Source organism: Vulpes lagopus, chromosome 24, assembly GCF_018345385.1.
Source record: "Vulpes lagopus strain Blue_001 chromosome 24, ASM1834538v1, whole genome shotgun sequence".
NCBI classification, from domain to species: Eukaryota; Metazoa; Chordata; class Mammalia; order Carnivora; family Canidae; genus Vulpes; species Vulpes lagopus.
In genome coordinates, this window is record NC_054847.1 from 32,010,885 (window position 1) to 32,155,063 (window position 144,179).

At 40.9% G+C, this 144,179-nt stretch overlaps 1 protein-coding gene across 1 annotated transcript; it reads left to right on the plus strand.

Moving 5' to 3' along the window:
* The first annotated feature begins 40,392 nt into the window (after positions 1-40,392).
* LOC121481877 (nuclear RNA export factor 2-like) lies at positions 40,393-108,964 on the plus strand. Its single transcript, XM_041739478.1, is given in 8 exon segments — positions 40,393-40,461; positions 42,361-42,757; positions 42,760-43,896; positions 43,899-44,244; positions 67,470-67,633; positions 106,431-106,636; positions 108,006-108,115; positions 108,349-108,964. Coding segments are annotated over 8 exon segments (3,045 nt in total).
* Positions 108,965-144,179: the final 35,215 nt, after the last annotated feature.

Sequence of the window (144,179 nt, forward strand, 5' to 3'; positions counted from 1 at the left end):
ACTCACTCTATGAAGCCAGAATTATTCTGATATCAAAACCACATAAAGACATTTCAAGGAAAGAAAACTATCTGCCAGTATCTCACATGAACATAAATATGAAAAATTTTAGCAAAAATTTTATTTTAGTAAACTGAATGCAATAACATATGAAAAGTATAACACATGACTGAATGAGGATTATCCCTAGGATGCCAGCTGGTTTACCGTTCAAAAAAAATCAATGAAATTTACTGTATTAATAAGCAAAATAAAAACAAAACACACATGATGTCAATGGATGCAACAAAGCAATGGACGAAATCCAACCCCTGATATAAATTTTCAGCAAAATAGAAATAAAAAAGAACTTCCTCAATCTGAGAAAGAGTATCTATGAAAAATCTACAGCTAACATCACAAGTAGTAATGAAAGGCTAAAACTTTCCTCATTAAGATTACAAAAAGCAAGGAAGTCGGCTTGCCCTATTTCTATCCAACTTTGTACTAGAGGTTGTAGCCAGTGCAGTAAGATACGTAACAGAAATAAAGGGCATCCAGATTAGAAAGGAGCAAAAACAAAGACAAACAAACAAAAAAAACTGGTTTTATTTTAAAATGGCATAGTCATCTTTGGACCCACCAGGAAAAGCCACTATAATGAATAAGGTAGTTTAGCAAGGTTGCATGACATGAAATCAAAATTTCAAAATATCAACTGTATTTCTATGTACTAAAAAACTCAGAAGTTGAAACTTTTAAAAAATACTATTTATAAAACGCCAAAAATATGAACTACTTCAAATAAATATATTAAAATATGTGCAAGACCTTTACATTGAAAAGCATAAAGCAATGCTGAGAGAGATTTGTGGAACAGAAAACTCAGTATTGTTAAGTTGGCAATCTCTGAAAATTGATCTATAGACCTAATAGAACTCCATCAAAATCCCAAAGTGTATTTTTTTTTTTGTAGAAATGGAAAGCTGATTAAAAACTCTATATAGAAATGCAAATGACTTAGCAAAATCAAAGCAAATCTAAAAGGATGAACAAATTCTTAGGACCTATAGTGCCTGACCTCAAGACTTATCATCGTAAAGCTACAGTAACAGTAACAGCGTGGGCTTGGCATAAAGATAAAACAGAATAGAATTCAGAAACCCAATAGATATGGACAACTGATATCAAACCAAGGTTTAAAAGGAAATTCAGTGGAGAAAGAATAGTCTCTTCAACAAAATGGTAGACAAAGCTGATTTTTGGCAGTGTTCAAAGGACAAAGGAGAAATAGGGAAAGGATAGTCTTTTCAGCAAATAGTGTTGGGAAAATAGATACTCTATACAAATAAAAATTTAACTTAATTCACATCCTGCATAATATTTAAAAATACACTCAAAGTGGACTACAGACTTCAATATAACACCTAAATCTATAAGCCTTCTAGAAGACATAGAAAAAATTTTCAATTTTATGTTAGGCAAAGTGTTCTTATTTATACTACACTAAAACATGATTCATTAATATACACATACACACATATATACCTCATCAAAACGTTCTTCTGCTTTTCCACTAAACTGTTAGTAAAGTGGTAACACAAGGTACTGAGGTACAAAAAATATTTGAAAATCAAATATCTGTTGAAGCATTTGTATCCAGAATATATGAGAACTTTCAACACTCAATAAGAAAACAAAACAAAACAAAACAAAACAAAAAAAACTGATAAAAAGCAGGCAAAAAAATCTAGAGACACTTCTCCAAAGAATGTACCACTGGCAAGCACAAGAAAAAGGTGTTTAACAGCATTATTAAGGAAAATACAATCCAAAACCACAATGTGATAACACTAATATCTTAAATTAAAAGAATGTCCCATACCTACTCTTGGTGAGAATATGAATTGACTGCTAAGAAACAATTTGGCAGTTTCATAAAAACCTAAATATCCATTTACTTTATGACCCAGTAAATCTATTCCAGGGTGTTTACCCAAGAGAGATGAAAGCAAATACCCCAAGACTTGTATGTGAATGTTCACAGTAGCTTTCTTTTGGTAATAGTATAAAACTAGAAACAACTAAAATGTTCATCAATAGATGAATAGCTAAACTACAGTATATCCTTACAATGGAATATTGCTCAGTGACAAAAAAAGCACAAGCTATGGATACACAACAACATAGATGAATCTCAAAATAACTAGGAGTGAGAAAGAACCCAGAGCATATATAGTTACGATTCCATGTACATAAAATTCTAGAAAATGAAAAGTAATATCTATAGTGACAGGCAGATTCGTGGTTGCCTGAGTATTGGGAAAGAAGGCAAGGATTAAAAAGAACCCAAGAAAACTTTTGTGGATAATGGATATATTTACTTTCTTGATTGTAGGAGTTTCACAGGTGTACAAATATGTCAACATTTATCAAGCTGTATACTCCAAACCTGTGCATTTTATTGCATATCAAGTTATCTTTAAAAAGTTTCTAAAAACCTTAAAAATGGAAAAAGAAAATTGAGTGAAAAATGTTTATTAGAAAAAAGAAGTCTCAAAGAGAAGAAGAAGCTATGACAATATTCAAATTGAAGGTAATGTCTTATACTAAGGATATGGTGGATGGAATGGAGAGAAATAGACGATTCTCAAACATTTATTGACCTTTAGTAATCAAGACTTGGTATCTACTTGGTGGAGTGGTAGTGTGAAAATATCAGTAAAGAATGATTTCAGATTTGGGATCTGAATTGCAATTGGCTGGAACACAAGTGTAGGGGCAAGATTTGACATGAAAACATTAGTTTAATTTTTAACATATTTAATTTGAAATACACACATAAATAAATATACCCAAAAGGTAGTTGTGTAACGGGCCTGAAATTCCAAAGGGTGGGGTAGGATCCTTTGTCCTCACCAGACAGTTGATAACTGAACCAAAGTATTAATTGATGAGATCGCCTAAGAAAAGTTGAGATACGATTTATTTTTTTTTTTTTTTGAGATACGATTTATTTTTTTTTTTTTTTGAGATACGATTTAAATGCTGAGGCCAAAAACTTGGGAATACTAATATTTTATGGTTGGGCAGAGTTTAGGATCTCACTACATCAACAGAAATTTATTTTGTTAATTCAACTTTCAAAACATGTACTTAGACATTATAATTCATCAAAGTCGGAGAACTTTCAAACCCATAAAGCCAGTCTACGGTGGCTCACTATGAACTGTAGATATTACCAACAGAACAGGCATTCTGCTCTGAGTTGGGAAAAACAGGAGTTTTAGTTGGAAAAACTCTACGATGGACATTTGGTCATGCATACAATTCAATATCCCTCCCCCAACACACACAAAATAACATCTGCACTTAGAACGATTCTCAGTAAATGGCTCTCGTTTAGACTTTACACTAATTATGGCAGTTACAATCATGTGATTAAGGAGAAAAATTAGCAGAATTCCACACGGCATTTTTAGTCTCATAAATTCGAAATGAGAGAATTTTTCAACCATATTGCTGCTAATATTTAACCTGCCCACACCTGGTATAATATTCCATGCAATGTTTAAGTAATGTACTTGGAGTTATTAAGACCAGCTTTAACTGGAACCAATATAATGACTCGAGAATTTCCTATTTGCTGAAATAGGAAAAAAAAATTTAATCAAGTGACAGACATATAAATGTGTTATTATGTTTCCATGAAAGATATTTCCATGGATATTATAAATATTGAATAGAAAGGCTGTAATTTTGGGCATATGTCTAAAACTAAATATGAAATTCTAAGTAAAAATGCAAACAAATGATTAGGAATCCATTATATATTAACTACCAAGAAATACATCCATTAAAACTCATACATTTCATTCCTAAGAAAGTCCTAATCAGATTTAATTAACTCCTATTTTAGAAATTTCTAACAAGCTTGGTTAACTGGTTTACTGCCTAAAAGCAAATTAGAAGTAATAAGCTGGCTGCAGACAGGACCTCATTTTGAGACATGCACATTAACAGCAGCAAAGCTGTGATGACAGATAAAAAGGAATGTGAAAGAAAAAAGGCTTTAGAAAGCAGAAATCAGAGCTCCAAAAGTAGACCAGTCTGTGGCCATTTAGTGTGCGAGAGCCACCTTCCATAGCTCAGTGGCCTCTGATGGTAACACAAGCCTCTGATGATTATAATACTCACCAAAAAGTTAAATATAGTAATATTACATGAAATTCATTTCAAAGGTATTTTAACAGAGTTAAAATTGGTTAATAGTTAGGATTCTGTTGTTTGTGAATCTTGCGTACGCATGGTTTGTTTTCTAATAATGAATGCTCTCCCTTAAAAATAAAACCCGTTCATGAGTAATAATATATTTCTTTAAGGACTACTCATGATTTCAAACACTAAGTATCTCTTTCTGTTATTCAGAACTCCTTACCTGCTACCCAGCATCACAGTGAGTTGTGTAGAATTGTTTTAGCCTGTTAGATTATTAGCTACTATTAGCTATTAGCTATAGAGAATAAAAATCGGGCCCTCTAGAGGTGTCTGGGTCCCTCAGTCGGTTAAGCAGCTGACTCTTGAATTCAGCTCTTGTCACGCTCTCAGGGGGCTGGGGTCGAGCCCAGCGTTGGGATCCCCACTCGGTGTGAGTCTACTTGAGATTCTTTCTCTCTCCATCTGCCCTTCCCCCCTCCCTCTCTCACTCACACTCTTTTTCTCTCTCAAATAAATAAATAAATAAATAAATAAATAAATCTTTTTAAAAAAATCAGACTCTCTAATTCATCTTTGTGTCATGGGCCTCCCAACACATTCTGGAGCACCTTCAATGCAGAAAGTGTTCAACAAAGAAAAATGACGTACAGTGCACACGCTTACATTCTTTATTCTTTTAGTGACAATAGTGTCAAAACCTACATGTGGATAACACCGTAGAAAGTAAATTCACATAACGAAACTAAAAATATTTAATCGCAAATTCAAGTTAACCGGGAGGAAAGTCAGTTCCAATGGGTGAATGAAGAAAAGTATAAATTATGGAATATCCTTAAGGAATTACACTGTAGACAAAGTTGTTGCTTATTAATAAATTTCCAGAATGTACAGATTGAAATTGTTTGTTAATATCATATGTTATAGTCTTATTTTACAGTCTTAGGTAGATTGCAATTTGCATTTCATGTTGAGACAAAGCTTCAAAACAAAGTTTTACTGTAATATGCTCCCTTACTACATAGTTTTAAATTTCTAATTAATGGGGTCCAAAATAAATGATTTCGCCCTTTATATATCCAAAAGCCATGCATCTTGGTTCTCCAAAGCAATTTCTTTTCAGTTTACTTTATATTCAAGTAACTATTAAACAGAATATTTAAAACTTTAAGAGATATTATAAAAATGTGTTCATAACTCCTACTTTTTAACATTTTTATTTTGAAGAATACTTTTATTATCTCTATACAGCATTCATGCTCAGGTTTAAGGCCCAAGCACAATATATTTGGCATAACTTTGGAGTCATTCGGAATTAACAGTTGAACATCATAAATTTCATAAAAATAACATTTCTGTTAAATTATCAAGCATTTTTTGATGCTTATACTAAAATACTATAAAGAGGGAGAGAATAGATTTTAATTAATAAGAGAATGGCATTTGACTATAGTGTGCAACTTTGATATCTAGGTGTAGTTTTTAGGTTATAGTAAATGAGATGGGGACACCTGGGAGGCTCAGCGGTTGAGCATCTGCCTTCAGCTCAGGACATGATCCCAGGTCTTGGGATCAAGTCCCACATCGGGCTCCCCACAGAGAGCCTGCTTCTCCCTCTGCCTGTGTCTCTGCCTCTCTCTCTGTGTCTCTCATGAATAAATAAATAAAATCTTTAAAAAAAAAAAGAAAATGAGATGATTTCTGAACAGATAAATTATCAGGATTCAATCACCCCAGAAGATTAGAGGTTTCCTGTGTATAACAGAAAGTTTTCTCATAGCTGAAGCAGGGACAATTGGTAAACATAAAAACATTCTAGTGTAACTCATGAAGGAAAGTAGATAGCAAGATATACAGATGTCAGTGCTGAATCAGCTAGATAAGCAAATAGTCAATCACTTGTTATTACTCTTTTCACTTATTAAATCCATTAAGTTCTTTCATTAATATAATAATGTGGGTGAACCTGTTTTGAAAAGATAAATTATTTGAACAGGGCATTCACTCATTCATTCAATACTAAGTGTCTAAAATGTGCCAGTCACTGTGCCAGAAGCAGAAGATATAAACATGAATATGACATTCTTTCCCTTACAAACTATATTGTCACCCATGAAAAAAAATAATTGAAAAGCTGGACTTTATTAAAATTCAGTTTCTGCTCTGCAAAAGATAACGTCAAGAGAATGAGAAAACAAGCCATGGACTCGGAGAAAATATTTGCCAAAGACACATCTGGTAAAGGATTATCATCTAAAATATACAAAGACTTCTTAGAACTCAACAATAAGAAAATGAACCACCTGATTAAAAAAATGAGCAAAGGACTGAACAGATACCTCAACAAAGAAGATATACAGATGGGAAATAAACATATGAAAAGATTCTCAACATAATAGGTCATTAGGAAAATACAAATTTAAACAACACTGAACTACCAGCATAGACCTATTAAAATGGCTCGATCCAAAACACTGCCCACACCGAATGCTGATGAGAATGTGGAGCGAGAGCATCAGCCAACCCCAAGTCAGCTGCCCCGCACTCGAAAGGCCAAACTCAAGAGACAGAGTTTTGACTGGAAAGGAATAGGAGCTTTATTCAGGAGGCCAGCCACCTGGGGAGGAGGCCGACTCTGGTTCCAAAGGCCAACTCCCGGGCTTCCACCTGGCGCAGAACTTTTTAAAGGGGTTTCATCAGCTAAGGGAGTGCAGGGGTCTGTGACTTTTCATGATTATGTACAGATTTGATGATGCCAGCTCCAAAGTTATCTCAGTGCTTGAAGGTTGTGCAAGAAGTTCTAATTCCTTGGCACCCAAGAGCACTGTGTTCTTTCTGCAAAGGGGGGCAAAGTCTATGGATGGGTAGGGAGGTTAGGGAAGTCACTTGTGTGACCTTAAAAAAGAAAAAAACATTTTGCTGAAAGTTTGCTGGGCTAATCAGAAAGCTTGAGGGGCTTCAAACAGACCTGCTGGCCTCTGTGGCCTGCGAATGTTCTGCTCCTTCATCCCCTACGGCCAGCTCTACCAATCTCAGAGAAAGTGAACTAGTTCTGTTACATATCAAGGCCCTTAAGTCAGCAAGCAAGAAGTGTGTCAACTTGAAGCAAGTTAACCCTCAAGACCAATGCTGTTTCAAAAGGAATTCTCACTCATTGCTGGTAGGGATGCAAAATGGTACAGACCGCTGGGCAAATGCCTGCAAGACTAAGCATATTCTTACCATGTGATCCAGCAGCTATACTCCTTGGTCTTTATGAAGATGAAAACTCATGTCCACACAAGAATCTGCACACAGATTTATAGAGTTTTATTCATAACTGCCAACATTTGAAAGCAACTGAGCTACCCTTCAGTAGGTAAATGGATAAACTGTGATTCCAGAGAATGGAATAGTGTTCAACACTAAAAATAAAGGAGCTATCAAGCCATGGAAAGACAGAGAGGAACCTTAAATGCATATTACTAAGGGAAAGATTCAAACTGGAAAAGTTAGATGTTATACGATTCCAACTCTGTGACACTCTGGAAAAGGCAAAGCTGTGGAAATTGGGACAAGATCAGTGGTTGGCAGGGGCTGCGGGGGGAAGGGAGGATGAATACGCAGAGCACAGGCGATCTTTAGGGCAGTACAACTGTTCTGTATATTACAGTGGTGGGCACCTGACCTTCTACACCTGTCAGGATGCATGGAATGCACAGCAGCACTAGGAGGGACTCTTGGATAAACCATGGACATTGGTGATAATGAGTGGTGAATCTAGGCTTATGGATTATAACAAACGTGCCCCTCTGGTGGGAGTGTTATAGTGATGGAGATTAAGGTTTTAAAAATACCATGCTTACACTAATCGAAAGAAAGGTGGGGCGACAATATTGGAATTAGACAAGATCGGATTTCAGAGCCAAGGATTTTAGCAGGGCTAAAGAAAAAGTCATTTCATAATGATAAAGGGGCCAATTAATCAACAGGAGATAAGAATAGTAAACACGTGTACACCTGAAAGCAGAGCCTCAAAACACATGAGGCAAAAACTGATAGAACCACAAAAACAAATCCAACATTTTAGTTAGACATTTCACCACCCCTCTTCAATCACTGATAGAGCAAAAAACAAGGCCATAGAAGATTTGAACGACACTGTTAAACTTGATCTAATTGACATTTATAAAGCACTCCACTCAACATCAACAGAATGTACATACACTCTTTTCGAGTGTACGCAGAACCACATACCCAGAGGAAATATATTCTAGTCTGAAGAAAGCTGCATTTTTCTGCATATTAAAAAGTGAGATGATTATTTGTGTGGTTGGGGTGGAAGATGAGGCAAAGAAAGGGTTACACGGAGAGAAGTCAGAGGTCACAGCTTGGTTTGGAAGTAATGGCTGAGAAACTTTATGAGGCCAGAAAAATTTAATATCCAACTTCAAGCTATCTGTGTTGTATATGCCCCTTCCCTACACTCTGTAACCCTAAGTGTCAGTGAATTTTTTTGGTATCCACAGCTGCCTCTTGTGAGCAATAGGAGGACAAGCAGGACATAAAATAGAGAAGGAAATGCTCCCACATCTGACTTGAAGCCAGGGCAGAGATAAAGCAGCCTCAAGACTCAGAGTAATGAGAATTCAACAAAAGCAGGAAACTGGAGTCAAGTGGCTAGCACAAATATATTTGCAGAAATCCTGAGGGCATTGGACCTGCCATAAAACATAGCTGCAGAGTGTGACCTGACCCTGTCCCATCCTGATGCTGAGGAGCAGAGTGACCCCGTGAACATCTGTGTTACACTTTTCCCCCCACCAGTCACCATAAGAGAAAAGAGTATAAATTGAACTTCTATTACAAAGGATTCCAAAGCCCTGCACCTAGAAGGCAGAGTGGCTATGGATAGTTTTTAAATGACCATCCCGTTCACAGCTACTCCCTAGTTTAACGTGAGCACAGTATCTCAAGAACTACAGCAATGAGTTGATGCCAGCAGCAAACTACAAATGAGAAGAGGGAGGGAGATCGGACATGTAGGCAAGGCCTTGCTTTTCAAAGTTGTGCCTAAAAGCTAAACCCCTGGTGTTAAAAAAAAAAAAAAAACAACCTGGTGTTGAAGTCGCTCTGCCCCCACATATTTAACGTGTTTCAAATGATAGTATAAAGGAGCAGAGAAATGTTAATCAAATTGTCTTTTTGGCTAAAATAGGCAGAAAGGTAATATGCTAGTGTTAGCAGAGTCCTAGTGTATTCAAACTGATTTCAAATATCTCCATCGAGAGGAGGGCTGGGGGCTGAGTCACCTAGAGAGTTCCAGGAGAATATTTGACCGAAATTCTCTGCATTTGAATCTTTGAGAGAGAGCAAATCTTAGTACCACTTGTCTGTGCCTACTAGTCGATTTTCTTGGTGCAAACCAGAAATTTCCATGGTCTCATTACTTGGACCATTAGGCTGCCATGCAAAAAGCATCTGCATCATCAAGACCCCATGATCAACAGCTGCAGTGGGTCAGAGGTGGTGGTGGACCCAGGCCCCAGAGCAGGAAGGACCTTTTAACAGCCTGAAATCAGCAGGTGATACTCCGGCGTCACTATCCTTTTACTGCTCTGTGTTGCCCAGATATATACACCTACGGGGGTGAACCTGTCTCGGTCACTCACCTTTGCCCTCTAGTTCCTGGCACGGTGCTTACAAGAGGACAAGAAGGTGCTGAATAAATAGCTGCAGAACTGGATTGTGGCCAAATTCAAAGGGTCTGAACAAGTCTGAACTACAACAATAGCAACAACAGCAGCGTATGGTCCTGGCTGTGACAGAAGCTGCAACCATCGCCAAGTGGGGACGAGCCGGGTGTCCCTGTGGGAGATGCAGCTGGGATCTTTCCCAGCCATCAAAGCAGGACAATGCCTTAAGTTCCAGCAACATGCGGTCAGCAAGGGCAGTCAATGTTGCAGAGCTTTAGGGAAGCACTTGCGGGGCTTTCTCTGGGCATGGTGCGTAGCGCAGGTAGGGGTAGGCCAGCCCGTGGAGGAAGCAGGCAGTCTTAGAGACGACGTCCTTCCTCTTTCTGTGTCGTTTCACCATTCTTTCCCAGCACACTGGTCTCCTGCCTATTTTACTACGCCCTCCTCCTCCCCATTCCTCTGCCTTCACCTACATAAGCCGGATCCACAAAAGCAGCAGCCAGGTAATACCAAAAATTTCCTATTTTAAAAGAGAGCGATTTGATCAGCACATTTTTAGCGAGGTGTCATGACTGCTAAGAACTCCACATGTTACCCCTCTCAAGTGCATCTGCATTTGCAGTGGAAGAAACAATTTCGTCTTAACTCAAGAGAACGCATGAAAATGGGAATATTTAAGGAATCAATGAATCCAGATAAAAAAAAAAAAGTTTAAAGAGGAAGGCTGTTTTTTCAGGGATTTTAATACAACATTAAAAAAAATGTTTGTTTTTTAGGGGATCCCTGAGGGGCTCAGCGGTTTGGCACCTGCCTTTAGCCCAGGGTGTGATCCTAGGTCCTGGCATCAAGTCCCACGTCAGGCTCCCTGCATGGACCCTGCTTCTCCTCTGTCTGTGTCTCGGCCTCTCTCTCTGCATCTCTCATGAATAAATAAATAAAATCTTAAAAAAAAATGTTTTCCATTAAACTAAGTAGGAGAAAAAGAAAAGTAATTTGCCTGATGTGGCACTTTCTCTTGGCCTTGAAACATCTGATCTAGAAGAGCATTCTCAGTAGAACAGTAAGAAATCGAAATCAAATATCTAGTAAGATCACCGGGTTTGACTCCATCTCTATGAAAACTGCACAAAAGCTTGCACGTCTGCTTCTTTATTAGACATTCACAGAAAACAGAAACCATAGTGTGTCTTGTGAAAAAAAAAAACAAACAAAACGAAAGCAGACATGCTGGAGGATTCTCAACTTTCCCTTCGCCTTCAACTGTGGCTTTACCTCCCGTTTCTTCTCTCCCACCCACACGGTTTTTGGGTGCTACCTCGCCTCCCTCTTGAACCTTGACCACCCAACAAACCACCAGGCTTGCAAAACACCAGCTCGTGGGAAGTGCTGCCCTGACTTCTCAGACACGGTGGCACCAACTACCCCCAGCCAGAAACACGAAAACCAGAACAATCTCTAACAGCAAGTTTCACAGCAATTAAAGACAAAACTGCGGCCTGCGCCAAACTACAGAGATGCGTGTTCCCCTCACCTCCCTCTCCTGGAAAAGTTCAACCTCGATTCAACTCTGTCATCTCATCTTCCGGCTTTCGCTGCTGTACACCGACTGGATAAAGCTTTTAAAGCCTGTTTGAATTACTTCCTGTGTTTCCTTTTGAAAGTCTTAACATCCACGTAAACACTAACATTTATATATGAGCTTCTGTGCATTGAGAAATAGAAGGTGGTACGTAGGGATTTTATCAAGGACGTCCTCCACTTCATTCCTCCCTGGGGTCAGATGCCAGGCCGGCGGCTCATGGTGTGACAACGGTGTGGCCCCTCCAAAGCTTGGAGGTTACTTCCTCCCCTCACCTGACTCCTGGTCCCCCGCTGCCTTACCTGGGCAGCCACCGCCACGCAGCCCTGGAGGTCATTGCCTGACACCGAGAAGCACAGCAGGGCTACGAAACCTTCTGCTTAAAACAGAGCAGTCAATCTGCTTCTTCTTGAGCTGTGACCAGTACCCGAACCTGCATGCACCACATGATTTTTTGCTGGTTAAAACCCCCTACTGTGGGATCCCTGGGTGGCGCAGCGGTTTGGCGCCTGCCTTTGGCCTAGGGCGTGATCCTGGAGACCCGGGATCGAATCCCACATCGGGCTCCCGGTGCATGGAGCCTGCTTCTCCCTCTGCCTGTGTCTCTGACTCTCTCTCTCTCTCTGTGACTATCATAAATAAATAAAAATTAAAAAAAAAAAAAGAAAAAAAAACCCTACTGTATTTTGATGGATTCACAGACTCGCCGAGCTGAAGAGGAGACTGCGAGGCATCGTTCCCTTCTGCAGCAGCGTCTCCGGCAGAACATTCGCAGCAGTAAGAGCATCGCACGTTGCAGTGCATGTCCTAGGATTTACAGAACATTTACAAGCGCGGGGTCTCTGGTGTCTGACCCCAGACCTACAGGGACACCCAGTCTCTCCTTAAATACTACCGACAGCGGTGGCCGAGTCACACTTAAGGCTGTCCACTTCTTTGAGTGGAAATCGTGCCAGCCAGTGAGAGTAAGTGTAGGTCTCCGCACCGACAGCCGAGCCTGGATGGTTCCAATCTGTCACCTGCACAACAGCAGGAAGTCCAGTTTTCCCAGAAAACTCCTGGGATTTCTCAGAGGTGCCTGTGGGCCGTGGTCCTTGCTCACCACTCTGCTCATCCTACCTGAGATGTTTCCCTAGCACCTCCAGACACTCCTACCAACACTCCTCTCCAGCCTCAAATTCGGCCCCGTCACAGTTGCCACTGGAACTGGCTGCCTTCCTAGACTCTCAGTCTAGAATCATATGCTTGCTCACAAAGAACACTCCTCTGCATGTAGTCCTGGACAACATGTGGCAAGATTGCCTAGACACAGGATGGTCACGGCGGAATGGTTCTTTCCATTCACCCGCACGTTCCTGTATCCTTTGGGGCAGGCGGGTCGGGACAAAACACAAAATTAGCCACCAGTGGACAGACTAGAGCTGTCATTGCTTTCCAGCGGGCAGACCCAGTTATTGCACCTGGGCCACACTTTTTTTTAATGAGCTGCTCTCTCGAGTGGCCAACGTTGTCTTTTCTTGCCATCAGATGTCCACAGAGCCACTTCTACCAGTAATAGCTTTAAAATATGATCGAAAGGAGCATCCTTCATTTTGGACAGGCTTAAACTGCTGGGTATAACTGAATACTCAGCAGTAGAATTGCCATTTGGATCCATCACCAGAAATCCCAGTTTCAGCCAGGCCCAAACTCCTTTTTTACATTTCTTCTAAAAACACACAAAAAAAAAATTCTAAAAAGTTAAATAACAGTTGAAGAAAATTCTACATCTTTTTACCTCCTACCCTTTCCTCTCCAGCCCTCTGGAGAAGACTTCCACCCTTTGAAAGTCTATTCAGGTCCTAAATACCTAAATACTGTTTACTACTTTCCAGCCTGAAGATACCAATTCCTTCCCATTTCTCATAGGAAATAGTGGTGGATCATACATCAAGCTGCATCAGCTCCAGTTTGCTAAGGTGACTTGAAATGAAGAAATCCAAGGGTCGTCAGCTGAGTGTTTGACTCTTGATTTCAGCTCAGGTCATGATCTCAGTGTCACGAGATCAAGCCCTGAATTGGGCTCCGTCCATGCGGAGTGTAGAGCCTGCCTGGGATTCTTACCACAGTTCTGGTCAAAGTCCCCAGTGACCTCCATTGCTGAATCTAGTGGCCAGATGCAACATTCCTACAACCAGCTGTTCACTGGCCAACCCCACTACCGAGTACCTCAAATTTAACATGTTCAAAATGTGGAATTTAAGAAACAGAATAGATGAACATAGGGGAAGGGGAAAAAACAAGAAAGAGAAGGAAACAAACCGTGAGAAACTCTTACCTACAGAGAACAAACTGAAGGCTGCTGGAGGGGAGGCAGGCAGGGGATGGGCTAACTGGGTGATGGGCACTTGCTGTGACGAGCGCTGGGTGTTATATGCAAGTGATGAATCACTAAACTCTACTCCAGAAATCAATTTTTAATATTATTAATTATATATTATTAATCATCTATTATTAAGCAGAATTTAAATAAAAGCTTGAAATAAAAGTTAAACTATCATTCTGTCTGCTAATATGCCCCACCCACACTCTTCCTCACCGGAGTCTCTCAGCTGTTGTTAATGTCCTCCTTACAATGGCTCAGGCCGAACACCTTGGGTGTTATCCTTGAATTTTTTTTTTTCATATCCCTTGTCAAGTTCATCAGCAAATCTGGTCAGTTCTTCCTCCTAAATATATCCAGAATTTCTGCACGCACATCTCCTATTCCCCTCCAGTATGGCCCTGATGCATACCATCCCTCACCTGGCTTTGTACAGCGGCATCCTCACTGGTCTCCCTGCTTGTTGACACAGTAGCTAAATCGATCCTGTTAAAACACAAGCCAGCTCATAGCATTCTTTTCAATATCCTCTGGCAGCTTGGCATCTCTTTCAGAGTAGAAGCCAAAAAGATTTTATAACTAACAAGCCTGGCAAGCCCTGACTTCCCCTTACCTCTCACTGCTCTTCGCTCACTCTCTCTGCTCTTGGCCACCCTGGCCTCCCTGTGTCCCTGAACACACCAGGTACACTCCAGGCTCAGGCAATCTGGAATGTTCCTTCCACAGATAGCCACAAACCCTGCTTCCTCATCTCCTTTAAGTCTCCATTCAAATATCTTGTTGCTAAAAAGGAAGGGAAGGGAAGGGAAGGGAAGGGAAGGGAAGGGAAGGGAAGGGAAGGGAAGGGAAGGGAAGGGAAGGGAAGGGAAGGGAAGGGAAGGGAAGGGAAAAAAAAAGGACTTCTAAAGGACCACTACTCAAATTATTTCTTTTTTCTTTTTTCTTTTTATTTTAAGGGCTGTTTGTGGCGTTTTTTTTATAAATTTATTTTTTTATTGGTGTTCAACTTGCCAACATATAGAATAACACCCAGTGCTCATCCCGTCAAGTGCCCACCTCAGTGCCCATCACCCAGTCACCCCCACCCCCCGCCTATAAATTATTTCTAAGAACAGACAAAACTCAATTATTTTTCTACCATAACACCCATGAAAATGTTTTAGTATTTCAGATGAGAAGTATTTTTTTTAGATTTTTTAAAAAATTCTAATTAAAAAAATAGCTCAAAGCATATTTGGTTTTAATCTTTTTATTCTGGGATGGCATTCCTGCACATCTAAAGTTTGTCTTTTCTAAAATATTCTTTCAGGTGATTTTATCGGCCAAGATCTCCTCAGCAGATGCCCACTCTGCACCCTTGGAGGTTACGCTGTTCCCAGTGGATGTCCAGGGCTTCCCCCCTCCATCCCTTTATGCACACTAGCCATGCATGGAAGGAGTCATCCCATCCACACTCAATTCTCCATACACTTTGCTTGAAGCAAGCTTTCCCTGATCTCTGCTGCAAAAAGATATATCTTCTTCCTGAGAATCCAGAGCATTGATTTGTACTTCATAGTGTATCTGCTCTTGTATGTGTTCTTTTTATGGGACCTATGCACCCTTCCTGGGTATTGTGTGTTTCTTGGCATTATAAGCTGTATTTTAGTTGCTATTTTATCCCCTGTAGGGCTTAGAAGTACCTCACATAAAGTGTAATTTCAATAAAATATTCATTGAATCATTAGATAAAAATGGGATGATTAATAAGTACATTAAGGCACATTCTTAAATTGCCCCTTTTTCAATTACTGTTTTTAATTAGGCTTATTTAAATAAAGGTATCGTTGTTATCTTGAATTAATAATACTAATGACAAGAGTACTGGAACTGCCTCCAATCATTTTGAGGTCATTATTTTAAACATGTTTTCATTGTCAAAAAAAATATCTACTCCTAATATTTTCTTGGGCTTTGTATTTCCGGGTGTGGTTGCATGTATATAAAACACACACACACACACACACACATATGTAATGCATCATATGTCTACATATATTGGATATGGACTTATATGCACAAATATTGAACGACGTTCATCCTCAGCGAAGAACGTGTACATATGCACAAGTTGTATTTTCTGTGTTGGCTTATGTTTGCGTGTTTGTGTAAGCATCACATAACTCTTCAAGTAGGACTATTGATCAACAGCAGGAGTAACTAATATAAAAACCCCGAGGCATTTCCAAGGACCAGAATACTTTGAAGTATTTCAGCAAGAACATATTGACCTCTTTTGGGAAAAGGATTGTGTGCGGCAATCAGACATGACTATCTAATGTTGAAGATCAAAGGGTATTGACTAAAATCTGCAGTTGCCATAGCTACTGAGCCCTGTGAATTTACTATAGTTCTCTTATTACAAGCACAAGATTTATAGTTAAGACCTGCCTTATTGACTGGAGAGGTTATCTGTTCACTAAATCTGGGAGTTTACTGTAATGATTTTCAGCCCACATTGTTTTGCTAAATTGAATCTGATTCAGTGAAATTAAAATTAAAACACAGTGTTCTCAAGGCACACATTCATAATCTACTCAAACTCCATCAGGCTTTTTAGGATGTGCAAAACATTCAAACAGCAATTCCAGTCTTAGAGGATAACTCTTTCTTCTGTCCACTGCATCTTGTTGTAAAACTCATGCACTTAGTTTTTTTTAATTTTGTTGTATTTTCATTAGTAAAATTTCTACTGATTTCATATTGATATCTTTTATTTCTTTGTTAAGACTTTGTTTCTTAACTGAGGTTTTATATTTTTTCATTTCTTTCAAGCATATAAGATGTTTATGAAGTATTTTTATATGGGGAAAGTTCTCCACTGACTGTAGCACCTGAAACAGACATACAGTGGTAAGGTTGACAAGTAAAACCAAGTCAGCATGTCTCAAATTGCCTCCTACAAAATAGCTTAATGCCTTTTCCCTGGTGACACCAATTGGATTTCTGAAGCTAGGTTTTGAATCCCAAAATCTCAACAATCAAAGCATGTCTGGGTTATCTGAAGCTACTTTCTGAAACCTTCCTTCCAAGGAGGATTTTTAACATAATCCTACATTTGGCTGCCTTCTCTATGATTGACATGGTTCTCAATCTGTGTGATCTATTATTCTAAAAATCATTTAATCATCCAATTTCTGAGTAGATATTTGCCTGTTGGATCACTGTTCCTTATGAGATATTTTCCTAACTCACTGGGAGTGGTTGGCAGAGAGGAAAAATGGAGAAGCAACCAGCCAGTAACTCCCCAGGTATTTGTTGTGGGAGTAACTGAATTCTCTCCAGTTGTCAGTTGCCTTTATATTCATAAATGTGCCCTTGTGTTGACCTCCTAGGGTCTTCAGGGAAAGAATCTTCAAAACCTTTCTCGTTTATTATTCTGGAAATAAAATATGCAATAAGAAGAGTACCTACAAGGAAGTCTATAAGTGTCTGCGTAGCAACCAGGCCAGGTTTGAATTCTTGGCCAAATCACTGAGTTTCAGTTTCTTCCACTAAGAAACAGAAAAACCGATAGACTATCCCTTCGTGTTGTTTTGTAAAGATACAATAAGTTATATGAGCTGCACAGCTAAGTGACTGGCGCATGAGTGCTCAGCAAGATTAGGCTATTTTTAGGACATGCTACTCTGTTTAAATGCTTTTAAAACTAAGAAGAGAAAGAAAATATGAAGAGAAAAATTCTTATGATTCCAAATATCACTTTTAGAAGGTACAAGGCAGTCACTTTATTGTATAAATTTATTGTATAACCCCCTCTTTAGCTCTGATCAGACAACACGTTTTAAATTTGTTCACAGGAAACATTAATCTCTTGGGAAATGCCACAGTTGTACTGTTGAACTTAATAGAAATACTTCATAGTAATTAGAAACAGTGACTACTTATCCAAATTCAGATCATTTGGGATAAAATGAAATACTGGAGCACAGTTATTGGCAACTCATTACAACTAGAGTTCCTTTTGTTTCCTAGTTGGAAAAAAAAAACAATAAACAAAACACAGTAAGATCCAGAGTTTTCTAATCTATTTTTAAGTTCTTTCCTGGGGTACCATCGGCAGCCTTAAAAAGAAAAAAATACAAAAAACAGTAAAGTACACTGGAACTCCAAGGCTAGGGACCATGATCATGTGGCTTCTTTATTAATAATACTGGCCTAAGGTGACATGGTCTTAACTAGATAAAACAAGGCAATGTAGGAAGTATGTTGGTAAGGAATAAAGTTTTTTGTTTAACATACAAGAACATCACACCTTCATGTCCTTGCCTCCAAGCAATCTCTCTGTTCATTAGCAAAAAACATAAGATAATATGCAGCCACGTGATTTAAAAAAATTAGAATCATTTAATATCCATTTGGAGCATAACTCGATATCTATATCTATTTAAAATACTGTAGGGTATGATCATCAAATAGAAATCAAGCTGAAAAAGTAGCACAAGGCAAATTTCCATTTTCTCAGGCCAAGTGGATTTGCCCAATTGCTCACTCATCCTTTTTTTTTTTTTTTTTTTATTTTTTTTTTTTGCTCACTCATCCTTAAGTCAATAATTCTTTTCTCTTGCTCAGGTGATTTACAGTCTTCAGGTCATGCATTCTAGAACATTGTGGGCAAATCCTTTGTGTCCCTTCCCAAGCCTTTCTACCTAGGTTTTTATCTGCACCAGTTACCTCTGCATCAAACCCAAGGAAAAGCCAAATTGGGGTTTTCATAGCAAGTGTACCTATAGGAATCAAAAAAACACATGGAGAAACAAAGTTGTTATTGTAATATGTAGAAGTGAGAGCATGCCTTCTGTTCTACTGAGAATTAATATGTTTCTCAGTTGTTCTTATTCTGAAACAGCTTTGTTGTAATTTGGCAAGACTTAGGTATGTGGGAGTTTTATTCCGGTTGGCCCATGGACAATTTTTGTATGAGATAGAACTATAATTGCTGGCCAGGGTATTAAAGCCCAGAAGACAATTAAATAATGCAAAAGGAACAAAGTGTAATTTCCAGGTTGTGTTACTACTTCCCCGTATCTTGCTCTGCAGAGAACGTAGATTACTACTCAATGGTTTTATTCTAAAATCTTGCTGTGAACAACATATAAACTATAATTTAACTGGGGTTTTTAGGGTAAACAAATAAAAAATTTAAAAGAAGTAAACTAGGATGTAGCCCCTGGCTCTTCCACTGGAATAAATACATCTTCACTGAAGCGCTATAACTTGGGTCTGTGAGTTCAACCCATGAAGAGGGTTAGGTTTTTACATTAAAATGGGATGTACTGGGAAACCAGAGGTTGTGTATACAGACACAACCTTAGAAGCAATGCCTTCTAAGTAAGTTCAGACATGTCCTAAGTAACTTTGTAAAGTTACCAGTGATTTCAAACATTAAAACTTTCCTAAATTTGTTCTTTTTAATTCTAATTTTATACATTTTAGTTATGCTTGAATCATAGAGTCAAATCTAAATTCTTTTTCTTCCCTGAAAACAGATTTGAAACTGTGCCATAGAGATTCCCATGATCAATAAATACCCCTGGAGCAAACAACGATGAAAGATCTGAAAGTGAATCCTTCCAGCAAATATCTTCTTTGAAATCCACAGTTTAAAAATATTACCATAAGTATTTGTTTCAGATTGTTTAGATAGTCAGACAAGGCCTTACAAAGAAAAATAAAAATGCGATAAGAATATTCCCATAAATGGCTCAAAAGGACCCAAAATGAGAAAGACTCAAAACAGTTCATTCATATATTTGGTTGTAGAATAGTCATTATTCTTTTGAAACCGAATCCAAGGATATAAAAAGTAACAACAGACCATTTACATATATACATATATACACGTACACATACATATACATATATTAAACCACCAGTAAGCTATATACTCAAAGGAACTAAATTGTGAAGAGGGATGAGCTCTTCCTACTTGATCTGAGGTTAGTTACTACTTTCATGCATAGGTGCAACTGCCAGGTCTGGGCATGGTTAAACAGAGTATTTTGCCTCCCAAAGGCCAGGGAAAGGGGTGGGTTGGAAAGCTGGGGAAGGAGAAGTCAACAAAACGTTTAGCAAGGTCATGAACCTGCTTGAAGGACTGGAATCCAGACCAGTTTCAAATGCAGAAATAGTTCCTCCAATCGCCACTGATTCTATCCCACAAGTTTGTAGGGGTTCAGGATGCTCAGTGCTGGGCTGCAAAGCAAGGAAAGCTCTCTTGCAGTCCTAATGGTGCTTAGATCCCAAAGTCTCCCTAGAGAGCCAGTGATACACATAGAACAGATTTTGCCCTCAGGACATTTAACACAAGAGGTGAGCTGAACTTAATAAAGGTATAACCCAGCCTCAGATCCAGGTCAACTCCTTACCAGATCAAAAAAAAAAAAAAAAAAAAAATTCTGTTTCTCTAGGTATCTGACAAAGAAAAAAAGCAGGACCTTTCTGGAGAAAAGATTTATTCTAGTATCTATGGGTCTTTTAAACATTGTATCTGCCATACAACCTAAAAATTATGTTATAGTTTTTAGGAGAACATGACCCATAATTGAGACGTTTTTAAAAAAAGGTTTATAGAAGCAAAACCACAGGTGATCCACATATAAAAATTAACACACAAGGACTTTTAAATACAACAAAGCTTTAAAGAATTTAGAGGGAAAGATGGGGGAGTTTCAGCAGAGAAATGAAAAACTCCATAAGGAAACAAATGGAAATTCTAGAAGTAAAAATAGAAATATCTGAATTAATGATTTGTTGAATGGGCTTAACAGTCTAGATTCACTAAAAGAAACAATTAGATCACAGAGAAGTCAATAGAAATAATATTAACTGAACCACAGAGTTGAAAAAAGAACTCTAGAGACCTGTGAGAAATAGCAAGTGGTCTTATATGTGTGTCTTAGAATACCAGATAAGGAAAAGAGAAAACCAGGCTAAAGAATAATTTGAAGAGATTATAGCTGAGATTTTTTTCAAAATCAATGAAAGACCTCAAGCTACTGACTATAGAAATGAAGAAGACCTTAGAATAAATAACCAAGAAAACCATACCTAGGCATAAAACAGTCACAGTTCTTAAAACAAAAAATACAGAAGACATTAAAAAAAACAGTGAGATCAAAATATCATATCACATTACATTTAGAGAAACAATGATAAGAATTAGATCTGACCTCTCATCAGAAATAATGGAAGCTGGAAGAAATGGATTGATATCTTAAAGTACAGTAAGGAGGGAAAAAGTCAATCTAAAATTCCATACTTTGCAAAAACATCCTTCAAAATTGGAAGTGAAATAAAGATATTTTTAGATGAGCAAAATCTAAGGCAATTTGTCACCAGCACATGTGCACTACGAGAAATACTAAAGGAATTCCAGGAAAAGGGGAAATTATTCCAGATGGAAGCCTTGACTCTCAGAAAGGAAGGAAGAGCCCCAGAAATATACAATGTCATTTTTTAAGTTAAAATAATAATTTTGGGACACCTGGGTGGTTCAGTGGTTGAGCCTCTGGCTCAGGTTGTGATCCCAGGGTCCTGGGATAGAGTCCTCCATCAGGCTCCCTGCAGGAAGCCTGCTCCTCCTTCTGCCTCTGCCTCTCTCTCTCTATCATTCTCTGTCTCTCATGTACAAATTTAATTTAATATAATTAATTAAAATAATTTTTGGTTAATGTAATAACATTTATTATGGGATTTTAAGATATACAGAAGTATATGAAATGAAATTATTTGCAGATATAAGTAACAGAGAAACAAATTCAATTATGGTGACTCATAGCTAGACATAATTGTGCTTTTAGTTATTCCATTGAAAAACTGAGTTTTTTTGACCATACAGGAATTCATATGCCAAAGCTGTGCCACATAGATAAGATGGGAATTGAATTGTCTTAGAAAATAAAAAAAAACTGCACCCCACTCTGTTGTTACACAAACCGTTGTTAGGTCTTCCAAATGACTCACAGGTTTGGTAGACGGAAAGACACATAAATGGGGTGACTGTTAAGAAAGGGGTGGGAGCATGGAAGGACCTCAGCAGTCGCCTTGGGCGGTGGAGGGCTCTCGAGAGCACCGGATGTGGGATAGCCAGACACGTGTTTTCTGAAGCTGATGAAATCTTAGGATCAATACCTAATACCTTAGTTACAATACCCTCTCTCAACCATTAGAAGCTTTCCTCCTATAGAGACTCTAAGCAGGTGTTTCTTCCAAGGCAGGTGCATCTAATCTCTTTCCCTTATCAAGAACTTCATAATATTTTATTAAATATTCCCAAAAACTAGTTTTCCAGGATAGCTCAGATGTCTGTAGGCTTGCTCCTCTGACAAGACCACATGTCCCTGGCATAGCCATGATTTTATTTTTATGACACTTTATGCTTGGTCGGGTTTATCAGAGTGGCAGATCTGAATTTAACTATATGAAGCTGACCCAGTTTACCATTCTGAAACTGTAGTTCTGGAATGCCTAAAAGCCCCCAATATCTCTGAGGCCAAAAATGTTTTCACAGTACCAAGGCATCACTTACTTTCATATTCCTCTTCTCCCATGAACGTACATGGGAGGTCCCCTAAGACTGCTTGACGAGTGGTGACATCATTGCTCTACTGGTTGATAGACTTGTGTATTCTTGTTCACTCTCTAAAATTTTCAAGGGTAGTAGGTTTAGGGTATAAGCATATGTGTGTTCAGATATTTATTTACCTTTTCCACAGTATTTCCTCTCCTCACTCACTAGCTATCTCCTGTTAGAGCTGTTAGGATATCTGTACTCACTTTATTCAGTAAATTATCATGTTTGAAATTCTAAAGTTTTTTTCCTGCCCCTATGTGGGAACACAACTATTTACACTTTATAGTCTTGCTTTGCAATGATATTTCAAAAAAATTTTTTTAAAGATTTATTCATATATTCATGAGACACAGAGAGGGAGAGAGAGAGAGAGAGAGGCAGAGACACAGGCAGAGGGAGAAGCAGGCTCCATGCAGGGAGCCCAGTGTGGGACTTGATCCCAGGACCCTGGGATCACACCTTGACCCAAAGGCAGGCGATCAACTGCTGAGTCACCCAGGTGTCCCTCAAAATTGTTTTTAAAAGCTTTCTAAATTTTCTTTAAAGTTCTTTTATGATTAAAAAAAAGTTTTTATGATTAGAATGTATTTATTCTAAAATAAAAAATATTCTATTTTTCTTATATTTCAGAATGAAACTTAAAAGGAGACTTAAAAGGGGAGATTAAAAGATAAACTTTCTCAAGCCATGGCCATATTGCCTATGATTAAAGATGCTGATAATTATGAAAATTACATTAAAGAGTTAGTTCCCAGACTCATAGAACAGAGGAAAACACTCCAAAATGTTGAGGAAACTGTAATTAGGGAGCAAAAACATGACAAAAGCTATCTTTATCTCAGCTCTGTAGATGTTGATAATTTACCTTTTCATGTCCTATGCAACATGAAAATGTTTTTTAGAGAGAGGGAGAGAAAGCATGGGTGCACATGAGCATGGATAGGAAGGGGCAGAGGGAGAGGGAGAGAATCTTTAAACAGACTCCATACTAAGTGTGGAGCCTGACTTGGGACTGAATCTCATGACCCTGAGATCAAGACTTGAGCCAAAATCAAGAGCCAGACGCTTAACCTACTGAGCAACCCAGATGCCACAACAATGCCACTTATAATGCATTTTTAAATGGCATTGTGATGCCCACAGGGTCTTTATTTTTAACAATTTTATTTATTTATTCATGAGAGGCACAGAGAGAGAGGCAGAGACCCAAGAAGAGGGAGGAGCAGGCTCTATGCAGGGAGCCCGATGTGGAACTCGATCCCGGGACCCTGGGGTCATGCCCTGGGCTGAAGGCGATGCTAAACCAGAGCTCCCCGGGGCTGCCCTCACAGGCTCATTTTCAAACCAAATATTTAGAGCTTAAAGAAAAAGCAATTACTTTAAATGCCAAAACCCAGGATTGATACATTTGTAAAATACTGTAGAAATGAATTGCTGGAGAGATCAAATGCGCCTGGAGCAATGGCTCTCAAAACTTAGTGGGCATTTCAAACATTTCAAACACTTGGACGGCTCTTTGGAATGCAGGTTGCTGGGCTCCACCGCAAGAGTGTCTGATTCAGTATGTCTGAGGTGGAACTTGGGAATTTGGGGAATTTGCTTTATTAACTGGTTCCCAGGTGAAGCCAAAGCTGCTGGTCTGAGAATCACAACTTGGGAGTCACTAATCTACAGCAATGATTCTCAAATTTCAATGTGAAAAAAAAATATATCCTTGGGGAGTTTAACTACAAAGTCCTGGGTTCCTGCCAGTTCCTGATCCTAGAGAGTTGATTGAATAGGTCTGAGTAGATCTGAAAACGCTACAACTTTCTACAACGTTCAGAAGCTTCCCCAGGTGATTCTGATGACAACAAAGGACTTTGCTCTAGGTCTTTAAAAAGCTCCCCAGGTGATGTGAACACTCAGCCAGGGCTAAGAGCCAGTGCTTTGGCACTCTCTTTCAAATGGTCTGGCAATACTTCTAGATGACTTGGCAATACTTCGAACCATTCCACATGTTTTTCGATCCTCGCCCTCTGCATCTGGAGCAGTGGGTCTGAGGCCCTCCACAGACTACAGCCCTACAGTGCAACCTGCCCAACACCCTCCTCCTCCCTCTCCCACCTCACCGACCATATCTATCCCCCGCCCCTTCACTCTTGGTTTATAGGCCTCTGATCCATGCTAAGCCATAAAGCTTAGGTTTATTAGCAGTTCTTGCCTACCCTGGGAAAAAAAAAAACAGCAAAAAACAAACAACAACAACAATAAAAAAAAAAAAAAGGAACAAAAGAATAAAGATGCCCCAAACGAAAATAAAGGTAGGAGTATTAGAATCCCTGGATTCACTTGTTACTGAGGCAGGGGCATAAACTAGTCTATTTCTGTGAGACGTCGCAATATCTAACCAAAAATATCTGTACTTTTTGTTTTTGTTATGCTATTTGAGTTAGAGATCTATAACTTGTGGCCAAAAATTTAACTTATAGATATTACAGAAACACGTGTACCCCTCATTGACAAGACCCAACCCCCAGGACACCCTCTGAAGGAGGGCAGATACTTGCGGATGTGAAAAATGAGGCTCTGAAGGATTAAGAAGCTTGCCTTGAGGTTACACGGAAAGATAGGGCCAAAAGCAGAAATGAAAACTGTTCATTGGTGTCTCTCTTTTACACTGCACGGCTTCTCCGAGCGTGAATCTGAGTTTACCTAAAACATCCAAAGGCAACACAGTGGCTTCTTCTAAAGTGGCGTGCATGGAAATCCTAAGCCAAATATTATGAGAACAAATCGGAATTTCCAATGATTATTTAGCTGTTACCAATCTAATGAATGAAACATGTTTGAGCTTAGCTGACAGACATCCTCAGGATCTGTCCTTCAGGATTTCTACCCCTCCTTGGAAAAGGTCAAGGACACAACGGCTTTTTGGAGACAGAGTCCCTGACCTATTGAATAGTGTACCCAAGCGTACCGTAAATGTCTGTGGAATGCACAAGCTGGTCACCATCCCTGCTGAACCACAGCCCAGGCGCATGCCTTGACTTTTATGGCACTTGAATAATGATGTACTTTAAAGAGTGTGAGGGGTTTTAAAAATTCTGGTCTTATACCAAGTTTTTTCACTCCATGTGAAAGGAATTCTTTCCACCTATCTACATGAAAGGGTGCGGAAACCATAGAGAAAGACGAAAGAAATTCTTCTTGTCTATACTTTTTTCTATCTTCAAACATGACCTACTGTGTGAGATGTTGGACGTACTCAAATGACCCCATCAGAATTTTCAATTGCCAGGGCGGTCTTCTGAAAGCTGGACTTTGGTATAAAAGAGATGTCTAGAAAAATGAATGCTATAGAGTTACTAGTCATTTTCACTAATCTAAGTTTTCCAGACAAAATTTCAAAAACACTTGGATTTTGTTGCATTTTTTAACAGTGATTTTAAAAGGAATATAGGGGTGCCTAGGTGGCTCGGTGGCTCAGTTGGCTAAGCATTTGCTTTTGGCTCAGGTCATGTTCTCAGGATCCTGGAATTGAGCCTCAAGTCTGGCTCTCCGCTCAGCAGGGAATCTGCTCCCTCTCCTCCCCCCACCCCTTTCTCTCATTCTTTCTTAAATAAATAAAATCTTAAAAAAATAAAATAAATACAAAGCACAAATTTCCACAATCATGTACCCTACACACAAAAAGAGAATAGTGACTTTTTTTTCCTCCAGAATGACAAACTTCAGTGTAGGCAACTCAAAATATTGGGTGATATGTGCAGATGGGAGGTCATGGGTTATATAGGTAACCAGATGCTTTCCTGGGAGGAAGAAAGTGTTCTGAATAATTTGATCCAGGATGATATTGTGATATTAGTCACAGAAGTCTTTCCTTCTTATAGAAGGGAAAATGTAAGCAGGCTTTAGTAGTAACAAATACGACTCACGAACCAAAAAGTACAGTTAAATATGAAAAACAGTTACCCTAATTTAACAACTTTTGCCTCAGCTTTCTTCTGTTTTAAAAAATATTAAACTAAGAAGTTCTCATTTTTATCCTCATCTGTTTGGGCTGCTATGACAATATCACCCAGACTGGGTGGCTTATAAACAACAGAAACGTATTTCTCACAGTCCTGGAGACTGAGATCAGGGCGCCAGCATGGTCAGGTGGGGGCCGTCTTCTGGGCCGCGGCCCTCTACTACACCTGTGGTGGAAGAGCTGTGGAGCTCTGTGGGGCCTCTCTTATAAAGGCACTAACCCCAACCACCTGCCAAAGGCCCCACCTCCTAACACCATCACCCTGAGGGTCAGGTGTCCATCAGTGAACGTGGGGAACATGAACAGTCAGATCATAGCAATTCTTTTCAATGCAACGAGGAACAACTGCCAATTCCGGGGATCGTGCTATGTGTCAGACCCTGTGCTAGGCTCTGTGCTAGCCTATCACCATGCTGGATCATCACCACCAATCCCATAAGGTGATTATTATCTTAGCTTGTATTAGTACCAACTGCTATGTCACTACCCCCATGTTCATAGTCTAAAACAATAACTGCTATTAGCTCATAGTTCCTGTGAGTTAGGAAATCAGGCACCACCTGTGTGCCTCAGGCTTCATGTTCCTGGACTCATCTTGCCACATGTCCCTCCTGGCAGGGCTGCTCACGACTGGCAACTTGCTTCCCTCAGGGCAGAAGGTTTAAGAAAAAAGAGCAAGGAAGCACCTCCAAGCAGGAAGCTACAGTCTTTGCGAAACCCAACATTGGGAATAACATCCTATCACATCTGCCATATTCCACTCATTGGAAGAGAGTCACTCAGCACAGCCTACGTTCAAAAAGAGAGAATGTCACAAGTGTGCAAATGCCAGGAGGTAGGTATCAATGAGGCTCTCTTAGAGGCCACCCACCACAGAGTTCTTATCATTTTAATAGTTGAGAATGGGGAAGCGGGGATAAAGAACTTGCCCAAGGCCATTTGGCTGTTCTATGATGAAACAGACTTTCCTTGCTAGGCTATTGGAGCTCGGAGATCAAGTTCTTAGTCGATATGCAATAGAAAATAAGTCTATTTTAAGAAATTAACCTGTTTCAGGCTAACCCCTCTTGATGAGCATTTCCGCTTCTATAGGAAAAGCTTAAGACCAATGAATGGAATAACTTAGATTTGCCAATGCACCCTTCGACCTACAGACCTACACCGCTGGACCCTCAATATATTTTTATACATTTCGGGATCTAGCAATTTTCTCAAGTTCATCGCTCCTTCAGGTTTATATATTAGTTGAGAAAATAGGAAATGACTGACACGTTTTTGTATGTTTTACAGACTGGAATGCTTAGAAGTGTGTATTTGGCTTAAGGTTATTGTGAAAGAAGAATATAGGATTTTGCACAGAGTCGGCTTTATTGGAGAATTATTAGAAACATCCAGCTTCAACCTAGCTGTTGCGCGGCAGTTGAAGAGCCAATGTGTGTGTGTGTGTGTGTGTGTGTGTGTGTGTGTGTGTGTGTGTGTGTTTAATCTCAGAAAGAAAGCAAATGCAGAACTCTTAAGAGGCATGAAAAACCATAAAGGGGATCCTGATATCCTGATACTTCTTATTTAGGTTGAAATGCTTGCCACGAGTTAAAGGAGTCCAGAGAGCAAATAAAGAAAGGACTTTCTAGGTGCAAGTTCTATCATAATCCACGAATTAGCTACGGGAGAGCCAGAGAGGCTCTCAGACGACTGCGTTATCACTTCAGTCAGGCCCTCTAGGTAAACCCAATGGCCTGCATCCCAGTCAGCACAGAGGGATTATCCAGCTGTCACCTCTCTCCCAACTGAACGTGTCACAACTCAATAGCCACATGGCAGCTCTCATTGATTTTGTGTATTGCTCCTGTGGAGGAAACTTCGGCATTACCTACGGTCTTCAGATACTCACCTGCATTCCTTTAACACTAACACATTGCGAGCTCTTAATAAATGTTTAAGAACTGCTCTGCAATTTTTTTTTCTGCCCTGCAATTTTATGAACACATGGATAGTTTGAGCTTTGGATTTTTCATCTTTATATTGATTGCAACCAGCTGGTAACATAAGTGACAAAATTCTAAGAGACAAGTTGCTTGTTCACAATATACTTCATTCAGCAAAAAGAGAAGAAGGTATAAATTTTTCAAGATGAGTATTCCTTATGGGATTTCCAGATCACTAGCATCTACACTTCGGGGATTATTCTTTGAGCCACACTTTTGTTTTTTGCTTGCCCATGAGGTGGTCTGAAAATCCACTTTGTGCTGGAGAGCATTCTCATCATAGAAGTTAGATAAAAATATTCTTCATGCTTGCATGTCTAGGCATCTGTATTTAACAGCCCCTCACGGACCACTAATACGGTGAAGGAGGAAAAAATGTATTTCTCTTTAGAGAATGATAATAATATTAGCAAAGAATTTGATGTGATTTTACTTCTTGTGATAATCCACATTTCTGTATTTCCAGTACACTTCTATAACTAATGCACCAAGTACTATTTGAAAAATTGTGTGATTTATACTCAGTAAATTTCAGAGTAACCATTTGTCATCATTCTTTTGTGTGTGTGTGTCATTCTATGTGAAAATTAAAAGTGACAGTATCTATGAACTGCATAGCAAATCCTTGCCATATAAAAATGAACATTAAAAAAATGAACATTAAATAGTTAAACTGGCTATAAAATTTTTAATATAAATATTTTAATATAAATAGCCAAATGACATACTTTCATATAATTATTTTATTTAAAAATATTAAAACATCGAGTTGAATTTGCACAACACAATTAAGTTGCCCTGACATTACCAGCGCTTGGGGCCAAAGCTTTCCCTTCTCAATCCATCTTGTTCTATTCTTGTTTGGTTTGTGTTGAAGTTTTTGGAGAAGAGCGAACTGGGACTACTTAGCTTTGAACCGATGGAAGAGAAAGAGGGGGGGACTTGTGTGGTGAGAGAAGCCAGAAGTCGGTTTTGTTCACCCTTAACCCTGCCCCTGCCCTTACTGACTGGTTTGCCCCCCATCAAGTGTGAGGGCCTGGTCGATGATTCCCACTCCACAGCACATCCCCGTTGGCTTGCTTTCATCATCCAGCCTTATTCACCATGCAGTTACTGAGTGCCAACTGAATGCTTGGCACATCCTCTAATTGTCACCACCACCATCTCAGGAGATAGATGGTAGCATTATCCTCCCAGAGGAGAAAAGTAAGGCTTCAGAGTCAAGTAACTGCCCCAATCTCATAGAAGTAGTGACTCAGCTGGAGCTCAGGTCTTCCTGACTCTGCACCTACACTCTAAGCTTGCTCACGTATTTTTGAGATGATCGCTGGGCCCCCGAGATGCCATCCATGCATCACAGAGAATGTTATCAAAAGGGAACCACTGTGATTTTAGGTTAATTATTAACAAACTCTCTTACCCAAATCTTAAATTCTAACATCCATGCTCCCGCACTGCCAAAGGTGAGTAATAGTCACCTGAATTACAGTCAACAAGTCCTACTGGATCGCCTAGGCATTCTTTAAGAATGAAGTAAAGCAGGGGGAAAAAGAGTTTCTCTTTATCGTATTTTAGGTTTAGCCACGAGTCTCTAGAATGAGATGCTCTGTGGCTTTAATATACATGACAAGGTGTTTTTTTCATTACATCATTGTGTCTTCTCAACCAATCGTCTAAACAAGATGGCATCTCTATTATGAATAAATCTTAACTTCACCCTCTCCACCAAATCTTTAAAAGATCTACCACACTTACAACCATTCAGAAAATTTTAACGTTTTCCCGTTTTAAGGAATAATTACATCAGGTCACATTTTCATAAATATGAGTGTTTTTGTTTTGCTTTGCTTTGCTCCTTGTCAGCATTTGGTCCACCTGTCTGATCAGTAAGCTGTGAATGAAGCCAGAAACCTTGCCTTATGGCTTTAGTTATGGTTGAAAATGCAACAGTATTTTCTATTTTACAAAATCTGTCACATGGTCAAACACACGCAGCCAAACGGCTGTGACTTAGCACGGCACCGTGGCAGGTTCCTCTCATTCATTGAAAGCATTTCCCACTGTTTCAAGGAAAGAGCCTAGACATTAAAGACAAATGTTGTATTTCTATATGTAGACATTTTTTCCCCCTCTGTTGTTTACAGCCAAGATCCACATTCTTGGCTCTGGAGTCCAGACTACTCTCACACTGACTTGCTTCGGGACATGTGCTCTACATTTGTCTCTTAGGATGCGAATAGCTTAGGCATGTGCTGACTAAAACTCGTAACACCAAGGGGATTTAGTTAGATTCATACAGCTTGGCTAACACTTTGCTACAAAATTTAGGTAAAGATCGCAAAATAACGCTTTCTTCTTCTCCTTCTCCTTCTCCTTAACCTTTTACCATTAGACAACTTTTCAGATTGTTTCCAGCCAACTTTACTAAGAAATTGAATCAGCCTTCACACCCGAATAAATAATAAAAAATTGAGGTCAGAGACTATCTTTTGGATGAGTAGGAGAATACATCCTCACGTCCATTTAAATGCATTAATTGATGGGGATGAGCCTTCTGCCTGAGAATAAGAGAAATTCTGACACAGGGAACAGCCACAGATACAGTCAAAATAGGAGAGTGGAAGACCTTCTTTCAAGAATGCTGGGTCTGGGGAAACGTGGGGGGACAAAGCCATAATATTTCTTAACATTCACATCCCAGTAACTACTTTCCAAAGCGTTTTCAGTCAGTATTGGCAGGCTTGTATCAGAAATCCAAAGAGAAATGGAAAATGGTAATTACTTCATTTCCCTTAAAGATGAGTTGCCAAAATTTCTTCTTTCTGAGGTTGTCCAGTGGGCCACAAGAGTAAAATAATGTTTATAGTGCCCAAATGTTAAAATCTCAAGGACTATCAGCCCGAGTCACATTAAAATGAAAAGTGTTTAGAAAGAAAGTACATGGAGATTCTAAAGAAAAGGCCAAACTACTCCGCTCAGATCTTAAAGTTCTGAGAATGGAATAGAGATTATCTTTTTCTTGTATTTTTAAGCGAGATTTTTCATGTGTATGTGTTTTCATTAGAAATTTTGAATAAAAAAAATTTTGAATCACCTCCGTTTTTTTGGCCCTTTATAAATCTTTGTGTATGTTTAAATTTGCTTTGAGTTCTTATTTATGTATGTACATATATTTACACACATATTAACATACATATATAAGGGATATGTATACATATATGTACTGTCTATATACACGAATACATATAAATGTATTTATAAGAAGCAGTTCCATCGCCACTTCCCACTAGTGAATGAAAACATTATTCGAGGATTGCCTCTGTACCCTGTGAGCACTTTTACATGATGCTTTATTCACTCATTATAAATTCATTCAACAAATGATTGTACTTTACCGTGCATCAACACTAATGAAAACCAGATAAAACTCACTAGTATCTCCCCTGCAAACTGTGAATTAGTGGTGCTCTTCTTGAAGATGACAAGGAGAATATTCATTGTAATTTAAGCCTGAATATATAAAAGTCAGCAGGACTATGGGACACAGTTCTATTAAAGACAAATGTTTGTAAAGGATTGGGTGAATGGGAGAAAATGTCTTCACAGATCTTACCATTTACTAAATAGAATGAAAACAGAATCAGACTCATCCTCGATATCTTCCCATCTCTCTTTTTTTAATGATCTAATAAAATATTTATCTTCAGTAATTCTCCAGCCACTGAGAACACACATAACCTTGCTCTTCTCCTTCTCATTTTTTCACATTTACTTTGGGTCCTGAGTTTATTTATTGAAATATACGTTACAGAATGTATCTTTCTCCATCTTTACTGAGATGTAATTGACATGTAACACACCGCAAGAGCTTAAGGTATCGGGTGTGATGGTTGGTCTGATATACAGATATACTGTGAAATGATTAGAGTAGGGTTAGTTAACACATCCATCACTCCTGGCACTTATATTTGTGCATGCATGTGTGTGTATTAAGAACTTTTAAGATTGGCTGTCCCGACAACTTTCAAATACACGATACAAAATTGTTAACTATACTAACCATGTGATACATTACACCCCCAGATCTTTTCAAAATCTTATAACTTGACTATTATTTATATTCCCCAAATAAATGAGAACGTAGAATGTTTGTCCTTCTCCGATTGACTTATTTCACTCAGCATAATACCCTCCAGTTCTATCCACATTGAAGGGAATATAAGGGAAGGGAGAAGAAATGTGTGGGAAATATCAGAAAGGGAGACAGAACATAAAGACTCCTAACTCTGGGAAACGAACTAGGGGTGGTGGAAGGGGAGGAGGGCGGGGGGTGGGGGTGAATGGGTGACGGGCACTGAGGGGGGCACTTGACGGAATGAGCACTGGATGTTATTCTGTGTGTTGGCAAATTGAACACCAATAAAAATGAATTTATTATTAAAAAAAATCTTATAACTTGAAATTTATAGCCTTTGACCATCTTCACACATTTTTCTCCTCCCACCCCACCCCTACCTCTGGCAATCGGCAATCAAGGAAGTGCTCTCTTTTCTATGAGATCAGTTGTTTCACATTCCACATATGAGTGAAATTATACAGTACTTGTCTTTAGCTCTCTGACTCATTTCACTTAGGATATGCCCTCAAGGTTCATCTATGTTGTTGTAAGAGGTAACATGCTTTTCTCTTTGGTGGTTGAATATTCCATCACATGTATATTTTAATATAATTAATTAATTAATTACCATCAGGCCCGATTCTCTGGTCAGACTCCCTGGCTGGGGGGACTAGAGGCTGTACTCAGCAGGGAAGCAGGGCTACAGATCTGCTTTCCTGCCCCCGTGAGGCTATAGAACAGGCTCCATAGCTGGTGAGACTGCTTGGCTAGGGATCCAAATCAGGGAGACCTGCTAACTGAACTCCCCGGCCATGTAGGGCCACATCTGCAGAGCCACTAGCTAGGATCTCTGTTCAGGCATGCTGCAAGGAAGAATGCGATCCACCCAGGCCTGAGTGCTGGTTGCTGTAAGCCCCCCCCCACCCCGCTATCTCTCTGATCCCCAGGGTCTGCAGGAGGCAAGATCTGAGTGGGCCTCTTGAGAAGCATCCCACAAGGCCAGGAGAGCTTGTGGTTCACCTTAGACTCTCCTCCCACTGGAAAAACATAGGCCCAGGGAGATCTGGATGTGGGTCTGTGCTGGCCTGGGGAAGGAGCAATGTGGCAGCTCCTCTCACCTGTCTAATGCTGTTCTACTTGCTCTCTGTTCAGGGACTGCTTCAGCCTTACCCCTGGATTTGAGGATTTTCCCAATGGTGTATTGTCTATGAATTGTCAATGGTCTTCTGTGAGTGGCACTGAAGATAGAACAATGTATGATGCCATTTTGATGGTGTCATCATTTTTATTCTTTTTTTTTTTTTTTAAGATTCATCCATTTATTGTAGAGTGAGGGGGAGGGGGCCCAGGAAGAGAGAGAGAATGTCCCAAGCAGACCGTGCACTGAGCACGTAGTCCCACATGGGGCTCTTCCCACAACCCATGACCCCAGCCAAAAGAATTGGAGGCTCAATCAACTGCCATCCAGGCACCCCTTTACTCTCTCTTGCTATAAGCCATTGGTCTGTGTCTCACCCGGATGCCCAGCTAGATCTTTCCCTCTCTGTGTTTCTTGTGTGCACAAGTTACCAAAGGTAAATAGAGCCCACATGATGCTTCCCTCCTTTCTCACAGAGGGAAGGCAAGCTGAGCTCCAGCACCACAAAAGGACAAAAATCACAACTTCTCTGAACACTTGGACTCAAGTGAGGTACAGCCTCAGACTCCCCAGAGCAAATGAGAAGGCCAAACCTTGAAAAGGCCAGAAGTCAAGTAGGCTAGGAGGGAAAGCAAGGATGAAGACCTCTTTACAGGGAATAGAAAGTTGTTAATGAGACATGCCCTAAGGCATTTTTTTAACCACAGACACATACCCCACCATCTGACATCAGCCATATTGCTTCACACCTCTTAGCCCTTCCGAACATACCATGAATACAGAGTGTAGACAAGGAAACAGAACACACTGACAATCCTAAACCATTTTGAATAATCAGTAAATGACCTCATATTTTTTTTTTTTTTTTAGGTGAACTTGGCATTGAAATTCTGGACAGATTAAGAAAAAAAGTTTTGATAATTTCATGGTTTTGGATATTAACTTGAATTATTTTTTTATAAATTTATTTTTTATTGGTGTTCAATTTGCCAACATACAGAATAACACCCAGTGCTCATCCCGTCAAGTGCCCACCTCAGTGCCTGTCACCCAGTCACCCCCACCCCCTGCCCATCTCCCCTTCCACCACCCCTAGTTCGTTTCCCAGAGTCAGGAGTCTTTCATTTGAATATGTAATAGGTATTCAATAAGTTTATTAATTCCTTAGTTTAAATACAGCAGGTAAAATCACATATTTAGATACCTATTAACTACTAATAGTAAATATCCAATATAAAAAAGTTTATTAGGAAGGAGGTTTTCTAATCTTTCAAAGCAAGCATTATAAAAGAAATCTAATGCATTAAATAATCTCCATTAGTTTTATCCAAAGAAATCCCCCCAATATATTTGTGAGATGGATGCTTTCTACATTTTGTTTTATTAGAAACTCTGGCTCAGAGAGCTGGGGGAGATCACAGCTCAGTTAAATGTTTAAGAAATAAGGTCTGAGTCTAGTTGCTCAGTGCTCAGATTCTGTACAGAACAATTTTATTGTTTCTCTTTAACATCATGGAACAATTTTACGAAGTGGTACATAGTATGTTTTTCTCAAGATTTTAAACATGTGAATAATCACGTTGTTCTTTACCCTATCAGATTTCTGATGTGAATCTAGCCAGAATTTTATGACTAACACATATTTCTAAGCCAGCATCTAATTAGTATTATGTAAGCTATAATACAAGTGAACTCAAACTAGAATATTTTTAAGACAAAATACATATCTTCCCAAAGTCTTATCTGTTAGGAAAACCAACGTGTATATTTAGTTGAATCCATTCTTTATACCAGATGTATATTTATTTCAAAGTCAATGCATTTTAAGTCAACCTTCAAAATGCTTCTCTTAACCACTTTGTTATGTTTTCACCACAGTATATTATTTAAATGATACTCCATTACTAACTTCGTGGGTACAAGAGCATTCCAGAAGAAAACAGAATCTTTCAAGATTAAAGGTATTTAGAATCGACCAGGATCAGCACTTTATAGAAATAGAACTACACCCGTGCACCCACACAAGAAATACAATTACCCACACATCCCATTTAATCCTGCAGTAAATAAAATAAACAAAGCAGTGAATCTATTCACCACTAAACAAATGGGAAGACACAAAAAATAGCTCCTTATGCTTCCCAAGAAAGTCATGGATTCTGTAACTTTGTCTCTCTTTCTCTCTTTTTAACCACAAGTTCTTATCATCTGAGTAGTTTTCAAAAGGCTACACAAGGGGAAAAGATGAAGTATTTTTATAGTTTATATTTTTATAACTTAAGATAGTGGGTACACTTGTCTTACTGTGGAGCAATTAAAATAAAACCAAGGCTAATAATAATGCCTGGCATTTATTGAGCATATATTATATGCCAAGAACTATCTTAGGCTCTTTACATCTGTTTCATTTGAATCTCCCCACAACCTAACAAGACAAATGGCAGCTTCTATTTTTATGGAAAATCAAACCGAGTCTTTGAAGTTAAGGAGAAGTTGGAGGTGAAGAGTTAACTTGGACCACCTGTCCTACCTCAAAGACCATACTTCTCTTCACTTTGTAATCTTGACCCTAATCTCTGTACTTCTCTTTAAAATATGGAACGTTAGGCCTAGTTTTGTAGCATGCCACAATTTTAGGTTCAGGATACCATCTATCCTCTTAAAATATTGAAACAACAAAAGCCAAAAGAATTCCTGTTTCCTGTTCTTGCTTTCCCGCTGTACCAAGCATCTATGCTTCACAGTGTCAAAGCCTCAGCCCCTCATAAGACAGGACTGGTATTATCATGGTCTCTAGAGTTCAGGACTCCTGCCTCTCCTTCTCATACCTGCCACTCGCTCCTGAGAACATTCTTCTTGATCCCTCATTCCTGCAGTAGACATCTACACATTTTTGCTACAATTTTCCTACTACATTTTTGGTAAGGATCGTCTCACTTGAATTGCAGCACAGTTATCAGTCTTGTGGATCTTTCCCAATAAGCTCAGGGGCATAATTAGTCCCCCTGGGAGCTGCTTTGAGTAACTGTTTTCTCAATTCCCAAAAGGGGAGTGTATGGCTAATACCACTCTAGGTGCAAGAGAGATGAGATAATTTATCACATTTGATGGATCTTAGGACGTCTAGGATCTAACACCTTCTCAGAACCCTAGTAAGAGGACTGGTAGTGTGTCTTCTAGTTAGTCTGTGTCCACTCTGCATGCTGTCCTAGAGTCATAGCATTTTCACAACAGTCAGGAAAATATTTCAAGATACTTCTGGGTTTTGTTTCCTCCTTTTATACCTTTTCCTTTTTACTTCACTCAGTCAGCAACAGACCTTGTACTCATAGCCTTGGCACAGTCTTGTGATAAGATATAAAAGAGAAGAAATTTATGAGTCCCAGAGCTGGAGAAGATTCCATGGTATAGATAACATAAACAAAGATTAATAAAGCTTTCCCTACCTCTTCCCCTAAAAAAGGAAGTGACTCTGCTGGGTTCTGAGCAAAAGGGAGGGCAAGTAAGGATTCTGAAATCAGAGGAGTTTCCCAGCCCAGGTTCTACACCCTGCAGCTATGTGTGAGTAAGAATTGAGAGAGAAATGGTGGCTTGGACAGGAGGGGCTTTGGAAGATTTCCAAAATGCCTGGGATACCAAACGGTATCTGCAAGTAGAAGAGAGCCTCTCCGGGCCAACAGAATGGATATCCCATCAGCTATGGCTGTTGCCCCCCAACCAGGGACAGCCTCCCCTACTCCCTGCAAATCCCCAAAACTTAACACCACGTAAGATGCCAGAACTCAAGTATATCTTTGCAGGGCAAGGATATGAAATTATAGGAAGAGCCAGGGTTAAGTTCCCTATTGATGGAACAGAATGAGGGCTCAAAGTAAAAATTGATATAAGCAAGAGTTTATTTCACCAAGTTTTGCACCAAGGTCATACCCACACTGGTCTTCAAAGTAATCCCAGAGTGTTAAAAGGACAGATCTATTTGACTTCCTTTCTCACATATGATTAAATTTCAACTTAGACAAATAGTTTAACCACAGCTAGTAAGGAGCAGGTGTGCGCCTGAGGCTTCCTGGTTCAATTTATATCCTATCTACATTTTGAATAGTTTCACTGTTATAAAGTCGGTCTGAGCTCACCATGAAAGATTCAGACAATGTGAAAAAATATGGAGATCTCAGTGAAAATCATCCAAAATCTCATCTGTCTGTCTCTGTGCATTCTTTGCTTATGGATATATGGATACCCTTTTATATAGGTAAGATGGTTCCCTAAATGATTAGAAACCTGTTTTCCCTCTCAGCAAGGCATTGTGAACATTCTTCCATATCAATAAATATAGATGTACATTGGCTTAAATGAATAAATATACAGATGCAAAAAAGGGTAAAAGATACCTGGCCTAGTTAGATGTACAATTTTAATTCAGTTCAATAAATACCGAGGGCCTATTTTATGCCAAACTTCAGGCTAGGTATTAAGAAAAGAGATGAACAGAATACAAATGCTGCTCTGTGGTTCCCAGGTTAGTAGGGGAAGCAGGGAAATATAATTAGAGCAGTGTAACCCCTGGATATAATAGGTGCACAAAATATGGCCTGTGGGATAATCTGCACCTTTATTTGTATAGTACATGAGTTGATGTTTCTTTCTACTTCTCTAGTTCCCATCACTACAATTTCTATGCAGATTTTGCATACTGAGGGTCCTGGGTCCTCACTGAGTCCTTCTGATTTATCTTTTAATTTCTAATAATTCTCAAATAATCCATTCGTTAGATGTTTATAAAAATACGAATAAGTGCACTCAATGTGTAAAATCCAATTATCGTAATGAAAAAAACAATACCTTGCTTAACTAAATGTCTAGAACACTTCTGTTAGCCACTTATGTCACAACAGACAAAATTAGAATGGTAACAGCATATTGCATGGTGCATTATCTTTGGAGTGTTATCTCAACATTTCAAGGCTGTCAACCCATGAAATTCTGTTTTCTGTAACCCAAAACAGTGACCTTGATGAAAATTTCTGCCTAATAGGTCACAGAGGTAGCAGATCTATGATATTGATTTTTGCTATTTGCATATTCGGATGTAGTTTACAGTTTATGTACGCCTGTTAACATTTGTTCAGCACGTACAATGTCTTTTTACATTTGTGGATAGAAAGCTTATGTACATATTGTGAAGTAGGAATACTTACTGAAAAGAATTTATTAAGTAAAGTTTAAATTCACATAAATTGAATACATAATTGATATACTTAGAATATGCAAAATAACTGTTTAGATTAGCTTAATTGGGAAAAGATTTCTGGAGGAAATGAATTAGTAATTGCATTTTGAAGTAATTAATAGATATAGGCAAAGAGGAAAATACACATACAGAGGAATGGAATTCAAGACATGCAATTTATGGTATACTGGATGGGTCAACCAGTCTTCTGAGAAGTATCCATCCATTCTTTTATTCAATGGACATCCAATGAGCACAGTTTATACCAGAAACAATGATAGTCGTGTAATATAATATTCCTATCTTCGAGCTTAACAGTTTCATGGAGGAGACAGGCAACTGAAAACATACTAGGACACAGCAGGATATGTATGTATGAATGAATGAATGAATAAATTCACTTCCCAGAACTGTAGGATACTGGTAGGAAACTGAGAAGTGAAGTTAGGTAAATCAGCTTGGGAGCTTAAAAGTTAAAGGGAATACAAATTAACTGATAATTATTATGAGCATCTATTTCCATGTTCCATTTAGCTAAAATACTGCATTAAAATAAAACACAAGTAATCATATGCCAGTAATCATATAACTGCAATCATTCTGGAGACAGAGGTAGACATTGCAGGACTAGATAGTGGTTTATTAAGGAAAACCCAAAGGCAAAGTACATTAGGGGTAGAAGGTCAAAGCACCTCCTGCCTTTACTGATTGTGAGGCCCTCAAGGTGATTTTCAGGTTTTGACTGTGTTCACTGATACCATGTTTATGAGAAAGCTATCACTCTTCTTAAGAAGAGATCTCTTTATCCCAAAAGTCTAGAGATAATTTTGTATTAAAACTGAAATACTATATACCTAGCCCAAAATTTTTAGGATAATCTCAAAACAGAGGAGCATCTGTTCACGTGCAAAATAAATAATGGTCCATGGTACAGTTTTCCACAGGACTGTAGATTAACAACAGATTGAAGTCTACCAATTTGTCTCTGTTGTCACAACAATAAAACTGTCCTTAGCAATGCAGAATGCTGAAGTTCATTAAAGCGGGAAACATGCATACTATTGTATAGTATATGCTAGAAGAAAATCACTAGAACCAAGCAAGGCATTTGTTTTCCTTTTTTCCTTGATATTCACGTTTTTTCCCTAGCCAGACATAGGATATTGTTGGTTATAAGTAATTTGTGGTCAAGTTTTGGCTTTTATAACAGAATGAGAACTACAAGATGAGCTATGTGGATGCTGAGATATACACTGAGCATATTCCGGGCTGAAAACAAAAGAAAACATGTCCCACCACCTCTCTCCTCTCAAACTCAAAAAACTTGTGTCTTTTGTTTGAGTTTGTGTTTGTGTCTCAAACTCAAAAGTTTGCTGTAACAAACTATGGCTGCACAGTTGTGGCATATACTACAGGGCAAGGGGGAGCCACACGGAGAGGGGACAAGCTAGAAACCTGTGACGTGTCGTTGTTCAGAAGGCTGGAGATGCCTGCCATCTGTCCTGAGGAATCTGATACTGCCCGGACTTTCAGGGGTGCCCACAGCATCATACAGGTTCCTGCCCCGCACCTCAGGATTTGGGGATCACTTCTTGGAGTGTGCTAAGGAATTTCACAGTCAAAACAATTGTTTGAACATATGGTTACACTCTCCAAAAATACAGCTAAAAATTCAGGATGAACTTAAGTGAGAAGATTTAAAGCAGCAGGCATTCAAGTGTAGGGGGTTCTTAAATCTACTTTTACAATGATCTCATAGTATCAGAGCAGACCTCATTTGAGTAAAGAAAAAAGTGAGACTTTTCTCAGGATCACTGAATGTACTATTGCTGATTTTATTTAACATCGGGCATTTCTCTCACGTCAGGAAGCTATCTAATCCTACTTACAAAGCCAGATGTATGCTGATTTATATTTTTAAAAAGAAAGGAAAAGAGAATATTATGCCAAAGGAATAAAAGCAGGTTCTTCTCTCTTTGTAGAATTTAATTAACATCAATCCGTTTGATTTCATTGAGCACCTAGTTTTGTGACAATTACAGTCAGCAAAAGTAAAATCATGCCTGCCTTTAGAGCTTAGCACCTCAACAGTAGAGACTTATAGAAAAGTGGAAAGAAAATTTGCCGTATGGTATAATTGGCACTTTGGCAGAGGACAACAGAGGATCCCATGGAGCACAGAAGACGGACATCTTAGGATTTCTGGGGGAGGAGTTCTCTGAGCTAAATGCTTAAGGACATGAGGGAGTTAACCCCCCCACCCCCCCCAACACACACACATACACACACACACACACACACACACACACACACACGGAGGAGAAGATGAGCTTTCCAGACAGGGGAGGACCTACTGCAAAGCCTAGAACTGCACAGGAGAGAGCTTACACCTGGAGGTAAAGGGGATGGGTGGTAAGCCTTTGAGCAAGGTTCAGGTCTCCTCCCCAAAGCACTCTCAAATACACGAGACTTGCCTGGAACATGTTCCTCAATGCAGACCCCATGGCCACAACACATGGTTTTAAATCAGATGTGCAGTGGTTATGAGCCTTCCATGGTATTAAGATCACTGGAGGAGCTGTTTTAAAACTACATTTCCTCAGCCCCAGCCTCAATGATTTTGCCTTAATAGGTGTGAGGTGGGATCCGGGGCACGGTACCTCCCGAAGTGGTTCTCCTGTCCAACCAGGGTCAAGAATCAACAGTAGGGCTACTGCATTTTAACAAGCTCCCAGGTGATTATGATGTCCATTACCTTTCTCAAACTGCTGCCCTGAGGCTCAGTGAGACACAAGTTTAGCAGCTCTTCTTCACCAAAGCAACTGTCTTCAAAGTGTGATCCCTGAACCAGCAGTATCAGCATGACCTGGGTACTTCAAAATGCCAATCCCTGGGCCTCACCTAGACTTACTGGATCAGAAACTCCATGGGTGAGGATGCGTTGTACTCTAACAACCCACCAGCTGATTCTGATATGTTAAAACTTGAGAACCACTCACTAAAGAGAAATCGGTGTATTAGGTGTTTGTATTGGGGGGCAGGGATAAAGAAGGTATGGTGATACATACACTGATCTCCCTAAGTTGCTACTCAAGGGAGAACATGTTTATAATTTTTCTTTCTTGAAATGAGGCACGTTTCTCCATGAATTGCAAAGCAAGAAAAATAAAACAGATGACCAATGATGCTTTTAACTTGCCTTTTGCTGGTATTTGACTCTCTACTGGCCATCCCATCTTCTGAAGGCATCTCAGCTCGATTATTATTTAACAAGGGCCAGTTTAAAATATAAACTCTTGAAAAATTGAGGTATTCTGAACCATGAGGTGACTTCGATCTCTCTGTCATGTGGACCCTGCCAGTCAAGGCCCTGGAAGTCAGCACTTCCAGGTTTGACATACAAAATGCTATGTCTGAAAGACAGCAACAACAAAAATATGTTCTTCCATATGAGAAAGATAAAAAATACAGAAGTGAAGAATACAATGATGGGGGTAGCTCATCTCAAGGAAGAAAGAAAGTTTGGAGTTCTTTCCAAGGTAATTTTGACAAAAGGAACTCTCATTATGAATGTGGTGGATTTGAGCTGCAGCCTTCACCCCTCCAGGAGGATAATGAAAATGTGTCGATGGGGGATGTCCAGGAGGACCCCCAAGTAAGACACACTCCTTATAGCACCCGACGCAACAAGAGGAGAGTGAAATGGCATAATGAAGGCCATATCCATATTACTGTGTGGAGAGATAGAAAAAATCTGAAGAGAGAAGTAGAAGAGAACACACAAGATGGAATCTCAGGGAGCTGGTTCAAGATCACCATTCCCTATGGGAGAAAGTATGACAAGGCATGGCTAAGAATTCAATCCAGAGACACTGCAGTGTCCCCTTCGTTCCAGTGGATTTCCACTACATTAAAAACCAGGCCCGGTTCTTTGTCCAGGATGTTTGCACTGCCTCTGCATTGAAGGATGTAAGCTACAATATTTTTGACGAGGAGAACCGGAAGTTATCTATCTTTGTCAATCCCTCAAGTGTACCCTACTCTGTGCGGTACAAGTTGGAGCCAGAAGAAATGGAACAGCTAAAGCTGACCATGAACAAATGCTGTGATGTCTCCCAGCAAGCTCTTGATCTCCAGAGTCTCCGCTTTGACCCAGATTTGGTGGGCCATGATATTGATGTAATCCTGAATTGAAGAAACTGCATGGCTGCCACCCTACAGATCATTGAAGAGAATTTCCCTGAGCTATTGTCTTTGAACTTGAGCAACAACAAACTGTATGGGCTGGATGGCCTGTCTGACATTATAGAGAGGGCCCCCAGAGTCAAGATTCTGAACCTCTCCAAAATTGAGCTGAACTTGGTGTGGGAGTTAAACAAGATGAAAGGGCTGAATCTTGAAGAGCTTTGGCTAGAAGGAAACCCCTTGTGTGACACCTTTCCAGACAAGTCCACCTACATAAGTGCCATCAGGGATTGTTTTCCCAAGCTGTTATGCCTGGATGGCCAGGACTTAACCCCACCAGATATCATTGATACTGACATTCCATATTCAATACAGCCCTCCAAGGAAAGCTACAAAGGATCTGAGGAACTGAAAAATCCAGTCTTGCAATTCCTACAGCAGTACTACTTGATCTATGACTCTGGAAACCAGCAGGGTCTCCTCGGTGCCTACCATGATGAAGCCTGCTTCTCCCTGGCCATTTCCTTCAAGCCCAAAGACCCAGTGCCAAGCAACTTGTGCAAGTACTTCAAGGAAAACAGGAATATGAAGAATCTCAAGCACTTCTCCCTGTGTGTTCAGCTGCTGAAGCATATAAAATATGACATCCTGTGCTCCCTCTATATGCTTCCCAAAACATAGCATGACCTCAGCTCCTTCATGGTGGACATGTGGTTCCAGATGGAGAAGATGATCTGCTTCTCTGTCAGTGGGGTGTTCAAGGAAGTGGAAGGAAAGTCTCAGAGTTTCATTTGTGCCTTCACCCGAACTTCATCGCTACCCCTGTCAGTGATTCCACTCTGTGCATCATGAATGATGAGCTGTTTGTGAGAGATGCCACCCCCAATGAGATTCAGAGTGTGTTTTCCAAACAAGAGCCTACACTGACCTCCAGCTCCATGGTCACCCTCTCCCAGGAGCAGCAGGAAATGGTACAGGCTTTCTCCACTCAATCTGGGATGAAACTCGAGTGGTCTCAGAAGTGCCTACAGGAAAATGAGTGGAACTACACCAGAGCTGGTCAGATCTTCACTGTGTTCAAGCCTATGCCCATGGCCATGAGTGGGAAAAGAGGCCTGACTGACCAAGAAGCCAAAGTTACGTTCCAGGCCAGGTGACATACCACCGGGAGGATCAGTTGTTCCATGTATTTTCCCCACTCATATGATTGCTATTTAGTTTCATAATAAAGAATGATACTTCACGTTGTAAAAAAAGAATAAAAATAAATAAAAATTAAATATAAACTCTTAATGAGACCCCAGGCATGTGTTTTCCACATTCTTACTTTTTCAAAATGCATTTGACTTGGCACATCACACATTTGTCTCCCCATGTTTCCACTGTAGAAGGCAGGGAAGGAGTGTCTAATATTCTTAAGACAAAGGTCTGGAGGTCCACTGTAGCCACGTTTTGTTAATGCTTTAGGTATTCTCAAGATCTGCATTTGCTGACCAGTTTTTAGAAACTTACGTTATTAGCAAAGGAATTTCCTTTGCTAATAAACTAAATGGCAATTAAGTTTCAGTGGAAAGCACCCTAATTTTATATTATCAATTATTTCTGTCTTTAGGTTTTCCTTTTTCCCTGGGGAGGCTGCATACACTCTGGCATTATAGAGACATGGTTTCAAGTAAGGACTGAGCTTCTGGTTATCAAGGTATTTAATATTCCTGACACTTCATTTCCTTTAGATGTAGAATAAGGATAACAATTTCCCCTTTTGTTAAAAATGGTCACTCTTAGGAGTAGATAAAACGAAGCCCATGTTGCATTGGAGATGTTCAGTTATGTTCCCTTCTTATTAGCTACCTTTAACTGAATTATCATAAGAATTCTGTAGGTTGGTCTGGAATATTCTGAATTTTTTTGCTTCTCTTCCCAGGGAGAGGCCTGGCATAAGAAACAGCATTGCGGTGGAGGAGTTATCTCATGGGCTAGCACACTCTATTTACAATGGAGAAAAACATTATATAAGGATGCAGAGTCACATGAATTAATTATAAACATTAATTCAGTTAATTCAGCTCAGAAGCTAGTGAACTTTGGACATGACTTTGAACCCATCCTTTATCTTCTTGTTTGGACAGCTTCAAAAATATTTATAGAACAGATTTCAAGGCTCAGCCATGGATGCACCCATTCCCTCAGTCCACAGAAAACTGCAAGAAAATGATCTAGAATGTGGCAGTTCGCTCTAGCCTGAGTGCATATTCAGACTCGGCCCAAGTCATATACATGTGGAAACTGCAGTGCACAATTCTTTATCGGATAAGACACCTTAAAATAAAACTAATGATAATACAGGGCCACAATCTTGCAATTTATGCATGGAAACCAATGTGTTTCAAAATGAAATTTTTTCTAATTTTATAGAGGTGATGTTGCTCATATACCTTATACTGAGCAGCACCCTGGTAGGTCTGAGGCAACACCTGTAATCAAACCTAATGGTAGTTCTGCAACATAATGCATAAGCATTCACAGTAGTAAAATAAATAATGACCAAAAGAGCCTCACATTCAGTTCATATTTTGTCACAAAATCAATTGAGCAAGTCAAGATTCATAATCAAATAAGAAGTAAAAATTTTATAGTTTTCAAAGCTTTTTAACTTTAAAAATTATGGATAATTTTGGAAGGACCTATATTATATCTTCCTTTGGGGAGTTTCCAATCCTATTAGGTTGCTATATTCAAAACCCCACACATCTCATTGGCAAGATCCAAAATAGCATTTATAACAACTTTCTCAAATCAGTAAGGGGCATAAATTATTTCAAATTCTGCTATCACCCTTAAACTGGTGTTGATAATGCAAGAAATGTGCACAAATTATGGCTTTTAGTTTACTGTAATGGTTTTAAGTTATTGGTGGGAAAAATGATCAAGCTAGAATAAAATATAGTCTGCCAACTTATTTAATAAATGTTTTCCAAGGTTGGTAGAAAGGATATTTAAGGGAAATAATCAATTAAAGAAAATAAGACTTCAAAACAATCACTAACATTTCAGCTCCTGAAAACTGTTGAGCAAGTGATTATTGAGCATGATTCTTCAAATGCATTAACTCCTCTATTTTAGACGGTTTGCCAGGGTCCCAGAGCCCTGTAATAGCTTGCTGAGGAGTAGAGCAGCTAAATGGATGGATGCAAAGTTTTCATATGTCAGAAATGTATTGTTCTTGGTTGATGATGCCATACAAGTCAAAGTCCTAAGCCACCTCAAGTTACTCATTTTTTTCCTGGATATAAAGCAAACATGTTAATAAACTTCTGCTTGCTCTTATTAATTATAGGGCATTAACCAAGAACTCAGAAGGACAGGGGTAAATTATTTTTTCTCCCCTATATACAGAAAACAGAAGGTAACTTGTTGACCTTAGTAAGTCAGCTTTCAACTTACATAATGTACAAATGGATGCTCAGTTAATACTATTTTATTATAGTACTTGTAGATAATGAGACCATATTCAAATTAAAAATGACATCAAAACTACTAACCCCAAATAACTACTAAATTACTTTTTATTAGTACATAATTTTGTATTATTCCACTACAAGAATATAGTTCTACTTAAATGTCCTAGTCAGCTTTACTGAATATACTAGATCTGCATAATCTGTGATAATTAATTGTCTGATCAACATCATAGAAGTAATGTATTTTGAAGAAAGCGTCTTAGCCTCACCTGCCCTGATATGAAGATATGCAGCTGTTAATAAAAGGAAAATGAAGATCAAAAAGCATTCCAGTCTACAAAAGACTTACTAGCTTCATTGCCTTACCCCTCTTTGAATAATGCTGCTCTATCAAATGCTTAGTCTTTCATTTTAATGAATGTGATCTATTTATTTTTGGTAATAGCATCTCAGGAGCACTTAAACCATTCTTGAGCCTTACAGTCTAGGCAGATATTTGACTATCTGGAAGGATTATGTATGTGTCTCTAAAAAGCCAAAGTATACAGTGAAAACCAATAAAGGAACTGGTTAAAAGCAACACACATCAATCCTTTGGGCAAATGGGAGCATGTAGTGAAAACGATGCTTTATCTACACATCTGGTTTGCTAATGTATGCAAGTAAGGGTTGTTTGAAACATCTTCTCTATAATTATTCCACTTTAAGTCAAGAATGTCCTCAATTCATCCAATGTTGGGGGGGGGCAGTGTGAGGGAATGGTGGCCAACGTGGAAGGATTGCATAAAATAAGGAATAAGAACACAAAAGTATGGCTTGTAAAACTTCATCAATTTTGTCTTTTATGCCTTTAGGCTTCAATTTCATGATCAGCAAACATTTATTGAGTGCCTGTTATAGACCAGGCATGGGCCACAACACACATCATGTGAATAAATTACCCACCCACAATGTTCAATGTATGATTGTATATTCCTTTCATAAATGCCATGAGCTTCTCTAGAAATAAGGGGAAGTGATTTTGAGTGTGCTGTTTTAAGTTCCAGCTCTTTGAAGCTATTAATATATGTTTGTCTTTTAACATATTTTTCCTATAAATTCATCTTGCTGCTGATGTAGCAATATCCACAAGAACATGTTGACTTCAGGACACATGGCTTTAAATCATGACTGTACAACAGGATTTGGCACTGCCCCAAAGGACCAGGATATCTGGTGCAGAAGCCTTGCTTTTAAGCACTTCTTTATGAAGAAAAAGGAGAAAGCCAGTTCTTTGATGGACTCATTCTCTCCCACAAACCCCAGCTGCATGTTTATATGGAAAACATAATGGAACACCTCCATTGTGAAGCTCTAACATCACCAAAAACAAAAATTCCCACCTCTTGAGTTCCTATCACTTAACAAAATTGAAATAGATCTAAGGGGTGAACACATTGGATCAACCACTATTCAGCAGGCACATATTGTGCAAGGAAAGAGTCACAGTTAACTATTCAAACACTTGGGACCCCGAGTGTTTAGAGATTAGCTAAAGTGATGACAGAGCATAGCCATCAGTATTCACATTTAGTCTTTAAAAGCTGTGGATCAGAGATTTCAGGCCCTTTGAGATAAATGTCTTCTTTGAACATGTTCATAGTAGTTCATTTTCAGTGTAATTTTAGACCTTTGAACAGGAAAATTTCCTTCTATGCTTCTACAAAGGAGCTTTAAGAAATCTATGAAACACTAAGCAAACCACAAAACTTCTGTAAATCTGTTTCCTACCCCTGTTGGATACATAGACTAATACTCCCATGCATAGAAAGAACCTGTTAGTATACTTGAGATTCATCCACAATACAAGGCAGATTATTTCAACGAAACAAGTCAGACATCAGTCCTGTCCATTAATAAGTTCCGGTGACTGGCCAGGCAAAGAGATGTGTATATAACTGGAGCTTGGATCAAAATGTAAGTCCAGTTTTCAGGCCCAGGAGCCCCATTAAAATCTAGCAGTTGTAAGGGGGCCTGGGTGGCACAGTTGATTGGGTGTATGACTCTTGGTTTTGGCTCAGGTTGTGATCTCAGAATCATGGGTTCAAGCCCCAGGTCAGACTCCATGCTTGGCACAGAGTCTGGTTGAGACTCTCCCTCTGCACCGCCTCCCTCCAAGTAAGTGGATAGATCATTAAAAAACAAACAAACAAACAAAAAACCTGGAGTTGTGCTACAAGGAGGATTATAATGTGCAGAACAAAAAGGATAACTGCATTTCAGTACTAAGTCTTTGCTTCCTAGTCAAAGAAACTGGGAGGAAATGTAAGGTTAAGAGTCAATAAAAGTATCCAAGTTATTGTGGGTAAGTCACTTAACTCTCGGTGCTATTGCATCATCTATAAAATTGACACATCAGTGACCCCTGCCTCACAGTATAGCAGATAAGGTTCATTATCTAAGGGAGAGCCTATTATTAGGAAGTCATACCACAAAAGTAGCTCCCATGCAACTATCTAACATCTGGAATATTCACATTACTTCTGTAAGTAAGGCCTTGTCCCCTAAGATAAAAATGCAAATGTGAAACCTTGAAAGGAAACTTACTTACTAGTTCCTGTCTTCATGTTAAAGTCTCTGCCCTGACAAAATGAAGGCCAGAGAATTAAAAGAAGATGTGTTTGGGGTCAGGGAGGGTAAGAAGTTCAGAATGAGAGTGGAACAAGGGAAAGCTAGTAGGATTAGTGAGTTCTCCCTAAATCTTGGAAACTTAAAAGAGCCCTCATTTGCGGGAGAGAACACCCCCCTCCCCAGCCTGGAGAGGAGAAAAATCAGTATCACAGCCTCACGTTTACAAAGCACCAGCCTTGAGCCCAGAATCCTAGATTAGCGCAGACAGACTTAATGGAAATAAGTCAGTGTAGACCCACTAAACCCTATTTATACCAATAGGAACATGTCATTTTCTTTCCCTGCTTTGTCTTTCTCTTTCTCTTCCCTTCCATCCTTCCTTCCTTCCTTCTGTCTTTCTTTCTTCTCTTCCTTCCCTATATATTCATTGGAGTTCAGAGGATGCATATATTTGCTTCAGGCAACTGTCTGAGTCCTATCAGTTTTTCAGCAGAAAATGTTTTGAAGGCTGGTTTAGAGGTGTGCCCAATGGCATGTTGGTGAATATCTAAAATTTCATGAACTAAAATGAAATGAAAGACTGTGTGAATCCATCCACCTAAAATATTGAAAATAAGCATTAAACTGCCTCAATGCAGGTAAAGAGAAGTGACATGCATTTATAACAGTTGAAGAGATGATATGGGCAGAAACAGCACACAGTGAATTTAGAGCTCATTTCAAAAATTGGGTAGACTTTACTGCATCGATGCTTGTAGTGAGCTTATCTCCTTTTTACAGATGTGGAACCTAAAAGAATTTGATAAATTTTCTTTCTGGCGTTTATAGTAAGAAGGGATATTTCTTTTACTACAGGGAAAGCATGAAAAAATATTTAAAGGTTATATGCATAAATATATGGATATGTATGTGTGGTGTGAATACACCGCTGTCCCTGTTCTGAGTTGATCTTAGGAGAGATGGCTGACCGGGAGCATTAGCTATGCCTTCCAAACATGGTTATATCATCATTGTCTTCATGAATATTCACTTCTTTAAGGAGAAGGTAATGTGTATATACTGCTGATAAGAGGGAGCCGATGGGTGAGTGTCAGTGTCCAAATGAGTCTCACCAGCAGAAATACTTTTCAACCCAGAACTGTAACTACCTTTACAGCATCTGAACTGCAGAGGATTTATTAGGGAGCCGAAAGGGCTCAGAGCATGCCACCCGTATGTCACTACAGCATAGAATATTTTGAGCTGAAGGCGGAGCTCTCTGCCCTCCCTTTATCTACCTATAAACAGAACATAAATTCCCCCTTATCTCATCCTCTTTCTGGTGTGGAAAGAGAACAACCTTTTCATCAGAGACGAGATGGCACCAAGAGTCTACAAGAACAAACTTTACTACCTAGCCCTTATCCTGCATTAGGTTCCCCATATATTTGCCTTCTCATAGTTTGCCACCCCTGGAAGCTCAAAGTCCTTTTCTTTTCTCTCTTTGTCGCATCTCTACAAAATTATTGTTCTTTGCTAAGATGCTGTCTAAGCCCAAATTCTAAACACTCCTTTGAGTTACTCATCACTTAGTATTCCCATGTGTGTGCATAATACACATGTTAATAAACTTGTTTGTTTCCTCTTGTTAATCTGTCTTTCACTGTCTAATTTGCATGGCTTCAGTCACGGAGCCTAAGATGGGCAGAGGAAACTGATTTCTTCCTCTCCTATAGAACTGAACTTAAGGATCTAAGATATAAACCCTTAGGCATGTGGTGCAGCTCTACCACAAACAGTCCCATGCTTAACTGATGATGTGTCTAAGACATCTTCCCAGTTACCAAGAATTTGTGACAGCCAGAATGAGAGAGGAGAGGGGAGTGGACTATGTACATCCTGCTGAGTCCTGGCTCTTTTATACAGTGAAAACTTAAAGCTACAAAAGTAATGAAAACTAGATCTCTTGTTGGAAAGGAAAACTGAGATAAGAGGGGAGATTGGGAGCTTCAGCTTCTCTTAATTGCCCACACCAAGTACATGTGGCTAGATGTCTAACTTCATCCAGAGCAGAAATTTATCTCTCCAGTAGCTGGAAACAACCCCACACACTACACACACACACCGTTTCCTCTGGCCATTTGATGACTATCTCAAGAGATGATAAAGCAGCCCCCTCCACACCCCAGATGTATCAGGAGTTTGGCATGCATTACTTCCTTATATCCTCATGTCAACAGCATAAGACATTATAATCACTCTCATTTTACAGATAGAAAACCTGAGACTTAGGGCCAAAATCACATACCTCGCAAATGGTAAAACTAATGGTAAAACCAGGTCTATGGAGATGTGCTTCCAACCACTGCTCTCTTCACACTGCCTACTATGCATGATAAGAACACCCTTAATTTTGCCAAAGAAGGTATGAACATAATTTCAATGTAAATCCTTCCCACCTGTCTATATCCAGTTTAGTGAATTAATCAAACCGAAAGTAAAGCTAAGAAAAAAGTTTTATGGAAACCATAAAAGTAGAGATTCTATTCAAATTTTTCATGAAAATGACTCATCCCACACTCTTCCTGTAACAAGTTCTCTGGCTCATTATTGAGCCTAGTTTCCATTTGCTGAGGTTACACTTCATTACTGCAGAATTCCTTAAAAATAAAAACATCAAACATCAAAGCAGAAATTGTTGTCTGACCTATTTTTGATGATTATTGGGAACAATGAGGTTTCTATGCATTTCCCTCGCCTTTATGCTCTTTCTTCGTGATTACTCCCATCTTTTGTAATTCATTATACCCCAAGGCAATTACTGCATTTTGTGAAATGCACAGCATTAAAAGGAATTTCCATGCAGGGTTACAGAAACTGAATGCCACATTTCTGAGTAAAGCCCCCTTCCTTAGGGCATTGTGAATTAGCCTTTCCATGCCAACATGGTTGGATGGAGACAGTTTCTTTAGCAGTCCCACAGTGTATTGAAAAGCCCTTGAATATAATTTTTCTTCTTAGACAAGTCCATTCGTGACTGCCCAGGACAAGTTACATCCTATGCTTCTCTCTCCCTAACCCAGCTATTGCTCATCTAGCCGCTTAGCTGAGGATGCCAGCCTTTCATGGAAATAGAAATTAAACAAGGATCAATCTAAAAAAAAAAAAATAAAAAAAAAAATAAACAAGGATCAATCTGAAATCTTTCTGTGACTGTAAGGTGGTACCCACCTCTAACCAGGACATACCAGAGGTCTGGCCTGACAACCTGGATTTTCAAGTGTAGACATTTGAGCCAACTGCCACCATCTAAAGCCTACCTCACCCATGAACAAAGTAACTCAGACCTTTCTCAACCAACATTGTACTTCAGTGTACATGACTTGAAATTTCATAAGCTTTGTTGAAACATTGAAAATTAAAGATTTTTTTGTCTTGTTTTATTTAATGGAACTAATGCTTCCAAGAATTGGATCATAATTATATTTCTACAGCTTTAAAACAAAACAAAACAAAACAAAACAAATTCTTAATAATAAGATAAAGAGCCAAGGATGTGTGGCATTGAGTTCAATATTACATTGAATCTACCATAAATATTTAATATAAAAGAAGACAAGAGGGATCTTTAACACCATTTCAAGGCTTTTCTAAAGAGAAATAAGAAAGCGTGTGGTGGAAGAGAAAAGCTGGCAGGGCTAGAAGATAATCACCCCAGAGGAAAACTCTTCAAATTCAGCAATTTAAGAATGAATATGTTGAAATCACAAACAAGGACTAAATAAGTAAGGAGCCTAACTAATTCCCCCTGTCTGGCAATAAACAAGTTGCCGAACCTTCCAGAACCTTAACTTTCTCATCTGTAAAATAAAGTTTACAGTGTCTTTGTCAGAGAGCCGTTGGGAAAGATACATGAGGTCACATACGTGAAAGTCCTCTGTGAACTGAAGGGTCCCTACAACAGGAGGACCACACCATCAGGAGGACAGAATATAGTGGAACTCTGGACTTACCCTGCCCAGAAAACTGATTAGAGAAAACCATGTCTTCCTTTCCCTTTCCTTCAGCTTTTTCTCTCTCCTTAAACCCTTACCTATGTGTGTGTGCGTGTGCGTGTGTGTGTGTGTGTGTGTGTGTGTGTGTGTGTGTGGCTCTGCTTCTCAACAACAGTTGTCTCATAATTCTGCTACTGACACTATCTTTTGCATGATAACATTCAATTTTGACTACTTCCGAGTTAGTATATCTACCATCAGTGACTTGTACTCTTCAGTGATTTTTTTTTTCCAAAGTCCTAAAAAATTGAATGGGCCTTTTTAAAAGAGGTTCTACAGTACAGTTCTCTCTAACTAGGGAGCTAATAGCAGGTTCTCCTTTGTGGCAGAGAAAATCTTTATCAATTAACCAAAAGACTTTAGTTTCCTTTTCTATATGAGTATAAGAAAAGTCTACATTCTACACTAGGTGCTGAAAATAAACTCCTCAACAAAAACAGTCATGGTCCCTATCCTTGAGGGGCTCGCAGCCAAGTAGTAAATAATAAGAGTAATGAGAAGATTAAAAGCAGCAGCTAACACTGATTGAAAGCATACTGTGTGCCAGAGATTGTTCCAAGCAATTTAAATGTATTTAATCCTTGAATAAGTTGTCTTTACTCACCGTCTCTACATCTTCACCTCCTCTTCTTTCTTGAAATGACACAATTTAGACTTTTGTTCCCACATCCATTAAAATAACTGTACTCAGGGCTTCTAACTTTCACTACGTTGCCGAATCAATTGAACCCTTCTCAGTCCTCCTCTTGCTCAATGTCTCGGGTGGATCTGACAAAAAGTTGACCTCTATCTCTGTCTTGAAATACCTCCCATACTTGCCTTCCTGAATATCATCTCCTGCTTTCCTCCTATCTCACGGGGCAGCTCTTCCTCCACCTCCATTGCCAGTTCTTCTTCATCGCCCTGATGTCTTGATGTGGGAGTGTATCAGGCCTCAGCCCTCAGGACTTTCTCATCTCTGGCATCATACCTTCCTCGGTGATCTATATGCCCTTGGTAATTTTAAACACCTTCCGCATACCAATTACTCCAGCTTGTCTGTGTCCCCTGAACAGTAGACTGTCTAACTAGCTATTCAACTTGTATCAGTTTGCTAGGGCTGCCATAACAGAATAGCATATACCGGGTGGTTTCGACAACAGAAATCTATTTTCTCAGATGGTTCTGGCAGCTAGAAGTCCAAGAGGTCAGCAGGATTGGTTTCTTCTAAGGCCTTGTTCCTTGGCTCCCTCTGTCCTTGCATGGCCTTCCCTCTGTGCAGGTCTGTGACCTAATCTCCTCATCTTATAAGAAACCACTTGTACTGGATTAGGGCCCACCTGTTTTACCTTAATTACCTCTTTAAAGATCCTGTCTCCAAATAAAGTCACATTCTGAGGAACTGAGATTAGGACTTCACCATATGAATTTGGGAAGATACAATTCAGCTCATAACAAAACCAGATACTCAACTTCTCTACTGCAGTGAATAATGGGAATCTCAGACTTAATATGGCCAAGACTGATCTTTACATTCCATTCTACCCTCACCCTGTTGCACCTTCCAAAACCCTGGCTTTTCTTTCAGTGCTCTCCATCTTCATTCAGTTTCTATTCAATGCCCCCTCCTATCTAATGTATACTCTTAATTACTCTCTAACCACACATCGTGCTACATCTTTATATATTTATTGTCTCTCTCCTACTAAAATGTAAGCAGGACAGGATTTTGTTCTGACCCTTCCCTCATCCCAAACACTAGGAATGGTGGACTGATACAAACTAGTTCCTCAATAACTATATGTTGAATGAGTAAATCTAATTATTACAACTCTATTAGATAGAGTTATTGTTATTGTTTCCATTTAATAGGCAAAGAAATAAAAGCTCAGAGAAAATACATAACTTCCCTCGGGTCATATAGCTAGAGTTTGGAACCAGCTAATTTGAATCCAGTAACATTCCAGTGTGGCAAATGCTATTTCTAGAGAAGCATAGAGTGTACTGGAGCCTTTAGGAGGGGTACCTAACTCAGGAGTTTATAAGAGGAGACAACTGTTAAAAAAGCAATATGAGAGAAAGTTCCAGGCCTCATGAATCAACCTCACATATGCAGGTGAGGTAAGATCCTAAACCAGGTTGGTGCTCAGTAATTAGCCAACTGAATGAGTAAACTAAATAAATAATTACTCTATTGTATAAACCCCGATAAATCAGAGCACACCATGGAAGAAGACTATAGTACTTAGCACTCTATTTAGTAATGAACTATTAAATTTAAAGAGAGAAAGGAAAAAAATGACTACCACCACAACCAGCCACAGCTCCCAAGCCTATAATGAAGCTGTCAGAATAGGCCACTCCAGGCCAAATATATTATGATATAAATGTTGGTCAACAAGATCACAACAATAATTAAAATCTAGTTCTAATTTCATCAAGACCTTGAGGGAAATGGTAAATTTAGCAGAAAGTTGCAACATATAGCAGACCTCGAAGAATCTGTGAAGAAGTTTATATAACTCCCTAGTGGAAGCAATCAAAGCTAAGTCTTTTATAATCCACACAGAAGAGAAACAAGAATATTCAATCGCGGGCACAGAGAGAGATGGTTCTCTAAAACAAGAATGAAAACTTTGCATAACTGCGTAATTTATTTATTTATTTTTTTTATAACTGCTTAATTTAAACTTAAACTACTTTTATCTCACCATTATAGTATTCATCGTGCTAATGTGACAATAGCAACCCATTTCTGACATTAGATATAGTTTTTTGTAAAATTTCAAGAGTTAATTAGGAATTCACTTCTGAGGTGTGCTTCCTTCTGAAATAATGCTATCTAGAATCTGGATTCTCATTTGGGGCACTGATTGCCCCTAGAGTTGAAGTTACCTAGCCTTTGGATCCTATCACCACTCCATGCTGAAGTGTTAAAATGTCAATTTTAGGAATTGTAGCCTATAGGAGCTGCAAAGGCTACAAGTAGTATGGCCAAGTCTATTTAAGTACTTTAAGAAAAAGAAAACATGGCACCAACTGGGCCAAAAGATACTACCCCGAACCTCGTCTGAGAAAAAATTCTCTATTGAAAAACATGCGATTGGAAAAATAATCAAACTCCCTTTGAACGTTCCAAATTTATGAATTTGAGTCATCAAGAGGGTGCTTTAGAGCCATTGATAATGCTGAGGACTAAAAATACATTTATGGGACATGTTTATCACATTCTGTGTAAAACCCTATGAGGATATTGACTAACTAGATTGAATTTATAGATTAATTTGAGAGGAATTGTTACCTTTAGGCTACTGAATCCAACATCCATGATCATGGCATGTCTCTCTATTTAGTTTTTCTAGTTATGTTTCCTAGAGCAGAACTTCTCAACCTTAGCAATACTGCCATTTAGGGCCAGACAATTCTTTGTTGCCCTGTGCACTGGAGGATGTTTAGCAGTATCCCTGGCCTCTATCCATTTGATAACAGTAGCATCCCCTGACCAGATGTGACAATCCAAAATGTCTCCAGACATTGCCAAATGTCCCCTAGGGGCAAAATCATATTCTGTTGGGAACCACTGCCTTAAAGAAACTTTTATAGATATTATCAAGGAGGCATGAGCAAACATTTATTGCAGCACTGTTTGTAATAGCAAAACATTAGAAATAGCTTAGTTGTCCATTAGTAAGAATATGGAAAAAGTTGGTTTATCTCTGCAATAAAATTTTATAAAGCAGCAAGAAATACAATAGAAAAATGATCTGCCCATCTATCTATAAATGCAAATAAATCTAAAAAAAGGTGAATAAAAGAAGTTGCATAAGACTAGTACAATGTAATACCATTTAGACACATTTTAAGTACTTAAAACAATGCAATACTTAAAACCACTCTAAATACCCAAACAATACTTTAAATAGGTAAAAATCTAAAAATTCACATGGGGATTATTTCCATAAATTTCAGGATGGTTGAAGAGACACAGAATAAAAATGTGATGGGGCATTAACTTTAGTTTTCTTAATTTCATTTCTCTAAAAACTAAAGTGATATGAAAAAATTATAGCAAATATAATATACTTTGGGTCTGGATGGTAAACTTAATGAATAAGTATCTGCTATATTATTCTCTGTATAATTCTACATACTTGAACTACTTCAAAATAAAAAATAAATGGGATCCCTGGGTGGCTCAGTTGAGGTCTGCCTTCAGCCCAGGGCGTGACTCCAGGGTCCCAGGATCGAGTCCCACGTCGAGTCCCGCATGGAGCCTGCTTCTCCCTCTGCCTGTGTTTCTGCCTCTCTCTGTGTGTCTCTCATGAATGAATAAATAAAATCTTTTTTAAAAATATAAAAACATAAATTATATTTTAGAATAAATCCATAAGTTATCTTTTGAAAGACTGCCTAAATTGGAAAGCTTGTACTTTCTCAAGAGTAATTTGTTTTCAAGTGTTTCATTAGGCTTTTTAAAGAGTTTCTTAATTTCCCTCAACACTCATTTGTAAACAAGAGCTAAACATTTGTTTCAAGTCAGTATTATTCATCAGTCAATAGTACAAATCCTACAAGATTCTCTCATAGATTAGATGCTAGATCTGCCAAAGGAGGCTTTAAATTTTCCAAATATAAAACACTCATAATTGAGCTTACTAACATTAGAAGGTTCAAACTTTGACAGGGTATTCAGTATTTAAATTATACCAGGAAGCGTGCCGGATCCTTATTTTGGAATGCTTCCACTGGCAGTGAAGACCATCTCTATACCTGGAATTAAGATAACTGGATACACTGGCTGATTTACAGATCAGTTTTGCAATTACTTTTTACAGAGTGCTATAGTTTTACAAATGCTCTTCCCTACCTTCGACAAACACAATGAATTCACAGCTATAACTAGAACTTGGCCCTTCATCTTTTCATAGGACCTATTAATTTTCATTTTTATGAAATAGCTTTCTAAAGAAGAAGTTTTAAAAGGAAAAAAATATATATTGTTTCACACTGAGATTGACAATCCCTGAAAAGTCTGCAGCTATATTTAAGTCAAAGGTCAGTTCAGATGGAAGTTTCAACTTATTTTTCAATTTCTGCTGTTTTAAAAGGCCATGTGACTTAAAAAGCTATTCCTTTCATACAGCAAGAAAATGGATGGTCCCAAATGATGAGAATAGGTGATAATAATCATAATTATGATAAAAGCACCATCAATGTACTCTCCAGGAAGATATTTTATACGACATCAAGAGCTTGGTACAAGAAATGAAAAGAGAAAAAAAAAAATGTGCTGGTACTGCCAGTGCTCAGGCATTATTTAAAGCCAATCACATGTCAGTGATACAAAATAGAATGTTAACAGGTGTCAAATTCAGAAATCAATAAGAATCTCCCCCCTTTACTTTAATGGTACAAATTGAATACATGTACCAAATTCTAGCAATGAGAGATGTATTTCTTTCTAATCAATTGTGTTAGTAAATTGGGTGCTTTAGTTAGTGATGTGGGGGTTTTTTCGAGTTATGTTAAGTATTTTCCAATTTGAGTTGTTTACTTATCTGTGCTGGGATGAATCTTCTCTACTTAATATCCAGAGAACACAATGTAGAATGTGCCTGAATTTATGACTCATAATAAATATAAAAGAGACATTTTTAACATCTGTATTTAAGAGATTTTGAAGAAATTACCACAGGGAATAATTCCTTTGAGGCCAAAGACCCTGCGGAGGGGCTCACACTGCATACAAATCATCTGGAACACATGAAAACCCTGGACATGGCCTCAAACGGATCACCCTGGAGAGAGTCAGCGTCTCTGGCTGAGGAATCTCCGTGCCCATTGGGCTTCACTGAAAATAAGGGGAGTAAATAGAGGTTTATCAACTGAATGTTGAGAACTCCAGCCTAAAGATACTAATAGCAGAGATAAGAAGGAGAAGCTTATTAGCCTCAAATAATGATTATGCTCATGGATTCTGTGGGTCAGGAACTTGGGAAAGGAATAGCAAGGGTGACCTTCCTCTGCTCCACAGTGTCTAGGGGTCTTAGCTAGGAAGGTTCAGAGGTAGGGGGATGACTCGTGCCCTGGGGGAAGAAATCATCTGGAGGCATCTTTACTTACCCATCTGACTATCAAGACCAGGTATAAGCTGGGACCCGCTGAAATTACAGTCCTGAACACCCACATGGGGACTCTCTATGGTGGCCTGGCCACACAGGGCAACAGAATAGTGGCCTCCAACTTTTCACATGCTGGTTCATGGCTCCAAAGGTTAATGTTCTGAGAGAACCAGAGCAAAGCTGCAATACACAGGCATAGTATTTTACTCCTGTCCTGTAACAGGAGTGAAAGGTGTGAGTGCCAAATGTAAGCAGGGAAGTGATTTGATCAAGTCGCCATTTAGTGAACTACCTAATGGGGTAGATGGAGGCAAATACCAGAAAGAATCAACTAAATATGTTGAAATAATTGTTTCTGGGTAATCGTAAATGATAGGAGAGGGGAATTATTCACGACAAATATTATGGAATAATAATTCGTAATAAGGGCAGCCCCGGTGGCTCAGTGGTTTAGGGTCTGCCTTCAGCCCGGGGTGTAATCCTGGAGTCCCGGGGTTGAGTCCCACGTCCGGCTCCCTGCATGGAGCCTGCTTCTCCCTCTGCCTGTGTCTCTGCCTCTCTCTGGTCTCTCGTGAATAAATAAATAAAATCTTAAAAAGAAAAGAATTCTTAAAAAAATAATTCATAATAAACATTACATAATACTCAAGACATATTATGGAAATACATTGCTTAAAATCATAGACATGTTACAGACGCTGAATTCTAAGACGGCCTCCATGTTCTTTACTCCCTGGTAGTGAGCTATATAATCTCCTCCTTTGAGTGAGGACAGAACATGTGACTTGCCTTTAACCAATAGAATATGGCAAAGGTGGCAGGTTGTCACCTTCTTGACTATGTAACTTGATATAAGACTCTGTCTCAAGACTGGAGAAAGAGCTTCTGTTGCCAGCCTGGAAGAAGCAAGCAGGTTGGAGAAGCCCCAGTGACAAGGAACCAAGGGGCCACTTCTAGGACCTGAGGGCAGCCTCTAGCCAACAACCAGCAAAAAGCTTGGGTCCTCAGCCATACAGCTGTAAGGAAATGAAATCTGCCAACAACCCAGATGAGCTTGTTTTACTCAACTGTGATTAGATTATTTTGTGTTTTGGTTCTCAGTGGCAATGACCAACCCAACTAACGACAGGCATCATTTCAAAAAGTGTAATTGAAGGGATCCTCTTGATCTGGACCCAGATCATCAGCTCTTCTAGGACTACTCCTAGACCCTGAAGATACAGTCTGCTGTTTTCTTGCTTTATTTTGTGACTGATAAGATTAGTAACAGATTTTTCCATATTCAGATATCAGGCTATTCCTCTATAGTAAACATATGATGTTTCAACTAATCATCATGTATTTTTAACTATCAATTATGTTCTATCTTTGCAACATTAAAAGGAATAAAAACATAAATGTCCCTCTTCTCTAAGAACATATAATCACAGTGTGAGACATAGTGTGAACCATGAACAAATAAAAGGCAAGGCTCAATAGTAAATGAAGCCGACTGCGTTAAGTCAACTGTAGGAAACCATATAAGGCTGGAGAAAGGAGAGAGATGCTCTGGTCCAGAGCAGGTCCACGGAAGGCTCCCCAGGTGAGAAGTTGGATAAGACCTTCCAAGAGGAGTAGGAGTTTAGCAGATAACAAGAGGAGCAGGCACGCAGGGTGGGGATAGAAAGCGAGCAAGAATCAGAAGTCAAAAACTCAACAGGTGTTTGGGACAGAGTGAGCAGAGAAATTGCTTGGAAAATGTAGAGACAGGCTGGAAAGCAAACATGGGAGCAACGCATCCGAGTCCAGAACCACCACTTGCATACTGCAGACACTCAGATGAGAGGTGTGAGTGCCAAATGTGAGCAGGGTAGTGATTTGATCAAGTCGCCGTTTTAGAAAGACTTTAACCCGTCCTCTGATTAAGAAAGAGAGAAGACCAGGGGGCAGTAGCCAGCTTTCCCGGCATAAGAATTTAATACCTCAAAGTGAAACGGCAGCCGTGTGACATAGAGGCAGAAAGAAGCAGAAGAGAGAGTTAATTCCAAGAAATAAATGGATGGAGTTGGGTCAAATAAAACAAGAATAAGAAAAAGGTTCATTAAAATGAATGTCAAGAAAAAAATTAAAATAAAAAAATAAAATGAATGTCAAGGATGAGAAGAGAGGTTCCCGTTCCCAGATGTTTCGCCCCTCCCATGACCTCCCCCTCTCACAGACTGTGGATAAAAAAGGAAAGGACTTAGACAAATAAAGACAATATTATACTTTGTAATTTGGGGTTGGTGGGTGGTGGGGGGGAGCTTTGAGCTCTGGCTGCACAGAGATGCACTTACTATTAATGCATTTTAAGAGACAAAAGGCATCCTACAGGGCATTGCTGAGAACTCTTCCCCTCCTGATTTGCAGGCAAAGGAATTTATTCTCCGGTGGTTTCCCTGGAGCATTCTTTCTTTCTAGCGATGAAAATCCAGTGAGTGGTCTCATCCAAGCAGACCTTCCCCAAGGCCACGCATCGGGCTCCCAGCCACTCTCTCCTTACCTCCTCCCTGCTCCCTCTGAATAAATTCTAACCATAAGGGACAGAGCAGCACTTGGGCAAAAAGCTTCCCAATGCAAACACCACTTAGGCTGACCACGTGGTTTTGCACATGTGCCTCTGCTCCAAGTTGCAAATACTGGTGAAGCGGATACAACAAATGTCTTTGAAGTTCATTGGCATGGGGAGTCCGCACTGAGGGGGCCTTTTCCTCGTGTATGTAGCACAGTGGGGTCTCAGGGAGACTGAGGGAGGTTGAGGAACCACGGGTTTACCTTATGGGACGGTTGGCAGAGATGAAAGGGTTGCATGCCGGGAGTCATACTGCCCTGCTCTTCCCACCAGGGCAGATATGGCCAACAGAAAATCAGCTTACTCTGTCACAACCGTGGATTATGTATATGGTGATCGTTATACAAGACAACCTCAAACCTCATTCTCTTGGGGAGGTTCCAGTTTGCCAAGGACTTCATGACCTCCTAGCCTATTCCAAATCTACAGCCCTTGTAAGGCTTTGCCATATTTTTCTCTCCCCCTCCTTGTAAGAGTGTAATAATGCCTATGTGTATTTAATCAACCATTTTCTTGCATTTGGTATAAAACAGTCTACTCTGACCCTGTAATTCCGAGCATCTCAAAGGAGAAGGAGTCTAGGAGAGAATGACCAACTCATGTGTCAGATAAGGTGGCAAAGAGCAAATTAAAAGACACTTAGGGGCACCAGGGTGGGGGATGCTCAGTGGTTGAGCGTCTGCCTTGGGCCCAGGGTGTGACCCCAGGGTCCCGGAATCGAGTCCCACATTGGGCTCCCAGCATGGAGCCTGCTTCTCCCTCTGCCTATCTCTGCCTCTCTCTCTCTCTCATGAATAAATAAATAAAATCTTAAAAAAAATTTTAAAAGACATTCAAAAGTGACTTGTTTCAAATGGTATCCAGATCAAACAAAACAGTGTGCAGGTGATGTTGTGCTCAATGTGTTTACAGGTACAGAAACCACAGAACCACGGCAGGGAGCACATGGGGAAAAAGGCATGAGATAAACACAGGTGGAAGCCGAGGGCTTCTGTGCAAGCTCCGGCCTGTACCTGGGTCGGCCTCCTCTTGCTGTTTCCAGTCAGGCGAGGAGACCACCCATTTTCCAAGGCATTAATAGGATGACTGACTCTTAGGTTCTTCAGTCCAATGTCACCTCTAAGATCGTCCACTCTAGTCTTTGCCTTCTGCCCTTTAAATCTGTCCGTGGCTCCCTACTGACCACTGTCTAGGCCCCTTCAATGACCACTTTTATCTGAACAAAGAGAAAATTTTGTGACTTAGTAGAAGGTCTCGTCCACTTGAAAGCAGAGCAGACGTGTTCCTCAGAACGCCCGGTACGATTTCCTAGCCCAGAAAGCTGCCTTATATACGGTGTGTGGGGGCGCCTGGGTGGATGTGTGGCACCAGGGGAGAAGGGCAAGAAGTAAGGACAGAAGAAATAAATGAATAGCGTGAGAATCCATCCAGAGACAACCATGAGGAGAACTGGATGACATTCAGGTAATGCACACCTGTATAAAAAGCTTAGACTAAAGCCTGATTTTTGGTAGCGTATTGAGGTGGGAAACAAAGACAAAGGTAAAATCACTAAATTTCCTTACTCCCTGCAGCCCATTGATGCATCCTTGAAACGGGCAGAGTGACCTTCCTCTAGGAACTCAGCTGCCTCAATGTTCATACTTTGCTCAGGACAAAGGCGGCCTTAGCCCGACCCCCAGGACCCCGTAAGTCTACTCTAACATGTAAAAATTCCTTGGAGACTCCCTTTATCTCTGCCCCCCCAGATACGTGTGACCCACTGATACACATCTGAAGGGCCTCGTGATTCAAGTTTTATTGGACAGCAACAATAGCCAGCGTCCTCGAGATCCTGAAAACCTTGCTTCCAAAATAAAAAATTATCTTTTAAAACAATTTTAAAAATTAAAAATTATCTTTAAACAGTTACTTTTCCTTAAAAATAATCACCAATTGGAATTTCACGTTTCGTCAGTACTGTTTTCACTGCAAACAAGTGAATGCCTTCTTCTAGTAGAGTTGGTTTGTGGTTTCTGTATTTTCGGACACTGAACAATCAGTCTTAAAATTTAGTCTACTGGGCCACTGACCAGACTGAGATCCTATAGAGTCCAGCTGCCTCCTTTTAAGAATACCACAGCTGCTCTTACTTTTTAAATACTTCTTTGACATAATTCATCGAACCCAGTGAATTCTTATTTGCTCCCTTCAACTTGTATTAGTTTGGGGTGTAGTTTGGCTATTTCTATTATTCAAGGTGTTGACCTCGACCTTTAATTAACAACAGCAAAATCACAAAACATTTGCTACCTGTTTCCAAGCCTGGAAACTCTTAGACATCTGGAGTGTGAAGAGGAGGCTAATTTTTGTGCCAACTTAGAATCCTTTGAATTTCTAGGGTCAGCAGGAAATCTTAGCTGGCTGGTGGGGTCATGGACAGATATTTTAAACTCTAAGTTCACGACCCTGGATGCTGCCCAGCATTTACTCCGAGTCGCTTCCTTCCCAATAGAGCATCTGTGTTCTATAAGAGGAGCTCGGAGTCTCTGCACACTCACTGCGGCCGGAAGAAGCCCTTCCTGGGCCCCCGGCTCTGGAATCCCTAACAGACTCCAGTCCTACGCTCACGGCTCACCCCCTCCTTCATCACCTCTCTCGGCAAGTTCATCTGGGAGACCGTAACCCCCAGGGATACCCAGAAACCACTGCCTGTGGTTTTGCTATTTCCCTGACTACTGCAAAATGCCAAGCGTGTACTGGAAGAAATACAGAAGTCAGGCTGGGTCGGCTTCAAGCAATAACTTTGTACCAAGGAAGAAATGATACCACTCATTTCTCTTGGGTTTAGAAAAATAAGACCCTGAATTTTTTGGTTAACTGTCTTCTCAAAGCTGTTGCTATCCTCACAGGGTCTTCCAGATTAACATTTAGCCTTTTTACCCTCAGTACCTACGTTTGCTAAGAAAATACTCTTCGGATGCCATATTTTAACTAATATCTCAACACATTTTTCAAAAAGAGGGCATGCGTCACCTTAAAATGTCCTCTATGCCAAACTCTTCCCTCAACATTTACCCAGTGTCCACAAGTTCCTAACCATAAGCAGGAGGCCCATGTTCTAACACATCTTCTTAATCTCCCTTTACCATTTGGTTGTGTGTAGTCAACAAAAGAAAAAAAAAATACAACGAAAAAGAAATCTTCCACTAAGTTCCCCAACTGAAATGAGAATTGCAAATGGTGGTGTGACTTAAATATCAGAACGTTGCCCCAATCTATTAGCTACTTGGGAACACTGTGACCTTGTAGGTCTACAGAAATATCACTTCAAGGTCCATAGATGTGGGACAGGGAGAGAAAAGGTTGCCAGATTAAGTGCAGAATTGCCCTAAGTATTGCCTAAGAAATGATTATTATTAACACATTACTGTTTATGTGAAATCCAAATTTAATTAGACATCCTGTATTTTGTTTACTAAATGTAGAAACCCTAGGAAGGGGTAACTCATTGCCCCCAAATTGGGAGATCCTCGAGGGGAGAGAGGGCAAGAGGGCACGTGGACTGCAGGTCCCCTTAGGCTTGAATCTTCTGATTTGGCTGCATTACTAGGCTCACTCACCTCTCTCCTTCTCCATTGACCCAAGCACTAGACACAGCCTCTTTTCCTTGTTTTTTTTTCAAATTGCCACTCAAATACGAATTACGTTTTTACTGAGTATTCAGAGCTGCACAGAGAGGTGACTTTTACCTTAGAAAATTCACGGAAGTTTTCCAGTTACCCTCACCACTGGTCCTCTCCTTTCTGTGGACGCAGCATTCCGAGGCCTCCTGAACCCCATCTGTGCCCCTCAGTCCTAGCTTGTCTGCCTCAGGCCTCCAGATTCCTATACTTTTCTTACTGCAGAGCAGTTTGGAACTAAGCTAATTCCAGGCTTATTAGGTTTGCTCAAAGGCTCTCAACTACAACGTGAACGTGTGTCTAAATAAAGAGTAGTCACTCCCGAAGCGCAAGCTTTATCAGCACTTAGTTTTCTATACTCCCTTCCATATGAGGGAAGCAATAGCATTTTTATAAAGTTCAGGAAAACAAGGCTCAGGAGAAAAGAGAAAGACAGGATTAAGCATCCCCAAAAAGAACTGTCTGAGGCACAGTCTTCATATGTGTGAAATGTTAAAATAAACGTTAGCAACTGGTTCTCTGCCTCCACCAAGCCTGTAGCTAGAGGGGAATAGTACAATTACTGTGGGTAGGATGTTGGTCATCTGCACAAATAGGCCTGTTGAACCTGCATGTACAGAAGGGATCACGTAAGAGCAATAACCCAGATATCATAAATATGTGCCTCCCCTCAATACAAACCTTCCAGTGGGCAGTCAGAGCACTGTAGTCCTCCTTCTGAGACTCTCTAGATTCCCTCATGATTACATGCCCTTCCCCTAAAGACAACTGAGAGAAGCATGTCCCCGGGGCCACCGATGCCAGTGTCTTTCATGAGAATTTGGATGATGTGCTAATCATATTTTTAATTTTTTTTTATATTTCATGATGCTCTAATACCTTGGGGTTTTGCGATACTTGAAAAGAACTCAGACTTAGCTATTCTCTAGAGAGAGCAAACAACTTGCTGTGACCAAAGCAATCAATCCAGAATCCATGCCCACGTCCACCTCCTTTTATCAGACTACTCCCTCTGGTCCAGGACACTATGTCCCATCCCTCAAATCCCCCTGGAACTGGGTCCTGACAACTAGAGGCTACCCTTCTATCCCAGAGACCAGCAAAATTGCTCAAACTATGAAATAAATTGTCAAGGTCAGTTATGGCCTTACCTTATACTCCACTGAATTACATAAGACATATATTAATGTGTCTGTACATGCACATACAAACATGTACCACTTAGATACATATATGCACATGTACTATATTCATAGTTATATAAAATAAAATGTTATCAAACAAAATATACTCACTCAGAGACATGTGAATTCCCAGGAGCACAGGAGCAGCTTGCCTCAGAATTCTTATGAGAAGATAGAGCCCAGGGAAAGAGCTGGGCTAGAAGGAGAAAATCTGAATTAAGATACATTCCCAGGAAATTTGCAGCAATTATTACTTCCCTCTCTTGGGACGTCCAACCTGACTCTACCTCAGACGTGACTCTCTTAAGGCAGAGCCACAGGCAAGCCCTTTCCAAATGTCCTTCCCCCGAAAGAAATTGCCCGACAGTGGAGCACCTGGGTGGCTCAGTCAGTTGAGTGTCTGACTCTTGGTTTCAGTTCAGGTCATGACCTCAGGGTGGTGAGCTCGAGTCCCATATCAGGCCCCGCACTGGGTGTGGAGTCTGCTTGAGACTCTCTGCCCCTCTCCCTCTGCTCTTCCCCTCCTTCTCCCATGCTCTCTCTAAATAAATAAATAAAATATTTAAGAAAAAGGAAATTGTCCAACAGGAATCATACTTGGATATACGTCAAAGCTTAGCTATCCATCAAATTCCTATTTTCTTATACTTCAGACTCCTGGCATAGTTCTATTTCCCAGCTACCTACGAGTCAGGTGTGCCCCTGTGACCGAACTATAACAATGGGATATAAGCAGACATGATGTGCACCACTTCCTGGCTGACTTTGCAAAGTGGAGCTACAGGCTGGACGCTAAAGCTGACGATGATGGTGAAGCCATGGAAAGAAGATGCCTGGGTCCGGATGACGCTTCCTGGATGACAGCCAACCTCTGCCCAGAGGTACTTGCTAAGAGTCTAGGTGAGTAAGGACTAAGATTCTACTGTATCGGAGCCATTCTCAGAGTGGAATCTACTTGTCGCCACAGCCCAGACTTCCCAACTAAGATAGACGCCAACAGTTGCAGCAGCCTGAACCACACTTGATATTTTCAGCAAATGCTAAAAGTCATTTTCTCTTTCCTCTGATGCTCCTACATTGAAACGGCTAAAATCCCCTAGGCTATAGAAGTCGCTGAGCACCAAAGATGTTCCCATGCCAGGTGATGCTTCCACAAACTAATGTTTAAAGAGCCTACCTCAGGGAATATGGAACGACTCTGCTTTGTGATTGCTTTTAATTGGTGCCTGTCATCTGCTTGATAGAATTTTATTAGCAGAAGTGTAAACACACATTGCAATCTGCAGAACACAGGAATGCTAAGTAGCTTATGAAATTCAAAGTTCTTTTATCTTTAGTATTTGCTGATAACTCATTAAATGTTCCTCAGTGTTACACGTTGTGCCGCAGAGATTTCCTTGCACTGAAGAGTGATGATGTGGAGACGTTAACACAGCAAAAGGGCTGAGGGTTGCTCAACATGGAACAAAATAGGAACAATCTTCCACGACCAAAGACTTCACTACAGACAAGAGAATAAATAGTCCTTAGATCTTACTGCTTTTTTAAATGAATAGAATCTGCCAGATAGTTCTTGCCAACCATCCCAATGTTATCAGAGCCATGCACTAGTCCCAGAGACAAGCTCACACACACTCTCACACAGACACACACACACACACACACACACACACACACTTATATAGCCTTTAAGTCTTGTATGTAATTCCAGGGGATTTTATACTTAATCTGAATTCAACCAGAGATGGATGTCCCTGGTCTTCTGAAGGTCTGTAGGCCATCTGATTCCCTGGAATGCAATTGTAGTGTAACAGTCCCATGCTGGCAGATCTGTCCCAAATAAGGCAGTAACACAGATCTCATTATTGGTGTACCCTCGACAGTTTAGGCCCTGATGTTTTACGTGACTCTATGGCCAATAAAGCTCCATTCCTTCCTTGGCTAATGTGCATAAAAGAGAATCAGGTGGATAGGCTGCGGCTATATTGAAAACGAGGCTGAGCTAGGATGAGAGAGTGGAAATCCTCACACCCAGGCCAATTTTTTCACTGCCTACACTGCCCTGTTTGCATGTTCCCCATTTAACTGGGAGACAGCTTCCCTGAGTTAACTACCAGAAGACATCCGAAGCCTTCCTGGAGGCAGGTGAGCCAGTTTCCTTCTGCCACTTTGTCAAATATACAGCACAGGGGGTGACATACTCCACAAGGAATCTCTGCTACACAGCTGCTGACAGACACCAAGAGAGTCTCTGTCTCTAAGAAATTAGTCACAGCAACCTTCCAACACGTGGAAAGATTCCTTTACTCGAGGTTACAGAAAGAAGTCAACGTTATCAGAGACCAACAAAATGGTATGGAGAGTCTATAGCTCTCAACCCCCACTGTGGTTGTTTTCGTATCTAGCCACATTAAAATCTGAATAAACTGTGTACTGTTGAAATAATATTCATCACACTGGAATGGAAGCACAAATCTGCATGTCTGGTATGTGTCTGTTGACGCTAGAGATAGACGCCCCTGGTGGGTCTTCTGGGGTTCATTACCATGTTGTTCTCTTACATCGTCTGGGATGGTTGCAGTAAGAAAAATCTCAATTTCTGCAGTTCAGGATGGGATACTCTACCCCAAAATCCCTTCTTCACACACCACTATAATTGCCACCCATCCTGTCAATTTTCTATCGCCGTAGGAACTATGGTAATTATTGCCAAGTGCTGTAGAGTTCAAATCTTCAGAACACGAAAGGACTTTTCTATCCTTCCAGGAGATAAAACTCAGTCCTTAGAAATCCAGCAGTTCATGTCCCATCCCCCATGCCTGCTTCTTCACAGCAACCATTAGCCCTGTTTTCATGTCTCACTGCATCAAATGCTCAAAAACTCACTCTGCTCAAATAAGTAATGTAGTTTTGACTTTTTAAGGGCTCCACCACCAGATAGACAGTACCTCTCACTGGTGAGTATCATTCACCTTTTCTTCTCCAGCACATAGAAAGCAGTGCCTGCCACAGATTAGGTACCCAGTAAATGCTCAATGGGTGACTTTGAAAAATTATTTTAGAAGGACACATTCTTACACAATCCCACAAATATTATTTCTTGCCTTCATATCACACTTTCCTTTCCCCTCCTTGCTGTATGAACTTCAGAGGAGCAACCACACTGGAGACTGGCACCCTCTTTCGCCTGTAATAAATTTCACTCTAATCTGACTTGCCAGCCCAATGACTTGGGGCTGGAACACAACCCCATAATCTAATGGATAATGTGCATTTAGCAGGTAATAGATGCTTCAAAAATCCACTTTAGCTTCCTTTAGCGTTGGTCACAGCAAAATAAATGAGAGCCTTTGGCTACTCTTCCTTCTCAAATAAATACAATGTGAATCTAGAAGATAGTAAATTAAGTTTCAAAACCAGCTGGTTGACCTTATATCTCCTATCAGGCAAGTGGTCGCCAAAGTAAATAACACTCATTTCTCTCCGTGTCAAGACTTGGTAAGTTTAGACTGCTCTGAGTGAGGCTGTGTGGTTCTCCCTTCCTCTTGTGCAGGGGACCTCACCGACAGCTTGGGCTCTGGGTCTCGGGAAACAGACCTCATCTGGTTTACATTTCCTTTGAGCCCCACTCTGAAAGCTAATGGGGAGATTTCAGATTTCTTTGCTAACACTATGGACTAAGTGATGAAAATCCCAATGGAATTCAGACTTCCTCAGTATTTATATATGTCTGTAGGGCAATTGTGAGTTAATAATCTTTTCCTGAAACCACTTTATATTTAACAATTATTTCTGGCATTATTCCCTCTTTCCCAAAGGAAATTTCCTTAAGTTTTTTTGCTAGCCCATACATAAAATGGTCTTTGAAAAATGCTACACTATTGTTTGGTTTTTGAGCTAATTTAAACTAATTTTAAAACCATAAGGTCTTCCTCTGACCATTGATTATATTCTAATATAAAAATATCTGTAAAGAACAGCTAGGAAAAAGAGAATTTTCCAGAAGTACTTAGCACTAATTATCAGATTCTTTAATGAAAACGAAGATATAGATCTCTTTCCTTTTAGTTTCAACAATGAATTATTTATTCAATGGGGTTGAATATAGTTCAGTGTGGAACCATCATCTGCCACGCAACCATCAAATTCTTCAAGATATATATGACTTTGAACAGCTCAGTATTCTATATTACTTAGAAATTAGGACTGCAAAAGCTTTCAAAATAATCCATTGTGTTTACAGAATTGCTTTCTACTGCAGATCGACAGAGTTGCAAATTAAGACCTAGACCTCTTTCATTTCTGTTTCTTTGGCTTTGGAATTTTACCTGAGGAGCTCACATACGATCTTACAAAGTGCAGATGTTAATGCAGACCAAGGAGATGCCTAGTTTATCAGATGCAGTTTGGAGGAGCTGATTTCTTCCGTTCTCGTTTCAAGTATCCTGTCCCTTCTGATGCTTCACAGCTGCTCAGTAAACTGCATCTCTAGGAACTGGGCCACATTTTATTTGAAATCACCTATATCATCTTATGTAGTTTTATGGATACCCGTCATGTTCAATTACTGCTGTTGCTAATGGTGTGCTGGTCACCCAGGGTGGTTTGAGAGGAGGCAGGGCAAAGGGGGAAGCAAAGAGAGTGGATAAGACCAGGCTTCTGTGACTGCTTCCACCATTAGCTCGTTAGAAGAAAGCAGGCTCAGCTTCTCCATATTTCCAATAAGAGCAATAAAATTTATCTTAACCATTCCAAAGAGTCATTATGAGGTTAAAAAGGATTTGATAAATTTTCCAAAATGCATTCAGTATGCTGTTATTTGATGATACTATAAACCTAAGAGGGAAATGGACATTTTTTTAAAAGAAAAGCAATTCATAAAAGTAAAAATACTAACAGCCAATAAATACATATAAATATTAACTTCTTTATCAATTAAAGAAATGCAAAAGAAAACTAGTAAAATTCTAAAAAACTGACCTCAGTGGCTGATGTGGGTGGTAGGAAAGGGGTTTTCTTACACATCTTAAATGGAAGCATAATCTGATCCAACAGTTAAAGGTAACATTTTTCAGATTAATACTGTTTAAATATAACTTTCCCCGAGGGATTTTACCTATAAAAATATATGCTAAGAAAGATCACAGAAAAGTTCATAAATACACAGATGAGGATGTCTATAGAATATTATTTTATAGTAATTAAAATATAGTAAAAAAGTATAGTAGCGAAAAGTGATTATCATTTTGACCAGATACAAATGCTGTGATGGTCAGAATTCCTCTTAAGCGCATTCAATCAAATGGGGAAAACACTACATTGCCAAATGGACTTCCATTTTTTTTCTGAAAGTAATGTGTGAGAAGTAAATATAGACCACCTAACCATACACAGGAAATATAGGAGTTTGAACCACATTTTCAAGACACACCTCTTCCCAGCCATTCTGTCTCATTCTATAATTCCCTCCCTTGCGAAGTTAAGATCACAGCTCTTAGCCTGTTCCAGATACATTCATACTACCTCTTCCCCGATGCCAGCACATACATACACATACTCTGCCCCGACTTACAGCATTCCAAGGACCATGATTCAACTATAAATACAAAACCCAAGGAAAAATGTCAAAGAAGATTTTCTTACTTCAGGTTAATGGCAAAACAAGATGTCTTGCTGAAAATTGAGTCTCACTCTGGAGGGATCATCTTGTACAGTGCTCTTTCCTATAGATGTGAGCCTTGGGCACTTAGACCTATTCTTATTTTCTTTCTTATCATTTTCCTTTTAATTTTTCATAAGTGAGGCAGAAGAGACTGGTTTGTTGGGAAGATACCAGAAGTAAAATAGAATGAAATTATATCGATCAGTACATCAATATGCTTCGGTATTTTTAGGAGTAACTAAAACATAGTCAATACCCAAGAAGTATTTGCTGAGTGAGTAAATATTCTATCCCATGCTAGAGATTCAAACAATGAACATGGACCTTGCTGAGAGCCCCATATATCCAACAAGACTGATTCAGAGCTGAATACACAATGGCAAGAAAATGGCAGAGGGTGGCTGGTTGGCTTTCTGGCTTTCCTTGTTTGTTTCTCTTTTTTTGCAAGAAATTCCTCCTACTTCTGAATAACTGAATGAGGACTTGAAGCCTTACAGAATCTCTTGTGTTCCACATTAGGGCTCAGATGCACCAAAGATAAACTGTTAAACAAATCTTTCCCAAGAAACATTGATTAAAATGGAAAAATATTCATAATATTTCTACTAGTTCTTTGTTTCCTTGGCATAGTGAAACACTGTATGGCCATAAAGGGCTGCAGCCTGTGTTACTTACGGGGAGAGAAGAGGACGTCTCTGTGGTTTATGTGTCACAAAATGCAGGGTCTTTTTCTCACCTCCTCGCTTTGGGTAACTCTTAAAATTCTCCCAACAAGTCAGTGTAACTAAACCTCTCATGATTCATAGAGGTGACTAACTCTGTTCTTCAGTTTATGAACATATTTTCCTCAGTGATAGTCTGCGGCAGCAGGAAAAAACCTAGTAATTTACGTGTCTACTCCTGCTACTTTCCACGGAGGCTTATTTGTTCTAAATGTAAGGAGTAGTGAGATTTTCACAGAGAAGCCACCAAACAGCCTTTTGTACATAAAAGGAGGAAAAAAACCTTAGAGGAGATCTTCTCACCCAAATAAAGCACAATATTAATTATGAGGTTATTCTAAAATAACCTTTATTTTAATAGATGTACTTATTATATATTTTTTCCTTCAATTCACCAGTTTTATAATTAATCTGTATATGAGAAAATCTGCAAGTAGCAGATTTCCAAGCACCATGGTCTATATAATAATCTATACTCTTACAACTGCTGTAATCTTCCCCATGCACTATCCCCCAGGGCAGCAGGGAAACCTCACCTGCTTTACTAATGATAACTGAGCTACCTCCCTCAGATAAGTGGTGGGTCCTCCACAATTGTGCTCCCTATTCCTTCTCCTCTTTGCCACCCTCAGTGGTTATATTCTTCTGATGTCATGTATTTGCTTGCCAGGTTGGCATTTGTAGTTGGTGAATTCAAGTTGTTTCTCTGGATCTGGGTGTCTCTGCCACCATGATCTACCCTCAACTCATAGTGCCACTCTTATCTATCCTGCAGATTCATGGTAATTCTGTTTTGCCCCAGAAGGCTTTCCATCAAATGAAAGGCAATTTGATGCCCATATTACAAATTATACCCCCTCTTGCTCAAATTCACCCATCAATGCCATTAGCTATTTTCTGCATCTATCAATTTTGCTTCGATATGCCTACCCATGGTTGTAGTCAAGACCACCCCTCAAGGTGAACCCCTAATGGGAAATGAAGCAAACTCTCTCCTCTGATTTCCATTTTCATTTCAACCAATCCAATACACTATACCCTTAAAAGTGATTAAGATGGGAAATTTTATGTTATGTATATTCTACCAAAATAAAAAATTTTAATGTATTTATTATGCCTGTTTACATCAGCACAGGAAACACTTTGTGAGGTGGCACGTTGAGGAAACAAATATGTTGTTTCATTCTCAGAGAAGGCAGATAAGCATGGAGGAGAAGTGTCTTTAGCAGGGTAGAGTTTCCTGGGAAGTCCTCAAACCAGAAGATATTCAAGTTCATTTCACAAAACTAAAGCACTGCTACTAGTGAAGAAGGAATTGCTCTGCAGAAGTTATTTGCTGAGACCATTTATAACCAAAGAAAAGCATAATATTCACTTTTCCTGGAATTTCTGCTTTGCATTTGTTGCCCAAAGCTTTGCTGAGAAAGATTTTCAGATTGCTTCATTCAAGTTTTAGTCTCTATAAAAGCACCTCCCTGGAGCTGTAGAATCTTCCATTGTATCCTCAGTTCCTGGGATAGTACATGGTACATGAGATACCATGTGCAATACTATGTAGACACCCAGAAGGAAGAAGAGAAAGGACGGAAGAGAGGGATTCCTTTCATCACATGGATATAATGCTCTCCAGCCAATAGCACTTGTGATCATTCATTTTATGTGTCAACTTGGCTAGGCTGTGGTACCCAGGTACTTGTCAAATATCAGTCTAGATATTGCTGTAAAGGTATATTTTACATGTGATGAGTATCAAAGTTAGTAGACTTTGAATAAATCATATCACCCTACAAAATGAGGGTCGACATCATCTAATCAACTGCAGGCACTAAGAGAAAAGACTGAGGACTCCTGTTAAGGAAGGAATCCTACCTCCAGACTGGACCTAAGACTGAAACATCAACTCTCCCCTGGATCTCCAGCTGCCAGCCTGCCCCTGTGATTTCAGACTTGGAAGCCCTTACAATCGCATAAGCCAGTTCCTTGAAATAAATCTTTTTCTTTCGGAATATAAATATATGCACATATGTTATATATGCACATACACACACACACACATATATATATATATATACATGTACATGTTGCACACATATATCCTAGTTCTGTTTCTCTGGAGAACTCTGACAAATACAAATTCTATATTTGGAGTAAGATTTCATAAATCCTCACGTGCTCTCCTTGTCCCCCCACCATGGTCATGAAATTAAGAAGAGGTGCCAAAATTAGGATAACCCAACCAATGTATAGATAGGTAAACACACCCATTAGAACCAGAACTGATTGCCAGACTGATTTTACCTCATTCGGTAACTCTGATATATTATTGAGACTAATTCCGAGGCCCAATCCAGGCTCAGAAAGAAAACATACTGTTATAGAGGACTGAGATCTGTCCATCCAGGGTCCTGTGTTTATCGTTTTTGCTTTCTTCTTCTTTTTTTTTTTTTTTTAAGATTTTATTTATTCATGAGAGACAGAAAGAGGCAGAGACACAGGCAGAAGGAGAAGCAGGCTCCCTGTGGGGAGCCTGGTGTGACCCTTGATCCCAGGACCTGGAATCATGGCCCAAGCCAAAGGCAGATGCTCAACCAGTGAGCCACCCAGGTGTCCCTCACTTTTTCTTTTAATAATAGAACTCAAAATACGTTTATACCAATAGAAATAAGCATAGAGAGATACTTCAATGACGTTACACTCATCTTTAATAGGCCTCAAATATTTTCATTTCTTGGTGATAGGCTAGTTTTATTTGAAGTTGAACATGAACTTCCTTCTCCATACTTACCCTATTGTGTCCATGTTCTCTTTCCTCCTCTCAAAGAAGCCCCAACCCAAGGCCCTCAGTTATACAGAAGACAAAAGAGGGGGAAATTGACTTTCATCCTGCCTGTCACACCAATATACTCCCCACATTCCAAGGAAGCTGCACTCTTGCCCTGGTCCACTGAGCTATCCCCTCAAAGCTCAAATTTGCCATTTGTAAATTTAGAAATCACACTTTGTAGGATTTGTTGAAATACAACAATCTATTTTCTTTTCCATTCCCAAATTTCATACTTCTGTAATGACTCTGATTTGCAGTATTATATTGTTGACTTGGTTCAGAAGGATTTTCATTTGAGTCCTTTCAAAGAAATGCCAAACATGGTTAGCTTGCAAAATTAAGAGCCTGTTAGAGGAACATGGAAGTTCTCATTCTTGACACTCTAGAAATTCTCATTGATAATGACCTATCTTTTGGTCCATTCCACCAACTGATTCATTCATTCATTTATTCATAAATTCATTTATTTATTAAGCTATAAGCATCACATATCAAATACCAAAAAAAGTGTGTGCCCTTTCCCAAGGTGGGCAAGCCCAGGGGCAGAAGACAACTAAGGAAACATGTATCATACTAAGCAGCAGATGCTATAACAGAGTGGCACATCATTCCAGGTCTCTCTGGAAGCACGGAAGAGGGGTACCTGAATACCTATGAGTGAGGAATGTTCGAGAGGGCTTCCTGGGAGAAGGCAGCATTTCATCTGAGTCCTGAAAAGCAAGTGAAGGTGATCCAGTTGAAAAAGGTAGCATAAGCACCTTTAAATAGAGGAAACAGGCACAAATCTGTGGATTACACGGAATGTGACTTTTTCCTGGAACGGCTAGAGCTGAGGCTATCCATGAAGTGATGAGAGATGAGACTCGGGAAGAAGGCAAAGGCATCTTCAACGTCTCTCTGAAGGATCTTTGTGTCATGAGTAGGGGGACCTTATGTTTAAAAAGAGAGGAAGCCATTGAACTGAATAAAGTATGAAGGTGGCAAAATCAGTCCTGCTGGTTAGTTTATCTTTGAATTGCAGTTTAAAAGGATTAACCTGATTTCAGGGAGCAGGAAGTATCAGATGGAGACTAATCTGACACCAGTTAACAGTGATTTGCATAAGAGAAGGGTTGAGGGACTGAAGTAAGGGGGTGGAAAGGCTATGATAGGCCAGCAGGGGAGAGCGGCAGGAAATAGGAAGTGAAAGGATTTAGCCACCAATCAAAGGAAAAGGTAGCTTGGTTTAAATGAAAGACAAAGGTCTGCCTGCTGCTGGAAATTATGCATCCCCAAACCGGACACCACAGAGCGTTTGTTTCTTGAAAGATGGCAAGGGCAAGACTGCTATTTCTACTTTCAAATGACTTGAACGTCCAGCGCCTGGCAGCGTTTGCCGCCTATTAGCCCCGCCGCAGTAGGCCGACGGGAAGGATGTCTGGGAGAAAGAGAGGCGTCTTCACACCAGGGTGCTGGGGAGCCCTGTCTCCAGTTACCCTGGCTCTTGTGCAACAGGTTCACCATCAAGCTGAGTTTATGAGTTTCTGAGTTTATGGAGGAGCAGGAGGAAAGAACCAAGAACTTCAAAAAGCACCAGCATTTGACTTTGGAAAGCAGTTTTCGAATGGCGCGATTGCCAGTCTATCTATATTCAGGGAATTCATTTTATAAACCCCATAATTAAGCCTGATGCAAAGATGTGACTTGAAAGTTGGAAAACTACTTCCACGTCCTGCTCCCCTGCTCCACTCTCACTAATCATTTCTCTTGTGTCTGTGTCTGCTCACAGCATGCAAGTCTCCGGGATTATGAAATTGCCATCTTCTATTCTCCCTCTCTTCAACCATTTCCTTTCGGTGATTTGAAAGCAGATAATCCAGGCAAGTTCAGCTACATGATTTGCAAGGCCTTGCACAAAATAAAAATGCCGGGCCCCTTGTGAAAGAATTCTTGAGAGTGTCAAGACGGCAACCACAGAGCATTAAACCAAGTGTGGGGTTCTGAATATGGGTCCCAGGGGGACTGCACAGATCACACACCCATAAGGCTGACCTTGAACCTAAATCTTTGTTTTATTAATGTAAAACAGCTGAGCCCAGCTGTGTTGTAGGTGGTGCAGAGGGTGAGAGAGAAGAACACCCAGACTTAATACCTTGTGACACTTCTTAAAATAAAGGAAATACCTCTTCCATTGTCTGATAAAAGCATACCTACCTAAATCCACCCATCTGTGCATCACTAGCGGTATCCCATTAAGCAGGTGGGTTAACCATGAGTAACCAAAGGAACAGCTGCAAATACCATTAGCTAGAGCGAATAACAATCCCTGTTTGAAATTGAAATAATCAGTGGATATATCCGCTGTCCGGAAGAGAAGTTAATTACAGTAAACATGCCCTCACTGTACACCCATTGCGGGATGCTTGGAGGAGTGAAACACAGGCCATTAGCTTGCCCCATCCTGGGGGTGAGGATCAATAATGAACCAGAATCTTGACTTCAGAGAGGCATCTCCGTCACACTTCAGTTCCCGAATGGAGACCTCTGGCATTGCCAAGTAGGAGAGACAGAAAAGAGACATGGGGAAGGCTCTAAGCCTCCCTGAATACTGACTTACCTACAAATTAGGCTGCCCTGGGAAGCTCCCTCAACAAAGGCTGAAGCTGTAGGAACCCAGACCTTCATTCACTGCTCAATGCATTTTCATGCCATCCACTAATTTATTCATTAAGTTTAAATCATGCAGACAAATATTTTGGAGGATCCTGCTGGATCTGGAACATGCTGAGAGCTTGTGATCTACACTAATAACTAAATTAACTTAGATAGGAAAAAATCTAACAGTACAATTGTATTTTGGGGTAAGATACGTAAAGTTACAGGCACCTGGGATTACACTTAACTACCCGGGTCTTCCTTTTAGCTGAGCAGTCTGTTCAGCCACCCAAGGGGTTCTTTGCCTACTTGATACAATTTAGTGTAGACCCAGAATGCCACAGTGAAAGAGGAGGAACTGGTTTGTTCAGATTTAGTATTAACTTAATACTACTCTGAGGGCAGCCTGGGTGGCTCAGGGGTTTAGCACCTGCCTTCAGCCCAGGGCCTGATCCTGGAGACCAGGGATTGAGTCCCACGTCAGGGTCCCTGCATGGAGCCTGCTTCTCCCTCTGCCTGTGTCTCTGCCTCTCTCTCTCTCTGTGTGTCTCTCGTGAGTAAACAAATAAAATCTTAAAAAAAAATACTACTCTGAAATTGTATTTTGTATATTTACACTGCCAATGCTCATGATCCAAACAGCTAATCTATTGCAATATGTCTATGACCTTGTTTTCCCATCTTGGGTCTCAAAGATGTTGTCCTAGGACTAAGGCAGACAAAAGAACTGGTCTGGAGGGATTTGATGCTAGCCAGTCCGTATTCCCAGTCTTGATAGTTTAATCCCCAGAGATGGCATCAGGAGGCATTTTCACCCTCTTACAGACTGAAGCAGAATGAAAGGAAATGAGGTAGAAACTGGTTGGACTTCTACTGGTTGGTAGAAACTTTGTGACTTGGGAGTTGGGAAGGAAATGTTTGGAACTGGTGCATTAGGTTGTGTGTCTAGCACATTTTTCACACTAAGAGCTAGTTGTAGTGCTTTGGGGGATAGTTGGCCAGTTCTAGAGGGCAGTATGGGTGACAAGCACAGGCTGAGATTAGCAAGGTCTGACCTTCCAGCTCTCTAGCAATGGGACCTTGGGAAATGCACCTAAATCTCTCTGAAGTTCAGCTTTCCTACCTATAAACTGGAATAGAAGTACCCGCTTGTAGGATTGTTCTCTGAATTCAGTGAGTTAATAATTCAAGACCCCAAAACAGTTCCCAACATACAGCTGACACTTAATAAATTTTATTACCCTTTTCCATTCCCCTTCCTTTAGTCTGTCCTCCTTGCTTCCCGGGATTACCAATGAGATATAATTTCCCCTCCCCAGAAAGTCATTACAATCTTTTTCAGAATGAGGCAAGGATGAGATGTGAAATATGCTGTCTTGCAAACCCCAAGCTTTTGAATGTAAGCCCTCCTGGCCCTCAACATATGTTCCTGGTACTGAAAGTTTATATCCGATGATTTTCTCTTCTTACCCTGCTGAATCATGTGCTTTCTTTAGCAGGAAGCAAATCAACAGACAACTTCTTGGTATCCTGAGGGGTTGCACCTTAATATGTTCTTTCACTTCAGTGACATGAAGACATTCCATTCTGGAGCACAGACTGTTCTAACAACAGGACTCATTAACCCCACTGCATGGCTAGTGCCAGAGACATCCTGTGAAAAGGATTCACAGTGTAAGGCGCTCATTATCTTTACACTGTTAAATTACATTTTAGAAAATGCATAGAAATACAGCCCTATGTACAAGCACACGTGCACCATCCATAGCCTATTCTTCGAAAGAGTTGCTATGGGCAGTGGTGCTCCTAGAAACAAGAAACCAAATGGGATTTCCTTAATTAAATAAAAACAACTATTAAGTATGTTTGTAACTACTTTTCTGTGTATGGTACTACATCCCCAGCCCCACAGCAGTTCCCCAAATGACCTGCACCTGTGTTTGTCTGTGCCGGACACTGCTAGCTGGCTACCTAACATAGATGCTCTTCGTTTTCCATGTTAACACAACCTTGGTTTTGTTGAGGACAGCTAGGTACACATTTTCTAACCTAGAGGCGACCATGTGACATGGTTCTAGCCAGAGCAAACAGAAATTTTCTGGGGATTACTCAGAACGTTTTGCTTTCCTGATAGAGGTACCATCATGTTTCCCTTGCTGTTTTCTCCTTCCACTGCCTCAATAGCTGAAGCTGCAGCAGCTGTCTTGCCACCACGAGGGAAATCAGGAGCAGGGCAAGGAGCCATTGAACCCTTGAAGACTGTCTTAACTTGTTTAAGCCTTTGTGACTTGGGTGTTCCTCTGAAAGCATTCTCAAACTGGCATAGTGATCTTACTTGCCCAGAAACTTCCATTAGATTAGTTTCTTTGAAGTACCCAGGCATAATAACATTTGCCACATTCTATTACACCTACTACGAAGACCAAAAGAGAGTCTGTAAGTATGTTTTGAAAACTGTCAAGCACTTAAAAATGGTAATTAGTATAACAAGGAAATGTCATCTCTCTATCCCCGATAGCAGGTATAGTGTCCGACTTTAGTTGTTTGTTTTGCATTTAAGTTACAGGAATAATTTTAGTTATTTTTCATCAGATTAGCTGGAGGATACATCAGAAAGCAGAACCAAGCCCTGCCTACCCTATACAAGAATGGCAAATACATAGCACACCTGTCTACACTCCCCCTTTCTCCTCTACTCACAGACATGATCAATCAATTCTTCCAATGCAATGAGAAAAAAAATTATTCTAAACATAGTGCCTTAGAGAGTCACTACAAATCCAACAATGTCTTTAAAAAAGCAAGTGATTATTGGGGCACCTGGGTGGCTCAGTCAATTAAGCATCTGCCTTTAGCTCAGGTCATGGTCCTGGGGTCCTGGGATTGAGCCCCATGTCGGGTTCCCTGCTCAGCAGGGAGTCTGCTTCTCCCTTTGCCCTCCCCCATCACCCCATAACTGGTGCTCTCTCTCTCAAATAAATAAGTAAAATCTTAAAAACAAACAAACAAACAAACAAAAACCACACAAGTGATTATTCTGTAACCTACAAGAAAAAGGCAGATGCTATAAGAATAGGTCAAGTTCAGCCAGGACTGAGCATGAGATCATTGAAGGTAGCACCATAATGGAAGGAACAAAGTGAAGTATCGGGTCCCTCGTGAAGGATAAATGACAGAAAGCAGCATCCAGGAACACTGCATGAGGACTGGTCCTCAGGTTGGGCAGTGGATGGAGGGCGGCTGAGGTCCAGCAATGAGGAGACACGAGCCAACCAGGAGGTCGCTGAATAACTTTATTTCTACATGTCTGCCGTCTACCACTGTCTCACACCCTTGTTCTTTGTATGTGGGCATTCTTTCCATTGTTATTTATTTTCTTTTCTTCATCGCCAGTAAAAATGGCCCATTTTCTTCATGACCCAGTGGAAATGCTTTGCAACCATATAGATCTGGATTTAAATACTACTAGTCCTTACAAAGCAGGGGAAAGCTGAGTGAGTTGCTAAATCTCTCCATCTCCACATCTGACCAAGGAGGATAATAGTGGAACCTCGCAGGCTTGTGGTGAGCATGGAACATGCTTATCTATATAAAGTATTTAACACGGGGTCAGACTTATTTTAACAGCTTTTCCTCCGCTGGAGTAAGAGTTCGTTTGTCTTCCCGGATCCTGGACACATTCCCGTCTGTCAAGAATAAAGAAGTTTCCAAACATCCATTTCGATTCCAGACATTTTATCAGGACTCAGCGAACATTCTAATTCATGAAGGGAGAGAAGCTCCTTTGAACAAGTGAAGTCGTAGGTCTAGTTTGAGCAAGGCACTTTGAATAAATACCCACCGTGGTGACTTCAGCCTATTCTCAGATAAGCAATGGCCATCAGACATGTTATAGTTTTAATAAACTTTTTAATGAGAAGACCTCCAAATCCCACTTATATTTTCCAGTGAAATTCTATCTACTCCAATAATTTTTAAACATATGGAATTTATTTTCCCTCACACCTGGCTATATTTAATTTGTTATGAGAGGTTCCTGACTGTGTTATGTGACCTATTCCCATGATGCTTAAGAGTTAAATGTGTTTCCTGCTTTTCCAAATTCCAAATAAACTGAATAAAATAACCAATGCTTGGATACACAAATGTAATATCCTGAGCCTGCAAACACACACACACACACACACACACACACACACACACGTGTTCCTGTTTTCTATTAACTTACAGTTTGTGGGTATAGGGGACAGGAGAAGTAATAAGGACAAGGAAATTATGAACCACTTAAAGAGAATTACTTGAATTTTTCATATTATGGTTATTCTTAAATGCTCTCATCCATCCTAATAATTTAGTATGTTCTGACACCTTAATAACTTATTCATTTGATTTGTCTGGTTTTTTTTCCTTATGACCTAAATACCATGAATATTTAGAATGGTATTTCAAATTTGAAAAGGGAAAATGGTTTTTAAGATATTAACAATAATAATATAATACCCATTTCACATGTAACAGTATATTCTGGAAACTCTTAGATCTATCTTAAAGATAAAGGCTCAAGTGTAGCTATCCAATACCCATTTTTTGAAATAATGATTATTCTGCATTCATTACCTTGATATATCCATTCCAACTCATGAAGACGGTCTTATAGTCTATTTCAGCTAATAAGTGATATTTTGTAATACCGGGTATATATACAAATTGTGTTTCATAGCTAGTTTTGCAGGCAGTACAGAACAGTGAAGAAGCACCATCGGAGCAGCCAGGCATCTGAAATGTGGTTTCTTCTACCACTTACGTACTTTAGACAACTCGTGTTGTCTCTCCAGGCCCCAAATGTCTCACAAATAAAATGGGGTTAGCATTTTACCCACCTCTAACCAAGTAGCTGCACTACATGATCCAGTGAAAAGCTCAGCATATGAGCTTCGTAGTGTCAATGAGAGGCTACGTAGCCTTGTGCCAGTCACTTAATCTCTGGATCTCTTATCTTCCCTGAGATGAAGGTTACATTCAAAGACGCCTATAAGCAGCCATAGGGTTTCTAGCATTCTGTAATGAGAGCTTGGTATGTGGGTCAAGTACCATGGTTTTGTTCCTTGACATACCCTAAGGACCTAAAAGACCATCTGACACATTGAAGGCGCTTAGTAAATATTGAATTCATGTTAATCCACATAACAGCTGGGGTCACTCTGATCCTTAAAATCTAAGTAAGACTGACTGAAAATCCCATTTCACGTTCTTTCGAAAGTTCAATGCCTCATTCAAGACTTTTACCAATGTACGGAGTCTCACTATTTTCTCTGTCATATCTGGTTTAGATTTCCATCTTCTGCTCTTGTGCCTTGTTCTGTTCTCAAATATACGGCTTGGTTCTATTTCTTGAATTCATGGTTACTCTCCTTCGGTCAGCTCCAACATACATAGACCAACAACATTCAACACGAATAAGCAGATTCTACTCTCAGGATGAAGCTGTATCCGACTCAGAGAGAGGATTTAGGAGTAATGGTAAGATGGGCTCAGTCACAGAGCGATATACAAGACCATTTGCACTTGAATGTTAAGCCTCCCTTTAAGGAAGTCCCTGGGCCATAGAACTTTGCTACCAAAAAACAAACACAAAACAAAACAAAACAAAAACTATTCACAGTAATTATGAAAATGCCTATAGCAACTGTTCTTCTGATAAAAAATTCTGCCTTCAGAATCTTTCTCAGATGTATGACATCTGTTTATTTACAAATGTTTATTTATTTACCATGATTGGGGACAAAAAAAAAAAAAAAAGCTTCAATATTTTCCAACTCTCCTTTAGTTGAGCTCAGAAATATGCATTTTTCCATCAGCCAGGGCATATCAGAACCCATCTGACAATGAGTGTTGGAATCTCTCTTATGTGTATTACAACCTGTGCTAGACATCACAGGTTTCATTTTTGAAGCATTCAGCAGTTTGTTTAGGAAAATCCATTCAGAGAACCAAAAGACTGTCTGGATCCAAAATTAGTCTCTTCCTCTCCATATGTATTGCCACCAGGAAGACAGTCTGGAGGAATGTAGCAGAGTATTTTTCAAAGCCTTCTTTCATAATTTAGAAACTGTTAAGTCTTAAAATGGGACTGTAAGGATATGGAAATGAAGTATTATAGTAAATGTTCTTTTCATCAAAATGGATCATTTACTATAGGAGAAATATTCTATTTCGTGTTATTTCCCCTACTCTCGGGAATATTCATTATCCGTCAGGAGTTCTTACTCCATGTGATGAATAAAAACAATGGCCTCACCCAGGGAGACCCACAGAAGTTATCTACAGGGGGACTCTTTTAAGGCTAGAGTGTAGGGAGAATGAATGTCAGGAGTGTTTCCAGGCTCACAGATGCAGGTTCAGTAGTGGATGTTCCTTTCTTCTGTTTAGAAAGATCCAGAGACCCAGAGCAGCATTGCTGGGGATGGAAAGACCGCAGAGATCTGACCTACCTTCAGAGATGTAAGACCTGGAATATTGTCCTCGAACACATCTGCCCCAATTCCCAAGAAACAGTCTTTGTTCACAAGAGTAGCATCTTATGTTTATAAACCATCTTTGTGAGTGAAGCGATTTATTCAATGACCCATGTCTACGGTGCCATGCTAGCTGTCCACAAGAGAGGCGGCAGGCTGTGGTTAGGACTCTGGGCTCTGGAGCTAACCTGCCTGGGCTCCCGTCTTGGCTCTGTGCCTGTCAGCTCAGCGACCTTGGACACATAGACTTCTCTGTGTTTCAGTTTCCACTTGTGTCAACTAGGAGTAATAACTTACGTCATAAGGTGAAAAACAAAAACAGAAACCAGAGAGGCTAAAGGGACTTACAGTCTAGCAGAGAAACCAGACAAGTATACCGCCAATCAAGTGACATCCAAACAATGATGTGCTAAAGTAAGTGTACAAAGCAAGTACCTACAAATCCCAAGAAGGTGGAAATTAAGACTCATTTGCATCTAGAGCGTCAGAGTGATGGTAATAAACCATCCTATGATAATATAGCAAAATGATCATCCAAAAGGACACAGGGACGTATCCTGAAGAGAAAAACAAGAATATTTACAAGTCCATGCAGAGACTCTACTCTGCTTCTCCTCTGAGCCATCTCCAGAAATCTTAAATACACACTATATAAAATCAACTTATTACATTCAGTTGGATTCTGAACCCCAGGTAAGCTTATTCTACTAAACTTCATTAGTCCATCAGTCAGTCCATACCACCAAAGACAGATCCAAACCATTAGAAAATAATCATTATTTGCAAAGTACATATTCTTCCCCAAGTACCATACAAATCACCCTGAAAACAACTCGTATTCAAAGTCCCCCCAAATCTCTGCGAGATACTGAACTCCCCTCCATAATAATCACATCAAGCTCCATTAACAATACTGTTTTCATCACATTTCCCTCTCTTAGGGACCTAAAAATTCAACTCTGGACTGTGAGACAACCAATAAAAACTACAGCAATAAAAAGCAAAAAGTGCAGACTTTTAAAACAGGTCTGAGAATGTCATTGTTTCCTGAAAGTAGAAATACAATGATATAAAACCCTGGTTAGAAGCAAGGAAACCGTTAGCAGCTGGCATGGAAATTACCCCATTATTTATTACTGTTATTAAGTGAGATTCTTATGCCACATAACTCAATAGAGAATAACATCTATTTGATTGCATGGGATGGGAGTCTGGTCCATTATTATTAATTTGCCTACTCTCTGGCCATTAAATGACTGCTCCTTTGGACCATAAAAAGCAGTACATGAATAACAGAAAAAGGTTTTTTACCCTTCTCAATAAGATAATGCCAGCCACTGTACCAATAAAAGGTTCAGCCACCTGCTTGGATAGCTTCTGCAACTGGGCTTAAGAGCAAAAGCATTGGTCCAACTGGTGCCCACTGAGAGAATGTTACTCCTTAACCAGGTTGTTTATCAGTTCAGAACTCTGGATTGCAATTTGTGAGTGTATTACGTTTGTTCTTGAAGCTTTTCATATATTTAAGGATGATCAGCCTTTGGCTTAATTTTTTTACCCCTCACTCACCTACCATTATTGACTCAGGGTATTCGCTCTTTAAATAACATTTTAGATAATCAAAGAACTCTTGGCACCAAGGTTTTGGTATTTTAAACATCTCTAAAATCAATCTTTCTATAAGGATAGGCATGCCTTTCCCTCTTCGTTTGTTTTTATTTAATTGAATGTGCTGAATTTAAGTTAACATTTTCTTGATGACTATTCTTTAGATTGGTTGTTTTGTGAGGCCAAAGCTGCAAAGGCAAGGCTTCGGTCCTTGTATTAGAGGGTTCTCCGGAGTAACGGAACCAATAAAAGAGTTAGACAAATAGTTATAAGAGGAGATTTATTATCAGAGATTGGCTCATGCAAATATGGAGAATAAGAAGTCTCATGATCTTCCACCTGGAAACTGAAGGCCTAGGGAAGTTCAATCCCTGAGGCATGAGAACCAGGGGGTAAATGGTTTAAGTCCCAATCCAGGTCCAAAAGCTCAAGAACCGAGAGCACCAGTGTCCAAGGACAGAACAGGATGGAGGTACTAGCTCAAGTGGAGAACAAATGTACCCTCCTCCACCTATTTTATACAAGCCTTTTAGCGTATTGAATAATGCATACGGAAGGGGGATTTTCTTTGCTCAGTCTATGTATTTCAATGCTAATCTCTTCCAGAAACACTTTAATACACCGAGATTCAATGTTTTATCAGCCATCTGGTGCCCCCTTAGCCCAGTCAAGTTGACATGTAAAATTAGCCTTCACAGCCCTCAGGATCCAATGCCATTCTTGTGCTCATCTCTAAGTTAGGAACCTACTGAGTCTTCTGTCATAGGCAGCTCTTGAAATCCTCTTATGGGCAACCCCAACACCCAGGGGTCTGGGCAACTCGGATTCACCCTCATGTTCTACAAGCTGCTACCTCAGGACACAGTCTACTCACCCATACGATGTCTCAAAACCTCTTGGTCACGGACTGCTGGGCATTTCCACAGGATTCCACATTCTCCCCATAGACATCAGTGGGATTCTTCACTGCCAGTGCCCAGAACTCCTTACAGACTCCTGGCCAAGCCTGTCCTCAAACCTGACCAGCAAGCAGAAGTGAGTTGCTTGGCTCTTCCTGTTCCTTCCAGCTGTAGGCATCCCCACAGCCCCAGATCCATCCTACCCTGACCCATCTGCCTGGGACAGAACCTACACATTAATAACATTTGGCCCTGGATATATGTCAGGGAAGCTCAACATTCAAGCCAAAGATCCAGGCTCAAATGCCATTACTGACCCCCTTTAAGGCCTCCTGAATCTCTTTCAACTAATTAGACCAGGGATTGATATTCCAGTGAAAGCTTTAGGAGCCTACGCTGGACTGAGATTTCAGACCTCCAAGCTCATTGGCACTCTGTTTCTCTCTCTCTCTCTCTCTCTCTCTCTCTCTCTCTTTCCCTCTGTGTCTCTCCAGTCTCTGCTCTTATCCCTCATCTCTCTCTCTCTCTCTCTATCTCACACACACACACACACACACACACACACACACACACGAAGAAAATCATCCAGATCATCATTAGAATAAGCCTTTATTAGAAAATTCATGGAACAAGACAGCCACAAAGGAGCTCATTATAATGCAAGAAGGGAGAACAGAATATTTTACAGATTTTAGCAGGAGGGATATTGGTCAAACTATAGCTAATTTTGAGGATTTTTTATTTCATGAGCTCTGCATTTTATCAAGAAGAGTGGAAAGAAACAGAGGTAAGAGAAAAGGACATGTGAAGCCCACAGTGAAAAAGTCTCAAGTCCTTTGGGACATCTATATATTTTTTTCTGTGATAAATCTACATATTTTTATCATGATAATAATATAAATAACACAAAATTTATCAACTTAACCATTTTTGAGTGTACAAACTCAGTGACATTAAATACATTCACACTGATGCGCAACCATCACTATTATCCATACTCAGGACTTTTCAGTCATCCCAAACTGAAATGCCATACCCATTAAGCAATAATTCCCCATTCCCCCCTCCCTTGGTACCTGGCAACCATTATTATTCTTTTTATCTCTATGAATTTGGTTATTCTCAGTATCTCACATAAGTGGAAGCATATAAGATTTGTCTTTTTGTGACTGGCTTATTTCACTTAGCATAACATCGTCAAGGTTCATCCATTTTGCTGCATGTGCCAAAACTTACTTTATTTTTCAAGGTTGAACTAATATTCCATTGTATGCACACACTACTAGGCATAACATTCATCTGTCAGTAGACATTTATGTTGCTTCTACCTTTTGGCTATTGTGGATAATGCTACAGGGCACCAATATACTTAATTTCACAGAGTACTTATGATGAGACCAACATCAACTGAGAGCTTTCTACAGGCTGACTCCCAAAAATGTCACCAAAATAATATATTGACAAGACAAAGTTGAGGTTCTCACTCACTGCTATAAGGGAGAGCACTACCTTAACAAGGTCTTAGTTATATCTCAGAGAGAGAAAGACAATGTTGGGGTATTACTGAAATTTTGATTTAAGGTAGGTCTTCTGACACAGAGGACTTGATTGGATTGGGTACAGATCATGACATCAGAGTTTAGAATTACTGGGCACAGCTAGGAGAGCAAAGAATCTAAGAGTCCTGGGGTGTAAACAATCATCGGCGGGATCCCTGGGTGGCTCAGCGGTTTAGCCGCCTTCGGCCCAGGGCGTGATCCTGGAGACCCAGGATCGAGTCCCATGTCAGGCTCCCTGCATGGAGACTGCTTCTCCTCCTGCCTGGGTCTCTGCCTCCCTCTCTGTCTGTGTGTCTCTCATGAATAAATAAATAAAATCTTTAAAAAAAAAAAACAATCATCTGATGCTTTCTGTTGAAGAGTTATTTGGTCTTTCAGAAAGTTCTTGGAATAAATAATAAAGTTACCTGCAACTTTTATATTCCAACCAACAGTTTGCTGGAATAGTGACGTTAAGGAAAACAGTGGAATCATAAAATCTGTAATGTAGTAAGCAATAAACTAAATAAGTAGATGGTTTTGATTTTCACACCAATAACTTCCTCAACAACACTGGATGGAGGGATAGCGCTCCTTATTCCCCAGCAACCTGCCCAAGGTCATCAAGCTAGAAAGTGCGCTGACTAGGCAGTCTGACGCCAGAGCCCCTGATCTTACCGCTACTCTGATTCTGCCTCCAGAGCCTGCTTCCCATATTTGGCACACGTGATAAGACTAAGTCATTGCCGGGTGACTTGTCTTTGTTCTGATCAACTACTATAGAGAACCCAGGTCCAAACCTGGTTTTGCAGCCCATGACTGAGAGCTCTAACAACATCCTTTCCATCATCCAGGACTTGACGCTCACCCCCGACCCTGTTGATTTCCTACTATGAGACAGCAAGTCTCCTGCAGGAATAGTCCCTCATCTCCTTGTACTGAACTCTATTTCAGCTCCCCTGCTTTGCCTTGGCTACTGCCAAGATTAGATACCTTCATCATCTCTATTTCCAGAATTGCAGCTGATATTTTTGTGACTCCTTTGACAAAATATACCTGCACCAAACAGTCATCTCTGGACCCAGTTTCTAGAAACGTCCTTCCCTTCCCCTCCTGTTGCTATACGCAGTAGCTTTCTGTTGGTCTAAGGTCATAATTCCCAAACAATGGCGCATGGACCAAATTTGGCCCGCTGACTGTTTTTCTATGGCTTACAAGGTAACAATGGCTTTTACATTGTTAAATGATCAGGGGAAAAAGTTAAAAGGAGAATAATCTTTCATAACATATAAAAAGTATATTAAATTCAAATTTTGGCGTCCATAAATATTTATTGCTGTACAACCACATTGATTTGCATATTTGCATACTTATTTGCACAATTTGCAAAATGCTTGTATCTGCTTTTGAGCCACAGTGGTGGTGTTGAATATTCGAACAAAAAGGCCTAAAATATTTATTACTTGGTTCTTTACAGAAAAAGTCTGCTAATCCCTGGTTTAAGGTCCTTGCTGCCAAAGGCTTGAATTCAAGATAACATGAACTCCCAGCTTCTCCACCTTTGCCAGAGCAGAACTGGCTGCAACGTAGGAGTTCCAAGATCACGGACAAGGAGGTAGTCTGCTCCCTAGGGTCCTTTGGAATTTCACCATCACCATAGTATTGCCTCTGCTGCTATTTTATGTGGTGAGAAGGTTCCCATGGCAACTTATAACAGCCCTGGTCAAGTCACTCCCATTCCATCCCCTGCTCTAATCCTAGGGTTTGTTTTGTTTGTTTGTTTGTTTGTTTGTTTGTTTGTTTGTTTTTGCCATGGTACAACTGCTTCAGAGAAAATGCACTTAAAATAAGAATTGTTCTCATGCTTTGCACCTTAGGGGCTGTCACTCATGCAATAACCAATTTACCTGTAGCTTCCTTGGCTGGGAGTTTGGACCAGATCTCCCCAAGTAAGTGAGGGATTTGGGTGAGAGAATACTGGTGTTACTACAGCATTCTACTTTTTCCAGATTTGCAACCCACTAGTTCAGTGTCTGAACTGCCAAGAACAACTCTTTTGCATTAAAGCATGAAATAACCCAAGACCAAGTAGATGAGAAAGGCAGAGGCTATTATTCAGAGCTTATGATAGCAAAGGAGTCAGCCACCCTCACTTGTGTTTTGGCAGAGACTCACAGGCATGCAGGGGAGTGGAAGAGCTTTCTAGTGCAAAAAAAGGGAAGCCTGCAACTATTCCCTGACTAGAGGCTATTGGGTTGGGGGAACAATCGGGGACCCACTAGAAGCAGAGCATCCCGTGTGATTGGTTAGGGGTGCATATTTGGCTTTCTCTGGTTGGTCCTAAGTTTGAAGAGGAACAAAATTCAGAGAAGCTGTCAGTTATTAATAAAATCTTGACTATTTTTCACTAATTGTTATAAAAGTTATTGTTTAGGTTCTTGGATTACTATTAGAGTTTGCAGTCAGGCTTACTGCAGGTCTGATGTACAGCAGGCTAGCTTTCAGCAGGCTAGTTTTGTATAAATAAGGGAGTTGCTTTCCTGGACAGCTCATCCTTCTATGTTTATATTTTTATATATGACCTGGCCATTGTCCATTTGTATACTCAATTTCTCAAAGTGAGATCTGTATAGGAGCTTGCTTTGTTTTCTTCTCGGAATTCCATGGCATGGTTCCCAACATAGCGTAGATGCTCAAAAAGTTTACAGTAATTAATGACTTCGTGGAGGATACTGGGAGTAGGGGAATTAGACTCAGTTTATTGGATAATCCCTATGTCACCTTGCAGGGAGAAAAAACCTGATGGACTTTGAGTTAAAAACAGAAGGCTTGGGGCATAAGAGGTGATACGGCAAGATCTTCTGTTACTGCTTCTCCAGTAATACCTTCGATGCCTAAGTTTAGGTTCTGGTTCCAGAAAACTCTTCGTGGTAAAAATTTGCCTCAATTTTTCTGGTCTAATGGGTTTGCCCCAGAAAATGTGCAGCAAAATGAAATCTGAATACTCATTTTAAGATATATATATATAGACATAAAACTATGAAGAGGTATGAAGCCTGGACTTCTGAGGAGGTGGACAAGACTATATAGAGGGGCTAAAGACTTGGGTGTGTAGATGATAGGAACACAAAGGGATAGGGTGAAAAGGTGCCCCTAGGGACAGTTTTGAGAATGAATGCTACCCTACTCAACAGCTCCTCTATCTACAACCAAACCCCTCCTCCCCCAGAATATGGTCTCAATCTTTATTCCTTGCCTCATTTCTTTATCTCTATATAGAAAACTAACAGGAAGACAAACTGACAACCAAAATATGCCTTACATTTTTTGTGGGTTTTTTTTTTTTACAAATATTTTATTTATTTGAGAGAGAGAGAGAGAGAGAGAGAGAGAGCAAGTGGGGGAAGGAATAAAAGGGGAGGAAGAGGGAAAGAATCCCAAACAGATTCTGTGATGAGCACACAGCCAGATGGTTGGTGGGTGGGAGACTCAATCTCACGACCCTGAGATCATAACTTGAGCCAAAACCAAGGATCAGTGCCTAACTGACTGAGTCACCTAGGCACTGCCCATTTTTTTTTTTTTAAATCTCCCTCACTCTTCTTCAAGTCATCAGTGTCTTGTTGGCCTTAAGTTCATCTTTTCTTTTCTTTTCTTTTCTTTTCTTTTCTTTTCTTTTCTTTTCTTTTCTTTTCTTTTCTTTTCTTTTCTCTTTTCTTTTCTTTTCTTTTTTTTCTTTTCTCTTTTCTTTTCTTTTATTTTCTTTTCTTTTTTCTTTTCTTTTCTTCTTCTCTTTTCTTTTCTTTCCCACATCTGTTTCTATTCTACTATCTCCCTTGACCCAGTCCAAAGCCAACCTCTAAGATGCTTTCTCTGATGCTGAACTGAAAAATTATACATGTATCGTCAACATTTTGACAACCCTCATTGCCATTGTCATTTTCACTGCTTACATGAAAGCTTAACTCTATAACTAGACTCATGGATCAAAGGAGTGATGGCTTACAGTTCCTTACACTGCTACAGTCCCTACTTGAGAGTCTCACACATGTGAGGCAGAGAAGAAATGCTGAACGTAACGTGGAAATTATTTAGGGTCCTTGGCACTTGATGGGTGAGTTTTAATGTTAAGGCTTAGCTCAAATTATAAACATACCACGTGGCTTCCCCCAAATAAACACATAACTTGTTTATTTATTACATAGTAAATAAATAGTTCCTATTAAAGCAGTATTTATTTTCCTTGTTTGTATCGTCTATTATTTCAGTGGTTAACAAAAACAATGTTCTTGGAAGTTCCATTGTTCCTCATCAATCTGGACTATCCAATTCATAGTTACAGAAAAAAAGTAACTGAAATGGGTTACTTAAGTGAATGTTTCCTGAATGTTCACTTACAGTAAGACCTTTCATACCCATTAAGTTTCCTATGTTTTTTCCAAATATAGTAGTATTAGTTTCATTTTAACAATAAGTATCATTTAGGCAACGATCTGCCAGCATATGTTTTCACATAACCTTTCTCTAATAATTCCAGGGAGTTTTGCCAAACTGTTCCCAAAAGTAGTCTGTTACTACAATTCAGTTTTAACTAGATAGTTGTCATAACTTTGATGTCTTTCTCATTATAACTCTTTTACTAATATAAGGAAAAGTATATTAATTGTTTCAAAAATTCTCATTTCTAATATATAATCACCTTTCCTACCCAAAGGCTGAACCTCATTCTCTGCTTTATTGATGTAAAATTTGGCTCATGGTGTTACATTTCTGAAAGTGATTTCCGTAAAATTTAGCCCATTTTTATTATTTTTATATGAACCATTCTCCATGTCTATCTACATGTATATATTTATCATTGAAAGCAAACAATTAAATAAATTGATTGATCTAGTCTACCTAAAAATTTTACTTTAATTGTTTGGCATTTCATAATGGTTGGTTTAATTATTAAGGAAATGAACCAATTATTTTGGTACATGGTTTATGTGTATGAACACTCACACATGATGGTGTTTTAAGGGGTAGGATAAAAATCAGAATCTCTAAAGATTCTAGCAGTTGGACACCACAGCAAATTATTTCATCGTTTTCCAGCTGAGGAATGGGAGCCAGAGAAAGAAGTGCTCACTCAGCCTTAGGCATCATATAGTCTGGCTGGACCACTGTCATGCCTATAATTAGAAATTTTCTTCATCAATCAACGATTACAGCAGATGAGAAGATAAAAGCTAATGAGGCCAGTCCTGGCTATTGCTGAACACATTTAGATGAGGTGCAGCATCTGGCTGATGCCAGATAATTCTAAGAATTTTAATAATTTCTCTTCTACTTTAAAGATAAAAGTGGAAAGAAATCACTCAAAAACTATCACAAGAGATGTAAATAAACACCTGAAGTACAGTTTTATTATAGGGATCTGTACATAAAGGTTTGTTTTTTGTTTCTTTTTAACTTAAACATACAAACCAAAGCTAGTAGAAGCAAGTGAAAATAATGTGACTACATTATGGAACTTGAATAATGGAGCAAAGGATGGATAGCCAGGAAATTTGCATGGAAAACAAATTTCATTGTCTGAATGAAAAATTAGACCAGCATAACAATGAAAACAGATCCTAGTGGGTAAAACCACAGTAGAATTGTTTTGTGTCAGGTACAGCCGCTGAGCTCAGAAAGCCTGCTGAGGACACTAGTTCCTATTAAACACTATTTTGGTGGGGCTGTCAGGAGGACCACATCAGTGAGTTCCCCTTAACACAATTGGCGACTCCCTTTACAAAAAGAAAAAGTCATTCAATCATATTTAAATTTCAAAAAGGGAATCAGCTTTTTAAGAGAAACCTACCAAAGTCGTATAAATCTAGATTATGACGGATGTCACAATGGATTCGCTTCAGATGATGCATGCCTGCACTTAGAATATGTCTCCCAAGTAAAAAATAGCATTCTACGAATATAATAAAAACCAGATATCATCTAGATATGGATTTTTTAATCTCTGAAGTGACATTTGAAATATATGAAAAGCTGATATAAAAGTAACAGTAATAATAATAATACGGTGTTACAGCCCCTAACGTTTGTGTACCTGCTGCGTTTCAGTCCCAGAGCTGTGCTCTTTAACATCATTATTGAGTGGGCAATATACAGTTAGTAAATTCAAGAAGCACTTGCTTGATAGGAAGAAGAAAAAAGAAGAGATGGGAGCAAACTCGAGGTCAAACAGAAAGACAAAAGTTGTGATTTCCCTCCAGTCTTATTTAAATAACTGGGAAAGGATTTAAAAAAAGAGAGAGATAGTAAAGCAAAGTGGAACGGAGTCATCTGGGGCCAGGAATGCTTTGGAAGGAATCTTTCAATATAAGTTTTCATGTAACACTGGTTGTTTAAGCTATGCCAGGCAAGAAAAGTAACTGGGCCCCACGGAGCCCTTTCCTGTGATGTTATCCTCCCGTCACGTAAGGGCCATACTCAGCCATCGGGTTGTGGGGCCAACCAGCAACTCTGGTGCCTCCGTGGTGCCACAGAACCCTGAAGTCCAAGAAGGAAGACCAGTAAGACCAAAGCCGGCTTTATTTCTGCACTGGAGATGAACAGGGAGAGGTTCTGTTCCCAACAAGGAATCAGAGCCACATTTTGGGGGCTTTCAAAACTCCATTTGGAAAGCCAGAGCTAAACATCCCCTGAGCTCACTTGCTTTACTGAGTCCTCAGCTCTCCTCACTAGGAATCAAGTAACACTGATTTTTATGTCTTTCTTGATCATTTTATGTCTTTCTTGATCATATAAGCCACAAACGGTTACCTCCAGGTTAATTTTGCATCAACTCCTTCCTGTAACTTCCTCACAGCGGAATGTTGGAACTGCGTGTAGGGGGCAGGAGTCAAGAGGGTCAACAGTTGTGTGGGTTTAGACCTGAAGTACCCCAAAGCTAACTGCCAAATCTTGTCTCTGATCTCTCCTCCCTAATAGAAATGAAGGTTTTGTCTGCGGTCTTCTTTTTTCCTCAGTTGTGATTTGTTTCAAATAAAAATTTTAGAAAAAGTTTCATGTAGAGCTATTCCACTGGGGGAAAAGTTTATTATAAGAATGTAAATGTTTGTTTAGGAGTCCTTATGCAAGTGAGTAGCAACTTACTCAGTCAACTAATTCAACAGCTGAGAAACAGAAAAGGGTTTTTAAATTAGCTGTATCAAGTAGAATTATTTTACTTAACAAAAAAAAACAAATTCATGGGGCGCCCAGGTGGCTCAGTCGGTTAGGCGTCTACCTTCAGCTCAGGTCGTGATCCCAGAGCCCTGGGATGGAGCCCCACGCCACGGGGGGGTGGGCTTCTCCCTCTCCTTCTGCCCCTTCCCTGCCCCCACTCATGTGCTCTCTCTCACTCTTGTTCTCCCTCTCTCTCTCTCTCAAATAAATAACTAAAGAATCTTTTTTAAAACCTCCCAACTCAAACTACTTTTAACAATATAAGAATATATCCTCTTGAGTAATCGAAAACTCCTGAACACTTTGGGTTTTAGGTAAGAGTTGATCCAGCAACCCAGCAAATGTCACAAAGGACCCAATGTCTCTCTATGTCCAGGCTCCACCTTGCATGGTGTCCGCCTCACCCTCCATCCTGCTCCTGATCCAGGAGGCTTCAGTTATCCAGGCATCGTTACAGGCTATATATATATATATATATATATACTCCGGGTTTAACTTTCTTTTCTCGAACATGGAACAAAAGTCTTGAACTTCACAGTGAACAAACTAGTTCGGGTCAGACAACTGCCCTAAACCAATCACTGTGGTCAAGGAGAAGGGATGTGGCCAGAGAACTTACTCTACTCCAGGTTCTGTCCTTGTCATCAGTCAAGACTGCATCAGGGCTCAGCTATGTGTAGCAGTAGTTTTGGAGCAACAAACCGAAACATCAGTTTCTAGCCATAAATGTCTTCCTTAAGAGATCTGGGTAGGCCACTTTCACTAGATGGATTATCTTTCCATCCCACATGCTTTTTTAGTGTCCAGAAGAATTCAAACTCAATAATACATAGTTGTAAAGGGAAAGGAAGTAATATGACAGGGGCTGAAAGATAAAAGAACCTTTAAGGGGCACCTGGATGGCTCAGTCAGTTAAGCATCTGCCTTTGGCTCAGATCATGATCCCAGGAGCCTGGGATGGAGCCCCACACTGGGTCCCTGGGGTGCAGAGAATCTGCTCCTCCCTCTCCCTCTGCCGGCTGCTCCCCCTGCTTGTTCTCTCTCTCTCTCTCTCTTTCTCTCAAATAAATAAATGAAATCTCTAAGGAAAAAGAAAAAAGAACCTTTAGACAGGTTAAAATGAAAAGATTGAGAAAGCCTGCTGCATTTTTTTTTTTTTTTTTTTTTTTACAAAACCAAGGTATATTTACAATCAATGCCAGAATATGAATTGATCCTAAGTACTGGCTGTCAGTGTTGGAGTTACACTGCCGTTGGCGCAGCCATCCAGAGCAGGCTGGGTGTGACGAAGGGTCAGGGCAACAGCGTTTTCAGGGGCAGCACTTGGTGGCATGGACAGGAAATGGCAACGTCTGTTCTCACTGGTGTTTGGAAGCAGGACTGAGTCCTGCCTTTGAGAATAAACTGAGTTAGCTCCAAATTCTTCAAATTTATTCAAGATGAGAGGAGAGACAAGGGGACAAATAGTGCTTTCTGGGGGAAACTATGATGTCCCCATTAACAGGATATGGGGGGGTGGCAAATAATTTTAAAAAAACAGTAAGTTTTGAGGACCTAATGTACAGCATGGTGACCACAGCTAGTACTACTGTATCGTATACTTGGAATTTGCTAACAGAGAGATCTTAAATGCTCTCAACACACACAAAAAAGGTAAATGCTCTCAACGGTGATGGATGTTTTAATTACCTTGATTGTGGTAATCACTTCACAACGTATACATATATCAAACCATCACGTTGTATGGCTGTAAATGTATATAATTTTGTCCAATACACCCCAATAAAAATGGGGAAGTGGGGAATCTGAGAAAGACAAAAAATACAGTTATGTTAGCAATAATAAATTAAAACAGATTTCAGGTGTAACAAAGAGAGAGAGAAAAAGAAAAAGAAGCAAAGAAGCAAAGACGCAGCCATAATTATAAGCTGGTTTCCTGAAGCAGGTTGTAGAGGCTGGAAGGCCAACCGCTTACATGTAGCACCAGCCCAGGACCGTGTCCCCTACGCTCCATGCAGCGGCCACGGTGCCTAAATACTGTTGTTGGAGCAGATGAGGCCTGAATTAAGATGAGAGAGGAAAATGCTGAATTGGAGAAATGCTCAGCTAGACCAAGCGTACAGGGAGAGGAAGGAGGCCTGAAGCTCTTGAAGCCAAGAGCCTGCGGCAGGAGAGAAAAGGACAGGGCACGCAGAGGGAAAGGTCGGGGGCAGCCCAGAGCGCCCCCTCCCCTGCTGCTGTCCATCAGGTTAGCTGTGCGGCCCTACTGGCGGCCTCGGCCACCCTGCCCCTGCCATATTGGAGCAGGGGCTCACCCTACTTCAGTACAACTTCTTAACTATACCTACAACAACCCTATTTCCAAATAAGATCATACTCCAACTAGTGGGGGTTGGGATTTCAATGGATCTTACTTGGGGGAGAGGGGACACAACTCAACTCATAACAGATGCTAACTAGGATGAGGAAAATTTAGCAAAGCAAAAAAAAAAAAAAAAAAAGCCCATGATACAGAATCAAAAATATATATTTGTTCTCTAAATCTGGAAAGATAAAAAAAAAATTTGTGTCTGTATCATTTGAAGCTGGATCGTTCAGACAGGTTCAGTCTATCTTAGCTCGATCAATCCCTCTATAGAGAATCCCAAAGGCAATTGTCTCTTGAGAATACAAAGCGTAAAGATAAACAAATTTCGCTGCCAGATGTATGAGCCATGTTCAGTTAGTCAAAGAAATGAAAGAACAGCAATAGCAAAATCCAATAGAAAATCACCAGTCATATAAAGTCTTTCAAGTTTATTAACTATACTATTGAAAAAATCAAAATCAAAAGAACAATATTTACTGTTTAAACAGCACAGTTAGCTTTCTAAGGAAAGGAAAGAAATGTGAAGGGAAAACATGCCTAAAAATCCAGACCAAAATAAATTTTGTGTTTCTGCCTTTATACGTATCTGTATATTTTCTAAATAAAGTGTGTCGTCTTCTTCAAAAAAAGCTATATAATATTATAAATAAATTTATTTAAATCATCTTGGGATGCCTGGGGAGCTCAGCAGTTGAGCGTCTGCCTTTGGCTCAGAGCTTGACCCCGGGGTCCTGGGATCGAGGACCACATCGGGCTCCCCGCAGGGACCTGCTTATCCCTCTGCCTATGTCTCTGTCTCTCTCTCTCTGTGTCTCTCACTAATAAATAAATAAAATCTTTAAAAAATATATTATTTAAATCATCTTATTTAAACAATGAGCAAAGTCTTACATAATGTGTAGACTCATCTTAAGTTTTATTTTCAAACTTAAAATTTTTCTTAAAAAAATTTATTTATTTATTTATTTATTTATTTATTTATTTATTTATTTATGATAGTCACACAGAGAGAAAGAGAGAGGCAGAGACACAGGCAGAGGGAGAAGCAGGCTCCATGCACCGGGAGCCTGACGTAGGATTCGATCCTGGGTCTCCAGGATTGCAACCTGGGCCAAAGGCAGGCGCCAAACCGCTGCGCCACCGAGGGATCCCGCAAATTAAAATTAATGAGATTTAAAGTTTGTGTGTGTATGTGTGCGCGCATAAATTTTTCAAGAAACGTAAAGAAAGACATTGTGTTCATGAGATTAAACAGAGACAAAAATGTGACAGTGAGAGAGAAGGACCATTAAATTTAGCCTTATTCAAAAGTCCTGCCTAGTTTTCAAAAAAAACAGTCTTTATGAGGATATATAAGATAGTTGATGGTCATATATAACCTATACGAATACCAAACTATCAGTCACACCTTGTACTGGCTTTATGCTCTGCTTCCTACAATTCATTAAACTCTGTTTATATCAACGCTGATGTAGACTTGCGCCTAATCTAGATTCTGAAGCTGGTTCCCCTGGTCATCAGCACATCAGCAATCTGGCCTTGGAAAGGCATAATGGCCTTAATGAGTAGGAAATCAATTAGGAATTTTGACACATGGCGGTGATAGGCTTAAGCAATTAGGCCTGTCCTTAGCTAGCAGGACAACGAAATGGCCTGTGTCGCTTCAACCTTCCAATGGCTTGAGGCAACACCACGCGTTGCCCATCACTGATCTGAATCTTCCTTTCTAGGGAAAGCACGTGGCTGCCGGCCGACCTGAGTCTGTGCTCCGGATCAGCTGCAATGATATGGGTGTGATTTACTGGTTTTCTATCTGCCGCTTTCTGTTTACACTGGAAATAACGCAATTTGTTTTCCTTCTGAAACTCCCACAGTGAATCGTTCTAAAGTGATGTGTGCTTAACTTGTATGGACGGCTCAAACTGTCAGTGATCAAAAGTCACTTAAATGCGGAATGCAAGGCTGACCCTCCCCTCCCTGCCAATTATTGGGTCTAGACTATTATTAACACTGTGCTTCTTCATCTCTGCCCCCACCATCTGATGCCTGAGGAAGAGGCTTAGACATATTATCGGCAAGAGGTAGAGAAATTTGGACTTCAAGTTATTACTGAATAAGTAACCAAGAATGATGTACTCTGGTCAAAGTGGTCAGAATTCTATGGACATCTTTAGTTTTTAAAATTCCCAAGAGAAACAGTAATATGGAAAATGGCTTGCCCTCCCTCGAGGTGGAAGCGCTGGCAGCCGACACATGTGATCAGCTCCGCCACATATTCCCTATTGACTTGAGTCACAAACATCCACCAAGCACCTGCGCTAGGTACCAGCACTGCACTGGGGAGTACCGCACAACACAAAATCCCGTTTCAGGAAGCAAATGATCTACAAGTAATTCTTTAGTTCCTGCCTGCACATCCACCTCCGCCCCCCATCCCTTTTCCTACCCATTGTGTTCTCATTCCATTTTCTAATTTGTCAATCCCCCCCCCCCCCCGCCGTGTGATTTGCCAGGAAGTTCAATGTACATTTTTGACTTGGAAAGGCTGCTTTGCAGATAAAATTATACCTGTCTCACTCTATCAAAATAAAACTATACCATTGAAAAAAATAATAATTTGGAGGAGGTTAAAAAGCAATAGCTAAATTTGGGGGAACACAGGAAAATACAGAGAACAACAAAAAATAAGATAAAAATACCTTGTGATCCCAACTCTGAGAAAATCACAGTTAACCTTTCGGTGTATCTGTTTTTAAATTTTTACTTTGCCACATGTGCTTTCTAAAATTTTTTCTTCTACTTAATGTAGAAGGATTATTTTCTACGTCAAAACTATTTTTAAAAAGTCATCGTAAGGATACCCGGGTGGCTCAGTCAGTTAAGCAGCCAGCTCTTGATTTCAGTTCAGGTTATGATCTCAGGGTCAAGTCCCTTGAGGGATCAAGTCCCATGTTGGGCTCTGCACTCAGTAGGGAGTCTGTTTGAGATTCCTTCTCTCTTTCCCTTTCCCTTTCTTCTAAAATATATAAATGTTTTTTTTTTAAAGTCGTCTTACTGATTGATAATTTCCATTTATAATTTATTTAATCATTCTCCAAAAATTACTCAAATGCAAAATGGTTAACTTGAAAAGGTCACAGAAAACGGCTATCCTTTTGTGCAATGGTCCTTTGAATGCAAGGACGAAAAATGGAGTAACTCCCTTCTTTTTATAGTGTTTTTAAGCTATCATATAAATCAAGATACAATCTTTTTTTTTTGTTTTTTTGTTTTTTTTTTTTTTTTTTTTTTTTTTGCTTCTCTTACCTTGGCATCTGTATAATATCTGTGGAGGCCCACCTCTGACATTTATGATTGCAGATATAACACAGATGGCAGGAAAAAGACATGGGGCAGAGAGCTAGGTTCATATCTGCCCTGGGGAGCTAATTTTCTGCCTTCATGAAGGTAGTCCAAAATTGTGCAGGAAACACTTTTTTAAGGTTTAAGGCATGAACTATGGAAAATGGTAAAATAAATACTAATTACTAGAAAGTGAAAGAAGGAAGAAGAAAGAAAGAAAGAAAGAAAGAAAGAAAGAAAGAAAGAAAGAAAGAAAAAAAGAAAGAAAGAAAGAAAGAAAGAAAGAAAGAAAGAAAGAAAGAAAGAAAGAAAGAAAGAAAGAAAGAAAGAAAGAAAGAAAGAAAGAAAGAAAGAAAGAAAGAAAGAAAGAAAGAAAGAAAGAAAGAAAGAAAGAAAGAAAGAAAGAAAGAAAGAAAGAAAGAAAGAAAGAAAGAAAGAAAGAAAGAAAGAAAGAAAGAAAGAAAGAAAGAAAGAAAAAGAAAGAAAGAGACGGAATTCAGGACACACAACCCCCAAATACGGCACCTTGGCCATATCAAATGTTTTAGGCTGAGAGAATTGGAGAAAACAGCAGAAGCAGGTGGGTCACTCTGACCTTCTTCCCCTCCCTCACCCTTCTTCCCTGAAAACAGTTATAAAACCCTCCCATGAGAGATGCTCTCCCTATACCTCGAGAGAAGAAGCATCCTTACCTCCAAAAACAAAGGGATTCCTAGAAGAATCCCAACAAACAGACCTGCTAAGTTTCCCCCAGTTCACTACACTTGCCCCGCACTCCTTAGCCAATCACATCCCTCCACAACTGTCCATTTTTCATCAAACCTAGCATCAAAGACTTAAGTCTAACGGTGTCCTTGGTGTCTTTGGGTCTTCATGTCATTATGAAGTCTCCCTTGTCCCATAAAATTTACATTAAGTAAGTTTGTAGGCTAGGTTCCTGATAATCTGTCTTTGTCAGTTTAATTTCCAGACCCAGGCAGGGACCCTAATAAGGTTCAGGAAAACTTTTTCCTCCCCTACAGATGAAAGTGAGAGAAAAAGAGAAAGTGGGAGTATAAAGGAAGGAAGGAAAAGGGGAGTCAGGAGATGGGGAGTCAGGAGATGGGGAGGAGCACAAGGACTCCAGAACTCCCTGCTGTGTGTCCTTCAGTAGGAATTACTCTCAATGATTCTCCACATTCCCCCCACAACCTGCAGTCTCCTCTATAAATTGGATGCAATAAAAAAAGAAATTTAAAAAAATGTATGCAATAATAGTTCCTATTGAATAGGGTTATTTTGAAGGTTAAATGAGTAAATTCGAATGTCTGATGCACAATAAAAACAAGATAGATGCTAGTTATTATTGCCACTACAGAAATGTTTATTTTAAAAGGAAACTATGTGAGTAGAATTGGCATTTCCTCTCCAAGATGAACATATCTGTGCAGTTTATGGATACGTGACCAGATGGCTTTGACCAAATAATTAAGTAAAATCTTTGAATGAACACCTTTCAGTTTCATCCATGGTCCTCTTCAAACACTCACTTAGGTATACGTATGAAGAATGATATTTCCTAGGATCTTTCATCTATATTTCCTGGTGCAGAACTGGGAGAAAGACCAGGGTGATCCAGAATCACCATTTTTAGACCTATTTCTAGGTGATATTTATACAAGCTAAAATTAGGGAATTTCTGAGACACCTTTACCTAGAGAAAGTTTAAGCAAAAATCTTTTGGTGACTATTGCATGAGTTGCTACAGCAGGTTCAGAAGGAGTAGTCAGTGGACAAGGTGCATTCCAAATAGGCCCGGCTACTTATGTACAGAACAGCATAGACTCAAGAGTTTTTATATAAATCTCTGTGTTCCAAAAAACTTTCTAAAATTACCAGGGAAGAGTATCACCAAACATAAAGGAACCACCTACCTCTGCAACCACCACCATCCACTACATATATTCACACAATCAAGATCAGTTGCCTAAAAAAATACCAATTCATCCATTTTGGTGGAAAAAAAAATCTGATGATATAATCCTTTCTGGTTTTAAGGATATAATGAGTTAAAATGTATTAAATGTTTCAACCATTGCTGAAAAACACTATGTACTTAGATGATGCTTATTATTATCACTTTTCTTATCTAACCTAAAAAAAAAAATCTCATTTTATAGCTGAGAACACAAAGGACCAGAGACATGGAACAATTTACTCAGGTCCTACGGAAGAAAGCCCAACGTCCTTCCCTAATTCCTTGCTGAATTGTCAGAAGATAGTTCTGTTTTTATTGATTCTTCCTAAACCTCACCCTGTGCCCTGAAACCCATAAGCTACCAACCAGTGAAAAGTAACGTCGTTTCCCCACCGTATTTCCAAAATTGTCACCATAGTGACATGAACAAGATGATGATTTCCTCAATAATTTAATTGAGAAAGGAGTTTTCCACTTCTCATATTTTATAGCTATGAAAGTACATATCAATATTACTGAAACGTGGAATCTAAGAAATCAATTGTGGAAAATAAATAGTGGTGTTGCCTCACCGTGGCTCATCCTGTATGTTAATTGCTTGATCACCTATTGTAGCGTGGCCCTAATTTTATTCATAGTTTTTTTCTTTCCTCTGGGAAATGGATGGGTGGTTCTGGCATGCATCTTCCTCCCTTTTGAAATCCCCTAGACCAGTAGTCCATTTAATTATTTTTGGTAATGACTTTGGTGAATGCATTAGGCGTTCTGCTGCTTTACAGCTCACTCCGGATCTGGATGTTTTGCAGGCGCTAAGTTAGGACACAGTAGCCGGTGGTCTCTTCTGGTCGTGCCCAAAAGACACACTGGGGTTGGCGGACAGGCATTTCCCTTCCCTTTCCCCATTGCAAACATTTTGTATGGCTTCTTCTCTATTTCAGCCTGGAGGTTACATACAACCTTGGAGAGAACGAGAGGTTGACCTCCAGGCACAGGGTCGTGCAAACAGAACCGGGTTTTAGGCACCTTTCTTCACCCTAATTCTCTCCTCCTCCTCCATTTTGCTTCTTCCTAGTTCAGTCATCCACCCCACCCCACCCCACCCCACCCCACCCCACCCCCGGCCTTTAATCTCAGCAGATAACTATAACTTCTTTATTTCCTAATGCCCACGATAAATTTTTTCCCATCTCTGTAAATTATTCTCTTACAGTTAAAATAGGTAGTAAAGCTAATTGAATAACACTATTATACAGCATTTAGAATAGTCCCTAACACAGAGTAAATGACATGTAATATTTATTAAATAAAAATAAACCAATTAAGCTAATTTATCTTATACAGACCTTTCTTTAAGAGTATGTTTGTAATAAAACAAAGAGGGTTTTTTTTTTCTTTTTTCAAATTTCAGCTTACAAGATGTTTTAATGGCATAGCCTAAAGCATAGGAATTTTTATACTGAGACCATAAACTGGATATTCCAGTAATCCTACAAACACATTTTATAGCAGCTACTTTCTCCACTTATTTTAGTCCCGGGTTACCCCCTCTGAATGTGAGCAGAAAGAATGCACAACCTCAAAGAAATCTATTTCTCAATCTGGGCACTCTGCATTTCCACTATCAGAGACTCCACATTCCTCTAGTTTTAATGGAGCCTGATTACTAAATCCTTATGAAGCTTGCCCTCACCCCTCCCCTTGCTCTCTCAAGGACAATAAGGATGAATTCAAATAATTCCAGTTACATTACGATGCTTATCTGTATGGCACTGGGGCAAACAGTGATGGAATCTTTGCCGTCTAAGAGGGTCATAACTTTTCTATGATGGGGATCTACGATCTCAAGGATAGTCATTAAAACGCGTTCTCAGGTGCAGTTTCCTTTTCTTTTTACCTTTTTAAACATTTATTTGCCTATTTGAGGCAGGGGAAGGGCAGGGGGAGAAGGAGAGAGAATCCCAAGCCTGAGCTTGGGCTGAGCATAGAGCCCGACCCCAGACTGAATCCCATGACCCTGAGATCACAACCGCAGGCTGAAGCCAAGAGTCAGATGCTTAATCAGCTGCGCCACCTAGGCCCCCCCATCCCACCCCCCACCTGTACGGTTTTCTTTCGAGGTTTTAGATGGATTGTCTTATCCCTTCTCCTTTCCCCCATCCCAGTAGCAGAAGTAGAAAGAGTAGCATCACCCATAGTTCTTCTACATGGGAGCTCTGGGAATCTGGGCACCGAAGAGGCTCAGCAGTGAAGATGCCACATCCCCAAGGCTCTTCTCTTAAGGCGAAGCAAGAAAGGAGGAGAAACTATTGCCATAACCTCGTGGAACTTCTCCAACCTCTTCTCTGCCAGTCTGCTTATTTCCCCTCTTCCCTCCAAGCAGGTTGACTTCCTCATCTCTGTGAACCCTTTGATGAAGAGCCTCCCCCCAGTGAGCGCTTCTCTGCTGGTGTCAGCGGCTCCGCGAGCTGCCTCCGAGGCGTAGCAGGCCCACAGCAAGGAGGCCGAGGGCTGCCCCTCGCCGGCTGCTCACCGAAGAACACGCAGCCCTTCGGCAACCCCGTGGTTATTAGTCCTCAACTAAAGGAAGACAAATTTAGTCCCAGGAGTTGTTTGCAGGAAACGGTCAGAGGTCAACGCAAGATATCAACGTAGTATTCCTCGACTGCATCGGAATTCAGTTCATTTCTAGTAGGGTCAGTGTGGAATTAAGTCACTGAACGTCAGAACTGGCAGGAACCTAAAAGACATCTGGAGAAATGACATCTTCATTTTACGGGTGAGAAATATGAAGCCTAAAAGATGAAATAAACGTCCTTGCATTCCAACACGAGCTAGCGGCCAAAGTTCTTTGGCCAATCTAGAAGGAAGGTGTTAGTCTCGGTGTGTAAGTATATATGAAGGTGAGAAAAAGGCAGTTTCTCCCTTAAAGAAGTTTTAGGTCTGGAGATATGGGTCTGTCAAGAGTTTAGCTAAGCTACTCCATGGTAGTGCGGCCTTGGCCTTCATGTTATCTGGTCAACTGGCCCCCATGGACCTTAAACCAACAACAGCCCCTCAGGCAAGCACATGCCCTAGGCAAAACCCCACAGAGTTGCAAGCAATTGTAAGTCCCCGGTACGACTTTCCCAGCAGCCCTTCTGATCCAGTCCCCCCCACCCCCAGCACCTTCTCCTCCAGCACCTTCTCCTCCAGCACCCCTTAGGTAAGATCCCTGTGGGGCTCAACCAAGCCCTGCTTTTTAATTTTGAACTGAGCAATGCAAGCCTAGCCCAGGAATCCCAAAGCATCCCATGCCTTGACCCTAACAGAGGCACGTGTCCCGGGTCCTATCAAGCTGTCTGTCTGCACCCCATCTTGACCTCTCTGTGTGGCCTCTCAGGGTGTGCTGGGCCCACGAGGCCCCAGAACCCCCTCCAGGACCTGTGAGTAACAAACTCCTCTATTTCATTCTCTCTGTGGCCTGTCATTGAGCCATGGCGCATTATCTGGTGCCCTGTGCTCCACGTCACGGGGCTTGAGGTGACAGATTCATTATGAGGTCTTTGCTGGAATTTCCACTATCATTCAAGTCCAAGGAACCCTGGTGGATGTTGACCAACCTTCACTTCTTCACCTGTGAGCTCGGGATGCAAACATGATCACGACCACTCCCTTCTCTTAGTCCGTACATATATTAAGGAAGGAAGGAGAGAACAACCCCCAGTATGTTAAGGGTCTACGTGTGCGTCTAAAGGCTACTGCAAAGGCATATACGAAATATTGTAGAAAACAGTATCAAGGGAAGAATTATTTCCACTTATGTGGATTCAAAGTAGGGCTTAAACAGGTGATATTTGATTGAACCTTGAAAGAGATGTCAGACCCTGTCAAGGCCAGGGTGGGGGGACCTTCTAGCTAGAGGACATTTCCAGGCTATACGTAAAGTTCAGAAAGGACTTAGGGTAAGCAGGGGAATGGCTGCTCCAAAAATGTCTACATCCTAATCCCCAAGAACCCGCGACTACGTTCTGTTCCGTGGCAAACGGGAATTAAGGTTGTCAATGGAATGAAGGTCGCCAACCAAGAGCTCTTCGGATGGGGAGGTTACCCCCGGTCACCCTGGTGGGCCCAGCGGAATTACAGGGGTCCTTAAAAATAGAAGAGGGAGGCGGGAGAGGCCGGACCAACGCGATGTGGGGAGGACTCGGCGTGTCAGCACCGACCGTGAAGGCGCAAGGAAGCACCCAAACTAAAAGAAGCAGGAATTAGCCCCGAGACGCTGGAAAAGGCGAGAAAACAGTTCTCCCCCAGAGCTTTCAGAAAGGCACGTAGCTCTGCCAAAACCTTCATTTCAGCAAGCGAGACCTAGGCCAGACCTCTGCTCTAGAGAACTCTAAGATAAGACACTCGCGTTGTTTTTACTCCACCAAGTTCGCAGTGATCTGCTGCAGCCCGGGCGGAGAAGGGGCTCGGGACCCGCAGTTGTCTGCTAACCCGGGGAAGAGCCGCATGCCCCCTGCAGTGCCACCAGGGCAGGCTTGTACCTGCGCAGAGAAAACCAGAAGAAAAGCAAAGGTGCTCGCTCCCTCACTTTCAAGTGTCCTGTCTTTCGCCCCCAGCATTTATCCCACTCAGGTCGGAAGGCCACGAGCAAACACTGCATTTCCCGTTTCTTTGGCAACGGGAGGCCCGGGCCAGGTGGGTGGACTCAGTAACGCCGCGGTGGAGGTCCAGCCACGGGCTTTGCTCCCACCCAGGCGGCGCTGCGAGGTCTGCAGTGCAGAGGTGGAGAGGACCCTAAGGACCACCCTAGACCTCTCTAGTCCTCGGTCCTTCAGGCCTTGGCCAGCGGCTGCTGGGCCGCCTTCTGTCTCCCGCCACTTCCCAATGTCGGGAGCCCACGATTGCCAGCCCCTCACCCACGATTGCCAGCCCCTCACCCCCGGGTTTTCAGTCATTGCTTTAGCTTGACTTCTGGAAGGAAGTGTCTCGGCTGAGGTTCCCCAGCTTGGGTCGGGAGCGTGAGTGGAGGCCGTGTCCCGGGATGGGAGGCCCGGGACGTGGAAACGTGGGTGCAAGAGCACAGCGCCAGGCCCAGCCGGTGGCCACTGCAGGAGGCCAGGCCCTGGTCCCCGTCCCCAAGGGGATTAAAGACAGAAGCAGGGCCCGGCCCGTAGGCCTCCAAGCACTCGCAAGCTTGGGAAGGCTGCCTGGACCCCGCGGAGGCCCCACGAGGCTCCAGACGCCTGAACAGGACAGGAGCTGACCAGTGACCCTGCAGAGGCCAGGCCCCGGGCACCGCGGCCACAGCAAGGCTGGAACCAAGAGGAAGGCGGGATGACAGTGGGTGCGGGTGCGGGTGCGGAGGCCCCCCACTGCTGAGCACCCGCCCGGGCAGCCTGCACCCCACTTGTCACCTTGCCTCATGCCCCAGGCAGGCCGCGGCCCAGTCGTAGCACCAAGGCCCTCCAGCCTCCAGCCTCCCGGGCACCCTCTCCAATGGGGCTCCTCACAACCAGGCCCCCCAAATGCAAGGAGACACTGACAATGGGCTTCTGGCCCTCGAGGACCACGGACGCCATCAGCCAGGTCCCCAGGGCAGGGAGGACTCTGAGAGCTGTCTGGCCCGCCTCCAGCCGTGCATTTCCCCACACAGCAAATGGGGAGCGGAGCTGGCCACCCGCAGCACACGTGCGCCTGGCCGCAGGCCCCCCGGTTCTCGGGTGATCTCAAGGAAACCGGGTGCCAGGAGACTCAGAGGCTGGGCGTGCTTGCTCGGGCCCCGATGTGACCCAAGAGGCCCAGCCTGAGGGCTCAGCTGTACGCCTGCATCCTAGGACAGTCTTTATCGCTGCCCGTCACTCTTGGGTGGGAGCCGAGGCCGTGGCGGCCCTGAGAGGTGTGCGGCCTCGGTGACCCAGCGATCTCCACCTGAGGGGCGCCTGTGACCTGGATTCCAGGACCCTCTCCGACTTGAGAAGCGGGCAGTTTGGTTCCCGGAGTCCCCTCGAGGCCCTCTCTGCACACGCCCTGGGCAGAAGCTGCTGCCCACCCAGGACAGGCAGGCCACAGGGCTCCTGGGGCAGGGCCACCACCTGCCACCTGCCCAGGACACGCAGGCCGCGGGCCTCTCTCCATCCTGACTCCTCCCCAGGCAGCGGCCCCCTCACCTGTTTCGACCTTTCTCCCTTCTTCTGCCCCTTCCTTTTGGCCTGCCCCTCCTCCCGGGCCCCTCGGCCACCCCCTCATCCTCCTCGCCCCCCTCTGGCACCTCGCGCACAAGTACCCAAACTGCTCTCTCCCGCTTCTTCGCTCACACACCCGTGAAATCCTTCCCAGTGACACGAAGAAGCCCGTGTAAAGAGCAGACGTCGCGTTCGTCTTACACACTTAAATGTCACTTTTACAAGTCATCGGGCATTAAACCGGGTTTCGTTTTTAAACACATGTTTTAGAGAGAAGAAAGGATTATTGCTTATCAATTAATTAGCTGCCTGGTGTGTTCGCGGAGAGTGGTGGGACATTCATGTGTAAATCCGTAAAGGAAAAAGCCTTGGAGAAGCTCATGTGCTATGTAATTAGAGTTAATTAACACATTTGCTAATTGACTATTATTTAGCACTCCAGCTGCTGAGGAAAAATCCATAGGCCCATTAAATATTAATTAGCAAAAGTCTATTGTCTGATCCCGTCAGTCCCGTATTGATGAGCTTTCCTACAAGCCCAGCTCCGGCTGGGGCGGTACCAAGCCAGGGCTCTGGGTGGGGGAGCTCAGAGAGGCCAGCTCTGCTCCAGATACTGAAGTAAAGGCTTCTCCGGGTTCCCATAGGGCGGCTCCGGGCCTTGGCCAGTGGCCTCGGGGACAAAGCCCTTAGAAAACGGCAGGAGGGGACGCCCGGGGCCCAGCGGTGCAGCGGCTGCCCACACCCAGGGCGTGACCCGGGGCCCGGGATCGAGTCCCGCTCGGGCCCCAGCAGGAGCCTGCGTCTCCCTTGGCCTGCGTCTCTGCCTCCCTGTGTCTCTTAGGAGTAAATACATAAAATCTTAAAAAAAAAAAAACAAAGAAAAAGAAAAGAAAACTGCAGGAAGTCGAAGGCTACATGCAGCAGCCACATGCTGTCTCTGGCTTTTCTTAAGCAGCGTGACTGGGCCTCTGCGCTTTCCCGTGATTAGACGTCTCTAATGTTCGGGAGCTCCTCGGGCTGCCCGCCCTGCCCCTGCACCTGCCCCAGGGTGCTCCTGCCCCCGCGGCCCCCACCGGCCTCCGTCCCATGCCCCTGGCTCAGGCACCTGCTGCACACAGCCCCCCCCCCCCGCCCCCTGCAGCCCAGCAGCCCCGGGCACCCTCCCCAGGCGTCCTCCTCCCTGCAGCCCAGAAGCCCCTGGGGCACCCTCCCCAGGGGTTCCCCACATACACCCCCAGCAGCCCCAGGCACCCTCCCCAGGGGTCCCACTGAGCTCCCCCGAGGGAAGACTGCTCTGTCTGCCCTTAGTCATCCTGTGAACACCAAGAACAGGGCGCAGGGCAGCTGATTCTTTCCACAGGATCCCAGTAACACGTTTCTCTTGTAAGAACACCGCATACCTTCCTGCACCATCAGCTCGTAGCCCTAAGGTGAGCCCAACTCCACGACTACAGCTGAGCTGTGAACAGTGGTGGGACTTTCCCGACACCCCTGCATGCCGCACACCCACGATAGCCAATGACACCCTCAAAACATAAGGACAGAGAGCCTGCTCTGGGCCAGAAACCTTTCAGATAACATGAAGGCCAAGTAACAAACATTCTCTGTGTTACGTGTATTTTTATAATAAAGTATGCGAGACAAAACAAAGTTTCATTCAGGAGATTGTAAAGGAGAGAAAATACATTTAGGATACTGTATTGATCGAAAAGAATAATCCACCTTATGTAAGTGGCCCCATGCTGTGTTCTCGGATCAACTGTCGTAGTTATTTTTTAAATTATGAAAAATTTCTGCCAGGGGCTCAGCTAAGTGCTTCTTGGTCATCCCTCTTGGCCCCAAACAGCTCTAGAGGTCAGGGATTAAGGCACAGCTGCTGACGTCGGTGCCACGTGGACCTGGTCTGATCTCTGGTTCCCCAGGAGAAATAAAGCCATCGCCCTACAAAGGTTTCCCAGGTGACTTGGTTTCACCCAGGAATTACAGGCAGAGCGTGCGGAGGCGCCGAGGCCCCACTCCCGCAGCAGTCAAGGGAGGTGGTGGGCAACCACCGGGCCGCGCAATGCCAGCAGGATCCCCGGGGCACCACGAGGCACCTCGCGTGGGGAAACAAACACGTGGGTCGAGCCCAGATACTCTGAGCCTAAGGCCATCTGTTCAGAGCAGCTCCAGGTCATGCCAGCTGCACTGGCCTGGGCCCCAGGGGTCCTGGCCCGCTGGGGATCGAGTCTGTGGGCCACCCCCCATCCGGGGGAAGCTGCGCCTGGTCCAGCCAGCTGCCGGGAAACTGACCAGCACAAAGGGCTCCCGGGTAAGCCCTCAGACACTCTGTCTGTCGCCACAGCCCGGGGAACCTGAGTCACACCTTGGTCGGCCTGGCTTCACACAGACGTAGTTGTCGTTCGCTACAAGCGTTCTTGTCTAATAAGGTCATGTAGTCACATGCTTAGGCATGTGCTGGGTGTGCTCTGAAGATGAGATACATGCTGGTTGCTGTATAATTCCCACCTGACTGGCGAGGACGTGAAGCTCTGGGCACGTGAGCTCGGTGACCTGGGCACACAACCAGTCAGCAGGGCCAACCCACGGCCGGCCAATGCTGGCTCTTCTCTCTACGCTCGGATCTCTTATCGCTCACCCTTCCCACTGAGCTGCTGGGTCCCAGGTGGCCTCATTCATGACCCCAACATGTGAGGACTCCTCCCCTGGTCACCCTCGGGGCTCTGGGTGGGCTTCCCCACAGCGACCCTTCCCAGACGACGCCCTCGCATTCCTGAACCAGACCGGTGGACCAGTCGGTGACTCCTCGACACCCCGGCGGCCCCCGTCTAGACCATACCCTGTTTTATTTTTATCCAGGGCTTCGGACATCGTGCTCTTTACATTTTATTATAGTCTGCCCCATGGGCCGTGCACCCTTGAGACCTCCACCCTACGTTGGGTGCCTAGAATTGGGCACACGGTGAGCGCAGAACAAATCCATGTCTAATGAATACATAAATTCTATGTCCCCCATACTGAGGAGCCGAAATTGTGAATTATTTACCCCGTCATTATGGAAATGTTTTCTAAATCGAATGCTCGTTTTCCCTTAATTCTGTCGGCCAAGATCCGATGGTGGTAGCAGGGAGGGAGACAATGATAAATTTATTCTGCATTCTGGCTACTTAGCCGTCCTCCGTCAGCTCTGTTGGTGGGTAAGGTAAACTGAGGCAGGTGAGTTCCATGTGGCAAGTTAGGGGTGAGTTCCAATTAGAAAGGGCTTAAGACCCCTAGTAAAATTTCTGCAGGGCAATTTAAAAGGGTACCTGGGTGACTCAGGCAGTTAAGCATCTGATTTCAGCCCAGGTCATGACTTCAGGATCCTGGGGTCGGGGCCACTTCGGGCTCCCGTGCAGCACGGACTCTTGTCCCTCTGGCAGTCCGCCTCCCTGCGCATGCTCTCTCTCTCCAAATTTCTCAAATAAATAAATAAGATATTTAAAAAAAAAGAATAGAGCTGGGCATCTCTGTTTGGGGCCCAATGGTGTAAGCTCATCGTTGATTCCAAAGTACGTGATACATGCATAATAAGGAAGATAATATTGAGAACCCAGAACTTCATGTCCCATAGGTCACTTGATTGACTATTAAATGGGAATTCTAGGGGACAGATGTGGCAAAAAAACATTTTTGAAAATTGGTTATGAAACTGGCTAGTGCGTAGGCTTGCAAAAAAATGATGAGAAAAAAAAAAGAAAAAAAAGACAGCATTGGTTCTACCCTTCGGGAAAGAGTAAGACTGATCAGAAGTATAGGCGACGTGAAAATGTTCATCTAAGATGAATTTTGGAAAATCAGAAGGGACCACTGGCTCATTGGGCTCATCGGGACCCTCTAGTCCCACTGGTTTATGCGCCAGTTTCTACTGCAGGAAGCGTCATTATAATCCCTGGGTAACCATGCATATGATGGTTAATCAGCAAGGCATCAAGAAGAACGTCCGAAATCTCAGATTCCACTTGAGTTGGGGACACGGAGGCCCAGTACGTGGGTGGAACACGGCGCAGAGTTGTTCTGGGGATGAGGCTCATGCACAAGACTCCTCTCTCCCCTTAGCTACCCATCAGGTGCTTCAGTGGCTTCATACCCGGTTCAGAGCCACTGTGGAAAGAAGAAACATGAGCACACGTTGCTGGGTCGGAACACCGTATCCCTTTATTCATCAAAATCACCTATGATGAAACTATAAATCCCCGCCAAACTGATCTAGAATAGGCAAAAAAGCAAAATTAGCTAAAAATGAGAGAGGGGAAGTAGAAGGCTTGTGCCCAGAGGAACAATACCTTCCACACTAAGATGTACGTCTCAAATTAGGACGCGACACAGCAGAGAAGGTGAGTGAGGCACCTCCAGGGCGCCGACTCGGCCCGGACACGTCAGCCTGGGCCAGGGCCTGACGCCGGGACCCAGCAGCCAGCTTCTGCTGCCACGTCTCATCGCGGGTGAGAAACGCCCACGGAAGCTGCCCAGGCAGGGACAGCGACCCACACCACTCTCCACGCCGCAAGGTCCCGCCCGGGGTGGCTCGGCCCTGCTCGCCCTCCCAACCTGCATTCGCTGGGGTGCTGCGTGCTACGCAGAGGGCCCTCGTGTGCGAGTCCGAGGACCTAGAATGGGAAGAAGCCCTCCCGGCCGCCCCTCCTGCCCTCGCCCTGCCCTCCCTGGAGTCTGGGGCCCACGGAAGAGGAGGCCACTGTCCAGCGCCCACGGGAGCAGCTACACGCCGCTGTTTCTATTTGCTTTGCACTTCGTCTCGGAGAAACGTGGATAAAAATGATCCCAGACAAAAGGAAGTCAAGAAAACGTGCCAACGGCTTAAGTCGGATTCTTTCCATACCCCGTGCCACACTGCTTACACAACGGTCTCGGGCCGCCACAAACAGGACAGACCCGTGTCCTCACGCATCTGTCCAAACCCGAAGGACGACAGCACCAAGAGTGAACCCTGATGTACACTGCAGACTATGGGTGACAATCATGCGTCACTACAGGCCCCTAGATTATAGCAAATGAACCACTGTCATGAGACATGTTGAAAATCGGGGAGGCATTGGGGGGTATACGGAAAACCTCTGGTCTACCCACTCAATTTGACTGTAAACCTAAAACCGCTATGAAAAAATTAAGTCGAGGGGGATCCCTGGGGGGCTCAGTGGTTGAGTGCCCGCCTTCAGCCCAGGGCGTGACCCCGGGGTCCCGGGATCGAGTCCCACATCGAGCTGCCTGCAGGGAGCCTGCTTTTCCCTCCGCCTGGGTCTCTGCTTCTCTCTCTCTCTCTCTCTCTGTGTCTCTCATAAATAAATAAATAAAATCTTTTAAAAAATAAAGTCAATTAAAAACAATAAAAACGAAAACTTCAAAAATGTACATCCGTTTGGACACACATAAGCTCTGGGAGGCAAATGTCATCATCCTGCTTCTGTGCACTGAGCAATGTAAGAAGCGATGGCTACAGACCCGGTCTTAGCGGGGACACTACTCCCGGCCAGTAGACTAAGGCCACGGTCGCCCCTCCACGTGTCGGCTGCCAGGCACGGAAGCCAGCGGGACGTGGGCAGGCTCCTGCACAGTTCACGTTGGGGCCTGTACAAGAGCCTCGGAGACCATTGTAAAGGGGAAGTCGAAGGGGAGCCACGGGGACCCTGAGGGAGGGCTCGCCAGAAAGAGAGTGACACGCCGAGTGAATAAAACGCAACAACCAGCTGATCGGGGGTGATGGGAGCTGCAGGCCGAGGCTGCACAGAAGCCGTCCACGTCCCCCCAGGCGTCCACAGCTGGGCAGACGGGGAGTGTGTCCACTGGGAGGACCGTCTCACAAGCCCCGGGATGATTCTGAGCAAAGCCGCCCCTGCCGCGGCCTTTCCTTGCCCTCACTCCCCACTTAGAGGGGGCCCTGGGACGGTCCTTGTCACCGCGCTGGATTTCTGAGGCTGGGTGTTCATGACCCGTTCCAACACCCAGACGGGGTTAGGGCAGCGGAAACAGGTGCGTGTGGCCTTCGCGGAATGAGGGAGGGCACGGCCTGGCCCGGGGACCTGCGCTGGCTCTGGGGTTCACTCCGGGGGCTCCTGGGGGGGTCCTCTGCAAGGACTCCTCCACCCCAGCCAGCCGGGTGGAAGTCAGAGGCCGGCAGTGGTAGGCCTTTACACCCGCTGAGCCCCACCAGGGACGCAGGGCCCGCCACACACGCGGGGAGGAGGGAAGCGGGTCCGGAGACGACGGCCTTCATGAGTCCACAGCATCGGCAGGGACTGTACTTAGAATTACTTGAAGGTGGGCAGCCCGGGGGGCTCAGCGGGTGAGCACCTGCCTTCAGCCCAGAGCATGACCCCAGGGTCCTGGGATCGAGTCCTGCACTGGGCTCCCTGCATGGAGCCTGCTTCTCCCTCTGCCTGGGTCTCTGCCTCTCTCTCTCTCTGGTCTCTCATGAATAAATAAAATCTTAAAAAAAAAAAAAAAAAAAGGAAAGAAAGAAATACTCGAAGGTGTGGGGGAAGAAAGCACTTTGGACTTACTGCTGTTGACCATCACCCCAAGGCCGCGGCCACTTCGGTTCAGCCTGCACCCAGCGCGCGGGCGGTGCACAGGCCTGGCCGGGCTGCCCCAGCAGAGCACGAGCCGCGGTGGCCAGCTACTGCCCAAGGCCTCGGTGGCAGTTTGCTCGTGGGGGTTCCTTTGTCCCTTTGAAGTCTGGGCACATGCACGGAGAGCTCCCGGTGCTGCAGTCATCTTTTATTCAAATAATGAGATAAATACTTCCATAATGCCGGGTGATGAAGGAAGCACTTCATTACCTTCAGGCCGAAGATTCTCAGAGGGATACAGGAACCGGGAAGAACACACATGGCCAAGGAAGCTGCTGGGGAAAATCCACCCCCGCTCCGCTGCCCAGAGGAAGGGCCTTCTTAGGGAAGGGCCAGCGGGGCTCACCCCCCGCTGGAAGGGCGCCGGGCATCGGGCTGCAGGCCGCCAGATGGGCGGCATCCTCTCTCCTGGTATTTATAGGGCTTCGGGGCTCAGGTGACGCGTCCATCCCACTGGTCCAGTTCTCCCCACAGCTGACTCCTTAAAGGCAGTGGAGCAGGTTGCCTTTCCCATCTGCCTCTTCCTCTGATCTCCAGGCTTGGCAAATTAGTTTTCAGACAAACAAAAAATATTTTGATAGTAAATCCTTGTTTATAATATCCCCCTGGGGACGGAGTAATCAGCCTTGGGATATCAGGCAGGCCATCAGTTTAACCAACAATTTGAGCCCTGCAATCTGGGGACACATAATTTCCTCTCTCTTTGTTGCTGAATATTTTCTTCTTCTTTTTTTTTTTTTCTGCCCTTTGTTGTTTTAAAAATCCTGTTGTCCAAATAATAGTATTTTGGAGGATTAGTCATCATAAGGTAAACATGACCACTGGAAAGAATCCTGTTTTTGTTTTTTTTTCTCACTTATATCAGAAAATGAATTTGAATTCATGAACCCACAGTGTTATCTCTGCAGCCCTGTTAAAACACTCAGTTTATATATGTGGGTGACCATACCTTTGTGGCTGATGCAAGACGTCACTAACACAAAACCAAACTACTTCATTCTTATTAGGAAGAACAACTAGCAAACGTCTAAGAATTATTATTTTTTAAATATTTTATTTATTTATTCATGAGAAGCACAGAGAGAGAGGCAGAGACACAGGTAGAGGGAGCAGCGGGGTCCACACAGGGAGCCCAACGTGGAACTCGATCCCAGGACGCCAGGGTCATGCCCTGGACCAAAGGCAGGCACTAAACCACTGAGCCATCTAGGGATCCCCCATCTAAGAATTATTTAAAACCATCCTAAACCAACTTAAGTATCTTTTTTAAAAAATAAAATAAAATAAAATAAAATAAAATAAAATAAAATAAAATAAATAAAATAAAATAAAATAAAATAAATAAAATTAAATAAAATAAAATGAAATAAAATAAAATAAAATAAATAAAAGGGATTGCAGTAATGTTGACTGACCTCTCACTATAATGAACCAACAAACTGTTCCCAGTATACTAGCAGGTCTTCTACATTTTGGAGGACTTTGCTTTTGGAATTCTGGAAGGCAGATAAAGGCACTGGAAGAAGAACTACTTGCCCAGAGACCCATGAAGGACAGGAATTTATGCATTCGGGAGCAAAAATAGAGGCAGTAAGAAAGAAAAAAAAAAGATGGTAATGAATCGAGCAATGAAAACAAAGTAAGAGTGTACACCCCCCCATTCCCCATTCACACTTTTCTCTTCAAAGCAAACCTAGAGGGGTGAGCTGCAGACTCTAAAAGAAATCCAGGGATCCGTGTGAGCAGTGGAGAGCCCGGTGTGTGTGGTGGAGTCACTGAGAAGAGCTGGTGATGATGCCAACAGCTGAAACCAGGAAAGGTGACTCAGGGAAGGTGATCCCTGTTAGAGGGGTATGCAGAGATCAGACTGGGTGGACTTGGAAATCCTGGTTTCCTGTAGAGATACTAACCTATAAAGATCTACTAATCTAAAATGTTGACTTGATTAAATATTCCAATAGCTTGTGACTGAGAAGGAAGCAAAGGAAACAAACAAAACCCCCCACAAAATCTTACCCATGTTTTAAATGTACTATTGTATTTTATGTATGTATTTTTTTTAAAGATTTATTTATTTATTTATGATAGACAGAGAGAGAGAGGCAGAGACACAGGAGGAGGGAGAAGCAGGCTCCATGCCGGGAGTCCGATGCAGAACTCGATCCCAGGTCTCCAGGATCGCACCCTGGGCCAAAGGCAAGAGCCAAACCACTGACCCACCCAGGGATCCCCTTATGTATGTATTTTAAATTAAATTAAAACCATCTTTTAAATGTACTATTGGGAGGAGAGTTGGGCAGGGGGGAGAATAAACCATCAAAAGCCAAATCCCATTAATCACCCACAAAATTCTTGAGAAAGCAACAGCAGCAACCAAAAAGAACCACTGTAGATACTATACAACCGTGGGCTATTTTATTTTTATTATTATTATTTTTTTTTCCGTGGGCTATTTTAAAGTGATGTCTCCGCAACAGAATGCACTCAGGTTGGAATTAAAAAAAAGAGGCAGAGCAACCACGTGCGGAGGATGTAGCTGGTGAGAAAGGGAATGTGAGGCAAGGGATGCTTGTGAGAATCAATTCAGAGGAAAAATCCTCAGAATTAAATATGGATGGCAGGATACAAGGAAGCCAAGATCTTTACTGCTGTCTAAATTACTACTCCAAAGGCCAGTTGTTGCTTTGTGTTATTTAGTGGCTCTTAGGGGAATCACTCTTTCTTCTATCATTTTTTTTGTGGGGGGGGGTCACATTTCTGCAGAGGTCCTGGGTTGCCCTATGGATATATATATAACACGCGGACCCTTCTTTCCAAATATCTAGGTGGCTTGTATTTACATACAAATGAAAGCCACTTCCCTTGGCTAAATGAGCTGGAGAGCGAAAAGCTAAATTAGTGACTTTAGGTAGCAAAAAATGACCTGAGTGAGCCCTCAGATTGAGGAGCTTGCCAAAACTGAGGGTGACTCGATTTTTAGGACTTGGCTTTATTTTCATTCTCTGAAAATAAGCAATGAGCATGTATGAAGCAACATATGTAAAGGTTATTTATCCAAAGCACTGTGTGCACGAGCAGAAACTGGAAGTAATCCAGCTCTCCATCATGAGGGAGCTGGTTAGATGGATTACTGCGCGTGCACAGCACGGGAAAGGACTATGAAAACGTTAGGAAAAAAGGCAAAGCCCTTGAACTAGTGGTAAGGAAAGATCTCCAAGAGGTCTCCAAGGGTGAAAATAGCAAAATACAGAACAGTCTAGATAGTGTGCCACGTTTTATGGAAGAAAGGGGAAATAACAATACATATCTGCATTTCCTTTGTCTTGCCTAAACAAATTCTAGAAGAATGCTAAATAATTAATAATATGGTGACCTGCTGGTGACAGAGAAAAATGGGGCTGATGAGGATAGAGGTGCGAGCTAAACTTTTTACCGTATACCACTTTGTATTGTGTATTAATCATGTAAAAGTATTCCCTATTCAAATGTTTTAAGTAAATAAGAAATGAAACAAAAATGAAAAATGAAATACAAACTTCAGTGCACAGAGACTATTCAGGGGTATTATTTTCTCTTAAAGATTTTATTTATTTAAATAAAAAGATTGTATTTATTTATTTGACAGAGACAGAGAGAGTAAGCACGAGCAAGAAGGGGGGTGGAGAAGCAGGCTCCCCGCCGAGCAGTGGCTCCATCCCAGGAAACCTACCCCTGGATCATGACCTGAGCCCAGGGCAGATGCTTAACTGACTGAGCCACCCACCCACCCCCCCGCCCCCAAATGATTAATCAAGGAAAAGAATCCAGTATTTGATGCCCTTCATTGTGATGCGGGAGGGACCTTTCACATCACTCCATGGCCCCTTATGCCTCCCCAGCCCTTCTCTTTAGAAATCTTTGCTTAAACGTTTGCAAATAGGCATAGTTTTGAAAAGTGTAGATTCTTCACTTACCCTTGAAGAAATCATTTGAACCTTATTACTAGGCTAGGAAGCTTACATAGCTCTTATCTGGCACCCACCTACTTTTATACTGAACTTGCCTACTGAGTGGCTCTCTTCCTCTGTCAGTATTGATCTGGCTAGTGATTTTTAGGGCCCTATTATTTAAATTATTTGGGCTGGCTTCAAGGCTATTTCAGATGTCTGGAGCAGGAAAATGAAGTGGAATTTGTGCTACCATACATAAAGTAATCAGATTGCTTTGGTCGCAAGTAACAGAAAACTGAACTAAAATGACCTTAAGCAAATATATTGATTGACTTAGGAGTACTTGGGTGGCTCAGGTCCTGATCCCAGGATTCTGGGTTGAGCCCTGCATGGGGCTTCCTGCTTAGTGGGGAGTTTGCTTCTCCTTCTCCTTCCCACCCTTCTCCTCTCTTCCTCATGATCTCTCGCACAAATAAATAAATAATTTTTTTAAAGTTATTGATTCACTTAAATAAAAAATTCAGCTGTAGGGATGATTACAGCCTAGGGTTTGTGACATCATTAGAATTCCTTCCGTCTTTCTCTCTCTATGATTTCCCTACCTCTGCTTCCTTCTTATGCTAGCTTTGTCATTAGACTGACTTCACGAGGCAAAAATGGCTTCAGCTCTTCCGAGGCTCACCTACAGTTTACACTAAGTTATACGGCAGAGAAAACAAAAACTCCTACATTTCAATGGCTCACATCAATAAAAAATTATTTTTCTTTTTTTTTTTTTACAGATTTATTTATTTACTTGGGGGGGTGGGCGGTGTGCGTGCATGCATAGTGGGAGAGGTGGAGGGAGAGAAAATCCTCACACATAATCCCAACTGAGCCAGGAGCCCAAAGTGGGGCTTGATCCCAGGACCCCAAGATCATGACCTGAGCCAAACCAAGAGTCGGATACTTAATGGACTGAGCCATCCAGACGCCATTCACTATACATTTCTCTCTCCTGTAGGTCAACTGTGGTTCTGTTTCACATAGTCCTTATTCCTGGACCCAGGCTGATGGAGCAGCCCCTGGGGGACATTGCCAGAGTTGTGGAGAGGGTGGGGGAACATAGTGCAAACTACCGTGCGGGTTCTTACAGCTCCACCTCCCACGTGGCGCACGCTACTTCTTAGGTCATTGACCAAAGTCAGTTGTATGCCCTAGTCTGAAGTCAGTGGGGCGGGGAAATTAACTGAACAGCATTCCAAAGTAAGTCTTGAGACTCATACTAATTAGATGAACTAAAGTACCAGGCTGAGTTGTTGAACTAATCATTGGACCAGGAGAAAAGAGAGCTGATTGGCTCAGCCTCCCTCATATGACGCATCGTTTAAACTAGGGTTAAAAACAGCTTCCCTGGACCCAAAAGGACCCCCCAAAGAAAACTAGAGGTCTTTGTGGCAAGACAGGGGAAACGGCTGCAGCAGTGGAAACCTGGCATCCAGATTATATTTAACCATGTTTACATCAAATTCCGTGTAGGCAATTTAAAATTAAAACAAAAGAGAATTATGGCATACCATCACTCCACATTTGAAGTCATCTTGGTGGAGTCTGTCTCCCCGAGTTGATGAAAAGAACAAGGGGTTTGGGATTAGAAAGACCCATGTCTCTGTTAGAAAGACCACTATGTCTTTTTTACTGGCTTGCTATTGTGGATGTGAAAATCCTCTCGTTAGCCTCATCTGTAGAAGAAATTAATAATACTTAATAGTGGGGCACCTGGGTGGCACAGCGGTTGAGCGGCTGTGCCCAGGTCGTGACCCTGGGGTCCAGGATCAAGTCCCCGATCGGGCTCCTGCAAAGAGCCTGCTTCTCCCTTTGCCTCTGTCTCTGCCTCTCTCTCTGTCTCTCATGAATAGATAAGTAAATCTTTAAAAATAATAATAGTAATACTTAACAGTGAGCTCAATAAACAACATAATATTATGTAATCGTGTTATATTAAAAAAGACAATATGCACAAAGTGAGAGAAAAACCTAACAGGTGCTCCAAAAAATTGTTGCCTTCGCAGGCCTGATAAAAGCTGCTAACAAACTGCAAATAGTGGTCAAGGGAGCCTTCTTTTAATAAAGGAAAATTAGCTAACTTTCACAAACAGTGCTTCAGCTGCCCCTTATTAGCCAAAACAAAACAAATGAAAAACCACAGAGTATTTTGCTGTTGATAATGCCATTCCATCAAAAAAGAAGGGACAAAACACATTCTCTTCAAAACGGAGATTGGAGACAAGACAGCAGAAGGAATTTAGAGATTTCTTTATCATTGATAATATATATTTATGAAAAGAAATGGAAATAAACTGTAAACCCACTGTTACCGCATTCTTACACACCTGTCACTACACAGTTTCACCTAGAGAAGGTCATACGTCAATTATATTATGTATAGGATTTCGTTTTAAGTGAAGCCTACTCATCTGCAATTAATATTTTATACATAGCGCTTAAAGATCATTAAATAAATTGTGGAACTTCAAGGCTTCAGAATGATTCTCCAGTTAATTATGCATGGATATCTACTTAAACTTCACCAAGAACATGCTGTTGTGATTTCATCTTAATTGCTATTTTAGAATTGGTGCATATAATGTGTATGGATATGAATCAAGGGTTCTCATATTCTCTTTGTGGTGGATGCAGCAAGGCAGCGAGCTCCCTAATGTCCGTTCAAGCCATGGGATGCATGGTCACAGGGTCCAGGGAAAAATCATAATCACAGATTCATTCACTTTATGATCTGTCATCCTGATTGTATAAAACTTTGTCCGGCCCCCACCTAACATCGTTCCCAAAGAAAAATCCTATTTAGGACTGGGTACCATAGATTTAAATGTGGATATTAAAGCAAACGAATTGCAATGTCAGTTATATAATGAAGCCACTGTCACCTTGAAAAGCTTCTCTTCCCACGTGAACACAAAGCAGAGAAATCAGCAGCTTTGGTAGCTGTGGCAACCACCCCGCCAAGCCTGGAGAGCAACCGTTTCTTACGCGCGCGGGTTTTGTGCCCCTCTGGTGCTTTGTAGATTCTGCTAATGTTAAGGCCTCTCAGATTCTCAACTTGGTGAATTCATCCAGCTGGGAAAATTAGAGCTGTGATCAGGAGACAAAAGGAGACCTGCTTTGTGTCTGACAAAGGTAGGAAAACACCCTCCAGCTGAACCTCCTAATGACCCTCCACAACAGCATCACCAACAGCAAATATTTATCATGCATATTCTTTGTTTAAATTCTGAGAAGAATGCAAAGCCAGTTTACTTGGCTGAGACAACCTCGGCATTAATTACCTCCCAAACCTGGCAAATTTAAGATGAATGTCAAAAGAATCTCATGTGACGTAGTCCCAGAACTGTGTGCCACGCTGAAGAGTATTTATTAGACATTCGTGGAATATGATAACCCAGTAGTCTAGTATTAAAATCCAGATACACCTCCATGATTGTCTTCTTCAACAGAACAAAGCAGTGTTCATAAATAAACGAGTTTCACATCTATTTTTGTCTTCTATATCGGTTTTAATTTTTTTTATCTCTTTGTACATATTTCTGGGAAAAGAGTAAGAATATGAGACAAAGTAGAAAGCCTTCCTGACCAAATCCTGATTTGTGAAACATAGTTGACTTATGTGACCACTGCTTGGGAAAGCAAAGCAGATATCTACTGTGTCCCTGGAACTACAGCGAAGGGGGAGCCTCACATGGATGCGTGTGTCATGTGGACTGGGAGGGGCCCATGGTAACCATCCTGCCTTACTCCCTACTAACAGAATCCCTAGATTTGGCAGAGCCTAGATTTGGCAGAGCAGTGATAGGAATGTCTCAAAGATTACATTTCCCTTGCAGAAGATGGCAGCCTTTCAACAGACAGCACTTCCAAAAAGCTCTTCAAAATAGGCTAGTCATGTAGTCCACTTCTTTCTTCTTGTCAGAACTAAGGCAGCATTGCCTTAGTTGTGGACCAGACCTGAGGGGACCAAAGAACAGAGAGCCACAAGGAGCCACTGTGGCAACTATGAGCTCCCTACCTCCTGACATCTCGTTACGTGAGAAACAAGTATCTGTCATATTCAGACCACTGTATTCAAGTCTCTTCTAAGTGACCAAGTGTCCTTCCTAACAGGTACAAAACAAAATAACCAGAAGAAGATAAAAACATTAAATTACACATTTGATTTTCAATGCTCTTAGAACTGAGAGGGGAAAGGCTATGGAATGAAGATTTAACTCTCAAAGAAGACTTCACAGAGGAGCTATAGAGTAGGCTAAAACTTGAGTGGAGTGGGACTTACAGTTGTCAAATGTAAGATGGCTTAAAGATCCAGGGGTCCGGGGAGAGGCTGGGGCGCACTACATAGCCCGGACTGCCAGGAACACAAAAGTCAGGGCGAGCCTTGATGCACAAGAACTTATTTTTTACTTGAAGAGTTACCAAGAACAATCTGGGTCCTTGGAAAGTGACAGAAGGAAATAAATATTTTAGGAAAAATAATTTGTCAAGGAGATGCAGATAAGAAGAAAGCAAAGAGAGAAGAGGAGGGCACTCCAAAGGCAGTGGCAACAGTTCTGGAAGGAGGAGCTGAGATCTGGCCTATGGTGGTAGGGCTGGAGGGCAGTATTGCTCAGGGGCCAGGTACACACCCAGAGGAAGTGACGTTGTAAGTAGAGTGGGAGAAGCCAAGGGCTTCAGAGGAATGTGGGCAGGAACTTCACTTAGAATTATGGAAGCTTGAGGGAACTGCACCAAGAGATGTTTCCCAAAAGTGAAGTGAACCAACTTTTGTTGGAGTTTGCCCAAAGAGAAGAAAGTCAAAACAGAGACAGCATTGTTCCAGTCCTACTCCCAGAGCTCCCAGCACTGGGATTTCCACAGATGCTCATAAAAGTAAATAATCCGCATACAAATAAAGCAGATGGTAATTAAAGGTAGAATGTCAATAGGCCTAGTGATCTGCAGCTTGGAGAAAAGACAGGGAGAGTTGGGAGGGTTCAGTTAGGCAGGTCGAGAGGTTCTGACCACTGGAAATAATTCTAGCGATGTCTCAAAGGACTGCCACGAGCCTGCACACTTGAGAGGTTGTCTGGGTCCCACTAATACACGAGGTCTCCCGCAACAATGGACAGTCAGTTGAGTAGGAAACCCTACAGAGCACGTTCCCGCCACCATGCATGCCTCCAGATCGCCGCCTGGGCTGGGAAGAGGCCGGCGCAGCACACCCAGGCTGCCTTCTAGAAAGTGGACTGCTCTTCTGTTTCCTGGGAGGAGAGGGCTCACCCAGGAGGCCTTCCTCACCCATGGCTCTAGGAAAGTGTTTAGTACAGGGAGACAAGCAAAGAAACAAAAACTAATGTGGAAAACAGATAGTAACATATCAAAAATTATGTCAAACATTTAGTAGATTTACCACTAAATGGATACTCCATAAATGTAATGGTCGCAATCTGAGACCAGCTCTTGCCCTATGGGATAGATTTTAAATTGTCCGCAGTATCCATTAGCAATAGAATAGCTAGATATTGGTTAAATGAAGTAGAAAGAAAAATGATTTCTATAAATATGTACCGGCCAGAAAGAGATTGCAGCTTAAAACTGGCAGATTCTTAGTTGGGCAAATATGACAAAAAGAATTTCAGGAGTCACCCCCACTTACTAATAGGTATAGAGAGGATGCTCATCACTGAAGTCAAGAATATTTAAATTATTATATAAGCTATTTCTTAAATTTTTACAGAAATTTCTGCTCTTTTTGGCATTATTAACTTCCTTTTCTTTCCCCCTTAAAATTCTTCTCCAAATCATATTTTCTAGTTCAATTTTACTAGAGTGAAAAAGTAACTTTTGGTTTGACAAGTGATATTTTCTATGAAGAGCCACAATACAGATCATCTGCTTACCTAAAACTAATATTTACTATATGAAAGGTAGTACATAGAGCATTATATTATAGCATTATCTTCTATAATTCATATAGAATTATAATTATAATTATATAATAATTATGTAAATTCTTATTCTCAAATCAAAAGTTTATTAAATACAGAACATTATAAAATGGAATATTATGAGCTACACTCAGAATCCAAAGGTGATTCTGAAACTAGGAAACCCACTGTTATTTATAACGGCCGAATCCACTGCAAATAGATAACAATTCTTCGGTCTACGTCAATCCATGTGAGAGATTCAAAAGAAAGCAACCTTGGCTCTCAATCTTTTCTCACATTTCAGTCACTGAGTGACTGACTAGTGAAACTCCTCTCCCAGATGGCCCATGTGGGCTGGGTCAAACTTCATGTAGTCAAATACCAATTCCCTTGAGGCAATATGCAAATGAAACAGAGCATATATGCAAGCCAAAGCCATAGGGAAGAATTCCAGCAACATTCTGTCTCAACCATGCCAGGCAAACTACCAGAAAAATATTCCACTCCTTTAAAATTAGTTATTAGTGGATGAAACACCAGAAATCTAAACAATGACTTTCGAAAACATAGATTTAACTTTCTACTTTCAAACACAATGTAGTTACAGACATTGAGACACACCCACCACCACACACACAGCATTAAAGGAATGATTCTAAAGTAATCAAGGAGAAATTTAAAATAACAATAAACATTGGGGAGAAACAAAAAAACAAAAAGCAACACCAGAAATTTGTGTAGTTTTTAGTTTATGATTAGTTTAAATTTTTAAAAGATTTTATTTATTTATTTATTCATGAAAGACACAGAAAGAGAAATAGGCAGAGGAAGAAGTAGGCTCCCTACAGGGAGCCTGATGTAGGACTCGATCCCAGGACCCCAAGATCATGACCTGAGCCAAAGATAGATGCTCAACCACTGAGCCACTCGGGTGCCCTTAGTTTAATATTTTTAGTTTAACTTTTAAATTTGTCACACATTCACATAGTCCAACATAGATAGATATAGATAGATATAGATATAGATATAGATATAGATATAGATAGATATATAGATATAGATTTTTTTATTTAAATGTCTATACTGAAACATCTCGCTTCTCCCCACTCCTGTCTTTTTCTATCTTCTCAGGATCTCTGGGTGACTTCCGTTTCTCCTCTAGTTCCAGGGAAATCCTGTGAGGTTAATGAGTAAAATGGAAAGTACAGAAACAGAAGTACATGTGTAAACTCATACATACACACGTGTAGGAATTTAATACATGACATAGAGGACTTTTCAAATCAGGGGCAAGGATGGACTATTCAGTAAAAAAATCATTGAGTCAAGCTAAACATCTGGGGAAAAGGTTATTCTTATTTCACAGCATAGAAATGTGAACAAATAAATATATTCCAGGTGAATTAAAAATATAAACTCTAAAACTATAACAATAGTAGCACTAAATATAGTATAACTTCTATCACTACCCTGGGGTTAGCAAGAATATTGAGAGCAAGCCAAGAAACATAGTAGGAAAGAGCATCAAAAATTATTTAAAAGTTTAAAACTTCTTTTCAAGAAAAGACTCTGCAACAAAAGTTAAATAGCAGAAAGAAAGAATATATATATATATATATATACATATATATATATATGAAACAGGTACAATAGACAAAGTTCTAATGATCAAAATCTATAAGGAGTTCCTATTTCAATATATGTGTGAAAAGAAAACAACCCAATGGAAATATGAGCACACGTTATAAGGCAGTAGTTCACAGAAAAAAAAAAAAAAACGAATGGACAGTGAATACTTTTAAAGAGATGATCAGCCTTACCAGGTATCAAAAAATGTACACTAAACCAACAAGATACAAACTGTTTACCTTTAGATTGATAAAAATTAATAAGATGGCTATCAACTATCAGTAATAGAAGAACTCTTTGGTCTCCTACCTTGGAAGTAGAGATAAATAAATAATATATATACATATTTGTTTAGATAGAGAAAATTTGTGTGCCGGAATTCCAAAGAGGTTAAGAAGGCAAGCCAACCTGGCAGGAACCATGCAGCCCCTCCGCACCCCCAAGAGAAGTGGTCATCTAGAGACTGCACAGCATGTTTAAAGAGACTTCCAGACCAGCAGGAAGGTCAAGCAGAAGGCAGCTGGTCTTTGGCAAGCGCTGAAGCAGACGGGGAGCCAGTGAGAGGGGAGAAGACCGAGGAACAAATGAGGGGTGATGATATCATTTATTATGACTTCTCTTTTCTTTAAGGAGGTTTCAAAGCTCAGGAATTTGGAGTATGATTGGCTTTTTGGAGGAAAACACTGAAAGGGGAATAAACTTAAAATACAATTAAAGCATTGTAAAAGAAGTAAAGGGCTAATTCACGGGGCAGCTCTGAATGGCCACAAACTCTGGGATCGCAGTTTGTGCGATCCAATTGAACCAGTCCCTTACAGGCAGGAAATCTCTAGTATTAAAGTTAAAAATAACAAATAAGAAAAAATAAGAAAGATACTATACATGCATTTGCATATATCTGAGTGGAAACATACCTACTTAATTTAGCATGACTTATTATTAGTGTTTTATTATAGCACTTTCAACTTTGGAAATCATTTTATGTTCTAATATATATATATGTATATATATATACAATTAAGTATTGTTAACTACAGTCACTATGCCGTACGTTAGATCTCCAGAACTTACTCATTTTAAAACTGGAAGTTTATGTCCTTTGGCCAAGATGTACTCATTTTCCCCACCCCCAAGCCTTTTGCAACCAACAATCTACTCTCTGTTTCTGAATTCAACTTTTTTACATTCCACGTATAAGAGAGATCAAACAGTATTTGTCTTTCTCTGTCTGACTTATTTCACTTTGCATAATGCCTTCAGGCTTCATCCATATCCCTGCAAATGGCAGAATTTTCTTCTTTTTTATGCTAAATAATATTCTATTATTTGTATATAGACAACAGATTTTCTTTTTCCATGTCTTGGCTATTGTGAATAATGCTGCAATGGATATGGGAGTGCAGATACCTCTTTGAGATCCTGCTTTCCTTTCCTCTGGATATCTGCCTAGAATTACTGGATCACATGACAGCTCTGTTTTAAACTTTCTGAGGGAACATCCATACTGTTTTCCATAGTGGCTCCACCAATTTACATTCCACCAATACTAAAACAATGGTTCTCTTTTCTCCACTTCTTCACCAGCAGTAGTTATTTGTCTTTTTGAATAGCCATTCTGAAAAGTGGGATATGGTATCTCATTGTGGTTATGATTTTTTTTTAGTTCAACTTGCCAACATATAGCATAACAGCCAGTGCTCATCACATCAAGTGCCCCCCTCAGTGCCCATCCCCCAGTCACCCCCACCCCCTGCCCACCTCCCCTTCCACCACCCCTTGTTCGTTTCCCAGAATTAGGTGTTTCTCATGTTCTGTCTTCCTTTCTGATATTTCTCACTCATTTTTTCTCCTTTACCCTTTATTCCCTTTCACTATCTTTTATATTCCCCAAATGAATGAGACCATATAATGTTTGTCCTTCTCCGATTGACTTATTTCACTCAGCATAATACCCTCCAGTTCCATCCATGTCGTAGCAAATGGTGGGTATCTGTCGTTTCTAATGGCTGAGAATACATAGACCACAGCTTCTCTATCCATCATCTGTCGGAGGACACTGAGGTTCCTTCCACAGTTTGGCTATTGTGGACATTGCTGCTAGAAACATCGGGGTGCAGGTGTCCCGGTGTTTCACTGCATCTGTATCTTTGGGGTAAATCCCCAGCAGTGCAATTGCTGGGTTGTAGGGCAGGTCTATTTTTAACTCTTTGAGGAGCCTCCACACAGTTTCCAGAGTGGCTGCACCAGGTCACATTCTCATTTTGGTTATGATTTACATTTCTCTGATAATTAGTGACCTTGAGCACCTTTTCGTGTACCTATTAATGATTTTAATATCTTCCTTGGAAAAATGCCTATTCAGGTCAATCACCCATTTTTGTGTATATTTTTGCTATTGAGTGGTACACAGTCCTTATATATTTTGGATATTATAGTCACACTTGTAAATTTTTGCTTTTCTTGCTTGCACTTTTGGTGTCATATTCAAAAAGTCATTGGCTAGACCAATGTCAAGGAGCTTTTTCCTTATCTTTTCTTTTAAGAGTTTTATGGCTTCATATCTTATGTTGTTTAACCCATTTCAAGTTAATTTTTGATAGGTGTCTAATTTCATTCTTTCATATGTGGAAATTCTGAAGATATTCCCCTATTTTATTTTCCAGAAGATTAATTGTTTTGTCTTTCATATATTAAAATACAATTTTATAATTGATTGTTATGTATGGTGATTTGTAGATGTCTAGTTTCATTTTCCAATATGGATATCCAACTGTCCCAGGACCTTTTGTTGAGACAGCTATCCTTTCTACTTAGCTTTTAAGCACCATCATTTTTTTTTTTTTTTTCCAGTTAGATGGCACCATCATTTTTTTAAAGATAAAAGTTCATATATTATTGGTCCTATTTTTAGGTCCAGTAATTTGTTTTATTATACTGTTTAGGATACTTCTACCAATATCATACTCACCTAATGATTAAGTATTTGTAAGTTTTGATATTTAACAGAATAGGTTTCCTATTATTTATATCCTTTAAGTTGTCTTAGTTATTCTTGACCCTTTACATTGTTAGTCCATCAGAAAAATAAATTTAAAAAAATAATAAAATAAAACGAAAATTCAGATTTTGATTAGGTTTGAGTCTATACTTCTGTTTCAGTCTATATTTCTGTTTGAAAAAAGTGATATCTTTAAAGATTGGCATTCTATATATTAAGATGTTCATCAGTACACAGCAACATAAACTCTCTAAAATGAAACACAAAGAATAAAACCACTAACATAGCCTAACATATCTCTAAAGCATTGGGAAGGAAACGTGCAGATATTGAAGAAATACTTGCTGAAAAATTTCTAAATTTGATGAAAACTATAAATTCACAGATCCAAGAAGCTCATCAATAAACTCCATGTATCAGAAAGATAAAGAAAACTATTTCAAGACTCATCCTAATCAGTTCCTTAAAATCAACGATACAAAGGAAATTTTAAAACTAGTCAGAGGAAAAAGACACATTATCAACAATAGAATATAAATCAAGATGGCAACAGATTTCTTTGTGGAAACAATGCAAGCTGGAAGACAGTGATGGAATATTTAACATCATTAAATTATTGAAGGAAAAATTGGCAACCTGGAGTTCTTTATTCAGAAAAAAAAATAATTTTCAGCAAAGAGAACAAAATAAAGATTTTTTCAGGCTTACAAAAAAATTTTAAAATTCAGTAACATTAAACTTACATTATAAGATATATGAAAGGAAGTCCTTTAAGCATATGAAAAATAGTGCCAGGAAAATACCTAGAGCTACACAAAGAAACGAGGAGCACTACAAATATAACAAGTATAAAGGCAAGTATAAAGACAATAATTTTTTACACTTATTTTATTTATATAAATTTCTAAAATATAATCAGTTATTTAAAGTTAATAATCAAAGAGTATGAGAAACAGAAGCATAATTTTATAAGCTTATGCTGTATATGAAGCAATATAATATCACTTAATAGTAGACTGTAGTAAGCTGAAGATGTATGCTATAAGGCTTAACATACTACTAAAATAAGCCAAAAATTTGTCTCTGTTAAACTGACAAAGGAGATATAATCATTTTTTAAAGCCCAAAATAAGACAGGAAAAGAGGAAAACAAAAATAAAGAACAGCTAGAATAAAGAAAAATCAAATAGCAATCTAGTAGAGTTAAACCCAACAAAGGAATAGTCACATAAAATTTAATTATCCCAAGCCTAAAATCTAAAGTACCCAAACACCTCCATTTAAAAGTAGAGATTGTCACATTGGTTAAGAATGTAAGATCCAACTGTATGCCACCCACAAGAAATTCACTTTAAGCATAAAACAAGAATAGGTTAAATGTATAAAGACAGGAAAAGATACACCATGATAACACTAATTGAAAGAAAGCTGAATTTAGCATATTCATTTCAAAATCAATTTCAAAACAAAGAGTACTATCAGAGAAAAAGATGATGATAAAAAGATCATTTTATCAAGAAGACATAATCCTAAATGTGTGTGTACCTAATAATAGAACTTCCAAATATGTGAAACAAAATTAAGAGAACCTCAGTGAGAAACAGAAAACTCTCTAATTATAATCAATGATTCAATACCCCTCCCTCAAAAGTTGATCTACCAAGTAGATGGAAAATCACTAAAGATGTAGAATACTTGAACAACACGATCAGTCATTTGCCTTAATTCATACATATAGAACACTCCACTCAACAACAGCAGGATATACATTAAATTCATGTGCACATGACACATTATCAGAACAGACTATATTCTGGTCCCAAAATAAGTTTCAATAAATTTAAAAAGCTGTACTCTCTGATCACAATGGACTAAAACAGAAGTCAATAACAGAAATATATCTAGAAAATTCCCCAATACATACAATTTAAGTAACACACATCTACATAATCTATGTATCACAGAATTCAAAACAGAATTTTTTTTAAAGATTTTATTTGAGAACAGGCAAGATAGTGAAGGAGTAGGGTCCTCACCTCACCTGCCCTCACAACTTACCTAGATTACTTTCAAGTCATCCTGAAAACCTACAAATTCGATCTGAGGTTTAAAGAGAGAACAGCTGGAACGCTACAGAGAGAAGGGTTTTCGCTTCTAACAAGGTAGGAAGGTGGAAAAATAAAAATAAAAAAAGAATCCAGTGGGGGCGGCAGGAGCCTCGGGGACAGGAAAGCCCAGCCCCGGAGAACCAGGAACTTTAAAAATCTGCACCGGATTCTTCCTGGGGGGAAAGTCACTTAGCAGGAAACTTGGGCAGGACCACAGGAGGGGCAGTGGAGCCTCCAGTCTCCCCGGGTCACTAGCAGAGGAAGTGTGCCCCGGGGTAGAGCACACCCACACTGTGGCCAAGCTCAGTAAAGGGCTGGAGCATGTACCTGAAGGGCCTCGGGGAGAAGCTGGTGGGTCAGGCTGGGTCTCTGGGTGGAGGGGGCTGCACCCTCTGCCTTCAGGAGCTGCGGCCCTGGGAGCACTATTCCAGCAGCACAGGCCCCAGATCCCAGGGCGCTGAGGGACACAGCCCAGGATCCTGTGCTCCCCCTGGGACAAGCAGAGGTGGGGAGGGCACAGGACAGCAAGGACTTTCCTGCCTCAGGATGCCCCCAAGCTGTGCAGGTCAGCGTCCCCCACCCCCAGAGCATCCAGGCCAGTGTGGACTGGAAGACTGTGGTAGTTACTGTAGGAGCTGACCCCAGAGCTGGAGAGCTGGCCGCCACCAGTGGTGTTGTTCCTCCTTGTGTCACCCTGTGCCTAGGAGGGGTGGGGCCACCAGGAGACAGAGGCCTCATGGGGTAAACAGGCCCACTGAGCCCAGCACCTGGCAGAGGGTGGGGCATCTCTCCCAGGTGCACACAGCTGAGATCATAGCAGCCCCTCCCCCAGAAGACCCACTGGAAGAACAAGGGAAGGCAAGTCCTTGACCAAGCAGTGCTGGAAAGCTCCAGGACCAAGGGAAAATCAAGGAAATATAGTATATAGAACTAGAGGGTTCCTCCCCCTTTATAATTTTTTTTCCTTTTTCCATTACAACTCTTTACATTAGACTAAAAATTTCCAATATATTTTCTCCTTTCCCAGTTTAACAACAATATTTTACCACCCCTTCATTTTTAAGATTCTTCCTTTTTGACTTTCATATTTCTACAATTACAGGTCCTAGATACACTTTACACTTCTAGATTCCTTTCAACATACTCAACTTAATTTTGAGAGATATACAAGATATATTTTTGTTTTGTTTTGTGTTTTTTGTTTTCTCTGCCTCATTTTGTTCTACAATGGCAGAAGTTAACACCTTCTAAGACATGACCAGTATGCACCCAGAACCAAGTGGTATACCATGCTGGTTCATTCTGTGAGACTTCTCATTCCCATTCTGCCCCCCTCTTTTATCTCAATTATGTTTTGGTGATCAATACTGGGGCCATCTACAAGTATTTCTGGTTTATATAAATTTGGGACTGAGCATCTTCTACATACAGAACTGAATATACTCAGAACCAAGAGGAGGATCACCCTCTAGAACCCCTCAGGTAGACTACATTCTCCCTCCACTGCAACTTTGTCATCACCACCATCTCCCAGTCCCCCCTTCTTTTCATATTATTTTTTTTCTTTTTTCTTTTTTTTTTTTTCCCCTCTTCTTCTTTAGGATTCTTGGCCTTTTATTCTTTACTACTTCCTTTTAAATTTTGTTTTTCACTTTAGGGGTCCTTTTGTTTTATTTCATTCTGATCTTTGTTTTCAATTTCTGGTCTCTGACCTCAGCAGAATCATCTAGGGTGAGATTTACTTAGGTTGTGGTTGATATTCTTGATGCAGTCCATTCATACAGCCACTCTGCACTGAGCAAAATGACTAGAAAAAAGAACTCACCACAAAAGAAAGAATCAGAAACAGTACTCTCTCCACAAAGTTACAGAATTTGGATTACAATTCGATGTCAAACTGCCGATTCAGAAGCATAATTATAAAGCCACTGGTGACTCTGGAAAAAAGCATAAAGGAATCAAGAGACTTCATGACTAGAGAATGTAGATATAATCAGGCCAAAATTAAAAATCAATTAAATGAGACACAATCCAAATTGGAGGTCCTAACGACCAGGGTTAAGGAGCTAGAATGAAGAGTGAGCAACATAGAAGACAAGTTGATGGCAAGGAAGGAAGCTGAAGAAAAAAAGGAAAAACAATTAAAAGACCATGAGGAAAGGTTAAGGGAAATAAATGACAGCCTCAGAAGAAAAAAATCTACATATAATTGGGGTTCCAGAGGGCTCTGAGAGGGACAGAGGCCAGAAAGTGTATTTGAACAAACCATAGCTGAGAACTTCCCTAATTTGAGGAGGCAAACAGACATTCAGATCTAGGAGATAGAGAGATCCCCCCTAAAATCAATAAAAGCCATTCAACACCTCAACATTTAATAGTGAAACTTGCAAATTCCAAAGATAAAGAGAAAATCCTTAAAACAGCAAGAGACAAGAGATCCCTAACTTATATGGGGAGAAATATTAGATTAACAGCAGACCTGTCCACAGAGACCTGGAAGGCCAGAAAGGGCTGGCAGGATATATTCAGGGTCCTAAATGAGAAGAACATGCAGCCAAGAATACTCTATCCAGCAAGGGTATCATTCAGAATAGAAGGAGAGATAAAGAGCTTCCAAGATAGGCAGAAACTGAAAGAATATGTGACCACCAAACCAGCTCTGCAAGAAATATTAAGGAGGACCCTGTAAAAGAAAGAGGAAGCACAAAGAAATAATCCACAAAAACAGGGACTGAATAGGTATTATGATGACACTAAATTCATACCTTTAATAGTAACTCTGAACGTGAATGGGCTTAATGATCCCATCAAAAGACGCAGGGTTTCAGACTGGATAAAAAAAGCAAGACCCATCTATTTGCTGTCTACAAGAGATTCATTTTAGACATAAGGACACCTCCAGCCTGAAAATAAAAGGTTGGAGAACCATTTACCATTCAAATGGTCCTCAAAAGAAAGCAGGGGTAGCAATCCTCATATCAGATAAATTATAGTTTATCCCAAAGACTCTAGTAAGAGATGAAGAGGGACGCTAGATCATACTTAAAGGGTCTATCCAACAAGAGGACCTGACAATCATGAATATTTATGCCCCAATGGGGGAGCTGCCAAGTATATCAATCAATCAATAACCAAAGTAAAGATGTACTTAGATAATAATACACTAATACTGGGAGACTTCAACATGGTGCTTTCTGCAAATGACTGATATTCAAGCACATTATCTCCAAAAAACAAGAGCGTTAAATGATACACTGGACCAGATGGATTTCACAGATATTTACAGAACTTTACATCCAGACGCAACTGAATAGACATTCTTCTCAAGTGCACATGGAACTTTCTCCAGAATAAACCACATATCAGGTCTTAACAGATACCAAAATATTTGGATTGTCCCCTGCATATTTTCAAACCATGATGCATTCAAACTTGAACTCAATCACAAGAAGAAATTTGGAAGAAACTCAAACATGTGGAGGTTAAAGAGCATCCTGCTAAAAGATAAAAGGGTCAGTCAGGAAATTAGAGAAGAATTAAAAAGATTCATAGAAACTAATGAAAATGAAAATACAACCGTTCAAAATCTTTGGGATATAGCAAAAGCAGTCCTAAGAGGGAAATACATCACAATACAAGCATCCCTCAAAAAATTGGAAAATACACAAGCTAGCTAACCTCGCACCTAAAAGGACTGGAGAAAGAACAGCAGATAAAACCTGCACCAACCAAAGAAGAGAGTTAATAAAGATTCAAGCAGAACTCCATGAAATAGAGACCAGAAGAACTGTAGTAGAACAGATCAACAAAACCAGGAGCTGGTTCTTTGAAAGAATAAGATAGAAAACCATTAGCCAGCCATATTAAAAACAAAAGAGAAAAGACTCAAATTAATAAAATCAAGAATGAAAAAGGAGAGATCACAACCAATACCAAGGAAATACAATCAATTTTAAAAACATATTATGAGCAGCTATAGGCCAATAAATTAGGCAATCTAGAAGAAACGGATGCATTTCTAGAAAACCACAAACTACCAAATGTGGAGCAGGAAGAAATAGAAAACCTGAACAAGCCAATAACCAGGGAGGAAATTGAAGCAGTCATCAAAAACCTCCCAAGACACAAAAGTCCAGGGCCAGATGGCTTCCAAGGGGAATTCTATCAAACATTTAAAGAAGAAACAATATCTATTCTACTAAAGCTGTTCTCGAAAGATAGAAAGGGATAGAATACTTCCAAACTAGTTCTATGAGACCAGCATCACCTTAATTACAAAACCATAAGACCCCACCAAAAAAGGAGAAGTATAGACCATTATCCCTGATGAACACAGATGCAAAACTTCTCAACAAGATACTAGCCAATAGGATCCAACAATACATTAAGAAGATTATTCACCGTGACCAAGTGGGATTTATCCCCGGGATGCAAGGCTGGTTCAACACTCGTAAAGCAATCAATGTGATAGATCATATCAAAACAGAAAAAACAAGAACCATAGGATCCTCTCAATAGATGCAGAGAAAGCATTTGACAAAATACAGCATCCATTCCTGATCAAAACTCTTCAGAGTGTAGGGATAGAGGGAACGTTCCTCAGCATCTTAAAAGCCATCTACAAAAAGCCCACAGCAAATATCATTCTCAATGGGGAAGCACTGGGAGCCTTTCTCCTAAGATCAGGAACACGACAGGGATGTCCACTCTCACCACTGCTATTCAACATAGTACTGGAAGTCCTAGCCTCACAATCAGGCAACAAAAAGAAATAAAAGGCATTCACATTGACAAAGAAGAAGCCAAACTCTCCTGCTTTGCAGATGACATTATACTGTACGTAGAAAACCCAAAAGCCTCCACCCCAAGATTGCTAAAACTCATACAGCAATTTGGCAGTGTGGCAGGATACAAAATCAATGCCCAGAAGTCAGTGGCATTTCTACACACTAACAATGAGACTGAAGAAAGAGAAATTAAAGAGTCAATCCCATTTACAATTGCACCCAAAAGCATAAGATACACAGGAATAAACCTAACCAATGAGGTAAAGGATCTATATCCTAAAAACTACAGAAACCTTCTGAAAGAAATTGAGGAAGACAAAAAGAGATGGAAAAATATTCCATGCTCAGGGACTGGAAGAATTAATATTGTGAAAATGTCAATGCTCCTCAGGGCAATTTACACATTTAATGCAATCCCTATCAAAATACCATGGACTTTTTTCAGAGATTTGGAACAAACCATCTTAAGATTTGTGTGGAATCAGAAAAGACCCCGAATATGCAGGGAATGTTGAAAAAGAAAACCAGAGCCGAGGGCATTGGCCAGATTTCAGTTGTACTACAAAGCTGTGGTCATAAAGACAGTGTGGTACTGGCACAAAAACAGACACATAGATCAATGGAACAGAATAAAGAATTCAGAAGTGGACCCTCAGCTCTATGGCCAATTAATATTCGACAAAGCAGAAAAGACTATCCACTGGGCAAAAGGACAGTCTCTTCAATAAATAGTGCTGGGAAAATTGGACAGCCATGTGCAGATGAATGAAACTAGACCACTCTCTTACACCAGACACAAAGATAAACTCAAAATGGATGGAAGATCTAGATGTGAGACAAGAATCCATCAAAATCCTAGAGGAGAACAGAGGCAACACCCTTTTTGAACTTGGCCACAGCAACTTCTTGCAAGATACATCCATGAAGGCAAAAGAAACCGAAGCAAAAATGAACTATTGGGACTTCATCAGGATAAAAAGCTTCTGCACAGCAAAAGAAACAGTCAACAAAACTACAAGACAACCTACAGATGGGAGGAGATATTTGCAAATGACATATCAGATAAAGGGCTAGTTTCCAAGATCTATAAAGAACTTATTAAACTCAACACCAAAGAAACAAACGATCCAATCATGAAATGGGCAAAAGACATGAAGAGAAATCTCACAGAGGAAGACATAGACATGGCCAACACGCACATGAGAAAATGCTCTGCATCACTTGCCATCAGGGAAATACAAATCAAAACCACAGTGAGATACCTCCTCACACCAGTGAGTATGGGGAAAATTAACAAGGCAGGAAACCACAAATGTTGGAGAGGATGTGGAGAAAGGAGAACCCTCTTATACTGTTGGTGGGAATGTGAACTGGTGCAGCCACTCGGGAAAACTGTGTGGAAGTTCCTCAAAGAGTTAAAAATAGACCTGCCCTACGAACCAGCAATTACACTGCTGGGAATTTACCCCAAAGATACAGATGCAGGGAAACGCCGGGACACCTGCACCCCAATGTTTCTAGCAGCAATGTCCACAATACCCACACTGTGGAAGGAGCCTTGGTTTCCATCGACAGATGATGGATAGAGAAGCTGTGGTCTATGTGTACAATGGAATATTCCTCAGCCATTAGAAACGACAAATACCCACCATTTGCTTTGACGTGGCTGGAACTGGAGGGTATTATGCTGAGTGAAGTAAGTCAATCGGTGAAGGACAATCATCATATGGTTTCATTCATACAGGGAATATAAGAAATAGTGAGAGAGATTATAAAGGAAAGGAGGGGAGCTAAGTGGGAAAAATTAGAGAGGGAGCAAACCATGAGAGACTTTTTACTCTGGGAAATGAACTAGGGGAAGTGGAAGGAGAGGAGGGCAGGGGGACGGGGTGACTGGGTGATGGGCACTGAGGGGGGCACTTGATGAGATGAGCACTGGGTTTTTTATTATATGTTGGCAAATCGAACCCCAATAAAAATATACTAAAAAAAAACCAAAGCAATAAAGAATTCCACTTCACTTAATTCATTTAAAAAAAAGATTTTATTGATTTATCCATGAGAGACACAGAGAGAGAGAAGCAGAGACACAGGCAGAGAGAGAAGCAGGCTCCATGCAGAGTGCCTGATGTGGGACTAGACTCCAGGACCCCAGGATCATGCCCTGGGCTGAATGCAGATGCTCAACTACTGAGCCACCCAGACGCCCCAAAACAGAATTTAATAAGTACCTTGAAATGAGTCAAAATTAAAGAAACACATACCAAAATTTGTGGGATGCTGCTCAAGGCGAAATTGCAGGAAAATTTCAGCACTAAATGTGTACATTTGAAAAGGAGAAAGGTCTCAAATCAGTTTCCACCTTAATAAACCAGAAGGAAAAGGGCAAAAGAAACCCACAGTAAGCAGAAGAAAGGAAATAACAAAGGTCAGTTAGAAATCTATGAAATAGAAATTTGGAAAACAGTAGAATGATCAATGCACAGCAGAGGAAACAAAACTAAAAGGCAGCCTACAAAATGGGAGAAGGTATTTGGAAATGATGTATCTGATAAAGGGTTAGTATAAAAAAATTATAAAGAATTTATCAAGCTCAACGACCCCCCAAAAAGTAATAATCCTGTTACGAAATGGGCAGAAGTCATGAAGAGATATTTTTCCAAAAAAGACATACAGATGGGCAACAGACACATAAAAAGATTCTCAATATCACTCATCATCAGGAAAATATAAATCAAAATCATGATGAGATACCACCTCACACCAGTCACAATGGCTAAAACTAACAACACAGGAAATAACAGATGTGGAGAAAGGGGAACCCTCTTAAGCTGTTGGTGGGAATGCAAACTGGTGCAGCCACTCTGGAGAACAGTGTGGAGTTTCCTCAAAAAGTTAAAAATAGACCTACCCTATGAACCAGCCATTGCACTACTAGGTGTTACCCAAAGGATACAAAAATACAGATCTAAAGGGGCAAATGAGCCCCAGTGTTCATAGCAGCATTACCAACAACAGACAAACCATGGAGAGAGCCATATGTCCATCAACTGATGAATGGATAGGGAAGAGGTGGTATATATACACAATGGAATATTTATTTCTCAGCCATCAAATGAATGAAATCTTGTCATTTGCGACAACGTGAATGGAGCTACAGTGTATTATGCTACATGAAATAAGTCAGGGAAAGAAAAATGCCATGTGATGTCACTCATATGTGGAATTTAAGAAACAGAACTGATGAACACAGAGGAAGGGGAAATAAAAGAGAGAGGAGCAAACCATAAGAGACTCTTATAGAGAACAAACTGAGGGCTGATGGAGGGGGCGGGGGCAACTGAGTGATGAGTTTTAAGGAGGGCACTTGCTGGGTTGAGCACTGGGTGTTACATGTAAGTGATGAATCACTAAATTCTACTCGTGAAACCAATATTACACTGTATGTTATCTAATTAGAATTTAAATAAAAAAATTTAAAGACCCAAAAGCTGGTCCTTTGAAATCAATAAAATTTATTAGCCTCTTGTCACGTAGATCAGGAAAAAAGTAGAGAGTCACAAATTACCAGTATCAGGAATGAGAAAGGTGATTTCACTATAGCCTACAAATATCTAATGGAAAATAGGAGAACCTTTATGAATAATATGCCAGTAAATTCAACAACTTGTATAAAACACATATTCTTTTTGTTTTGTTTTCTCTTAAGGCATCCTTCTAAAAACCTAAATCTTCCTATTCCAGTTTTGTCTGGTTGCTTCATAGGGCTGCTGCTGTATAGCTGTTGTCTTGGGAATTCTTTTAAATGCCATCCTGATAATTACTTCTTCTTTTCTCTTATGTTCAATCCCCTGTTCCCTGGACCCCATTCTCTCTCTCTCTCTGTCTCTCTCTCTCTGATTTTGGGGAAAGACATCCCAATAGGAATGGATAGAAATTCTTGGTTATTATGAAGGTTATCATAAACATTACTTCAACCCAGGAGGACTAACCAACAGCTGAATGAATGGGACCTGGAAAAATTATGGCCGGAGTTAAATTATGACCTTATGGGATCTGAAGAGAGAGAATTAACTGCCAATGTGTGAGAGCTGAAATTCAACTCCATTAAAACTATTCAATAATATACATAGTATTAATTCAGCTTCTGGTACTATTTTCATAAACATCTTACCCCACATTTGATGTGATATATACTTTTAGCTGATGGGGAAAATATTGCTTTGGGTACTTGCCGCTGAATCATTATTAGTGATTCCTCACAGAAGGAGTAAAAAAAAGAGGACTTACGGTTTTTAATATTTGGGTTTTTAAAAATTAAATAATGAGTCTGTATTATGTTTGTGTTGAAAAAGAAAAAAATGTGGAAGGAATTATCTTCTTTGTATAGAGGGTAAGACGAGCTGTTAAGAAGTCTAAATAAAAAATCATCCCATGGAGTTATCATAAATTTTATGATGAAATATGAAATGTTTTCTATTATATGATAGTGTATCAACTGAAATTTTTTTCAGTAATACTCATATCCACATCCATGGGAATTCTCAATGATACAACAAGCAAGAAGCTAATATATGTGTATTATGGAGATGTGAACGAGACATAAAATATATTCCCTTCTTTCACTGCAAGAACAATTAAAATACACTTAAAATATTGCTGCTGATAGGTATTTTCTGTTTTGCCCTCCCAGTAACCTTACTACCATCATCCAGTTATAGACCTTTTCTTATGTGTGGAGAGCACGTGCTCTGTGGTTGCAGTGTATTGACCTTTCCCTCCTCCAACTCCAGCTCTCAGCCAAAGGGATGGATTCATAATCCAGATCCAGTCCACAGAGAGCCCGTTACCCTACTGCTACAGCCATGAGCATGTGCCATTTGGCAGACCAATTAGTGTCCTCCCCACTAGCTTTCTGCTAGAATGGTGCTTTCCTTTTGCTGGGGTTTCAAGCTACTGGGTTGCCTATTAGCCTGCCACCCATCTAGGACATGAGGGAAAACAGCACTGGCAACATGATACCCCCTGGATGATGACAGCAATGATGATGATGATGATGATGATGATGATGATGATGATGTAGTAACCATGAAAATTATAGCAATGAATATTATAAGGGCTATACTGATGCTGATTAATACTATAAGCCAGGTACTCCGCTAAGTACTTTACAAGCTCAAACTCATTTAATCTTCACAACAAACCAATGAGGCAGATCTTATTATCCTGATTTTACAGATGAGGAAACAAGTACAGGATGGCTTAAGTAATTCACCCAGTTATCTGGTTAGCAAGTGGAAAGTCTGAGAGATTGAGATTGCCTTTCCATGAGTAAACTTTTCATTTTCAAGAAATTCAATTTCCTTTTTAATTAAGGGGGTTTGAATTCTATTTCAATTACTTATATTTTTTTAAAGTCCAGATTAATACAGTCTTGATGGGCACCTCATTGGGCACCTCTCATCTGCCATTCTGAATCTTCTCCTGCCCACTCCTTGCGCTAGCTACCATTGCAGCAACTCATCCTACTTCCCTCCAAAGGGCTTCATGCAGATGTCATCCAATCACATCTCACTTGAACCTGCCCCAAGTATCTCTCACATCTGCTCCTGGGACTCCCTGGTTGCAGCATGGAACATCCATGAAAATCTACTTGGTGCCCGTGTATGTGCAATTTGGAACTAAAGGGCAATTATCATCCTTGAGGTTACCATTGACTAACTAGAGATTGGAACCAAAGCATAAATGCTTCTTCCTCTGTCTCCTGAGTGGATGACTCTGATGCTCGTTTCATGAGGCCCATCAGAAGATCTGTGGAATCAAGCAGCAGTCACCCACAGCGAGGTCAATCCAAGAACACAGCCATGTTTTGGCTGTTTCCAATTCCCTGATTAATTCCTCTCACTCTTCACCCCAGCACCCTGAAATCACTTTCCAAATAAACTTCTTTCATACCAACCCTTC